The sequence below is a fragment of the Ixodes scapularis genome, unplaced genomic scaffold (assembly GCF_016920785.2).
Source record: "Ixodes scapularis isolate PalLabHiFi unplaced genomic scaffold, ASM1692078v2 PGA_scaffold4__175_contigs__length_147842914, whole genome shotgun sequence".
NCBI lineage: Eukaryota > Metazoa > Arthropoda > Arachnida > Ixodida > Ixodidae > Ixodes > Ixodes scapularis.
This window is the reverse complement of record NW_024609879.1, coordinates 8,464,611-8,608,789: the sequence shown is the minus strand read 5'-3', so window position 1 is coordinate 8,608,789 and position 144,179 is coordinate 8,464,611. Positions and strand designations below refer to the sequence as shown.

General features: G+C 47.0%; 1 protein-coding gene and 5 non-coding genes across 6 annotated transcripts; 1 reads left to right on the top strand and 5 right to left on the bottom strand.

Moving 5' to 3' along the window:
• The first annotated feature begins 61,799 nt into the window (after positions 1–61,799).
• Positions 61,800–100,120, top strand: LOC115323034. The gene is made up of 3 exons (XM_029983417.3): positions 61,800–61,965; positions 78,992–79,186; positions 99,392–100,120. Exons 1-3 carry the CDS (start codon positions 61,800–61,802, stop codon positions 99,577–99,579), a joined length of 549 nt encoding a protein of 182 aa, XP_029839277.1. The 3' UTR covers positions 99,580–100,120.
• A 777-nt stretch (positions 100,121–100,897) lies between these two features.
• Trnar-ucu lies at positions 100,898–100,970 on the bottom strand. Its single transcript has one exon. It is a non-coding gene; the product is annotated as a tRNA-Arg (tRNA).
• Positions 100,971–103,025: 2,055 nt separating this feature from the next.
• Trnat-ugu lies at positions 103,026–103,098 on the bottom strand. Its single transcript has one exon. It is a non-coding gene; the product is annotated as a tRNA-Thr (tRNA).
• A 1,136-nt stretch (positions 103,099–104,234) lies between these two features.
• Positions 104,235–104,307, bottom strand: Trnaa-ugc. Its single transcript has one exon. It is a non-coding gene; the product is annotated as a tRNA-Ala (tRNA).
• Positions 104,308–104,538: 231 nt separating this feature from the next.
• On the bottom strand, positions 104,539–104,611 carry Trnat-ugu. Its single transcript has one exon. It is a non-coding gene; the product is annotated as a tRNA-Ala (tRNA).
• A 224-nt stretch (positions 104,612–104,835) lies between these two features.
• Positions 104,836–104,908, bottom strand: Trnat-ugu. The gene has a single exon. It is a non-coding gene; the product is annotated as a tRNA-Thr (tRNA).
• Positions 104,909–144,179: the final 39,271 nt, after the last annotated feature.

Here is a 144,179-nt window from a genome sequence, read left to right as displayed (position 1 = left end):
CGGAATAAAGAGGGGCCAGTCATAACAATCTCAACTTGACGAAGAAAAAATAAAAAAAAGGAGGAAAGGTTGTTATAAAAGATCCTCTACCCAAGGCAAACCTCACATGTTTAGTCATGGACACCTAAGATGCCGACACTCGCTTACCCTGTTTCTTAACTTCAACGCTGCCGTTCCATCCAGCCCGTCGGTGGAACGTCTATTTAGTTTGGCTGGGGACTTCCTTACAAGGAAACCGGGAAAACTCTCCTATCAAGAACTTTGAAAGTCAATTGCTTCTGCGAGCGAATAAACTATTTTGGCGAAAACGCAAGCCATGAAATGACTGCATTTATTTTAGGCTCGCAGGGTTTTTCATTGATCAAAACTGCTGTTCATTTTGCTACCACAAAAATATAAAAAGTAACTTCGAAAGTAACTTCAAAGTAACTCGCTACTTTTTACAGTAGTTAGTAGTTTACTCAATTACTATTACAAATGCGTAATTTCTACTCTACTCTAATTACTTTTGGCGTCGATACTCAGTAACTTAACTTAACTACCTTTTTTGAGTAATTTGTACATGTCTGGTTACAACCCATTGTTCGTCACCTCTTCCGACCCACCACGTCCTCATCATGGCGCATCCAACGGCGTGCACGCCTTTTCACGCTGCATGATGGGGTTCTTTACCGAAAAAACTACGAACCCCATAGACGCCCTTGGCTTCTGGTCGTACCTCGACTGCTTCAAAAAGACATCATCCGCGCCCATCATGATGACCCGAACGCCGGACATCTCGGCTTTCGCAAAACGTTCTTCCGTATTCGTGATCGCTATTTTTAGAACGGCATGTCAGGCACAATTAACAAATACATTCGAAGTTGCCTTCTTTGCCAAACAGAAAATTCGCACCACCAAGACATCCGGTCCTCCACAATCCATCACACCACCCCAATCCCCGTTCCAAGAAATGGCATATATATAGAAACCTCAAATCGGGCAGGCTTAAAGGGCTATAATTTTTTAGAACGAAACATTTGTTTTGGGGGCGTTTTTCCAATTAAGGAGAGCGGATAGCGTATGTTCCCCAGATTTTTAAATCTCGAGTTACGAAGCGTAGAAGTCGCAGTAGCAGACAATAATATTTTCGCCTGCAGTCGCAGGTCGCGTGTTTGACACCCTCTGCTGGCGCTATCCTTTTTCTCTCCACCCTTTATTATAAAGAATATGTCGAGGTTCAATTTCTTGATCGACTTCACGCTCTTTAGCAACCCTAATAGTTCCAATTTGCAGCATAAGTCCTGGGCCCGAGATTTCACCTTTGACAAGGGTCACGGAGAAACTCGCTTGAAATTCTTGTCGATGGCCTGGCATGCCTTTGCACCGTACAGAGCGGACGGAGCAACGACGAATCCTCATACCTTGTCAGCAGTAACCAGCTTGAGGTTGTGTTGCGAAAAGTAGGTGACGATGTTGCTGGTCTTGCAGCTTCTCGTTGTTTGGCCAGCGGTGCGTTGGAGAACGTCCACGCCGTCGGTCACACATCGTTCTTGGTGCTCAGGCACAGCCAAGCCGCCCATCCATCTCACCAAGGACAGCTTTGTGACGGGGCACAATCTCGGTTCCTGGCTAAACTTTAGTCCGTGGTCTAGGGCAGACTTAATGTCTGGTGGTAAAGTGGCACCTCCAAGAATGGTGACATCCTCTGGCTTCTTGACGCTGGCGGCACTCTTCTTCACCAGTGAAGTCCCGACTTGCTTCCAAAGGACATCTGTGTATTGTGCCGCTGTTGGAAAGTGTTTTCTGAAGGCTTTTTCCGCAGCGTGTGTCCCGGCACCAGAAGAATAGCACGTGATCTTCAAGCAATCCCTGTACCTCTCAACTGGTTTCCAGGTCTCAGACCGGAGAATTCTGCAAATTCTCCTGGCATGACCAGTAGAAGGCTGGACTCCATTGAAGAGGGCGGTCACTTCACATGGATAGCATCCACGGCGAATGATATATGAAAGGTGTCTGGCTCGACAGCACGAGACGGCGATCAGGTTAATTAATGGATAAACGGACTGATGGCTGTTAGGAGACATAAAACAGAGCCCGTTGAAAAAGAAATAAGCTGCAGTAATGTGGAGATTTGGGCCAGTTGGTTCATTGCAAGCAAAAAGCGCCGAAAAAATACAGGGACACAGACGAAGGGAAACAGGACAAGGCGCACTCTCAACTGATGTGTATTGAAAATTCACACGTTCTATAGCCACACACACACACAAAAAAACCTCTACCCTATCTACTCAGCCCGCGTTTCAAAAATTCTAACTCATTTTTAGATAAGGATACCGACGTGTCACTTATACAATTCTTGTCTCTGGTCCTAATTTCCTACGCCTCGTGTAATTCCCGCGACACTTTATCTTTGTACCTAGCCAAAATCTTGGTGTCATTGAAGGCCGGGGTGCAAGAACATCTATTGCAATGAATTGCAAGGTGCCCCAAAGGCGTCGTTCTTGTGGAGGCAGCGTGCTCTCGGTTGCGATCATTAACGCACCTGCCCGTCTGGCCCACGTATGTCATCCCACACGTCATGGGGATTTCATAGACGACCCCAGTGGCGCATTCGACGTACTTATTTCGATGTTTGGTAGTGCAGGAATCTGAAGATGGCTGTGGTGAATTGATCTGGCGACAAAGTCGCGCCATCTTATTGGGCGCTGAAAAAGCTACCGGTACATTGTAGCGCTGGGCTACCTTTTTTAGATTGTGCGTTACATTGTGCATATATGAAATGACAACAGGCCTCGTGGTCGGCCTATAGCTGTTTTATTTCCAATTACCTTTAATCTTTTTGATTAAGCTTTCTGCCACTTCAACCAAAGCTCTCAACGGAAAACCGGCCCTCTGCAGGACCTTTGTCAAAGGGTCCTGCAGAGGGCTGGTTTTCCAAAGCTCTCAACGGAAAACCAGCCCTCTGCAGGGGACCCTTGTCAAAGGTGAAATCTCGGGCCCAGGACTTATGCAGCAAATTGGAACTATCGGGGTTGCTAAGGAGCGTGAAGTCGAGCAAGAAATAAAACCTCGACATATTCTTTACTGCTAAAAAACATAAGCCTGAAGTTCCCTTTAGGGCAATTGCTACAGAAAGAGGCGCTTGGGAGTTTCACATGAGTAATTTCCTGCGCAAACATTTGTGCGCGCTTGAGTTGCATGACCCGTTCATAGTGCGAAAGTCAGAATGCGTCATTGAATTTTTGAGGCAAGGGGGCCAGTGCATGCGCAGTGCGTTTTCCATCGACGTCGAGGATTTATTTTACTCGATTCCTCATGAACCCCTATTCTCGGCGGTGAGACAATGCATAGAGCAGAACGGAGTTCTCGCTCTCCAGAATTCTTCGGGCATCAATATTGATAGCTTTCTTGATTTGAGCTCTTGGTTTTTTACTTAAAACATACGTTTGTGTCATTCGAGGGGAGTCTTTATGTGCAAAGAAAAGGCGTTTACATCGGGACGAGTGCTGCACCTGTCTTGTGGGACATTTTTCTAGGCAGCTGTGGAAAAAACATCGCTTTGAACATTTCGAACGATGATAATGTGAAGATCTTCAGATACGTCGACGATTTCCTCATCCTTAGGCGCTCGGCGGGGCACCCTTGCAGTGAAGTCTCTCAGTTGCTAGACGTGTTTAAATTGTGTTGCTCCGGGTTGATATTCACGCATGAGTTACAAAAAGAAAGCAAACTGCGATTCTTGGACCTCGAGCTGTCGTTTTCGGGGGACCAAGTTTGTTGGAAGTACGCGCCTCGAACAAGGAAGGGCATCCTTCCTTTTGATTCCGCCCACTCGAAGGTAGTGAAAAGGGGCATAGCCAGTTTGTGCCTGAGGGCTTCCCTCAGAAAGTCATGTTTGCACAGTGCGCAAGGCAGCTTCGAGTGTCAGATAGAACGCCTGCAGAGGGCTGGTTTTCCGTTGAGAGCTTTGGTTCAAGTGGCAGAAAGCTTAATCAAAAAGATTAAAGGTAATCTGAAATCAAACAGCGATAGACCGACCACGAGGCCTGTTGTCATTCCATATATGCACAATGTAACGCACAATCTGAAAAAGGTAGTCCAGCGCGTAGCTTTTGCAGCGCCCAATAAGATGGCACGACTTTGTCGCCAAATTTATTCACCACAGTCATCTTCAGGTCCCCGCACTACCAAACATCAAAATAAGTACGTTGAATGCGCCACTGGCGTCGTCTATGAAATCCCCATGACGTGTGGGATGACATACGTGGGCCAGACGTGCAGGTGCGTTAATGATCGCACCCTAGAGCACGCTGCCACTACAAGAACGACGCCTTCGGGGCACCTTGCAATTCATTGCAATAGATGCTCTTGCATCCCGGCCTTCAATGACACCAAGATTTTGGCTAGGTACAAAGATGAACTGTCGTGGGAATTACACGTGGCGTATGAAATTAGGACCAGAGACAAGAATTGTATAAGCGACACGTCGGTATCCTTATCTACAAGTGAGTTTGAATTTTTAAAACGTGGGCTGAGTAGGTAGGGTAGAGGTTTTTTTTTTGTGTGTGTGTGGCTATATAACGTGTGAATTTTCAATAAACATCAGTTGAGAGTGCGCCTTGTCCTGTTTCCCTTCGTCTGTGTCCCTGTATTTTTTCGGCGCTTTTTGCTTGCAATGAACCAACTGGCCCAAATCTCCACATTACTGCAGCTTATTTCTTTTTCAACGGGCTCTGTTTTATGTCTCCTAACAGCCATCAGTCCGTTTATCCATTAATTAACCTGATCGCCGTCTCGTGCTGTCGAGCCAGACACCTTTCATATATCATTCGCCGTGGATGCTATCCATGTGAAGTGACCGCCCTCTTCAACGGAGTCCAGCCTTCTACTGGTCATGCCCGGAGAATTTGCAGAATTCTCCGGTCTGAGACCTGAAAACAAGTTGAGAGGTACAGGGATTGCTTGAAGATCACGTGCTATTATTCTGGTGCCAGGACACACGCTGCGGAACAAGCCTTCAGAAAACACCTCCGAACAGCGGCACAATGCACAGATGTCCTTTGGGAGCAGGTCCGGACTTCGCTCGTGAAGAAGAGTGCCGCCAGCGTCAAGAAGCAAGAGGAGGTCACCATTCTTGGAGGTGCCACTTTACCATTAGACATCAAGTCTGCCTTAGACCACGGACCAAAGTTTAGCCAGGAACCGAGATGGTGCCCGTCAGAAAGCTGTCCTTGGCGAGATGGATGGGCGGCGTGGCTGTGCCTGAGCACCAAGAACGATGCGTGGCCGACGGCGTGGACGTTCTCCAACGCACCGCTGGCCTTTTAACGAGAAGCTTCAAGACCAGCAACATCGTCACCTACTTTTCGGAACACAACCTCAAGCTGGTTACTGCTGACAAGGAAGGAGGATTCGTTGTTGCTTCGTCCCCTCTGTACGGTGCGAAGGCATGCCACGCCATCGACAAGAATTTCAAGCGAGTCTCTCCGGGACCCTTGTCAAAGGTGAAATCTCGGGCCCAGGACTTATGCAGCAAATTGGAACTATCGGGGTTGCTAAAGAGCGTGAAGTCGAGCAAGAAATTGAACCTCGGCATATTCTTTACTGCTAAAACACATAAGTCTGAAGTTCCCTTTAGGGCCATTGTTACAGAAAGAGGCGCTTGGCAGTTTCACATGGGTAATTTCCTGCGCAAACATTTGTGCGTGCTTGAGTTGCATGACCCGTTCATAGTGCGAAATTCAGAATGTGTCATTGAATTTTTTGAGGCGAGGGGGCCAGTGGATGCGCACTGGGTTTTCCATCGACGTCGAGGATTTATATTACTGGATTCCTCATGAACCCCTACCCTCGGCGGTGAGACAATGCATAGACCAGAATGGAGTTGTCGCTTTCCAGAATTCTTCGGGCATCAATGTTGATAGCTTTCTTGAGCTCTTGGTTTTTTACTTAAAACATACGTTTGTGTCATTCGAGGGGAGTCCTTATGTGCAAAGAAAAGGCGTTTGCATCGGGTCCAGTGTTGCACCTGTTTTGTGTGACACTTTTCTAGGCGGCTGTGGAAAAAACATCGCTTTGAACATTTCGAACGATGACAATGCGAAGATCTTCAGATACGTCGACGATTTCCTCATCCTTAGCCGCTCGGCGGGGCACCCTTGCCGTGAAGTCTCTCAGTTGCTAGACGTGTTTAAATTGTGTTGCTCCGGGTTGATACTCACGCATGAGTTACAAAAAGAAAGCAAACTGCAATTCTTTGACCTCGAGCTGTCGTTTTCGGGGGACCAAGTTTGTTGGAAATACGCCCCTCAAACTAGGAGGGGCATAGTTCCTTTTGATTCCGCCCACTCGAAGGTAGTGAAAAGGGGCTTAGCCAGTTCGTGCCTGGGGGCTTCCCTCAGAAAGTCATGTTTGCACTGTGCGCAAGGCAGCTTCGAGGGTCAGATAGAACGCCTGCAGAGGGCTGGTTTTCCGTTGAGAGCTTTGGTTCAAGTGGCAGAAAGCTTAATCAAAAAGATTAAAGGTCATCGGAAATCAAACAGCGATAGACCGACCACGAGGCCTGTTGTCATTCCATATATGCACAATGTAACGCACAATCTGAAAAAGGTAGCCCAGCGCTAGATTGTACCGGTAGCTTTTTCAGCGCCCAATAAGATGGCGCGACTTTGTCGCCAAATTTATTCACCACAGCCATCTTCAGATCCCTGCACTACCAAACATCGAAATAAGTACGTCGAATACGCCACTGGCGTCGTCTATGAAGTCCCCATAACGTGTGGGATGACAAACGTGGGCCAGACTGGCAGGTGCATTAATGATTGCACACGAGAGCACACTGCCTCTACAAGAAAGACGGCTTTGGGGCACCTTGGAATTCATTGCAATAGATGCTCTTGCACCCCGGCCTTCAATGACACCAAGATTTTAGCTAGGTACAAAGATAAAGTGTCGCGGGAATTACACGAGACGTATGAAATTAGGACCAGAGACAAGAATTGTATAAGTGACACGTCGATATCCTTATCTACAAATGAGTTTGAATTTTTGGAACGCGGGCTGAGGAGATAGGGTAGAGGGTTTTTTGTGTGTGTGTGTGGCTATATAAAGTGTAAATTTTCAATAAACATCAGTTGAGAGTGCGCCTTGTCCTGTTTCCCTTCGACTGTGTCCCTGCATTTTTTCGTCGCTTTTTGCTTGTAAATTTTTATTTCTTAAATTATTTTAGATATAGTAGCTGACTACAAGAAAAAAACAATCTATAAATGTAATATTTTGGTTGTATGTCCAGTATTTGAGCCGGAATCGCGTGAAATGTGTGCTCAGTTTACTAAAATAACGGAATACCGAAAAACACCCTCGTTTACTTTGAACCGTTCTATATAGAAACAATTTTTGCATGTTGCGTTGCGTTTTGATTTGTATATACTTGATACTCGTTGTTTCGTAGTGTGTTTATGTGGCTTCTCTCTTATTTCAAGGGTAGAATTACAATATATATCACAAGTTCGTCTATTTTACGTTTCTTTTTCAAAAATTAAACTGATATGAAAACATTTTTGGAATTGTAGAGGCACACAATGCCGGTAAGGTTGCTGTATTTTAGAACAATGAACACTCACTTCAAGCGATTGCGGCTCAAATAGAGGACATAAAACCAAAATATTACATTTCTAGATTGTTTTTTCTTGTGCTCAGCTCCTATATCTAAAAAATGTCTAAAATACAATTTACAAAGGTTTTGAGAAAATTATTTCAAACTTTCAACATTTGATATTTTTCACAACGTTTATGTGAACGTAGCGGAGCGGCTATTGCGAAGATCATAATGATAATCTTATATCTATAATTGGCTTGCTTTGAACTTTCTATAGAGCTAAAGAAAGAAAATTTACTTTAAGTACACACAAAGTAATGACCTGTCAAATTTGACCAAACATCGACCTGAGTGACGAGTTTGACATTTGCTTTAGAAAACAATAAGACTACTACAAATATCTGAACCCGTCAAGGCGTTTGTATTGTATCCATTAAATAAGGAGAACATGTTAGAAGAGCGGAGGAAAAAACATTAGCGCCAGCAGAGGGTGTCAAACACGCGACCTGCGACCGCGCGCAAAAACACTATTTTCTGCCACTGCCTCGAGAACAAAAAATCTGGGGAACATGCGGCTTGTGCCCCCCTTCATTTGAAAAATGCCCAATTTGGGGGTTTTCCGTGCCAAATCAACGACTGGCATCTGGCACGATTTGAGAAATGCCCCCAGAGCATATATTTTTTTCGTCAGCATTAAAAATTAGACCCTCTTATACCCCTGTTGCACGGGCACACTTAACTGCAGTTACGCTAAGCCACAGTCAGCGCACAATATTTACGGACAACATTCTGCGGCTATGCAGTCAAAGCTATGGGCGAACGTGCGCTTGAGCATATTGAGCACCCATCAAAGCAGTGCGCGCGCGCTCTTCACTTCTTCTGAAATAGCTGTTCGAGAGTATAGTGCGGTATCTGTGGTGCCGCGCAACAGCAGTTAAGCTGAGTTAACCGCGGTTAACTGTGCCCGTGTAACAGGGGTATTAGCCACTCGCGCTGCAGAACCCAGAGATCCTGGGTTCGAGCCCCACCCCTGCCCGTTTCGATCTGGATGAGCATCGTACCGGCGTGCGGTCGTGTATCACTACTGCGTGATGCACGTTAAAGACCCCAGGCTAGCGGCTGTACCGCACTGGCTAAATTTCTCATCTTCAGCTGGGAGACTCGTCGCCCCTGTGAGGCAGACCAAGTTCTAGGCTGTATAAACACACAGACAACCCAATTTTGGGTATAAGCCAGCCCGATTTCAGATGAAGCCACCCTATATATATATCGTGAGGATGTTTATGAGAGATGTATTTAATGGTGCGCTGTGGAAAGAGCAGAGGCGATCAATGGCGGAACAGCCGAATCGCTGTCAGTTCGAGTGGGAAAACAAGGCGCGCGCACCCCTATTTCCAAAAGATGTGCGTCGTCGTCTTCGTAACAGTTCCCCCGGTGGTGTAGAGCCGGTCATCCGGTATTGTAGGGTCGTTAGGGTTGGGGCGAGTAAGGCTTGATGCGGGAGACGTGTACGATGTCTTGCGGTCTGGAGCGATGGTCGCGGGGCGGAGATATTGGAACGAGTTGGTAGTTGATGTCGGAAAGACGACGTAGGATTCGATATGGCCCGGTGAATTTAGGTAGGAGTATTTCACATTTTCCATTCTGGCGAATCGGTGTCCTGAGTAAAACAAGGTCGCCAATATTATAAGACACTGGTACGTGGGCGTCCGTGCGCCGAAGTTGTTGTAGCTGTTGTGATTCCAGAGTTTGTAGCCGGGCGAGTCGACGGCCGTCTTCGGCTCGACGAATGATTTCAGAGGCGAAGAGGTCCGGAGGTGTGTCAATAAAGGGCAAAACAGTGTCCAGAGTAGTGAGAGGGTCGTGAGCGTAGAGGAGATAACAGGAGGAAATCCTGTAGTTGTTTGACGTGCGGTATTGTAGGCGTAAGTGACGTAAGGGAGCATTTTATCCAAGTTGGCCTGGTTGTCCGCAATATGCATGGACATCATGTTAGCTAGTGTGTGATTCAGCCGCCCGGTGTGGCCGTTAGCCTGCGGACGATAAGCGCCTTTCACATGATAAATCGTACTGACGAGCCTGAGGACCTCATTCAGAAGTTTTACAATGAAGGGCGTGCTACGGTTACTCGTAGTGGACTGCGGAGCACCATGGCGTAGTTGTATGGAGGTGAGAATAAAGTTCGCAACTTCTCTTGCGGTAGCCTCAGGAAGAGATTTGGTTTCTGCATAGCGGGTCATGTAGTCAATAGCTACGATGATCCACGGGCTGTTATGATAGAGACGGGAAATGGGCCCAAGAAATCAATTCCTACCCTTTGGAAGGGATGATGTGGTGGGGAGATGGAATGTAGTGTACCAGATAGTTCTGACGTTGGACTCTTCGTGGTCTGGTATTGGTGGCAAGAACGGACGTATTTATTGATGGCACGGTTCATTCCTGTCCAGAAGTAGCTGGTTCAGATTCGGAAGTACGTTTCAGAGAATCCGAGATGTCTGGCAGGCAGGTCGTCGTGATTAGAGCGAATAACATCTTTTTGCAGTTCTCGTGGAATGCCAAGAAGCCAAGGACGTCCTTCCGGTTCCTAATTTTATCTGAATAGGGTGCCGTATTGAAAGGCGAACAAACGCGCTGAGTGTGCTGTGCTCTTTGAGACATGTAGGGTTACCCCGAGAAGGTGATCGATTATAGCTTTTAGGTAAGGATCAGATATTTGAGCTCCGGAAATGACAACTGGTGTCAATGGTGCTGTCGTGAGGAAGTTTGTTGTATCTTGATGAGGAGCGGCGAGCGGTGTAGGGCATCGAGACAAGCCATCGCCATCCAGGTGTTTTTTTCCGAATTTGTAGAGCACGGTGAAGCTATAATTTTCCAATTTGAGGGACCATCGTCCAAGGAGTCCTGCGGGGTCTTTCAGACTGGTGTGCTAGCAGAGCGAGTGGTGGTCGGTGACTATATGGAAGTGAATGCCGTAGATGTAGGGGCGAAATTTTGACACAGCCCATATAACAGTCAAGCATTCGTGTTTAGTCATGGTGTAATTCCGTTCACTCTGGGTAGGAGTCCGACTCGCGTAGGCGATAACACGTTGGTTTGGAAAGTTTGGAAAGAAAAGCCAAGACGGCACCGATACGATGTTCACTAGCGTCTGTGCGTATTTCGGTTTCAGCTCCTTCAGTAAAGTGTCCAAGAGTGGGACTGTTCATCAAGGTCGATTGAAGAGATTCAAAAGATTGGCGTTGAAGTGGGCCCCATTTTAATGCTGCGTTATTGCGAAGGAATTGATTGAGAGGTTCAGCGACGTGAGCAAAGCCAGGGATGAACTTTCGAAAGGATGTGCATAGTACAAGAAAAGCACAGACGCCCTTCTGAACTTGCGGAACAAAAAATTTAGAAACGGCTCTGAGTTTGTCGGGGTCCGGGCTGTTGCCATTGGCACTGACGACATGGCCAAGTACTTTCAGTTGTCGAGCTGCGAACGTGCATTTCCTCGAGATCAATTGTAAGTGTGCGGAGCAAAAACAACCAAGAATTTGCCTCAGCCGGTGTAAATGTTGATCAAGTGTAGTTGAGAGAATGACGCAGTCGTCGAGGTAGCAAAGATGTATTCCATGTGAGGCCGCGCAGCAATCTATCCATCATGCTTTCGAAGGTCGTTGGGGCATTGCACAGACCAAACGGCATTACGTTGAACTGGTAGAGGCCGTCTGGTGTGACGAACGCTGTTTTAGGTCTGTCACCATCAGCGACTGGTATTTGCCAGTAGCCTTTCCGGAGATCCATCGATGAAAAGAAGGATGGCCCTTGAGGAGCGTCTAGGGTGTCGTCGATCCTGGGCAGCGGTTAGACATCTTTCCCGGTTACTTTATTCAGACGTCGGTAGTCTACACAGAAGCGCCAGCACCCATTCTTCTTTTTTACGAGGACGACAGGTGACGACCAAGGGCAAAAGGAAAGCTGGATGACTTTCTTTTCCAACATTTCGGTGACGTGCTGTTGGATGACTTTGCGCTCTGTAGGCGAAATTCGGTATGGTCTGCTTTTCAGGGGGCGTGCTTTCCAGTGTCGTTTAGATGATGGACAACAGATGTTTGAGCACGGACTTTGCAGCTGAAGTCATATATGTAAGAATAAGCTTTAAGCAGGTTGACACAACGATGTTGGTCCTTAGGAGGTAAATTAGCGTCCACCATCTTTGTAATATTATCACTCGCGTTGCGTGCAGAAGTGGGTGGACATGTAGGTGGGGACAAATTTTCCGAAAGAGTCGCCATGAGGTGTTATTCATACTTGGTCATATTGGCGACACGACTGTTCTGGGGAAGTATCTGCGACTCCGTCTATGCGTTGGTGAGGCAAAGACAAACACTGACTTCTACTAGGGACACGATGGAGTATGGAACGACAATACTTTTCTTCGCAAATAGTGATTCGACAGGTTCCCCTAGTCCACAGATGCCTATAAACGACGAGTCGGCTGTGAGTGCTACGGCAAGAGCAGATAGGGGCGGCAAAAGAAGGTCGTCGTCTGTGCGAAGGGTCATATTTGTCGAATGAGAGCGGTCAGCGACAGGGTCGATGCAGCTCAGCTCTATTTCGCCTTTAGCACAGTTTATAAAGGTCTGTGGACGTCAGGAAATCCCAGCCTGAAATAACATCAGCGACGCAGTTGTAAACGACGAGAAATACCACAATATAGGATATGTCTACAATGAGATTGGACATTGATGCACATTCGAGAGGTTGCACCAATTCGCCGTTACCCACGCCCAGTAGGTGTCCGTTGGCTGGAGCAATTACCCTACGTAAGCGACTGCAGACCTCGTTTGATATGCATGATCTGGAGGCTCCTGTGTTGACCAAGGCAGCGAATTTTCGCCCTGAAATATGAACGTCGAGTGTCGCCGGTCCAATAAAAGGTGAATTTTCAGCAGCGTGCAGCCTGACCTTCGGTGGCAACACAGGCTGCCCTAATTAGTTTGACTACGGCGTCGACGCTGCGGCTGCGTGGTTGAAGGGTGACACTGATCGCGACGTCTAACGTCTAGGGTACAGTAAAGGTTATTGCCCGCGGTGATCTTGAGGTGTTTGTGAAGCATTTGCTGAGCAGCGTGCGTCGGAGGAGCGGCTGTCGTCAAAATCTCTCGAATAGAGAGACGGATTGCCAGTAGCATGATGATAGGTGTTATCAATTCGTCGACGGCAGTAACGGGCGAAGTGACCACCGGTGTGACGATAGAAGGACACCTGTCGCTGGTCCTTTGTTCTCCACAAATCGGTGTGTCGTCGTTGTCCATGAATTCGTCGTGGGGGTTGGGGTGGGGTGGGAAGGACATCTGGTAGTTGGGTTGCGTGTCGAACAGCATAGGGCAGCAGAGTGTGGGTGCTGGTGGTGCTGGCACATACGTAGGGGTAGGCGGAGCGAGTGGTTTGAGAGGAGCGCGTACTTCACCCTGTACTAACCTCTGTATAGTTTTGGTGTCGCTCCGTTGGTTTGAGGTGACATCTGACAATCGTGGTGTGCCGAACTACGCCAGCAGTTCGGGGCGGATCATTTGCCGGACTAATTGTGGGAGGTCGGACGCCGTTGTGGTTTGTGGGGTTACTTCAGGCAGGCGTTCGAAGGGTTCCTTGTTATGCCGGCGCTCTGGAGCTCCGCGTAGTTCTTGCACCCTGCAATGAGGTGGTCAACAGTTGGAGGACATTTCGGAGCTACGATTGAGAATAGGTCGTGCGATAGCCCTATTGATTAATTCTCATTTGTATGAGAAGTTTGTGTCCAATAAACACACATGAATCATACAAGATATATAAGAACATATAAGAACCATATAAGAAATATATAAGAACTATATGAGATATATAAGAACATACAAGCGCCATATAAGAGACTTGTGATAAGTTTTTTATATGGTTCTTATATAGCTTATGTAACTCTTATATAGTTCTTTTATGGTTCATATATGTTCTTATATATCTTGTATGATTTATATGTGTTTATTGGACACAAGACTTTTCTCATACAAATGTCTTTTTTAACTAGGAAGCCCTTTGAACAAATGCCGTATTTTGTCATCTTCGGTCATGTTAGTGTCGACGCAGCAACACAGGGGAAGGACGTCCTCAATGTAAGACGTGGAGGACTCGGTTGTGGTCTGATATCTTCGGGCAGGCTCATCTTTCGCCTGTTGTTTCCGGCGTTCGGGTTTGCCAAATACTTCGCGAAAGCCAATTGGAATCCATCCCAGGAATTTATCATTCTTTGCGATTATCGAATCATTGAAGTGCGGTATCCTCCAAGAAGAATAATACATTCGCAAGCTTGAGAGTATTGTCCCTCCTGTTATGTAGGCTGGCCCGGTCGTACACCCTCAAGAAAAAAGGGTGTAAAACGGTATCGTTACACCCTTTCTCTCATATAATACACCCCAAAACCTCATTTCGACGTACTAAGCCCTATAGTCGAACAAACGGTCCCAAATCTTACGAGGGGTTTGATAACGGTGCGAAATAACGTTTAAATAGCTAAATTACGTATCAAATACCATATAAAGAAAACACCGAGTTTCTACAGTAGGGCCAAGAAAACCCCGATTATTTTTTTTTGCAGTCTGTAACACGTACATTAGCTATTTTAATAGGTTGTACCACACGGCTATCAAGCCCCTGGTAAAATTTGGGGTGGTCTGTTCGACTATAGGGCACTGTATGTCGAATTGAAGTTTTGGGGTGTGTTATATTGGATAAAGGGTTTAACGATACACACTTTTACACCCTTTTTTCTTGAGAGAGTTACTTAGCCAGTCGTTGACATCCGCCTCTGATGCTCCGTTGAAAACTGGTGGATCTTGGTGGCGGTTCTTGATCGGCGGAGCACAGGGTGGGCGTTGTCTTTTAGCATTACCCGCCTCGTCCGGCATTGCGTTGTCCGTTGAACGTCCACTGCGAAGCTCCAGGGCCGATCGTTTTAGCACGGGAACCGAGAGGTCGGGAATCGTCCGCAACTCCACCACTTGTGAGGGTGTTTGTGAGAGGTGTATTTGATGGCGCGCTGCGGGAAGATCAGAGGAACAGCCGAATCGCTCTCTGCTTGAGTGGGAAAACACTCCAGTGCGCTCCCCTATTTCCCAAAGATGTGCGTCGTCGTTTTCGTAACAATATATATATGCCCACATTGACGGTTGGAAGAGTGACGTAGTGGTTTAGGTCACGTCGTCACTTGTGCCATCGGCGCATTCAATAAAGGCATACTGAAGCGAATGTCAAAATATACCACTCATGGGCTGTGTTCCAAAATTTACTCGATCCGACTCCGGAGTAAAGGTTTCGTACCATGGCGTTCCAAAATTTACTCGAGCTAACTCGATGACGTCAGAACTCGCGTTCCAAAAGCGGGTTGTTTACTCCGGAGTAATTACTCACGCTACCCTCCTCGATCGGGGGGTAAAGTCGGATCAAATCGAGTAAATACGTCACGTGATCTGTTCGTCGTCTGCTTCCTGCGCCGACAGCCGTCAAAGCTCGCTTGCTCCGTTGGTTTTGGTGACGGACGTTCGAAATGACAAAGAATTAGGTGCAACATGAGTGGTTATTGCGATTTGCTGTTTTCTACGCAGGAATTGACTGCATTACATCCAGGCCGTCCACCTTCCCCGGGAAGGTATACTTGTTATTAGACAGTTTTAGTGGACCGTACCCTATAGCTAGTGTTCCGCGTTTTCGGTTTTTATTTTTTCAAAAGTCGGCGTACTGTTTTCGGTGTTTATTTTAACATTCACTTCTCGTGAAACACACACACAAACACGAAAATGTTTGTCTGTGTGATGAGAGGATAACGCTTGTAAAGAAGAGGAGGCTTCGAAAATTTCACTGTAATCACATTCAGGTCATAGCGAACGTGAGTTTCATATCATTCTAGAGAAAGCACTCTCGCGCTCTACCGCTACACCGTGTGGAATAAATTTTCTGCAAACATAATCGGTGAAAATTACAATGCGTGGAATATATGCGTTTAGGGCAGCGTGAATAGAATTGCAGCGATCGCGCCTATTAATAAAAACAATTTTTTATGTCTAACTGTAAGGAGTAAATGATTTTTATCTCAATATACAACTCAAAAGGAAGGTGTAAAAGGAGCTGGTGGGTCCACCCCGAAAAACACCACGTTGTCATTAATGTTATCGTTCTTCGAGTGTTTTTCCGTGATCAAAAGGATCGTCTGCTATTTTCTGCCATCGCTGCTGAGTTTTCTTTTGGTCGTAGCCCAAGACGAAGCCAATCCGCGTAGTATCCAGGTGATTATCCCGGCCGTTCCAAAACCGAGTCGCGGATCGTTTACTCGTGATGCCACGTGGTATTACCCGCTGACGTAGGAGGCAGGTTACTCGGGTAAGATTTGGAACATAGCTATGTTCAGACATGCGTTAAACATAGTTAACTCCATCTTGCAATCGCAATCGCACGCTTGTATCTTGAACGGATGTCTGTATTTTTCTTTCGAAAGTGCCGATTCCAGCGAGCACTCGAAGATCAACCGTCGGAGAGCGTGTTGCATCACGGGAGACGTGACACGACACGGGCAACGCTGACTGGGTACTGGCGTAGTTTCGAGCTCCACCGCGTGGTGTCGTCAACGCGTTACAACCCGGCCGCTGAAGTTGCCCCTCCGTTCTCCCCGCAGGAGTTGATTAGGCCGGAAGAGAAGGAAAGTTTTTATTTTATTTTATTTATTTGAAATACTGCAGACGTGTCGGAAAAGCACACAGAAAATACGGAACTCAATCATTCACTGACCGTGCGAAGTGAGCCCTGTAGGTTGTAGCTACCCGCGCATGCTCGAAATATACATTTACACCCATGCAAAATGTCACTAAACAATTCATTCAGCTTTGCTTAAAATAATTCAGGACTGCAATAATTAACAACTTGCTCTGGCAGGGTGTTCCACTCAATAATAGTTCGACAAAAGAAAGAGTTTATAGCAGACATGTACAAGTTACTCAAAAAAGGTAGTTAAGTTAAGTTACTGAGTATCGACGCCAAAAGTAATTGGAGTAGAGTAGAAATTACGCATTTGTAATAGTAATTGAGTAAACTACTAACTACTGTAAAAAGTAGCGAGTTACTTTGAAGTTACTTTCGAAGTTACTTTTTTATATTTTTGTGGTAACAAAATGAACAGCAGTTTTGATCAATGAAAAACCCTGCGAGCCTAAAATAAATGCAGTCTATTTATGGCTTGCGTTTTCGCCAAAATAGTTTATTCGCTCGCAGAAGCTATTGACTTGAAAGTTATTGATAGGAACGTTTTTCCCGTTTCCTTCTAAAGACGTCCCCAGCCAAGCTAAATAGACGTTCCACCGACGGGCTGGATTGAACGGCAGCGTTGAATTTGAGAAACAGTCTGTGCAGGGTCGGTTAAGCGAGTGTCGGCATCTTAGGTATCCATGACGAAACGTGTGAGGTTTGCCTCGGGAAGGAGGGTCTTTTATAACAAACTTTCCTCCTTTTTTTTTTATTTTCTTCGCCAAGTTGAGATTGTTATGACTGGCCCCTCTTTATTCCGACGTCGCTCTGAGAGTACGCTGAGCGGGTGCACCAGACCGTCAAGGGTTCAAGTCTCGCGCCACGACAATGAAATCATCCGGACGACTGCGGGTCCCGTTGTAGTGCTAGTGCTACGCTACTAAAAAAAAAATTGTTTTGGTTTAACAAAATATGAACCGAAGTATACTTCGCCGCTGATGCCGGGTCCAACAAAAGGATCTCCCAAGGGTAGCTCGCAATCCTCGCCGGCGACTACAATATTCTGACGCGCCTGACACACCTGACAAGTAAATCGTTTTTAACAAAAAGGAGGTCTCCCAGGCATGGATGGTCGGAAGGACGCGAAGGATTACGTGAACAAGCATCGTCGCTCGTATACAGTTGCAGCTGGAAGAGGGAACGTGATCCCTTGAACGGATTATCCGTGCCAGGGTTTGTGCGCGGGGGAGTCCGGCTTTGCAAAGGCGTATGCGCTGACGACAAGGCGACCAAGGGAGCAGGCGCCCGGCTGCGACGTCATTCCAGTCGGAACTCACTAAAGACAGACAGCACGAAAACAACTACAACTCTCAGAGTGTCCCCGTCTTTCACGGTTGCAGCTGGAAACGCGGCGCCTGCGGGCATTACCAGATTAGGTCAATACCCAACCAAGGCTTGTTAAGCATCTCTTCCTGCGTTCGTGCGTGCCGGTGTTATGTTTTGGCTGCTCGTCGCCACCTTGGCCCAAGGACGCATTCCCGAACAAGGGGGCCCCTTGTTTGGGAATGCCGTTTCATCTGCCGGCGTCTTATTCACTTCTGCGCTCAAACTTTCGTGATGGGCAAAATTAGCACTATATAATTTCGGAAGTAGTTAGTAATTTGAGTAGAAGTTACCTGAAAAAGTAGTTAATTTAAACTACTAATTACCCAAAACAAGTTGTAATTGAAAGTTACCAAGTTACTCGAAAAAGTAGTTAAACTACAGTAGTTTGAGTAGAGTAGTTGAACTACGTCCAAGTCTGGTTTATAGACATCATTTCTGTGCTGGTGGGGTGCAATTGCTTTAGTATTGCTCGTTCTTTTGAAGCGTGATGTTGAAGGTAAAATGTACACTTCAGGATTAATCCTTGTCAAGCCATTACTCACAGCGTATAATTCCTTTAATCTGCACACTTTCCTTCTTTTCTGTAAGCAGTCAAGGCGCACTTCATTTCTCATTGCCGTAACTGACTCGGTGCGCCAATAGCCAGAATAAACCAACCGAAGTGCCAGATTCTGTATCTGTTCAATTTCCGCAACCTGATGGTTCCTCTATGGGTTCCATACGCACCCCGCGTATTCCAAAATTGGACGTACATAACATTTACATGCACCTAAACGAACATCTCTATTTGCATGTCTAAAAGGCCTTATAAAAAAGCCTAACTTCTTATAAGCCTTCGCGCATACGTAATCCACATGACTATTCCAGGGCAGGGTATTAGCTAAAATAACTCCTAAATACCTCAATTCTTCTACTTTATTAAGTTCAATGCCGCCTATAGAATAGGGAAGCCTAAGACCTTTTTTTATTTGTAATACAGCAAGAGGCAGTTTTGTCGAAATTAAATACCATAACCCATTTCCTGCTCTACTAGAACATTCCTTTCATGTACTGGTTTAGAATTTTCTCGTCCTGAACTGTAGCCACATTTGAAAAGACCATGCAGTCGTCTGCAAACAATTTAACTTGAACCAAGGGAGGGAAATTCCTTGCTATATCATTTATATAAATAAAGAATAAAAGGGGCCCTTACACTGATTCCAGGGGCAGACTTGCTCGTAGTTCAACTACTCTACTCAAGCTACTGTAGTTTTGCGACTTCTCTGAGTAGTTTAGTAACTTGCAATTACATTTTTATTCCGCTAATTAGTAGTTTATTTTAATTACTTTTCTGAGTAACTTCTACTCAAATTACAAATTACTTTCAAATTTCAGGGGTTGTTTTGGATATCAACAAACATTCCTGCACAAAAGAGGTCAGACGATGGAAAATCAGCTGATATTTGCAAAGAGGGGGAAGCATGTGGCATAGAAAGGGGGGGGGGGGGGCAAGAAAATCGTCTGGGGAGTCCGAAACCTCCCAAAATTTTTACGAGCCCCCCACTCCAACAACACTGCTGCGGGGAGTGAACAGACACGACGCAAGAGAGGCCGAGTAGCTGTGGGATTGGCACCGAAGCCTGGCATTTCTTTGTGTCCTGAGCTCAAGCAGACTTGACTCACTTGAAGAAAGGGCTGGTCGCCGCTTCTACCCTGAGTAGAAACTCTCGCCCAGTACAGGAGGTGCACAAACTGCATCCTCATTTAAAGGAGGCAACAAAATGCAGTACCTTCTCTGAAGCTCATCTGGTGCTCCAGTAGTTTGTGCTGTTCTTGAAGAATCGCTTGCTAAAGGGCAATTAAAAGGGGACCTTTTCCGTTGCCTTTTCTCCAAAAACTCCGAATGGGAAGATATTCATAGATTCGAAGATCGTTCGAAAAACCTTAGTATTTCCCCCAACGTTTTTATATAACAAAAATAATAAACTAGCAGTGTCAGAAAGTACTCTGAGTACATGGTATTCAAAGCACCACTGTTTACAAAACTTGTAGTTGAAGTGCATTCTCTGAGCATGTACTTGCACTTTCCAAAGAAAGCAAAACTCCTGACTTCAATGTACATTCCCAGAATTTGAAAACGAAAAATTGCGTATCTTCGTGTGAAAACGCGCTTTTTCGAGACGTCATCTGGTCATTTCTTTGAGTGAAGTAAAGGCGGCTATAAGACCGACACAAATAGGCGCCTTATTAGTTGAATGTGCCAAATAGTAAAACAACTACTCTGTGGCGACTTGACTTTATACAATATTTGCCGCCATTTCCGTAAAAAAACTGATGCACCTCCGATTCCCCCGGGAGCAATGCATACCAGATAAAAAGAAAAACACTGTATAGGGAATGAAAGGGCATCATGAAATATTGTTTTAAAAGTACTTGTATTTTACCTTGATATATATTGTATTTGTAGTACGATATTAGAAGTATATTGTACCCGCTGTACTTACTAATTTACTTGAAGTACATAACCTCTCATTTACTTTGTACTTTACTTCAAGTACTTTTTAAATGTGCTTTACGCAACACTGTAAAGAAGCAAACACTTTCTAAAAAATTAAACCCAGGCAGTGCTAAACCTCAATTTATAAATGATACATTCGTAGTACATCATTGAACAAACAAACCAAAAAGTACAAAACAATTAGGCACCCAGAAGCAGAACCAGCCATTAAAGCATTTCAGTGAAAAAAAAGCCGATTCATACTTGGCTGGCAAAATTTCACAAACGGGTCAAAACCTATGTACTTTCGTTTTTAACATAAAAAACAAATAAAAGTAACTTCAAAAGTAACTTCGAAATTCGCTACTTTTGTACGGTAATAAGTACTTTTCTCAACTACCTTCTATTTGAGTAGTTTCTACTCTGCTCAAATCACTTTTGACGTCAATACTCAGTAAATTAGCTTAATTACTTTTTTTGAGTAACTTGTACATATCTGCCCGTGGGTAGTCCTGTGTAAACTGCTAACGGAGGAGAGCACACTTTATTAGAGCTTGTATACCGCATTCTTCCTTCTAAATAAGAACGCATCCAAGATATGAAAACCTGATTTATTATAATAAGTTTAATTTTTGTAATAATTTGTCATGGGATACGTACCCGGTCAAATGCTTTAGAGTAATCCATAAATATTACGTCAACTTAACTTCGTTCGTTTATTGCTGATGCAAAATCCTGTGTGCACTCTATTGTGTGCCTGTCCAAAAGACTTCCGAAACCCGTTCTGTTTTTTCATACAGTAGGTTATTTTCCTCTAAGTATTTATTTATATGTTTAGAAATTCTGTGTTCTCAAAGTTTGCAGCATGTCGTTGTTAAGGATATGGGACAATAATTTTGAAGGTCCATCTTGTTCCCGGACATGTAAATGGGCAAAATTTTCCCACAAAGCCCGTCTTCTGGTAACTTGCTCTGAAGAAGGGACACTTGAAAAATTAAATATAAATACCGCGACACGCACTCTGCATGTCTTCTTAGAAATGCGTAGGAGATACTTTCTTGTCCGGATGCTTTTCTTAGTTCTTATTCAAGAGTAAATATAAAATACCACTTTCCGACAAAACCAACTCTGGTATTTGTGAGTCGTTGGGTACAACAACAGGGTATACCGGTGGGTCACGTGACTCCGTAAAGAGAGGCTGGAAGTATTTGTTGAATTCTTTCGTAATGGCAAAAGGGCAATAGAAGACTTCATTATTGATTAACACTTGCGCAATTTCTTCCTTCGGAGTCGAAAAAAACGCCAAAAGTTCTGTGGGGATTTCCCCAAAAACCGTGAGAGCACATTACCACAGTAGCTTTCCTTTGTGTCACAAGATATTTTAACTGCCGTCCTAAATTCGCTATCTGAGTGGTGTTTTTAACTTTGTTTTTTCTTCGGCGTTTTCTCTTTCGTTATAGTCGCAGAATTTCTGTCGTTATCTATGTATGCCTCCTTTGTGCTCTCACTTTCTTCGATGGAACAAAACGACATATACAGCGGGATATAATATTTTTAATCTTTATCCACAGCTCGTTGACATCAGAACACGCATCATCGTTAAAAGGCACAAATACAGGTCATCTACCGGCACATTGCCGCAACTGTGTGTGCAGTGCAGATTTCAACAGCGTTACCATCATGGAAAAACATAAGAGCAAGTATGCACAAGAGATGCACGAGACCTTGGCCATCGAGGAAAATGAAGCCACGTGCATCAGCGCGCCCTCAATCAAGCTCAATATGAAAGAAAAACAATATTTACGGTATTTTATGACCCGGTGAAGTGCGGGTGATTCAAATTTTAATTTAGTTAGGTTTCGTATATAAGCGGTGTATTATGTGGGTATAAAAAAAAAAGCAAAAAGCAAAAAAGAAAAAAAAGAAAAAAACACAAAGTCAATGTTGAGAAAGAAGAGGAAGTATTAAACCACAGCTGGTAGTCCAGCGGTACCAGCGGTATCCCTGTGTCTTTCTCTCTCTCTATTCTATTTTCCTAAGTTCAGCTGGCCTTCTTTAGTATGAGGGCCGAGTCTTGGAAAGGAATCGGGAAAGTATATTTACATTAACGACAAACGTTAAGTAATAGAGCTAAGTGCGAGTTAGTGGTGGCTGGCTTGACTGGCTGAAGCTCGACAGGCCCGAGACAGGCACCAGACAGGAACACACGAGCAGTCCGGGCCGGGCACAAGGGCGGCTTCTTTGTCTTCCGTCACCAGGCACGCTCAATTGGGGCGCGTCAAGGGCAATAAAAAGAAGGAAAGGGGACCGAGGATACTACGCGCTCACAGCAGTGACGGCGTTTCATTTGTATCGGAGTCTTTGGAACGTGTGAAATACCTTGGACGGCTGTTCCTCATGTTCCGACGTGAACTCGACATCAAATGAGTGCTCCCCAATGTCATTGCACACGAAGCTTTTGCGGCCGTTTTTTTATGTTCTTCATATTGTCAATAAAAAATCCTGGGTGTTGTTCCTCTTTTGTTACGTGGTACTGCCAAGCCTGTGCAAGATCCACTGCTTCAAGTTTGTTCTGTGCACTCTTCATACTGTAGCGATATCTAGGAAGGACGAGACGAGGCCATGTCCGCTGGGCTCTAGACATAAAGCGCGTGTGTTGCCGGCGCTTCGTCGTTCTTTATTCAATGCCTCTTGCCACATCTCGCCTCCCCCGATAGAGGCCCTAACTAAGGATACAGCAAGCTGCAAACACATCGGTACGCCAAGAAATTAACACGAGGGGCGTGCGCACGAGGACACATATATATACATATATATACACAACCACTAAAAGGAGTCACATTGTGAACCAGGGACTCAAACCGAAAAATATAACGTTTCGGTTACGGTTACGGTTACCGCTTCCTGTTGATAACGGTTTCGTTTCGGTTTTTTACGGTTTTAATTTTTACGGTTTCGGTTACCGGTTACACGTTCATAAAAACCGGTTTATTTCGGTTTTTCCAATAATTTGTCTAATTGAAATGCTAGCCAGCCATTTTAGAAAAAACTGTTTAAAGTAGTCTCAGATATCCAATAACGTGAAATACAAGGAACCTAGAAACGTCTTAATACTTCTAATTGGTCTGAAGTTGCACACGTTCCTAGCTCCAACTCTTGTTCACTACATCTACTTACATTATTTAGTTTGATGCCCGAGCATACATGTTACTTCTAGTACTCGGGGATCATCGCGTTCTATATAATAAAAATTAAAATAAACACCGCTACTCTGTTGTTTGGCACCATTTATGAACAATTACCCTAAGAAAGTTCCCACTTGATGCTGGAAGAACCATTCGCTCTTTCTCGTCGCTACAGTTGATTTCAACCTCATACATGCAGGCGAGTCTTCGCTTCACTGAAGGAAGAAACAGAACTACAGCCATTCACTAGTAAAATACTGCTAAGTGGAATGAAGTAATAAAATTCAGAGCTGGGCTGGGCGGGCCGTGAGGCAAGAAGCCTTTCTGCAGCGAATGGAAAGTCCGCCGTAGTCGGGCGGCCCGTGAAAACTACTTGCCTCACTAAACACTGCCCAGTCGACTTCAGGTGCCTGCTGGGTCGAGTGGACTGGCGGTGTAGGTCCCGTCGCTTTTGACTTGTAGGCAGTGCTACCCAGGTCCGACTGAGAGTCTTCGACGACGCTTTGTTTGTCTGTAGTGTGTTTCTTTGTGTTGGTGTGGTTTTCCTCCTTGCCATCGTACGTGTCGAAGGAGCCGTCATCGGCGTGGGGCTCAATGACAGTGTCGGTCCTGCTGAGCCACTCCAGGATTCGCTCGGTGGCGGTGGTTGTCGAGTCGGGATCCATTGGGTCGTTTTCTTCGATCCAAGATCAAGATCGGGCACGGTCGGCCGAGACGCCAGCCTCGCAAAGAGCATGGGCGAGAATGTCCTCGACAGGAAAAACGCACAGGAGTGTCGAGGAGACGACTGTGCCGTCGATGACGGCACTGGTGGGTTTCGAAGACTCAGCGTAGCTGCCGGACTCACGATTAGGGGGCCTCTTCGACTTGGTGTCTGGGCGGTAGCTGGTGTGCGCGGGAGCACGAGGCGTGCGGCGTCCGCGTCGAGGCTGGTTGGGTAGCTGGTCGGGGAGCTCTCTGAAAACCTCAGACTCGAATCCTCGACGTCTGGGATAGGACTACCGTCCTACAGTTCCCTCTCGCGACGACGTGGAAGAGTTCCAGTCTATCGAAAATGAGGTGCTGGTGTTCGGGGAGCATGTCATCCCAGTAGAACCGATGGCGGGGGAGATGCCTGATCTCATGGACATCTCTCGTGGAGAAACCTATGGTGTCCTGGGCGAGGTCGCTCAGAATGTCGTAGGCATGACGGACCCTCGCTCCGGCATGGGTGGTGGGGGCTCTATCAGAGGTAGTTGGATTGCGCTGGTGGCTATGGTAGAAATGATTCTCGTAGACGCCATACCTCCGGCGGTGGCAGGGGGAGGCCTCTGGCGATGCTGGAAGCGATCTCTCGGCGCGTCTGTGGATGTTCGAGCTCACCGTGCCGACGTTCGAATAGCTCGCGTTCACAGTTTTGCGAGGGAGACTGTTGAGACTGCTGGCCGTGTGGGGCGAGATTGGCCAGGCCATCGACGATTGGAAGCAGGGCAGCTCCCAAGGTTCAGGCGAAGGAGGCAGAAATTGCATCCCATGTCTGTTGGACGAGGGTGGCGCGTTGGCGCGTTTGACGAGGAGGCATCCTTCTCCTTGGCTTTTTCTTTTGTCATGTTGAGAAGCTGAGAGGCGTGGCAGTGCCGGCGACGGTAAAGCCCCTCTATCCTGGGAAAAGTGGCGCCGTTCATTGTTGTTAAATGCTCGAGGCACGTGCGACGCGCTACTTCTGGGAAATTCATGCCGTCTGAAATAGCTAAGTGTTGCGCTGTGCCGCCATAATCTTCCCAAGGGCTGCACGTTGCACGTGCCTTGTGCATCGACGAACATTGCGCTACTTTTGAAACATGAAGGGGCTTTAGGCGGCGGGTGCCACTCGGTTTGAAGAAGGGTCTCGGCGCGGGAAGGAAAAGAAAAAAACTCGGACACCCTTCTGACGTTTCCTCCCCTATTGAAAAATACACCAGCTCGAGGGCTGGTGTGACTTGATGTTACACCAGACGTTTTCACAGATGTGATTTGGGACATTTTCTGGTGTGACATCAGAAATCTGGTGTTCTGATCTGACACCAGAAATCTGATGTGTGGGTATGACACCAGAAATCTGGTGTTTTGATGTTACACCAGAAATCTGGTGTTCTGGCGGGACATCAGGTTCTGTTCTAATGTGATACCAGACCACCTGTTGACTGGGTGTTGCTTTACTCACAAAAAAGGTTACAATGATAAGTTAGACAACATGCGCTGCTGCCATAATTACTTTATTCAAAAAAGCAAAAAAAGCACAACAGTAAAGCTTCGGAAACTTTACTGTTGTAGGGAGTTGGCCGTGATCAACTGGAGTTTGTCCGGAGCCACTGCCCTGCGTCGAAGAACCGAACGCCCTGTCGTTCCGCAATTCTTGGCCTTTCAGCTTGCGGTTGACTCGTGTCTTAGTTACGCTGATCCGTTCCGCGTTCCCCTCCGCACTAGAAATTTCCTCTTCTAAGGCATCATATTCGACAGATAGCTCGATTTCCTTGTCCTGCTCTTTCAGGGAAGCCTCCTTTAGTAGAAGAATATCATATGTTTCTTCGAGCTCACCGATGTCGGTTGGATCCGTGGCCAGCAGACGCCAATCTCGTTAATGATCTTTGTTGTGGCGGCTCGCAGGGTGATCCTCTTTCGCTTCAAACGGTCGACGCTCTCCTCCCTCGTAGTAGGCATTTCGGCCCCAAAAACTGTAATAATTACTAGCTTCCTTTGTTGCTTTGCCACCAAACCAAGCTCGTCGGAAGTAAGGAAAGCGCACCAACACATCTTTTCGGCTTCGATTCACAAAGAAGACTTCTTTACTTTCTCAAACTTAAACAAGAATAGCGGCGGAAAGGGAAAGAGAAACCCTCGAAGAGGCGAGCCAGCGAGCGCCCCAAGCTGCTCAAGGCCGCAAGGGAAAGTGCTCGGGACGAGGGGGACACTTCTTGAGCACAAAGAAGCCCGCCGCGGGGTCTCCGGCGACCACCAAGACGGGAGGAAACAAGGCACCCCGTCGGGGGACGGAGCGGCACACAAACTAAAGGCGCGTTCACACTCTTGCAACCGAGTACGACCGAGAAAGACTTCTTGAGACCGGATGCGCTGAGCGGAGCTGGTCCTAAGAGATCGCAAGAGGCTTAAAAACCGGTTTGGTCTCTCTCGGTCGTACTCGGTTGCAAGAGTGTGAACGGGCCTTAATAGAAAACACGTGCGCGGACGGGGGGGAAAGTTAACAAAAACAGAACTCTGGTGTCACATCAAACTGCGTGGTGTGCACACCAGGCTGCCTGTTCGTTGCATGAGTCCTTGTGCTGTGACACCAGACTCTCTTGGTGTACCCAAATGCTGGTGCGGGTACACCAGCATTTCTGGTGGGCACACGAGGCTGGTGTACTCGATAAATCAGCATCGCTGGTGGGCACACCAGATATTCTGGTGTCACACCAGGATTCTCTGATGTCACACCAGGATTGCCTGGTGCATTTTTCATTAGGGTCGCTCCTTCCACCACTCTCAGCCCGAGCATATATATATATATATATATATTGTATATATAATACAAAACGCCAATGTCAAACCCCTGACTTTTTTTTTTCTTTCTGTGTTGTTTCAAAATCGTCACTCGCGACACGTTTCACACTAAATAAACAACATAAACATTATTAATGAACAGCAGGGCCCATTAAAGCCCCTTCATGTTTCAAAAGTAGCGCAAAGTGCGTCGATGCACGAGGCACGTCCAACGTGCATCCCTTGGGAAGGTCATGGCGGCACAGCGCAGCACTGAGCTAGATTTCAGACGCCATGTTCTTTCCAGAAGTGGCGCGCTGAACGTGTCTCGCGCGTTTCCACAACAATGAAGGCGCCACTTTTCCCAGGATACAGGGGCTTTAGGGCCCGTTTGCTCGAAGCGCTAACCGCGGCTAAAGTTAGCCGCAGTACCTAGGAGAGGGATTCTGAGATCATGTGACAGGGATCGGTAGGGATGCGGGAAAACATGGCGGTGCCCCGCAAAGTGAGCGCCGCTCGCTTCGGAACTAATATGTCGTTGTAGCTGCAATATCGCGCGCGTTAGTCAGTAACTAATGGTGCAGGAGGCTTTCGCTTTGCCTTACCTCACTTAAATCGCAAAGCATGAGCAATGACCTCGCCGCATTTTTTAGATAGTATTTCGATTCTGGCCATTCTTAAGCCTAAATGAACACGATAATTGTCGGCATGCATGGAAACGTCTTTGGAAAGTGGATTGCCTTGACTCAATCGGCCTTGTATTGATAGCACCCAAATTTTCCAAGCACCGAGGTGCATGCTACGAGTGTAGTTGCAGGCATTGCGCGTGCTGGCGTATGCAGTAGTAATATACCCGTTGCTCTGGGCAGGGGGCGCGAGCGCGTCCGGAAGACTTACGCAAGACGCGACCAAGTTTTCCTGGCTGCATCATCCGTGTGGCGCTGTAACGTTCGATTTTGCACGTGCCACGTTCGAATACAAGCCGCTGTCAGCATCTGTATATGTGCGGTAACAAAACGTCTAAAAAAAGCTTAAAAAAAAAAAACAGAATTATGCTGCTTGCGGCCGCAGCGTTCCATTAACATTCCTTTTATATTTGCTTTCTTTCACAGCTTCCGCGAGCACGTATATTTCACTTTACGTGATAGTGAAGCCGAAGCTACTCGGAAAAGCGCGTCATCCTGAACGATGCTCGCACTGCACGAGCGCGCGTGCTTGGCAGGGACGCGGAAAGCTCGCAGCTCGCTCTTGTAGCCTCTGCTACGCTGGAACTTAGAATGGAACTGAGTAGAAAAACCTCTAGTGGGGAAGCGTATTGATGCACGTTCGAAACGCGAGCCAAATATTCTATTTTGCTCGCCTGCAGTGCTGCTCAAAACTTGTGAGCTACGGGCCTATATCGTTCTAAAGGAAAAAGTCTAAAACAAATTTTGCCTTGCACGCGCGTTCGTCCAAGTCTTATAATGATTATTTACTTCGAATCTTTTATAAGAGGAAGGACAGCGAGCGCGGACCATAGAATTACACTTCCAGCGTTCTTCTCGATGCTTGGGTAATTTAGAAAAAAGTCTGTCGGGGCGGGACGCTGGTCTTCTTTTGTGTACTATTAATATCCGGTCGATTGAGTCAAGGCAATCCGCTTTCCAAAGTCGTTGCCATGCCGACACTTATCGCGTTCATTTAGGCTTAGAAAGGCCAGAATCGAAAGACTATGCAACAAATGCCGCGAAGTCATTGCTCGTGCTTTGCGATTTAAGCGAGGTAAGGCAAAGCGAAGGCCTCCTGAACCATTCGTTGCTGACTAACGCGCCTGATAGTGCAGCTACAACGACATATTAGTTACAAAGCGAGCGGCGCTCACGCACCGGGGCGCCGCCATGCTTCCCGGCATCCCAGCCCCAGTCACGTGATTTCAAACTCCCTCTCCTAGGTACGGCTGCTAACTTTAGCCGCGGTTAGCGCTTCGAGCAAACGGGCCCAGGTTTTCTTTTCCGCCAGCTCTGCATGATGGCCAATTTACCTCGTTTCTTTATACTGGCTACTGCATGTCAGGAACATCGGTGGTTTTGATAGAACCGAGTTGGATGGACATCTGAGAATTCGAACTTATTAGTTAATACACTGAAAGCGACACGTACTGAATACATGTAGCGATGTAGGAGTGTGGCAGATTTAGAAATATAGATTTTTTTTAATTATAAGCTTGACCACTAATTCAATCTGAGTATTCTTAATCCTAAAGTCAGATTGAATGGAAATATGCAACCAGATGCACCACTCGCTGACAGTAACTCTGTCAAATGGCCACAACAATTTAAGATCCCTCCTCCAGGTCATACTTCAGAAAAACTAATAGTTTATTTTTCGGTTAATATTGGTTAAAACCGATTACCGGTGAATAATTTACGGTTCCGGTTACGGTTATGGTTTTTATAAATATCAAATAACGGTTTCGTTCCGGTTACGGTTACAGAAAAAATTTCGTTCCTAAACGGTTTTTGGTTTCGGTTACGGTTACGGTTTGAGTCCCTGTTGTGAACCTCTCTGGCTTTTTGATAATCCGGCCTATGGAAAAATTTTTTTGCCGGAATTTCATTTCCAGTAAGAAACTATGTTACTAGATTATGAGACTTTTTTCAATTCCCGTAAAGCCAGAATTTACTGGAATATCACTAAATTTATTACCAGAATGTTTGACGGATTTCTACCGGAATTTCATTTTCAATAAAAAATTTGTTTTCCTGGATTATGGGACGGTTTTCACTTCCAGCAAAGCCTGAATTTGCCGGAAATCACCGGATTTGCCGCAATTCACCGAAACATATCGTGTTTTCTTTTTCTTCGGACGTCAGCGGACGACATTTAGGAAGAAACCTGTGAACTGTGTGTGGTGTATGTTTACCAGATGCTGGACGATACGATAACAATTAAAACGCAGTTAGTCAATATAGTCCTGAAAGCTCCATGTCTTTATTTGACAGGTCGATAACAGAGAAACGATGTGCACAGCTGAAGAAAAAGCAATCAGACCGAATAGGAACAAGCGAGTTCTTTGTCGCAAAAAATATCTTTCAAGGTACAATGTCGCTGGGTAAATTCCTTCATGTACGGTAGTTCAACTAATAAAACCAGGCAGGTGCACCACACGGACAAGCCCACACACTGTCAGTTTCGCGTTTTGCGAAAACCGCGAACGCGCATCAACATCTGCCGCCGTTGAGAATAAATCATGGGCACAGTAACGGTCTCATCACTGATGCTGTCGCTGCGGGTGCACCACGCGGACATATATACACTGTCAGTAGCACGCTTAGCGAAAACCATGAACTCGCGGAACGAGAACGGGCACGGGCACAGTCACGGTGTCTCCTTGATCTTTTTCGCTCACTGGATGCTTCTGAAGCCGGACGGAAAAACAGGCGTAAAAAACAGGTCACTGAAATATATTTTCCTTTTCTCCGCACACCCAGCTGCTCTAGAAGGTGCAGGTCGCACACACGGAACAGGAAGCCTACACCGAGCATCCCTTCAGGTCCGCTGCTCGTTGGCAGACAACAACACCGGTTTACTTCATAAAGCAATATTACCTCCTCACATTAACCCCACGAACCCAATGCGAGGGAGAAAGGGTGCGTGGGGACTCGTTCTTGGAGGGTTCTAGGCACAAGAATTGCACACCCAGTCCCCGGCTCGTCTCGGCTTCCCCCTCCCCTCGCGTCGGCTTCGAGTGAAGCTCGGCAAACGGGGAAACGGGTGACTCGTTTCCGGTAACATTTCCAACAAAACCGAATAGTCTGGTAAACGAAAATGGCTGCCGGTGACATACCAGCAAAATCTGGAAACCTACTAGCGGTGAAGTTCAAGCGAAATCTGCTTGCCAGAAAATACTCAAGCAAAAGTTTGTAAACTACGCTGGTTTCGGATGAAAACGGGTGAAACTTGACCAGTTTTCACCGGATGTCATTAAAAGTTCACCAGATATCACTAGAAGTTTACCGGATGCCACTGGAATATTTTGCTGGATTTTTCAGTATGGTGGCCGGACCTTGTTCGTACTTCGGCGCCCTTGGAAGCCGGGTATGGCAGCGTTCATGACTCCAAGACCAGTGTGGGAGGTGACGTCTGCTCACTTATGTCTGTTAGCAACGGAGCGAGATGACATTGGTTTCTGTCCAGAAGTCTTTTCGGGATCTCTACCACGTACGAGCTTGGTTCTATCTTCTTTCTGACGACTTTACCAGTAGTCGCCGCAGTTCTCACCCAGACCGTACTATCAAAAGTTAGGTTCAAGCGTTCACACACTGCATGTCGGCTATTATAGTTTCTCACTTGTTTTAGTTTTTTCTTTCTTGTCTTTTTTTCTAAAATCCTCGGGATTGGGAAGTCTCTAAATTAACGTTGAGGGAAGAGTTGGTAGCCTTGTCGTTAATTGGAGGCCCACTAGCAGCTTCGCAGGCCTGTAACCGCAGCTTCGCGGCGTTGTCCGGTAAGATAGAAGGCCAAAGTTGGGGTCTTCAGACTTTCTGAGAATGTCTTTGACTACTTTTACCATATTCTCATGTTTTCCACAACCCTGGTGGTAATACGGGCTGCTTGTGATATGGGTCATCTGGTACTTCGCAACAACGTCTTAGAATGATTTTCCCGATAATTGAGGATTGTTGCCCGATCGCACGGCTTCAGGTATACCGTGAGGGAAAAATATTGCTTTGAGGTGACCATTTACCGCTTCTGATCTTGTCTGCCTCAACTTGCGTACTTCTACATACCGCGAGTAGTAATCGACTACTAGGAGGTACTGTTGTTTGTTCAGTTCGAAGAGATCTGTCGCAACGCGCTGCCATGCACGGTCTGGAAGTTTCGATGCCATCATGGGCTCTACCCATGGGACCCGGTGCCGAATATATTTGGAACAGTTCGTGACTAGCCGTTCCAATTGCATGCTGAGTCCTGGCTACCAGGCGGACATCTTCGAACGTTCGCTGCATCTGCTAATGCCGAAGTGTCCGTCATGAAGTTTGTGTAACATTTCCTTGCGAAGCGGCTGTGAGATGAGGACGAACCGGCTGGGCGGTTCGTTCTCAATAAAAGTCCTTCTTTGATGGTGAGGTTGTTTCTTTCGGAATCTAACTACCACTTCAGGAGCAACCTTTGCCTTTGTGGGCCATCTAGTGGTGGTATACTCCCTCAGTTTTATTCCGACCGGGTCTTCCCGTTGCAGTGCCCGAATCTTCTTTATTCGTTCTTCGTTATTCAATGCTTCTTGCCACACATACAGCGCTTTTCTCGTTTGCACTTCATTTGGTCCCCGTTTACTGTGAGCTGTTTGCCTTTTCGTCACAAGGAACCAACTAACCCGCATCGCCACCCTTTCACTCATACAACCTCGGATGACCGCGTGCTCTTTCATATAGAGCTTGAACAATTCTTACTTGCATGAGAGAGCGAGGTATTAATAAAATATATCCTGAAAGTAGAAAAGAAGTTCAAGCTCTTGCTCCCTTATTGAAATATTGGTTTCGTGTAGACACCCAATGTCCGCATTGTTTTGAAAGAGGAGCTCCCTGAGCCATCGCTTACGTCGTTGATATATTAGGGTGGCTACATTAAAGGTCCCAATTTTAAACACACCCTTTCGAATCATCATTGATGAATCATTGTTCCTAATGGAGCGAAGGGAAGGTGTTAATCTTACTTGCTTTACGCATCCTCAAGGTCGCGCGGGATTTTTTTGAAAAACTTTATTGCAGGTTGGGGCTCCTCGACACAGGAGCCCATTGGTGACCGCCGCGGCTCGGGCTCGGTCGACCAGGGCCTTCTGGTTCGCCAGCTCGGGCGAGTTGAAATCTTCTTTCACGTTTAAAGCTTTGGGAGATGAAACATCTGTTCTCGTTTTTTTCTTTCGCTTTAGAGCGCAGGTCTTAGGCGCCCGTTTCCGGCTCGAGCGGCGTCGCCGTCGCCGTCGCCGTCGGCGTAACCGCGCGGTGCATTATGGGTAAATTTCCCCGCTAAATCTAGCAAAAAAATTTCCCCGCTAAATCTAACGGAAAAAATTGCCCGCTAAATCTAGCGAGAAAATTTCCCCGCTAAATCTAGCCGAAAAAATTCTCCGCTAAATCTGGCTAAAAAAAAGTGAAAGCCGTTTACAAATCCCTGTAACGCCGAATTGGAGCGCAGCTCTTGAGGAGGAGGAGTGAAGGGTACTGAGGGGAGGGTAGACCCCTCCCCCTTCTCCTCCTCCTCCCCTCATTCTTTAATATGCTCCGGGGGGGGGGGGGGTGTCACGTGACTTCGGGGAGGGGGTCACGTGACCTCGGGGAGGCGTGACCTGGGGGTGACCTCAAGGCCACGTGACCCCAAAGGTGACCCCCACGTGACCTTGGGGTCACGTGACCTGGAGGGGTCACGTGACCTCGGGGGGTCACGTGACCTCAGAGGGGTCACGTGACCTCAGAGGGGTCACGTGACCTGGGGGTCACGTGGGGTCACGTGACCTTGGGATGACCTTGGGGAGGCGACCACGTGACCTCGGGGGTCACGTGACCTCAGAGGGGTCACGTGACTTGGGGGTCACGTGACCTTCAAAGGGTCACGTGGGGTCATCTTGGGGTCACGTGACCTTGAGATGACCTTGGAAGGGGTCACGTGACCTCGAGGGGTCACGTGACCTTCAGGGGGTCACGTGGGGTCACGTGACCTTGAGATGACCTTGGGAGGGGTCACGTGACCTTGGGGGTCACGTGACCTTGGGATGACCTTGGTTACGCCGACGCCGACGGCGACGCCAACGCCGACGGCGACGGCGACGCCAACGCCGACGGCGACGCCGCTCAAGCCGGGAACGGGCCCCTAAGAGCTGCGCTCTAAAAGTGAAAGCCGTTTACAACTCCCTGTAACGCCGAATTAGAGCGCAGCTCTTGAGGAGGAGGAGGGAAGTGTACTGGGGGGTTAAGTGACCTTGGGTGGGGGTCACGGGACCTAGTCATCAGTGATGATGACAATGACGATGCGGATGCCGGTGACGTCATCAGTGATGATGACGATGACGATGCGGATGTCGTTGACGTCATCAGTGACGTCACTGATGACGTTGTCAGTGATGATGACAATGACGATGCGGATGCGGGTGACGTCATCAGTGATGATGACGATGACGATGCGGATGCCGGTGACGTCATCAGTGACGTCACTGATGACGTCATCAGTGATGATGACGCTGACGATGCGGATGCTGGTGACGTCATCAGTGATGATGATGGTGATGATGCGGATGCATGTGACGTCATCAGTGACGTCACTGATGACGTTTTTAGTGATGATGACGCTGGCGATGCGGATGCCGGTGACGTCATCAGTGACGTCACTGATGACGTCATCGGGGGTCACGTGACCCCGGGGGTCACGTGACTTGGGGATCCACGTGACTGGGTGTCACGTGACCTTGGGGGTCACGTGACCCTGGGCGAGGGGTCACGTGACCTTGGGGTGACTTTGGGGAGTCACGTGACCTTGGGTGTCACGTGACCTTGGGGTGACCTTGGGATGACCTTGGGGGTCAGGTGACCTTGAGATGACCTTGGTTACGCCGACGGAGACGGCGACGCCGCTCAAGCCGGGAACGGGCCCCTAAGAGCTGCGCTCTAAAAGTTTCCCCGCTAAATCTAGCGGAAAAAATATCCCGCTAAATCCAGCGGGAAACTTTCTCTGCTAAATCTAGCGTAAAATCTTCCCCGCTAAATCTAGCGAAAAATGTTTTCTGGGGGTCACGTGACCCCTCCCCCCCAAAGGCAAACGTGACCCCCCTTCCCGTCCCCCCCCCCCCCCCCCCCGAGAACAGGTGACCCTGTCGTGATTGAGGGTTCCGGCGAAGGCTCCCAGCCCGGCGACACTACCTTGTGCCGGGTAGGAGACAGGATCGGGGAGCCGGGAGGCGACGAACTCAGCAAAACAGAACACACTATATTTACATTCAATACAACATCCTCTCAGTGTTCGTAACACAACAACTTCACGGGTGTCCTTTCTTTATATATCCGCCTCCCATCTCGCCGTCCACTGGCTTGTCCAATCGCAGGGGCCTACGTGGTCCTCGGCAGCCAATGTGGAAGAAGTTCGTGTGCCAACGGCCAGCCAATGCCGAAGAAGTTCGTGGCGGGTCTCTCGGCGTGGTGGCTCGCTCGCTGAAGAGTCATCCACGCGCACACACAGACACGGACACCCAGCTTGTACAAAGGCTGCCTCGAGAGCCGAGTTCTCCAAAGCTCCCGCACGAGCCGCCGGTCGGCTCTTGCACCGACTGGCTCCTGCCGAGCGGCGCGTGAGCCAGGGTCACGCGCCGCTCTCGTAAACGTGGTACGGGTGTGTCGTAGCCTTTCACAATAGCTCCTCCGGCAACCGGGAGAGCGTTTTGAGGTAAAGCAGTTAGCAACCGCTCTTCCGAGAGACGCGGTTTCGCTCTGGGATTTTCGGCAGGAGTTCGGGCACTTGTTCATCCTGGGAAGAGGTAGACACACGGAACAACTACACCAGACCAAGCGCCGGGCCGATGAACACCCAGCCCCCTCCCTCAGACCGCCAGACCATCACAAAATAAACAAGCTGCTCATCAATTCTCCTCAAAGCCCTTGCGCTATGAAGATAAACTAGAGAGCTTAGAAATACAGTAAGCTGAAAAGCTGCATACAACGGACACCCGTGAAAAAAAAAAAAGAACCAACAACGACAAAACAAATTAATTGCCCCCATTATAGCTGGCTCACCGAGATAGTCATTTCTCTGAACACGCCTTGCGAGTCACAACAGAATTTTTCCCCGGAGAATTTTGAAAATTCGCCGCAACTCATCAAGGCTCGCCTTTTTCGCTAGAAGCTGCGGCTGAGCCCATCTGCGTTTCCATTAAGCTGTCCTTTTCTGTACTTTACTTCAAAATTGTATTGCTGAAGGATCAAGCTCCACCGAAGGAGGCGGCCATTTTTGGGTGACATGTTTTGTAGCCACTGCAATGGACCGTGATCTGTCTCAATGACAAACTTGGTGCCTGAGAGATAACATGAAAGCTTTTGAACGGCCCAAACGAGACCTGCACGTTCCTTCTCCGAGGCGCTATAAGCTTCTTCGCGTGTGGAGAGCTTTCGACTAATGTAGAGTACCGGCCGCTCGTTCCCCTCAGCATCGGTCTGACTTAGGACAGCTCCGACCCCGCGATCGCTGGCGTCACACTGCACTACGAATTCCCTCGCGTAATCTGGTGCCCTCAGCACCGGCCCCTTTGTTAGCGCCTCCTTCAACGAGTTGAACGCACGTTCCTTTACTTCGTCCCATTGAACTATTTGCGGCTCGGATTATCTGAGGGCGTCGGTGAGCGGGCTTGCTATGTGCGAATAGTTCTCTATGTAGTGCTGATAGTAACCAGAAAGCCCCAGAAATGCACGTATTTCTGTTTTCGTCTTGGGACGCCGGTGCTCTGCGACTGCAGCAGTCTTAACCTCAGAGGGCCGGCGACAACCTTGTCCGATCACATAGCCCAAATAGCTGACCTCAGCTCTCCCAAGCTGGCATTTTTCGGGCTTGACGCTAAGTCCCGCCTGGCGAAGCCGTTCTAGAACCGCGCGAATGTTTTCCACGTGGGTTTCCCAGGAATCCGAGAAAATAGCCACGTCATCCAGATATGGGAGGGCGAAGTCGCGAAAGTCTCCAAGGACATGATCCATAAGGCTAGAAAAACAAAACGGTGCGTTTTTCAGGCCGAAACTCAACCTGATCGGCCGAAAGGTGCCAATGGGAGAGATGAACGCGGCGTACCGGCTAGCCCGTTCGGTAAGAGGGACCTGCCAGTAGCCCCGCACTAGGTCTAACGTCGATATAAACCTAGCCCCGCTAACTACCTCTACCCTCTCCTCAATGTTCGGGATCGGGTAGGTTTGATCCCGGGTGACAGCATTTAGCTTTCTGTAATCGATACAGGGCCTAGGGTCTCTCCCTGGTGCTTCAACAAGGATCAGGGGCAATGTGAAGTCACTGTCCCCGGGTTCAATAACCCCGAGCTCCAACATGCGCTGGATCTCTCTTTCCATTATCTCCCTTTGTCTTGGAGATACTCTGTACGGCCTAGAACGAACTGGTTGATTGACAGTTAGCTCGATGTCGTGGACCACCAAGGTCGTTTTTCCTGGCCTATCTGAAAAGGTCGGTCGAACCTCCCCGATCAACTGGGTTAGATCTGCAATCTGAGCGGGCTGGAGTTTCTCATGAATTATCATTTTTGCGCAGAGCTCTTCGACAGTGAAGCATCCGTCACCTTTGAGGAAGAGGATCTCATGCGGCATCTCCTGTGGCGCGTTCAGAGTTAAGTTTACAATAACCTCGCGTTCTTTGTAAGGTTTCATGAGGTTGCTGTGGTAAATTCGCGTGTTTCGCCGCCTCCCTTTTAGCTCAACTGCGTAGTTTGTGTCAGACAGCTTCTGCAGAACCCTGGCTGGGCCTTCCCATTGAACGTCAAGTTTGTTCTTTCTACAGTGAACAAGAAGCATGACCTTGTCGCCCACCTCAAAAGTACTCAGCCGGGCTGTTCGGTTATAATAGGCTTTTGCCCTGTTCTGTGCGGTCTTCGCGTTCCTTTCCACGATCCCCATTGCCTTATTTAGCCGATTCAACAACTCCAGAACGTACTCGACGACCGTTGGGTTTTCCTTTTGATCCTCCCAGGATTTTCGAAGCATACGCAGCGGTGTTCTCAAAGCCCTCCCTTACACTAGCTTCGCGGGACTAAACCCCGTCGTCTCGTGAGGTGCGGTTCTAACAGCGAACATCGCCGCTGGGAGGCAGGCTTCCCAATCCCTTCTGCGCTCCACACCAAGAACGCGCAGGACGCGCTTCAGCACCGAATGAAGCCAATCACGACAAATGGCTGCCACCAGTTGCCGTGATTGAGGGTTCCGGCGAAGGCTCCCAGCCCGGCGACACTACCTTGTGCCGGGTAGGAGACAGGATCGAGGAGCCGGGAGGCGACGTGCTCAGCAAAACAAAACACACTATATTTACATTCATTACAACATCCTTTCAGTGTTCGTACCACAACAACTTCACGGGTGTCCTTTCTTTATATATCCGCCTCCCATCTCGCCGTCCACTGGCTTGTCCAATCGCAGGGGCCTACGTGGTCCTCGGCAGCCAATGTGGAAGAAGTTCGTGTGCCAGCGGCCAGCCAATGCAAAAGAAGTTCGTGCGCCAACGGCCAGCCAATGCCGAAGAAGTTCGTGGCGGGTCTCTGGGCGTGGTGGCTCGCTCGCTTAAGTCATCCACACGCACACACACAGACACGACCACCCAGCTTGTACAAAGGTTGTCTCGAGAGCCGAGTTCTCCGAAGCTCCCGCACGAGCCGCCGGTCGGTGCGAGAGAGTGCTTTGGTCGACGTGAGCCAGGGGCACGCGCCGCTCTCGTAAACGTGGTACGGGTGTGTCGTAGCCTTTCACAATAACCCTCAGTATCCTTCCCTCCTCCTCCTCAAGAGCTGAGCTCAAAGTCGGCGTTACAGGGAGTGGTAAACGGCTTTCATTTTTTAGAGCGCAGCTCTTAGGGGCCCGTTCCCGGCTTGAGCGGCGTCGCCATCGCCGTCGGCGTCGGCGTAACCAAGGTCATCCCAAGGTCACTTGACCCCCAATGTCATCCCAAGGTCACGTGACCCCAAGGTCACGTGACCCCAAGGTCACCCCAAGGCCACGTGACCCCTCCCCAAGGGTCACGTGACCCCAAGGTCACGTGACTCCCCAAGGTCACGTGACCCCTCCCCCAGGGTCACGTGACCCCCAAGGTCACGTAACACCCAGTCACATGGCTCCCCAAGTCACGTGACCTCCGGCGCCACGTGACCCCCGATGATGTCATCAGTGACGTCACTGATGACGTCACCGGCATCCGCATCGTCATCATCACTGATGACGTCACCGGCATCCGCATCGTCATTGTCATCATCCCTGATGACGTCATCGGCATCGGAATCGTCACGTGACCCCCCTAGGTCACGTGACCCCCACTCAAGGTCACTTGACCCCCTCAGTACCCTTCCCTCCTCCTCCTCAAGAGCTGCGCTCTAATTCGGCGTTACAGGGAGTTGTAAACGGCTTTCACTTTTTTTTCTTCGTCTTCATTCATGCAGAAGGCTCAATTGGGGCTTGCACTTCTCCCTTTCGTTTTCCGAAGGCTTTGCTCTCGTTGGTTTCCTCCCGTTTAGATGCACCTCCTTTTTCTTCGTTTTTCTCTTTAGTTTGCTGGTCACGGAGAAGAACTACGGATAAGATGGTTTTTGGGTCCGTCTAGTGTCCTCTGTATAAAGCATTTCGTTGTGCCGTCTTTGTTCTTCTTAGTTGGAGTATCTAACTCAGAGTTCTTCTTGTCAGGAACGACGCTAGATTCTGCTAAGACCTTCGTTTGGGTAGTCTCTTCTGCATGCAGCAAGTCTTCGGTAGGAATCTTGAGAGACGCGTTTGTTCGGTTGGCGTAAGTTGGAATGCAGTCTTCGGATCGTGAGCGAATTCGACATGTGGTGTTCCAAGGAGTGCGGCACTGGCCTCTGAGATGACCTTTCTGCCTGCAGCGCGGACACTGCTGTGCTCTACCAAGCAATAAAACGACAACCTTGGCTCCCAGAATTTTGAGCTGGTGCGGAAAGCTGTCCGGCAGTTACCCCGCCATTCAGCTCGTTCGAAACAATCCGTGTCGTGGTCTCCAACGATTTATAGCCAGATGAGTGCCACTAGTCCCGGACGATGGTTTTTACTTTTTCGAGCGCAGATAAGGCGCTTGCAATGTTGGCGTCTGGGATGCTAATGAGTATCCACTGTAGATTATTTGAGAGCGCGGTCTTGCTAGCGCCTATTATCTAGCACTTTGTTTTCTTGACTCGCATTTCTCAAAGCTGCAGCAGTTTTTTTTTTTTTTTTTTGCTTTCGTTGGACGCAGTGTGAGCAGCCATAGATAGTTGTACTGGAAAACTCCGAGTGGTTTATCTTCTGGGTTGACTACTTTTTTTAGAGCAGAGCTAAACTCGTCGATGCGAAATGGTCGGGCCGATGGATCGCCATGAAGCATAAGGGAATGTTTAAACAACTTGCCGTGGGGTAGTGGTGACAGAATAACCTTGCATTTTGATGTATTGGTTTCAAATAGGGAAGACACGGATGCGTCATTGATTCGAGGATTTCCGGCTAGCAAATGATTTTACAATATTTTTGGGTGGCGGGCTAGCAGGCGCACGCACGTATGGGTTCTACCATTCTGCACAGCCTTGCACGCCACCCACGACCACAATTTAGTCTCGCTAATAAACATTTCTATTATCATTATTATTAGGCTTGGCCGTTGAGGTTAGCCAGAGAGAGCTGATTTTCAACGGCGCTGTTCGCCTCGTCGTCGTTATCGAAGTCCAGGCCACGCAGACAGGCTTGCACGCCTTGGGAACAAGCGGGGTGTGTATTTAGCTCTCGCGTTCTACTCTTTTTTTTTTTTAATGGAAGTTTCAAATGTCTAAAAGCCCTGAGAATTGCACGTTTTAGAAACAGTTCTATTAATAATTATAATATTGTGTAACACCCCGAGGTAGCTCGGGCACCGCAGAAAGGCAACACCTTTCTGCGATCGATTCGATACATAGATTCACTGATCTATCTGCACAGATCTATACCTATGTTTATTTTCCTGTGTTTATATTTGTCGTGCAAAATCTTGTTTTTGTGCGATGTATGGTTTTGCTTCTAGTAATATTTTAATTGTTTTTGCCTGGACCACTTAGCGGCCTGCAATCTTTGCCAATAAATAAATAAAAATATCACGAAGAGGACTCGGTGCAATTGGACACGGTACAATATGATAATGTTGCTTCCTTCTGAAGGAAGAGTATTGTTCTCATTTAATCATTAATACAGTGTCTTCGACAATATGTACAGTAATTCAAATTACCTGTCTGCTTGGCGTCGATGTTTTCGTGCAGCATAATGCATGTCACTTGGAGAAGCTTTCTTTTTCTCGGGCGCGCTGGAACAAAACCCTATATTTAGGTCCAATGATTAAAAAAGTGAAAGCCGTTTACAAATCCCTGTAACGCCGAATTGGAGCGCAGCTCTTGAGGAGGAGGAGTGAAGGGTTCTGAGGGGAGGGTAGACCCCTCCCCCTTCTCCTCCTCCTCCCCTCATTCTTTAATATGCTCCGGGGGGGTGTCACGTGACTTCGGGGAGGGGGTCACGTGACCTCGGGCAGGCGTGACCTGGGGGTGACCTCAAGGCCACGTGACCCCAAAGGTGACCCCCCACGTGACCTTGGGGGTCACGTGACCTGGAGGGGTCACGTGACCTCGGGGGGTCACGTGACCTCAGAGGGGTCACGTGACCTGGGGGTCACGTGGGGTCACGTGACCTTGAGATGACCTTGGAAGGGGTCACGTGACCTTGGGGAGGCGACCACGTGACCTCGGGGGTCACGTGACCTTGGGGAGGCGACCACGTGACCTCGGGGGTCACGTGACCTCAGAGGGGTCACGTGACTTGGGGGTCACGTGACCTTCAAAGGGTCACGTGGGGTCATCTTGGGGTCACGTGACCTTGAGATGACCTTGGAAGGGGTCACGTGACCTTCAGGGGGTCACGTGGGGTCACGTGACCTTGAGATGACCTTGGGAGGGGTCACGTGACCTTGGGGGTCACGTGACCTTGGGATGACCTTGGTTACGCCGACGCCGACGGCGACGCCGCTCAAGCCGGGAACGGGCCCCTAAGAGCTGCGCTCTAAAAATAACGGCTTTGAATTACGGGTTGGTTGAGGTTATTACTATACTCTGCGTTTACTATTTTGTACTACACCCTCATGCGTTGTCTTGCGTTTGGTTTGCATGCCCTTGCTCAACTAGCCATAACATAGTTAAAGCACTGTAGAAGCCACGCTAGCATCGACAACTTGGCACGCAACAGTTACGTCAAGTTTATACACTTTACAGCAGCTGTGCATGGGCGCCGCCGTAACTGACCTTTAGTTTTTCTTCCCTCTTATTCCGTTCGCTTCACTTCATCATTACCACAGCAGGACAGGTTATTGCCGATTTAGATGCTACTGTGTTCTTGTGCCCAGCAGAGGCCCTAGTGAAGACCCGTCAACGTCCGCTTCAGTGGCTCGGCATCTCGGTAAGACAAGAGAAGGGCGGCTATGGCGGCTCAATCTGGCGCGTGCGTAAAGCGTCTTATAGACGCTTTACACACGCGCCAAATGGCCTGGCAGATACAGGTCGAATATGGACACAAAATTTTCAGCAGAGAATCCACTCACCAGTGAAGTGCAGTATATACTACCACTATCATTAAACGTTCAGAGCACTTTCTGATGAGGTCCGAAACCACCTCTTTTGGGAATGCTCAGCACTGCAAGAAATCCAAAGAGAGCACATCCCAACGCTTTATATCAACCGTGCAAAAAGGGATTCATCCTCTAGGTTCTCTCGGCGAAGAGCTCAACATTTCAATGTCCATGAAGCGAACCTCTTTCCACATCTGTAAGGCATTTACCTCCTCTATCTTTTCTTCTCCCTCGTGCTACGCGCATGCCAGATAAAAACGACGGTATAGAGAAAGGAAAAAAAAAGAGCGCTGGTTATGCACGCGTTGAATTGCTATACGCATTTCGCGCGTGCCGTTTTTTTTGTGCGTGCTGGCTAATCGAACGCATACAGCCGAGCTGTCCTGAGGTCCCCTGCAGAGCGTCAAGCACGACTCCCAGGTGCCGCAATGCCGGAGGACTCTGACGGTAAGCTCCGCAGAGAGGCGACGAGGCAACTAATAACGCGCGCCATGATTACTATAATTAGTTCAAACAGCCCAATGAAGGTTACCTTGGCTTTGGGCCGATACGCCTGAACCGCCACCGAACCTCCGAGACTCGCACAGCCCTCTTTGGTGGCGTCCAGACGAGCATGTGGTTCTCCTCTTGCATCTGGCATATTATATATCGAGTTCAGTTGTTTCGGATAAGCCAAAAAAAAAAAAAAAATACACCCCCCGGTAAAGTTTTGTGAATTCGGATTTATTCCATAAGCTTCAAATGTTGATACCATACCCCCCCCCCCCCCAAGAGAAAAAATAATATATTTCAGAATTTATTTTGACCAGCCCTCAGACTGAATGGTTCTGAAAAATGCCACCACAGTTATATTTAAAATTGTCGACAGGGGTCTTACCACTGATCTCGTCAAAGTTCATTCAGGAGAATCGATCATTTTACTTTAAAATCACAACCAAGTCTCCTGCTTTGATTTTCATTCTGGGAGATTTAATTGCATGATAATGCAAATATTGCAAAGGTTCAAGCGAGAAGGGCAATAATAACGATAATAATCCCTCTACAGCGGAACAAGGGGGACAAAGGACAAACACAAATCTCCAACAGAGCTAGGTGACTGGTGCCAGGGATTCCTGTCGTCATTCGTGTCCAGCTAACTTGCAACTCCGCATGAATTGCATTATGTGGCATTGGTATGTCTAACGTGCTATGGTAAACGACAACTCGCTGTTAGACTCTGCCAAAATAAGTGGATGGTGTGAAACAAACGCGGCTCACGTTTTGCATTCAGTGCTCGCTAAAAAGCGAAAAAACGCAATACTCTCAATGAATGGAATATTCTTTGTGTCGTGTCGGAAAAGAGCTTTACCTTTTCATTGATGGAACTGGTGTTTGAAGCAGCTTATTTTCGATGAACTGTTACTGAGCCGATTTTTGTGAACCACTGGAATGACTCAGCCATTTGGTTCCATCTTGATTGCCAAACAAACCTTCGACTGCAAGATATAGGGTGATTTTTACGCTTTACTGAGTAGTTTAAAAAAATCGCCTGAAAGCTATACTAATGCAATGTGTGCAGGTGCGTTTTACGGCTAGGGCCGGGGGGGGGGGGGGGGGGAGGGGAGGGACGGCGGGTGGGTTACATAATAGAGGGCTAATCGTCATAATAGTTGTCAAATTAACTCAGACATGTCAATTACCTTTTTAGTCAGTAAAAATAAACATGGTTTCCATTATAACATTCAAAGCGTCCCCGAAAACCACTCGTCCAGAAGATTCTAGATGCAAAGATGTTTATTTTCAAAGATTAAAAAATAATATCAACAGATTTTAGCTATTTACTTATGTGACGATTACTTAATATTATGTACCTCAGCCGTATAGACAGACACGCGGGCGTGACGTCACGGATATGCGGTGGCGCTGCAATCGCCCCGGAGCCGGGTGGTGTGGGCCGAAAAGCGCACGCTTTGCATGGACGTCATAGCATTTCAGCACACCGCAAAGCTGTCTAGCCTTTAATTGCAACGAAAGGTACAGCAAAAGTAGCGGAGCGAGTTTCCAGAAATTCCCAGTGGACTCTTAAAGGCGGAGAAGGTGGATAATACTCTCGGATCGAAAAGAATGGTCGCCTCGCGAGGACGAGCTTTTGTGCAGCAAGAGCTTTCTTTAAAGCGAGTGTGGCTTTCATTTCGATCTCCGTGGCGATGGTGGCTTATTTGTAGGGAACCGTCGTCTGATCGAGACCACCCTGATTTTGTTCCCACGGTGTTCGCGCACGAAGCACCGTCCAAGCGCTCGTCAGTGGCTCGATTCGGCCGACCTACAAACCGAAAGAACATCGTCGGCAAAACAAACAAAGCGCCACCGCTTGTCGGGCCTTGTGGGCATGAGCATCAGGAAACTATAATTCCTTGACTTGAAGGACGATATGCGTCTTTAATCAAATAATAAATCCACTTTCGCATACCCACAGTCTGCTGATCACTCCGGCAGAGTGGAAACCGGCTCGAAGTAATCGTTGACTTCTAGAGACGCGTACGCCTGCACCGCGTCGGCCGTGAACTGGCTTGGCAAAAAAACTAAACAAACGGCGACGTGACTCTTCTACGTCATTGGCAGAAACATCACGACGGAACTGCGGCAGGCCTCGTTTATGACGTAGAGATCGTCGAAGGCAACGTCGTCCACCAACAGTTTGTCTCAAGATCGCTGCCGTTCAGGCTCAGGTAGCGAGCTCAAATAGTCGGGGATAAGATTCGACATACGCTAGCAGACAATACGACGCGCAAATAAATCAAGAAGCGCCCTTACAACGCCAACAACGAGCTCACTCGACACAATGCAACGGCGAAAACACGGAGAGCCTGACTGCTTCTGCCCCCATCGCTTCTGCGCATGCGCGGCCTTCCGGCCGTGTTGGTAAACAGAGCAGCGCCAGGTGTCGGTCTATAACTGCCCTAAAAAAATCGCGATAGTCTAGTTTTTACAGATTTTTTAAAACAAATATCAATGAGCAGGTTTCGTACGTTTTCTGTATAAAAGTCAACCACTTTTTAGGACTAAGATCTAAAAGCAAGAGCTGCTTATCGTTACGCACGATTCTAACCGGAGGCGGCGGACGACAAGAAGACAAGGGACAAGCATACACGCCTCGAACGGAGATAAAAATATATATATTTTTTTAAATGTGTTGTTTTTTTTTGTTTAGACAGGCTTGAAGTTGGTGCGCCTCAACGGGTGACCTGTTTCTTAGTTGCATATGACAAATTTAGCCAGCGCAGTGCAACCGTAAATTGGGGTCTTTGAAGTGCACCAAACAGCAGTAATTTCAAAAACACATGACGGTTCGAAACTCATCCAGATCGAAACGGGTTTGGGGTGGGTATCGATCTCAGTAGGTTCTGCAGTGCAAGCTTTGGCTCCACGCTCCGTGTTGAGACGCGTGAGCGCACTCGGGCACCGTTTCCCCTGAACAGTTTTTATTCGCACATCATGCTTTATCCGACACCCTTTCACACAATCTCCCACGAGTTTGCACATGTTCACACAGCCGACGGCATGGCCTCTGTAACAGCCAATGGTACGAGACTCTAGGTGCCACCTCCACCGAGTTTCCACACGTTCTCACATCCATTGTCACCTCCTCTATGCCACATTTGTATCAAGACTCAAATTTATCTAACAAGGCCTTATCATGGTATAAAGAAACACAAGCTTTTATACAATAATCATCTCAACATTGAAGGAAGCCCCACTCAGATCCGTCTGAGCCTGGTACCATTGGATGTGTTATGGAAAGTGTGACGATGGATGCGTGAACGTGCACGCAATTAGTAGAGTTCGTGTGAAAGGGTGGAGTATAAAACATGATGTGGGAACAGCTGCGTTTGAGACATGCGTGTTTTCCCCTTGTCCCCTTGTCGTCACGTCGTCTTCGGCTAGAATCATGTATAATATCTACGTGCCTTTCGATCCCCGAGGCATGCGCTACACTACCGGCTCGCTCATCCCTGTATATTTTATATGGACTCAGTGTGGACTGTTTGCGTAGTGGATTGACGGATATAGACCTGTTTGTAGTAGAGAACAGTCACTGAACCGCGCTCTCTATAAAATATGTCGGGTTCTTTTTTTCCAGCAAACGCACGGTAAGCATTTATTTTTAAAGCAGAAGTATTGCTCAGTCAGTGTTTAAGTAAAACAGCTAATAAATAACTGATACTAACAGAAAGAAGAGCAGTGCAATATATACCTCTTGAAACTAGTGTTTTAATTGCTTGTTTTGAGCACTCACCAGTGGCGTTTTTAATAACCATCTATTGTTCGAAAGTCACTGAAATGTGTCATGTCATGTCAGCAATTACGGCCCAGCGGTGGTGCATATAACGAACCATTTTAATTTGAAAATATTTCTGGTAGTATTAAGACATGCAAAAGGTAAAGAGACCATAACTTTAGCCAGGTTTTTGTGTATTGAACAGCAGGGTGTTCGGTCGCTGTATAAAAATAAATATTTTAGGATATAGTCGACCTAGTTTCCTCAGTGAATGTGAATGCTTGTTTTATTTCTCGTCCTTTACACGCGAGGTTAGTCTTAATACGAAACACACCTCCGCGTACGTCTTTGACATTATGCATTCATATGCACTTGTTTTTTCGTGGCACGCTCGCATGAGATGGATAGAGAAGTGCCAATTCTCAGCCATTATCGAATATGGCCATTAAAGCTATTATTGAATTTCAGAAGCAACCGTCTGAAGAGAAAAGAATAAGCTGACTAGCTTTCTTTCAACGTAGTTCGTGTTAGCTTTGCACTGAACGTTATTTAACTTTTGTGACACTAATCCGTTTTAATTTACCAGTTATAAAATATTCGATCTTGAGTGATGCATAAAGTATTAAAATATATTGCATATATAATCTATGTATAGTTTTATTTGTCTGGACCGAGCATGTTTTCGCTTTTTCTGACCGTCCCTCTATTCAACCTCTTTCAACTTCATTTTTAGATTGTTCATTTTTAATATAATCCCCTTCTAACGCTCCAACTATGCCACACAACTTTTTGTGTTTAATTTGTAATATTGTTTTGTGGAAATGCGAGCGTCATAAATTATTTACGTGTTTTATTGGATTGGGACAGTGCTCAAACAAAGCCCCAAATTGGCATTTGAAAAAAAAAAAAAACAATGATGTATTTATGAGCGTGTGTTTTGCACTATTTTCTTCTTTGTTTTTTCTTCAGCGATATTTAATTGAAAGTTATTTTTTAATTTGTAGACACAAATATAATATTGTGGCATCGACGCTTTCCAGACAGACTAAAGCCGTTCCGAGCGCCATCACCTACCTCTGCTTCTGCGTCGTCACTTCCGGTTTTCCTGCCGTGCTGATTGGCGTCGTGGTCATTCTGACCTACATCTTCGCGGGTCAGTCTCGCTTGGCGCCTTTAGACTGCTCCTAAGTACCGTTCACACGCTTACCGTGGCTCTGGACCGAGTTCTTAAGTGACGTCTTACGTCGAGAGAATGCACTGGTACGCTGGCACCATCTGTGAGGCGGCACTGGAACTGTATTTTACTAGAGCCAAGGTTTTACGCTCTTTGAGAGAACGAATGTGCGTACTATTTATGAGAGATGGTCGTTTATCACACTGTCAAAACATTTTACGAGCATATAGAAAAAAAATCTAATAATGCGGGGAAAATGTAGAACATTTACGGAAATCACGAGCGTTCTACAGCTACCCATAGGTAACACCAGTTTTAAATTTCTCGGTCATAAACACTCACTAGTGTCTAAATCTGCCTTCACATTTTTGTGAAAGAAATGTAGAATTCGTTTACTTCGCGTGGAAACTAAAAAACACGAGTCTCGCCGAATAGGAACCTGAGCCTGGAAACTACACTCCAAGATCGACTCGTCTGTGTACCGATAAAACAAAGCTTCATTCGGTAGTGTTGAGATACTTTGTGCGACTTGGTTTCAGACGAGTCGGAGCTCCTCTCCACCCGTCACTGTAAGAGAGACACCGCATTTTTACTCTTTCAAAGAGCAGGGGTTTTGTGCAGGGTCACAACTGTTTTGTTCTTTGCAGCAAGTACATTGAGTAAGTATTTGTAGGGCTCCCTATTCTCGTATCACGGACGTAGACAACTCCACGTTAACTCTGCCTCAAACATTGAACTGGGTAATCGCCCAGCCTTGCGGCGAAATTTCGTAGTGGTTCTTCGGCGAGTGAGAAGAGGATGGGAGCTATGGGCGACGATGTTACGTTGGCTGTAAGAGGAGGTGTGCCGAGCAGGTAATCGAATGCATGCCACCTGTTCATGACGGCACGGGAAGGCACCGGTACAGTGTTCTAAAGGATGTAGTGGCGAGTGCCGCGCTTGCTTACAATGGGCCATGCGAGGACGTTCAACGTAGATGGGCGCGAGTGGCGCTAGAGTTCCGAGCCCTAGCAGTATTTGTGGCAGATCGCAGATATGCGATGAGCGAAGACGAAGCTGAGGCTGTAGGCTTCTCCCGAACATAGCACCACATCACTTTTCTTTGTGGTGTAGTGGCGGGGAGTCTTCACCGTTTCGTTGCCTTCTTTGTCATAAATGCAAGGATAAAGACGGACACACACACACAACTTCGCGCCGGGATGCAGCTGGGGCTACCCAGTCAACAAGGGCAACCGGAGTACCAGCGATCGCAAGCCGTCGCTGTTTCGTGCGCCAAAGGAAAAGTCGCGCAGACTACAGTGGGGAAAAAAATCTTAATCGAGAAGACAAACGCCTCGCCGAGACATCAGCGGTGTGTGACAGACATTTCGAATCGTGCCTTATCCTTCGGGACTATGTGCACATCATCGATGGCGAAGAGGTTAGGATTCTTTGCCGCAATACACTATGAGTATTTTGTAGTCTTTTTGCGTGGTATAAGGGGGGGGGGGGGGGGTTACTGGATATCTGTCATGTGCTTGCTGTGTATGTCGATGAAGTGAATCACCACTTTGGAAAGGTCATAAAGTTGTCAGTTGAGAATATTTTTTTGTTTTTCATATTAGGGGTTGTTGAAGTTTTCGTTCATATTGTATTTTAATGCTTCACGCACTCTCAATCAAGGTATTTATTATTCAAAGACTGCCTTGCACGAAAAACAATTTGCTATACGTTCGCCAGTTGCAGTGGAACCTTGGCCGTTCCCCAAACGCGGTTGGCCTGGCACCTTACACAACGCTGGTCCCGGCATCAGCAACGCGATGAAAAAAAAAAAAAAAAAGATTCACCAGTTTATTGTTTTTCTCACAAATAAAAAAGTGAGAGATTTATTGAGATATATTAGTTTATTGTTCCTTGTTATATCAGTATCGTGTGGTTTCTTTCGCAGCAAACAAGCGCGTAGTCCATGTGATAGCGTTGCTGAACGACCTGTCAGTACATGGAAAGGGGGAGGGGAGTCGATATTCATCAAATAATCTCCATCAGAAACACGCGAATAATGTAACTTAGGATAGCACACACACTAGAGGCATTCGTCCAAAGGAAAACCTACGATTTTTTGCATTAGCAATTGTTCTGCGTCGCGAAAAGCTCTAGTCGAACCACAGCAGTACACACCGAGCAGCGTCGACGACGAGACTGACGGGGGCACGTTCCTCGAGCTCAGAGCGGCAGCTCCACGGTGTCGTCTACGCGCGAAATCTTCAAGGGGCGGCTGCCGCTCTTGGCACTATAACTCTCTAGAACACTGTAGCACCGGCAAGGGGAGTCCTAATCGAGTGGCCGTGGCACCGGTACGCGACCCTCCATCGCGCGGCGCGCACGCGCGCGATCTCGGTGAATTTTTGCAGGTGAGGTGGACAAGCACTGCGGTTCCGCAAGTCTGAAAAATCGCCTTAATGGTGCAGAAACGTGACATCTCAATCAAGGATTTAACTAACACCTCAAGTCATTATACAAAGTTTGAAAATTTATAGTGTAGTGAAAATAATCTTTTAAAAATACGCATTTTTAGTATGCTTTACAATGCAAGTTTTTTCATACATTTTTTTTTCTTTGTGGAGTTCAGAAACCACCAATTGAAGCCGATTTTTTTTTTTTGTCCTGCGGATAAAACGAGATCATTTCCAAAATATTAGTATTTTCGAGAAACAGGTAATATTAACCCTTTAAATGTTTGCCTCTCGGATTTATAGCCTCTCTTTCAGATAGACAGGAGCGCCTAATGTCCTTGATTTTTATATATAAGAAAGAGGGCCCCACCCATTGTCGCAGGCTAGTGCTGTCAAATATTTAAAAAAAAACGAGGTAGGGTACCTTGATGTGCGCTTTGCTTAGGGTGGACACATCTGGTCATTTTGTCCGAGACGTTTATTTTGGGAGCGAAGCTCCTTACGGTCCAGCCTTGTCCGTCCGTCCGGCCGGCGTCCGTGTTCACATAAAATTAAAAAAAAAAAATGTTTGCGCGAGCCGACAGGATTCGAATCTGTGCGGGGAGACCTTATTGGATCTCTAGTCCATCGCCTTGACCACTCCGCCACGACTGCGGGACGCATAGGGGGCTCTGAGATGTCGTAGTAACTCAAGAGCTGGTGTTTCTGTCATGGATTAAACGTTGCTTGTGGCCGCTCAAAGTCTATAAACGAGAGGGCCCTGCGGTCAAATTCGTATATAATCGCGTTAAACATTGCATGCATTGGCTCAACGTTTATAGACGAGAGGGCGCTGCGGTCAAGTGCTTAAATGCGTATATAACCACGTTCCATACCACACATTCTCTTTCTGACATGAACCGTTGACTCAAGCAGTGGAGATTTGTTCCCACGGCTTCTAGCGGATCCAAGCTGATCCGATAGAAGAACCACTGGCTCTGCATTTCACCGACCATAAAGCAGCAATAATGAAGTCGAAACTCAACCCGGAACTCAGCACTACCTATGAGCAATAAAATCAGTATCATCAGCACCACCAGAGCTTCTCCCCAATCAACATCATTCGCCACGGGGAGATCGGGTCATTTTTTTATTTGTTCCGAAGCGCGTCAAAGAGCGTGACCCTGCACGCGTTTGTGGCGCTGACTGTTCTATGACGACATTTTGTTCTCGTCGATTCCTTCCTATTTGACCCCTGAGCGCGTGCTGTCGGCAACGGGTACTAGAAAGGGTGGCATCACCCTATACAGAAGGACATTGAGGCACCTTAGAACGAAACAGACGTAAAGTGGACGCCACATTAACTTTACAGAAGAAAAACAAGGTATGATAAGAAGTTGGATTCCACCCGAGGAGGCTCGGCTTAAATGTGCGTTCTGTATGGGCACGTGGAGCACGAGACGCTTTCGTGCCCCGCGCGCACATCACTTTAGTGCACAATGAAACTTTTCACGTCACGCCCCTTCGAGCAGAAATGCATCGGTACTCTGTCCACAGCGCCTGTTGTGTTGTCATAAAGCGGCGGCACGTGGAACTACGCAAGAGCTCAGAGCACTCGGTACCCCTATCCCTTTCAGCGGCGAGATGTTTTGGTGGCGCCCTCCCATGGTTCCCTCTCGTCACGTCATTATTTTGGGAAAAACAAGTTTGATGGTGTTTGTAATTATTAGGGTGGAAGCCTGAAACCATTGGCGCTCTGAAGCCAACACTGCCGACACCGCCAAAGTTGAAGTTCTTCCATTACTCTTATTTCCTTCGATGACAGCTTCTTTGCTGACGTAGTATTCAGCATTCGGCCAAACGTGGAAGGCCGACCACAGCGATGATTTTGATCGCGCACGTCGCCAATAGAGGGTATTCACTGGACGCCACATGCGAGGGCGAAGTGGAGAGCGCATGCTCCGAACGACCTCACATTAATAGCCTGCAGGGATGGCCAGTATTTCAAATACAAGTATTTGAAATACGTATTTCAAATACTTTGTGTATTTTTCATTTGTATTTAATTACAAATTGGGTAATGTATTTTACGCGTGTATTTAAATACTAAAACGTGCGTATTTCAAATATAATTGTAATTAAATACAGTTTTGGGGGCGAAAATACATTCCTTCAATTTATTGTCACTGTACAGACCAGGAAGAAAACTACGTTCTGCACCGAATGCAGTGTCTCTCAATCAAGCACAAGCGTTTAGTGGCTTTGTGATTATGGTGCTAGTCCAGGGCAAGAATAGTGACAAAACCGACGTTCACGGGCAGACTGGATAAATAAGTGCCTGTGACAACTTGTGATGCTTTCCAGCCTGATTTCCACCCATATTTTTGCCTGGAACATTTTAAATGCACGGGTCGTCCAGATTTTCGTAACTGGTACGAGTTGCAACAATAAAAAATTATCTAGCTAGTTTTGCGCGTCTTGGCCTTCACGGTTATTTGTTGGTCTATACCAACATGTAATCGACAAAAAAAGCTGCTTGAAGCTCTGTACTTTTTTCACCTATTACGTCCAAGCTGATTACATTTTTTTGTGATTATATCTCTTTTACGTTACTAGAGCATCGCACAATAAATCCCGAGTGTGCGATGCAAAATTAAAATGAGACAACCACAAACCGTTTGCAGGTGCCCTGAAGTCGCTGACGCAAATTTTGAGGAATGTATTTGGAAAAGTATTTGGAGGAGACCAAATACATTTGGTTGTATTTGTATGTTGTAGTTAAATGCTCTTTTGGAAACGTAATTAGATTTGTAATTAAATACTTTTTTGACGAAGTATTTTGTATTTGTATTTCAATACATATTTGCATGTATTTTGCCCATCCCTGATAGCCTGCTACAAGCGGAAATCTGGAAGGTGCGGAATGCACTTGGTGAAGTAAGTGTTGAAGCTCGCCGTCACCGCACTCAGCTCAGCAGTGGTGCGCACAAGCTATGGCTGCCAGTGAATACTCTCTATCTCTAATTGGGACGATATATATTTGTGGCTCACTCCTATGGTAACCTTTCCTGACGTCATTACCCTTCAAACATCAAGTTCGATGGTGCATTTAATGAGCATTGTGGAAAGTTGCGACTCGCCTAAAGGTGACGTCGTAGTCAGCATTCGGCGAATCGTGGCAGGCTGACTACAGCGACGCTTTCGATCGTTCTCGACGACGTATTCACTGCACTCAATATTTGAGGTCGATTTTTAGAGCACATGTTCAGAACGAGTCTGTTAAGACGGGCGATCTCAATCGTGCGGAATGCACGTTGCAAAAGAACTGCGGAAGCTCGCCGTTAGCATGCGCCCTGCAGCCGCGCACTCAAAAATGGCCACCATTGAGTCTCTCTATACCACGGCGGAAGAAATACATTTAGGCGATGACTCTCTGTCTCCCGCGCCTACCACATTATGTTCGGCGCACCGAGCGCGCTTCACTCGCACGGGGATAGATGGCACCCACGTATAGAGGGGCTTGTGAAGGCTTGTATAGAGGGCTTGTGGAGGAAGGTATGCATTCTTTACTCGGTCCCTGTGTGCTATGTAGTGAAATGATGGATTTATGTTGCCGCACTAACACCGATTACCTTTTCCCCCGTGTGGTTCCTGTTTTTTTTTGTTTTTCTTTTAAGAACATTTTGATGATGACTCAACGTGACAAAAATACAAATTTAAAACTTCCCGGCATAATCTACAGAGCCTTCAATAATTTAGAGTAATATAGAGTAAACGGCTGGGTCGTGCTCGCATGTTTTGTCAAACAACATGTTTGGAAACAGTTCCGTAAATTGTGCACACACATTGCGGGGCTTTATATGAGGTCGGGTGATTTTTTCCACCCTGCTCCTGCCTTATTGAAAAAAATAAAATCTAATAATGTTACGTAGTAGGGCCTAAATTATTCTTTGCATGCGCATAAAGGTTTTAGCATTACAAATGGTTTATACATACAATGTCAAGTTGTACTGTGGAACATACAAACCTTGTGAGCAGAAAAATTTCCTATTTATGATGACATACTGACTGAAACGATGACACAGTATGATGAGATACTGACTGATATGATGACACAGTGACTGAAGGTCAAACAATAGTAGCGGTTATAAGACATAAATAACTTTTCATCTATACTATCACAATATGGTGTCACCCCGTCTTAAGCGTAAAAAAATACCTGACAAATATTTTTGCGTTAAAATGTACATGAAAGCTGAATTCACTGCATACTACCAGAGAACGCCATCTCCTACATCCTGTGTTTCTCGCTCATGCCCTTAAACTAAGACGAGCGCTGCTTTGCTCATTTCTTTATTTCTTGAGCTTGTTTGTTCCTACTCATCATAATATGTTTCCAGTGTTGTCGCATTCGCATGCTGAAGTAGTGGTGGAGCAACTGGGCAATTGTTTATTCTTTGTGTTCAGCGTATGAAAACGTTATTGTGCGTGTGTCAAGAACACTGTCGATTGTGTCCCAGTAGACAGTCTGGTGGCTTTTATTTTCCACGAAGAACTGTTCCGTTGAAGAGCTGGAAAGGTTCTCGTTGGGGTGTATAAGGCCTCCTCTGTTCTTCACGTTTGTCAGTGTTGCTTCAGCAGAGGTGCTCTTGTCGATGCTGAAGGCGGATGGGCATGCAGGGTAGCCTGTGGTTTTTTCATTTTCACGCTCAAAAACCCAGTTACATATTATAGCACGCATGCCACAGCCTTGGTTTCTTGAGCCTTTTCTGTCCAGACATCTTCGCATTCCCAGTCTTGGACAGAAATTAGACTGTCAAGCTTGGTCTTCACTTTTTCAACGAGATGAGGAGAATAGGTAGCAACTTGCGATCGGCCCTCGAGATTGCACGACGCCACTGCTCCAGGCGAGCGTCATTCGATGGAGCTTTTAACAAGGACACTCGCTCTGCGCAGTTCCGGTACCCCGGATTGCAGTTGGGAACGAAGCACGTCTTTCCCATCCTTAGAGCATATCTTCTTCTTCGTGTTAAGGCTCATCTTCGTGCACAATGGTGGCACCGGTGATTGACACAGCACCAAAGCAAAACATGAGGCCAGTCACTGACCGCACACCACCACCACACCGCGAAAAAGGCGAGCAAGCTACGCCCCCGACATCGTGGCCGCCGAGGAGAGACCTCATACCCACGGTGCTCACACCTCAGCGCCCTCCGCGGCGGCGCGGAACAACTACACTTCGTTTCACCTTATGTTGTACCGCAGCAAAGGCTAGAAGCGCGAGCTCATGGTGTTGGCAGTTGCTCTTAAGTCACGAGAGCTTGCGCCGCAGGGATGTGCCCCAGAGCAAGGAGCTCGCGCTTTTAGCCTTTCCTGCGGTACATCATAAGGTGAAACAGAGTATACGCCTTGTTTGAGGCTAGCTCCGAACACGATCAGGTCGCTCGCTCCCCGCGGGAAGAGTGGCCAGAGTCACCACCTAAATGTATTCCTTCCACCGTGCCCTGTACCCACCATAACGGGGTGTTTAGTGTTATGTATTGACTGAGAGACTGGCGCCTATCAACTGGTGGCCATCCGTGAAACGTGTGCGCGAGCAGACGGAAACTATAGCGCTCCGCTGCTTCTGGGCGCGTTATGCAGCCTTGTGCCCCCTTTACGACGCGAGTTCAAAGATAAAATAGTAAGGGTGCAGGCGAGGTGGTGAATGTTAACCATGTTGAGTATACCTGAGACTGGGGCAGAAATGAGCATAACAGTCGAAGGAACAGAAAGGGACAGGACGACGTCTCAAAAGCAAGACGACGTTCGAGACGTCGTCCTGTCCCTTTCTGTTCCTTCGACTTTTATGTTCATTTCTGCCCTAGTCTAATGTATAATCAACATGGTTGACGAGAGTTCGTTTGCAGACAAATACAGATGTGATATGCGGACTTTAGCTCACTGGAAAATGAGAAGATTCTGTTTCATGTGTGATTTAGCTCGTGGATGCATTGCACATTCTAGATTAACAGAGTAATCGTGGTTGTTGTTGGTATGAAGCAACCGCCCTGTCTAAAGCATAAAATATCCTACTATACCTAGTCACATCCTACAATAAACCAAAGGCCAAAGGAACGGACTCTCAGGTCCAGTCACAATTCAGCTAGGAACCACGTGTTTTCCTGTCGTGCATATATCAAAGACCCAAGCACTGATAACCAAGTCGGGCCAATTAAACACCTGGTTTCTTACTGTCTCGTGATTGAACCTGGCGGCATAGTAACTTTGGATTTTTGTTCATTGTATGCTGAGACGAGGTATAATGACGTCATATGCAACTTTCTGCAAATAATTAAAACAAATACCTAGCTCCGCAATGCTTTTGCTGTCGTGCTGTGACTGAGTCAAATGTCGGCCTATAAGACAAGGCTTTGCCACCCGTACGTCATCCCTAGTGACTTGAGGCAACGCCGCCAAGCTTGCGTCAGCATCGCCAGCGCGTCGTGCAGCGCCTCACAATGCTAGACCTCAAGGCCACTGACGATGACGTCATGGAAAGGCCTTGGATTCTGCGTGCTATTGACGTTAGCAGTATTCTTGAGAGGCCAAGAAGCCGTTCATGTGGAAGCCGCGAGCAGGTGCACCACGTTAAAACCCAAAGAACTTCATTCAGCCTCCGCCGGAAAACCGCGAATGCTACGACCTCCTCGAGGCAATCTTGAGGCGCAGAGCAAAGGAGCGGTTGCCTCTCCGCAGGAAACGCAGACTTAAAGAATACGCGGTCATGGGCCGGGCGTTCTACTGTTCTGTTATTAAAAATATACAAACCCAAAAACCTTTTGGGAAGTTTTGGTCTCGCAGCTGACATTTGGCCAGGAAATAGCTACTTCAGGATGTATTCATTGCACATATCTCTTATAATTCATTGTTCGAACTATGCTGGGACAAATATAAATATCACGTGAAAGAGCGAACAATTATGGTTTTTTTTCTAACATTGTATTTTGCTTTATTTTATCTGCCTAGCTTCATATTCCTACGACGTACAAAAATTCGATTGACCAGCTTAGCAAGAACAGAAAATATACATCGAGAAAACAACAAGTTGTCACCGTACTTGAACTGAGGTTTTCTTGGTAAACATTTGTGTTTTGAAGCCATACCAGTACGTCTGAGTGATGTGCTACATTGCTGATTAATCTGGCATCATATTTTTGTTTCTGTTAATTGGCAGGCCCAAACATCTTACCACGTAAGTCTTTGTAAAACGAAGTGTCTGGGTGACCTCTCGTTGAGGCAAACCGTCTGATGGCGGATGTAATACAGATATGCCGTTTTGTTCTATTCCTAATTTACTGGGAGATATCAGAAGTATACTTAGAGCTGGTTTTCCATTAATATGTATTCAAATGTACGATATAATCATGTACTTGCTTAGCCAGCGCTTTCAAAAAGCGCTTCAGGTCCAGAAAGTGCCAAATATAGTTCACAAAACCAATTTGCACTCGCGACGCTTATTAAAAAAAGAAATTGAGACATACCACTCCTTTTTGGGGTTCTTAAAACCTACCTACTTTTCCTCAAAAGCACTCGACACATATAAAAGGCAAACGAAGGAATGAAAAATTAAGAGCCTCCCTCCGCTCCCACTTGGTTTCAGCTTAGGTCCTGACGCAGGCGGAGCTAGGAATTGACGATGTCCATCAGAGAGCACCACAAGCGCGCGATCGTGGTGTTGCTTATGCTTCGTTGTGTGTTCTCTAGTCGCTGAGCCAATCATTAACGAAGAAGGTCCAGTGAATTGCGCTTTTGACACTGCTTCATTGGTCCCACTAGCTTGTAGCGTCGGCTGCGTAAGGGCAGAAGCTGAAGCGAAGTATAACATTGCAGGCTTAACCTATTGGAACATAAATTAACTGGGTAAAAAAGAATAAAACATTCTTGAAAAAACATTTATAACGAAAAAAAAAAGTGAGAAAGATTATGGCAAAGCGCGAGCAAGCAGAAGCTAGAAAATTAACCGCTCTCATTCAAACGAACTATTTCGAACTCTCCCTGTGGTTGTTTCTTGAACTTCATTGCTGTTCCTTCTTGCCCCGTGTTTAGGCCGCTGAGTATTTTATTTATATATATATATATTTTTTTTTTTGGTATGGAGCCTGCACTAGGGAAGTCTGCAAAACTGCACGGAGGGTGCAATGACGGCACGCTCTGTCGCCAATATACCGATGAAGCGCGATCCCAATACTGAAGCACTCTAGCAAGTGCTCCGCGCTGGCCTCCGCTCGCACAACGATATTCATTTAGATTTTGTTTGTTTTTTTACTTTGCACGAACTTCTGTCCCTAATGGGCCCCAAATATGCTCGTACAGAACGCTATTGACTAATGAACGTATTTGTTGCGGTGTAATCTCAAGAATAAAAACTAGCGTTTTCTTTCAATCTCTCAATCACAAAGTTTGATGACGAAGCTTGGAAGTTGCAGTGTTGGCACAGTACCCAATGCACAATATTCGATTGCGGCTCAATGTCTGGACCCGATACGGCAATGGCTCGACGAGAATTCGGGTAGTTGCCTCTTGTTCGATCTCCGTAAAGACGATATTTGCACAGCCCTATAACACTCATGATTTTAATCCGAAACTGGGGCAGAAGGAGGAAAAGCTAACGGGGAAACGTTATCAAACCATCACTTTCTCTTCCACTGTAAAAAAAAAAAAAAGTTTTTGTTGTTTTAGTCTTTTGTTAAATTAATACTTTAAATTTCGTTCAGCTGGTCTGCGCACTGATTTTAATTCCCATAGACCCTCTTTTTCAGACCGTCGCCATCTTCAGAATCGCGGCCCCGACAATGCCGTCTAGCGGCTTAAAATTTCAAATACTAGCTAGCTCTGGCAGCATAGGTATCTGGGTAGGCAACGTTGTGGGTATTGGGAGAACGTGGCTAGACATGGCTACAATACCTTGGCTAGGAGTTGATCGGTTGAATTGAGCTGGCTGATCAGAGGACATCCCCTTCCTTTCTCGACGAAACTGTGACTAAGACGGTGAGGTAGTTTGATTGAGCTTCCAAAAACGAAGGTATATATCAGCACTTTAATATAGTCTGTCTAGAAAGGTTCTCGGAATTTGATACCTGCATCATTTGTCAGACCTAGACGTTTTCATACTATTTCCTTGCCATGGTGCATTGGCATATCCTTCCCTAAAACCTAATCGGAGCACCTGATCCGGGTTGTAATCCGTCCTCTTGCCGTAGACGAAATAGTCGTGAGTATAAAAAGGGCGATGAATCGGATACAAAGGACTCTTGATACACTCTCGCAATCGACTGAGCTTATAATGAAGAATCTTTGGCGAACATCTGTAAGTCAATAACATTTCAGCCACACTCTCACTGCAGCTTTTTGGGGCACACTTTCAGCAAGTGTTCTTATGCTTAGGCAAGCTATTTGTGCATCGGACGACAACTCAGTGATAGCGAGGCAACCGTAGATTTTGTAAATTAAAACAAGGTATAAAACACTCGAAACTGACTGACCCACGACGTCCGCTTCTAAGCCTTTTCGCGCATACCCTAGGCGGTTGCATACCCTGTGTCAACGGGCCATCGAACAAAGTCGTATTATTCGCTCACAATGTGCAAAGAAGCGAAAGCTAAAGCTGTAGCGCGGTCACGCCATGCGGGAGTAATGGGGCCGTCCCGTATGCCCGAGGGCAGAGGTGCGACGTAGTTTATTATCTTAGCGGTCCTGGTTGGCGTCGTGGATGCCACTAACCACTGCCAAGAGTGATCAATAAAGTAGGAGGGTAAGCGTGTTGAAAGTTTCTAAAACCATCCAACATTATGTGTACCAACGAGACATTGCCAAAGTGGGATTCGCCTACCGCGAGAAATGTCTGAAAACAAGTCTAAGCATACGACATGATGATTCGCCCTCAGTTTGTGCAATTCTTGGCCGCACGTCAGGGCGTCTCTCTTCGCAAGTCTTCACTCGATTCGCGCGTCACGGTGGACAGGGAGTCCCAACTTCCCTCTCCTCGCGTCAAAAAAAACTTCTTTTTTTTTTCGCGCGTGCGACGACGGCAAGGGACGATGAAGAAATCTCCGCAAAGTGCCTTTCATAAAGCTACCGCTCTAAAGTGCACCGGGTCGAGGGTACGTCAGTAGCGGGGAAGTACAAGGTTATGCGGAAAATGTCTATGCGGAGTGCAAATTTGTCTGCTTCATGCACAGGGCTTACGATGATGTCAGACCACCAATCACTTTATGGATGATTGTAAAAAGAACAGTGGGTATCCCTCAAGGTATTAAGCATTAAGGTCTGCCCATTATAGTTTCAATCAGACCCAATCAAAACTAGACGCTGTTTCGAAGTCATCGCAACCCCCGCGCAAGGAGCAGATGACTGACTCTCCCCGTAGACAATGGCAACCATGGTGCCTCACTGGTGCCCAGTGCGTGCAATCATGTGCAGAGTGCGCGTGAGCGTACCAATTGCACATTGCACCTACTCGTCGGCGGTCGCCCGACGCTGTGGCATCGATCGTCGATAACAAAATCTGGAACTCAGGACGTGCCCTGTGCTTTCGCAACCACAGCGAGTGGCTAAGATAAACGGCCTGCATAGGCTCCAGATCACTTGACCGCCTGTTCTGAATACAAGTTGAAAGGGACAACGCTGCTTTTTTTTTTCTTTTTTTTTTATTTGTTCGCGACTATCATTGACAAGGAGGAAATCTAATAAGTGTTTTGTAAGTTGTAAAATTAAGGTATTTATACTAAGTGGTATTTACCCGAAGTAAAAAAAATCGTCGCTCCGCCCCTTTAAAATTCTTCGACGACACTTGGCGTTCCTTCCACAGACCGAATAGCATTGTTGTGCAGAGGCGCAAAACATGTGCCACGAGTGAGTGGTTTGCCGCCATTCGCTCTTACGGGCTGCACGGAGTACGCGCCTCGTGCATTGTCGCTACTCATGAAATGAAAGCCAACACACCGAGGTGTTTACTCCATACAAGCTTATAGACAAGCCCCCCCCCCCTCCCCGTACGTCACCTGTAGTGGATCCGCGGAGCTCCGCCTAGCTTGCGTCAGCATAGCTACAAAGCAGCGCTCCTTGCATGCAGCGTTTCAGGACGAGCACAAGGCAAGCACGCAGCAACAAGACGGAGCTGTGTGCAATCTTGTCGCTGCGTGTCTCGAGGCGGGTGTCCGCCATCACGCCATGCGTAGGCCTCTATGTGGTCTTGTTGAGACGTGAACACTTTAGTCACATGGACTGACTGTATGCCGTTCCATGTTACTCTCTCAAGAAGTGCGGTTCTCTTTAATGCGATGCAAAAGGCACGCCTTACCTGAGCTGGACACTAAGACGTATACTTACTCGTTGCTCAATATATGTCCTCTTTACGAAGCGGTAGACGCCTTCAACATTTGTCGTCGTTAATGATTCGTTGCTTTTTAACGCCTTTATTCAGGGATGACCTACACTGACACACCTTGTCCCCATCCTTTTTAAGGTCCATCTAGCGTTTCTCGTCGTAACAATGAGAAACGCGTGCTGGAGTTACAGCCCCCGCCCCAGAAGTAACGAACTATTGGCACTTGTTACCGCAAAAAGTATCTAGGTGCAGGTACCGCGTTACTCGGTCATGGCCAGCATGAACCTCCTGTTTTTGTCGGACTATTAAATCAAACAGGAATTCAGCGTCCAACCTTTGACTCACTTCTCCCGCCAGCGTCTCCGTGCGACGAGCCCGCGATGTGGCTCCCATGCATTCCGAACATACCGCGCTCGGAGTACTTCTACGACAGCGTGAGCCAGGACTGCCTGCCCAAAGACAAGCTGCCCGTCGGCTGTCTGAGCTGGAACGATGTGCCGGGCGCTAACGATTGCTGGGACAACTGCCGGAATATGCGCATTAACGGTGAGTGAGTGGGCGAACCCCTTCACAGAAGTGCCCTATTCCAGAATTCGGATGTCGAGACCAGTCGGAGTGTGTGTGTGTGTGCGCGACTCATTTCTTCAATCTGAACCACCGTGATCTGAACCTACTGTTCTAACTGTGTATCGAGTGCAGTTATCGTGTTCCGGTGTCGGTGCGAGTGGATATTGAACGGTCGTGAGCTGGAATTTGCGAGTGCATGCGTGGCTCTGGACAGCTCCGAAGATGTGCAACACCCGAGGCTCGATGTGGCCACTACGCCGAACACGATGGTGGCGGGGTGCCGGCCAAAGTTGGAAGTTGAATGACGCACTAGAGGTAGAGTTAATTAGAATTAAGACTGACCTAATCTCTATGTTATAAGTGATCATGTGCTAGTCGTACGCACATGATCGGATATAACCTCTCCGATCAAAAAACAAGCGCCGTCGAAGGCACAGGAACGGCGGACCCAGTGAAACACCTGAACTATTTAGCCGACCCGAAATTATCAGCCGGGTTGTCTCAGCTTATAAACAATAGAACGGTACGCAGCAAGAGTGCTACTGAATCTGCAGTATTGTTTGTATAGGCTGTGTAAAGGGAGTGGCAATTTCGAACGCGTACATTGCGTAATTTAGGCACTGTCCGCTCTCTTCGATGTCAGTTTCTTGAGTCAGCGTGAAACGTTCTGTAGTAATAACGCACTGGCCATCTGTCAGAAAGAGGTCGCTGTGTAACACAGAGTGCATACATTTCATTGAGATATCCAGGCGGGATCGCAGGAGCCCCTTGGCGAATCTGCCAAGCGGCTTGCATCGAATTACGAGATGATGTGATGTTTTGTTTTTTTTTCGGTCAACATATGTGTGAAATTTCGAGGCAAATAATGCTTGTTTCCACTTGTTAGCTCCCATCATTTGCTTGTTCTCTACCTGATAACCACGGCCCAGAATCCCGGTTTTCAACATAGCAACCCCACTTAGACGCACCAAACTGACCGATGATTGGTACCGACCAAGAAGCGATAATACGTTAAGGAGGAAGTTGCCACGGAGATGCTCATGCGCAAAGTGGCGCTGTTTGTCGGGGCGCGGTGGACCTCGCCGTACTACGCTGAAAAGGAACCGCGGTCGTTCGGGCACTTTTCAGAGCGGCGCAACGTGGCTCAGTCGCCGACGAACGTTGGAGTGCTCCGGCGCGTGTTGCGTTCGTTCACGTTGGTGCAAAAAACAGCCTTTACCAATCGAAAGCCGCGCGCAGAGCCAACACCGTCGGGCGAAAGTTCTCGGCAGTCCGCAGCGTGCTTTTAGTAGCGGCAAGCTGTTTGGGTGGTGCCCTCCTATAGGCTCCTTGCACTGACGTCACATCGGATACTTTTGAACACCATAAAAGAGGAGGAGAGAGAAGCTGCTTTTGTAAGAATTTTGAGTGACAGGTTAATCTTCTATAATCCTTTGGGGGAGAATAGCGACGTCTGTGCTTATTCGGGATGCACAAAGGAGGATCCTGATAAGAGGGGAGCTCCTTCTTCCCCTTTTCTCTGGAGGGCATCGGAAATGACGTCATGTGCAAGCCACGTATGGTTACCCCTCGTGACGGCATCACCCTGTGAACAACAAGTTCGATGGTGTTTGTAATTAGCATACTGGAAGCTGGAAATAATTGCGCTTTAAAACCAACGCTGCCAACACCATCAAAATCAAAGTTATTTCATTACTCTTATTTCCATCGACGGGAAATCCTTTGCAGACCTCATAGTCAGCATTCGGCCAACCGTGGAAGGCCGACCACTGCGACGCTTTCGATCGGTCACGTCGCAAATAGGGAGTGTTCACTGGCGGCCATAGCTCTGTGCGCAACTGCTGAGCACGTGTAGGGTGCCTTCATGTCCCGCTTCGCTAAGGGTGGTGCCAACTGCCGCTTCCCCTCTCCCATATTCTCGCCAGACACCATTTTGCAATCACTACATTTCCACTGAAACGTGCGAGCAACATTTACATTGAACTACTTGAGGCACAGACAACACGGGGTGGCCTCTTTCGCGAACGGGCTGTAAACTTTAGTCGCTAGATGGCGCAACATACTACCCGATACGAAGAATAGACCCCTTACTATTTGTCCACTCATCCTGGACCAGCGAATATGAAAAGGGCGACGAGGTAGAGGGGCTTAGAGCGATTAACCGGGTTCCGGTCTGCACTCGAAAATTACCCCCCCAAGGCCGCTGCCATTGAACGCAAATTCGACCACTCGTCACGTGCCCAAACCAAATACGTGACGTCACAGGAAAGATGGCAGCGCTGAGCCAGCGGCTGGCCCCAGCTGGGCCGGAGCTTGCCGGATTCTTTGTTGGTTGTCGTTCGTCTGGGCGAGTTGATTCGAGACGTGGAAGCCGTCATATGATGCCGGTCGAAAGCGGTTTCCGAGTTCAGTGTGGTGCCTGACGTAGAAATAACGTGAAAATAAGAAGGAACGGTGTGCATTTCGTTGGTGACCTACGGGGATATTGCCACGAAAGAGACAATCGGCCCCATGTTGCTCGGACCTCGGATTGATTCGAATACCGCTAGGATAAATTTAAAGGCGACGTTTCTGTGCTTTCGTTAAAGGAGCTGTGCAACAATTTCAGGGCTTTGCTTAAATAACTGTGGAAGTTGATGCCTGACACTTCTGAAGTGAACTACAGAAAACAGATGTTGCCTGGATACCCTAGTTTTTATTTCAAGAAATAAAAACAGATCCAGGTTTTTGCCACCTCTCAACTCGTACATCGTATTTCGGGTCACGTGCGCAGTGTCGTCGATGGGGTAGGCATGGGGTTCCGGTAAAGTTCTCTCTCTAGAGCCATCAGTGATCAGCAAGAACTCGATCGCTCGCGACCGCATGACCACGTGCTGGCGGGCGCAGCGCGAACAGCATGGTGAAAGGAGGAAAGTCTCATTCGGGTCCGGCCATAACCGTCCGGCTAGTGGCGGCGGTTCGCGGTAGCGGAGAAAGCTGGCGGTTTTGTGGACCTACGATAGATGGCGCCAGTAAAACTCCGTATAGTTTTGTCTATGATTACTCGGTTTATGACGCATTTATTTTCATGTTGGAAGGACATAATTTAGAGAAATGTTACCTTTTATCGAGCAGGTATTCGCACAACTTGCTATCTTTCTACAAGAACCTCTGCTGTCACGCCGCCTGTTTCTCATGGCCGCCGCTCGCGGCTGCAGGTTGGGGAACATTCTAATTTTTGCCTCGCGATTACGCCGCGGAATCGCAACATTTCGAAGGAAGGAGGTTGTTTTCTGTCCTTTGTGACAAGATGAACAATGTCAAAAGATGAAGATGGTAATTATTTCAGCGTTAAAATCGTTGCACAGCTCCTTTAACCATCGGAATTTTTGAGGTCTTCAGTGAAGCTTGAGCAATATATTTGGATACACAGTTCAGCGACGAAAATGGAGTGAGTCGTGCTTGGCAGTGCGCAATCTTGGTGCCGCTTCGTTCAAATGACTGAAGGCTCACTTTGGTTGTGCGGCGCCCCGGAGAGCTGCTTTCAAGCAGGTAGTTCCTGTGTAAGCCTTTAGGTGCTGTTGTGCTACTTTCTAAATTGTTCTGGCGTAAACGTGCACTTTCGCGGAGCACAGGTGTTGCAGTTGGTATTGATTCCGCTTGTCTGTCGCACGTTTCGTCAACAAAAGTTTAATTAATACTCGTTACGCGAAGTGCTATCTCTATGGACATTTCATCAAGCGTGTTACCTACCCAATCCACCCGTTCACGCCGCTTTGCGACTACAGTCTGTAGCGGCTTATTACCAGAAAAGTGGTCCCACATCAATTTCAGTTCAGTTTGTCTACGGCAGTTCCCAAACCCCGAAGGAGAAGATTTTTTGGGCAGAATGCCACCAAAGCAACGGAACTTCTTTAGTGGTCAGGATAGAGTCTCTTTTTTCAGTTTTGTTATATTGTCACAGATGCTTGCTCCAATCCTATCTTCTATCAATATTTACTATTCTGGAAAGTTCCAGCCCATGCTCAGCCGTCATCGTACGTTCTCGTGGAGGTGCTGGGTACTTTACTCATAGCCCTTCACCCTTTGGCACCTTCGTGGCTTCTCAGCCGAGCTGCCCGATAACGGGACACGGGCGGCGGACTATCCCGCGTCTTAAACACCCGGCAAGTTGTGAACCAAGTCCTAACTCAAGCCCGGCAGAAAAACCGCAAGACGAGCGAGTATCATAACGACGAACCTCGGAAATACACCAGGAAGAACCTGAAGTCCGAGCCAGTCACTGCTACCAGCAGGAGCCACCGGAAAGCAGGCTTTTGCCAGGAAAACCGAAGCTTACTAAGCCAACAATGACAAACCTGTAGCAGCAAACCATGTCCGCTCCCACCATTGTTTGCATGCCCGTAGCACCTCACACTCTGACGACCTTTCACGCAAGGTGTATGAATACGTCGAGGGCTGGATTGAACAATATGACCTTGTCGCCCGCCACAGTGGATAGACAGACAATTAGCTTCTGCAGAACCTATCCTCCTTAGCATCGTGGGAAGTTTGCAAGATCTAGGTGAAGTGCACGTTCATCAGCCACCATTGACGAGCGAGAGCGTCACCGCCTTTGTGGAGGGTGCTTTGCACCTGATCGAGCACCCACGCCAACCTTGATGCTACAGAAGACAAGAAGCTAAGAATCCCATGTCCTTCATGTGAGCGACAATACCTTCGGCAGCCTTGTCCGCAACCCCACGACGACAGTCGAAGGGCTCATATCACCGAAGCTTACTGAAATGATTGATAGGGCGCAGGCGAGCTGATTTATCTTTATGATTTAAGACAACCCTGAAACTGGTGAAAACAAGAAGGAAAAACTCAACGAAATCAATTCTGTTGTGTGTGTCCTTGTTTTCCACAGTCTCGGGGTTGTCTTAAAGCACCGAGGCTTCCAACATTGCATGTACACTGCAGGCCCGAGCCTGTCACTATCAACAACTCCCCAGCGTCTCAACACTCGAGTCGCGCTGCTGCAACTTCGACACCAGCCTCCCAGGCAACCGTAACATCGTCCATGACTTTGTTGGGGACGAGATCAGGAAGCTACTTCCCGCCAGCTCAGCTTTTATTTCAATCGCCGCGATTGTTTCGGAACAAGTTAGACAGCCATTTCAACTGGAGACATTTTCGAGCGAAGCGGCATGTGACGAACCGAGGTCGACTTATGCCATAAAGTCACGACGTCCGCCACCGGTTACCCGTTAGTGTTCAATGCGAATTCAGCGAGACACCCCAACGCCGAAGCATTCTCGACATCGGGCGTAGGTTTGCGCTGGACAAAATACACCGAGGAAAACAGAGGTGTGGCGAATGGCCGACCAAAAACCACTCTGCTACCACTGCATGAGGCCGACCATGTCTAGCGGAGCTGCCCGTACCAATGAATTGGCCTGGGAGGGTTCGTGCCGAACGATCTAGACCGCGTCTCAAGGATCGACCGCGGGAAATTGAGGGGTATCTTCGGCGGCCTTTGTCCCTGGTGCCGACATTACCCCGAAGCTAGTGATCCCCATTACCTCATGCGAGGTAAGCACGACGAAGCAGGGGGCGGCAATGCAATGAGCGTTGATTTGGTGTCGGTTGTCGTCCAAAGATAATACCTAATTATTTGCTGAAACCAGTTCTCTGTGTCCACTCAACGACGCACGAAATTTCCAAGTTTGAGATAGAATGCCGCTGAGCGACTTGAAGAGATAGAATATTTGGTTGTTCTCAAAAGTTGGACACCAAGCATCACCCGATTTCACTTTCCCACGCGCGATCTACACAAGTTGCAGTGTGCTTATTACTTAAGTTCGTAAAACAAATAAACTGTTTTATGAACATAAGTAATTAACTTTCTTTCCCGAATGAGTGGTTAGAATGCTTTGTAAGAGCTCGCGTGCACATTAATTAAGCAAACGCCAGCTTTTCACTTCAAAATGTATTGCGATCCAATGTAGAATCGTCGATTAGCACAAAAGTTTAAAGATTGCAGCAGCTTCTTCGCTAAAGGTTGCTATGCCTTTAGCGAGGAAGCTGCTGCGCTCTTTAAACTTCGATGACGCAGGACTGAAAAAACATTCCCTATGCCCTAACGTGACGTATACCTTTCGCTTTGATTTTGAGACATCCCAACGTTCAAACGAAGTTTGAAAATTGTGAATATTTTATGCTAAATGTTGTATCGTGAAACTGTTGATAAGTACCAAACGTAAAGGTTGCAGGAGCTTCCTCGCTAAAAGTTGCTGTGATTATCCAGTTACCTCGGGTTGGAAAAAATCCCCATAGGCCCCACGTCCGACGCCTACCTTTCGCGTCGATTCTTAGACATTCCAACGTTTAAAGAAAGCTAATAGAATGCGAAAATGTCATGCTAAAAGCACTCCTAGTTCGATTGATCTTGGAACACATCCGGGAATCCGAGCACCGGTACGGCGATACGGTTGACGCTGACTCAGAGGTGTTAACATCCAGATGATTCAGAGCGATCTTGCGTAAAAACGGTATAAAATCTCATTCCTTCATATTTTCACATCATGCCTGCGTCAGCGAGCAAGAAGAAGCCTGAAGTCGTCGGAAAGCAGCTGCACATCACGGCTACCACGCTTCGAACAAACTCGCATCCGCCAGCTCAGGGCGCTGCCATCTTACCGATGACGTCACGGCTCTTGTAAGGTCACGTGACAAGTGGTCGCATTTGCGTACACCATGGCGGCAACCGGGGGGGGCGGAGGACTTCCGAACTTCCGGTTTATCACTCTAAGCCCCTCCACCTCCTTGGAAAAGAGATGCCGTGGCCTTGGCTACCGTGGTTGATGTGCCTCGCGTTGTGTCCTACATCGTTTACTCGATCGCTTCGTGCTTCAATGCGGCAAGGAAAGGGTGGGTTGCTTCCGTTGCTTCCAACAAAATAGATGCACGTACTGGTGACTGGTCTGAAGTTCTGCCTCTTGCACAGTAGTCAGCTACGAGCTCGCTTCGGCAACACCTTTGGCTTCGCTCGCCCGGTGTCGTTCGACGTGTGTTCCCCAGTGTGGGTGCTTCGTCTTTTCTCGTCGTGCCACAACGTGTGCCTCCACGTGTATCAATTAAAAGCACAGTTAGCGACCAGCAACGTTCGTCGGCTTTAGACTCATCTGATCGGCGACTCGTAATAGTTCAAAGGGGATCGGTTCGTCCGATGTTGTTCGATGTGTGTTCCTCAATGTGGGTGCCTCGTCTTCTCTCGAGCGTGCCCCAACGTGTGCCTCAGAGTGCGTAAATATAGACCTTTCCAGTGTTTATAAATCCACAGCTCAGCCTGCGCGTGTGCGTCGCTCCGGAAAACGAGGAAAGCACGCGCCATACGCACAAACACTGGAAATGGCACCGGCCATACGCTCTTTCTTGGAAAGGTCTACACCCGTCGCAAAATTACCCATGCATCAAGGAGCATACAGCAACGTAGTTACACGCGCTGCGCGGTCCGGCGGTGGCAGCAGCAACTTTTTAACGCAAAACCTTAAGTTGCATCTCGCACCTGCGTCCGAGAATGCCTTTTTATTGTGATGTATTTCGAATCATTATACAGGTAAGTCGAGCACGCGCAGCGCGTATAGCTACGTTCCCTGCATGACTTTTGACCTCCAGTTCTTCGTGTAGTTCCGTTCGTGCACAGACCTTCGTGTCAGTGTGTATCTTTACCACTGTGGCGCCTTTGTTTCTTAATGTTTCTTAAACGCGCTCAGTGCTTAGTTTGTATTCGGTATGTCTTCCAAGATCTGCCTGGGTGCGTATTCGGTGCGTGTCTCAATATATGGTCCTGCGGAGTGCTGTGATCTATATTGAATGATTAGCACACAGTTTTGAATGGTCAGTGGCTTAAACTATCGTCCGTGCAAAGGTGCACTCACTTGCGAACGACAAACCAGCAAAATGGGAGAAGCTGCACATGGAAACATATATTGCTTTTAGGACCATGACTGGCGAGCTCATCAGATTTGCGGATGCCTCTTCACGGTGCATATCATCAATGTAAGGACACTGACTGCCTTACAGGAAAAAAAAGCACACTTTTGACATCGGGAAAAGCTCGAAACTAATGACTGCAAAAGCACTCCCGGTGCGTTTTCTTGTGTGTTTATTTCTACTTGTCAACATTTTTGCTACATTTAGTTACTTCAATTTTTTTTGTGGTTTTCGAGATTCCTGCTGCTCCTCACCCTTCATCCCTCTTTAAAAAAAGGTGCCTACAAAAGTTTTATGTCTGGTGAAAGTGATGCGTGTCATCAACATTGCCAAACGTTTTAGCAGCGTGGAAAGCTGGTCTACGCAGATCACCGCGGAGAGCCCACTTGAAATCACGTGTTCAGCTATGATTTCTTGATGCAGGCAAGAGAGAACATGCCCTCCAAACAAATTTGTGCCTTCGGTCCTCTCAGTAAATAGGCCCAGACATGTTTCTTTCGGAGCTTTTTTTTATTTTCTATGTGACAAACCTTTACATATAGTCAGAAGCAGTGACAATCTAGTTGCTTACTTACTCTTAAAGGGGGACCAGCAGAAATATTCTTCCGCCTGGCGGAAAGTCCTCCTCGCCCTCTTTCTTCTTGTATTGTAGCACGGCGAGGCGAGGGGAAAGGTCCCTTTTTGCGCCGGCTTCTTCTGAGAGGATAAGCCGAGAAAATCCCCATTCTGAGTGACGGGCGATGGGTGCGGCAGCAGCGACCTCGTGACTTACGGGTAGCTTCAGCTCCTATCGCGTAATCTGCCCCCCCCCCCCCCCTCCCTTTTTTTTTTTCGCGCTTGCCAGGCCTAGCTTCTCGGGTGTAGGTTTTACGGAGCTGCAAGGCTGCGCCCGCGCAGTCACCGAATTTCAGCTGTCGATGGTCATTGGTTTAGCCCGTGGCAAAGTAAACGCATACTTCAGAGCTGCGATGCATCCCCGCACCCATTGAAGGAACGTTTCATAGATATTCTCGGTTGATCAGGGAGCTCAAAACACATGCGCGAGAAGTGGTGACTTGAATATGTAAGGATGACTTACATCTTCACAAAACATTCCATCTTCAAAAAAAAAAACGGCTTATCACGCTCAAACCTGCCTCAAATTGGGATCGATGGAAAAGAAAACGATGTACCAGGCGCGGGCATCTTCTAGAAGGTATCTGTTTTCTAACAGCGAGCACAAATATTGTGTGCATAACTCACACTATATGTTGGCCAACGAATGTAGGTGACATTTATATTTACGCATCTCAGCAACCACATGAGTTGAGAAGGCAGCAATGGTGTGTGTCGATGCTAAAAAGTTTTAGTGGATAGTCTTTAGCTCTTGGATAACCGCACCCTATAACAATATAAAAGCTATAACCTTTCTGTGAGCCTTCTTGATCGAGTGCGGCTATCGAAGCGTCTGGTGTTATAGTGCAACGTTGCTTAAATCGGTGCTATAGCACGTGCGGCCACTTTAAAGTATTTTTGAGGCAAAAAAAATCAAATGTAGCCGATTTTTTTTAACATGATACGCGTTCGTAATTCGTCTTTGCAAACACATTTTAGGTATACTGCCACACAGTTGGCACGGACAAACTATTGCCGGTCTTTCTGATTTTGTTTTTTAGAAATAAATTATATTTAGAAAAGTGTCAATGCAACTATCCAACCTCAGTGGCAGAGCTCAGTGCAAGATAATACATGTTGCTGGGCAGAAATAGTAAAAAGCGCCGATGTCGCGTTCGGCCTAAAAGTGCCCCGTAATGCACGCGTACCGCTACAAGTGCGTCCGGACATTTCATCGAACGCCGTTTCATCGAATGCCGTTTCATCGAACACCGTTTCATCGAACGCCGTTTCCTCGAACGCCGTTTCATAGAAGCCGTTTCATAGAAGCCGTTTCAGCGAACGCCTTGTCATCGAACGCCTTTTCATCGAACAACGTTACAGTCTGTAATATTTTGGAATTTACTTTTATTTTTATACACAACTTCATCTAATTCTGCCTTTTTTTCTGTTTTTATATCACTGGGTGCAGTGGCGAGATAAGTTCCATCGTGAACATATCCTGCTTCGAGAAAAAAGCCTCCATGAAATAATGACCGCTCTCCATGTCACTTGAAACAATTAAAAATGAGGCAAAAACAGAAAGCACAGACGCTTAAATGTGTTTTAAGTGTATGTCCTTTATTTGCAGCGTCCTTGTTTCAGTCGTGTATGTACATGAGTAAAGCTTTTCAGTAAGTCGCATACCGAATTATATTTATTCCTTTTGATGCCAATTGTTTTTATTTTTAGTAATTTGACACCACCTTCAAAACAATTTCACAAGAGACTACCTTAGTCTTAAAAAATGAAAGGTGAAACATCTATAAAGCACTGGTATGCCCCAAAACTCTGTACAGAGCCATAACAGAAAAATTCGATGAAACGGCCCTTGGCGATTCGATGAAACGGCGCTCGATGAAACGGCGTTCGATGAAACGGCGTTCGATGAAATGTCCGTTCATTCTATGTAACGGCTTTCGATGAAATGGCGAAAAAGTGAGGTTCAGGCTTGGTCGGAGATTGCTACGGTTACACTCGTACGCTTTTTCAGTTCTATCTCCCATAAATAAGCTTCTTGCTCAAATAAACAGGGGCATCTGACTTTTCGCTCATCTTGGCCTTTAGCGCGACTTTTAACAAGTTCTAAAACAGACAAAGCAAAAGTGATTTAATTAGCTCAAGATTATAGGTTGTGCGAAATATTTACAAAGTTCAAGGTTCCCTGAGTCGTCTTTTGTATTAAATTCCCCCTTCCTTCACCACCACTTCCTTCCTCTAAATAAACAACGTAGGTTATTTTACGAACCACCAGTAATAGAGCGTACTCGCAAGACGTCTATTTAGCGTAAGAAAGCGTAAGAAAGGCCTTGTTTAAATGTTCTAACCATGAACTGGTTTTCTTACTGTGCGTGACACAGCTAGCACGAACACAATATTGACATTTTTACGCAAGGGCCATGCAGAATTTTGTGTATAAGAACAAATTGATGCCACGTAAGTTGGTGCCCAACGGAAGCACTCTTTAGCGAATTGCTTGTTTAAAAATAACTACTTTTCAACCATAAAAACAAAGCAAAATATCACCACTTTTTTGGGGGCCACTAAATTTACTGATTCACTCCGTTAGTGTTGATTCTGCAGCGGTATGCGTACATTACGCGACACGTTAGCGCAAACACGACATCGGCGCTTTTTGCCATTTTCCCTAGCAATGTATCGACTTGCACTAAAATCTACCGCTTAGGTTGGATACTCGCATTAACAGTTTCCTAAACATCATTCACTTCTAACAAGAAAAAAAAAGTTGTAAATACTGGCGATAGTTTGTTTATGCTAACTGCGTGACGTAGGGTACCCAAAAAGTTTTTTACACTGTTAAATACAATTCTGTGTCACGTTAAAAAATATTGTCTGCTTTTGCTTTAGTTTCTTTGAGACAACACAAATACTTAGAAGTGGCGGCCCGTGCTATGGTACCAATACAAGCAACGTTGAACCATAACTTGACATGCTAAACTCGCCAAAAAGGGTTTTAATATTGTCTTTTCCGCTCCATAGCCGCACTCGATAAAGAATGTAAACAGCGAGTCTAGCTTACAATTCGTTGTGGGCTACGGACCGTACGGTTATCGAAGTGGCTAAAAGCGACACACTAAAACTTTCTAAAATTGACATCCACCCTTGATGCCCTTTCACCTCAGGTGGTTGTCGGGAATGTGTAAATATGAATTTCATATATTTTGCTGGCCATCATGTTCTGCGAGTTAGGCACACAACAGGGCATTTTAGTAAATCGTTTTCAAAGGCCCGCCGCCACTTCAGGCGCGCGCTTCAGAGAATGCATCGAAGTGGCAGCGCGAGCTTCCGCTAAATATAGCGTGGCCTCAAAACATAGCCTGCTAAAGTTCTTTAATAATTTGTGCTCGCTGCTAGAAAACAGAGACCTTCTAGAAGATGCCCGCGCCTGGTACATCGTTTTCTTTACCATCAAGCGTGATAAGCCGTTTTCTTTTTTTTTTTTTTTTTGAAGATGGAATGTTTTGTGAAGATGTAAGTCATCCTTACATATTCAAGTCACCACTTCTCGCGCATGTGTTTCAAGCTCCTTGATAAACCGAAAATATCTATGAAACGTTCCTTCAATGGGTGCGAGGATGCATCGCAGCTCTCAAGTATGCGTTTACTTTGCCACGGGCTAAACCAAAGACCACCGACAGCTGAAATTCGGTGACTGCGCGGGCGCAGCCTTGCAGCTCCGTGAAACCTATACCCGAGGGGCTAGGCCTGGCAAGCGCCAAAAAAAAGGGAGGGGGGGGGGGGCAGATTACGCGATAGGAGCTGAAGCTACCTGTAAGTCACGAGGTCGCTGCTGCCGCACCCATCGCCCGTCGCTCAGAATGGGGATTTTCTCGGCTTATCCTCTCAGAAGAAGCCGGCGCAAAAGGGGACCTTTCCCCTCGCCTCGCCGTGCTACAATACAAGAAAAAAAAAGTGCGAGGAGGACTTTCCGCAAGGCGGAAGAATATGTCTGCTGGTCCCCCTTTAAGCAGTTTGCATCTGTTACAGAGGCTTTTTTTTACATCATAGCAATTTCCAAAGCAAAAGCAGTGTATCTTTATTTATTTACACTGTATCTGGTAGCATAAGCAGACAATGAGTTAACCCAGCTGCCTTTCAGCAAGTACTCTGCTTGGCGGTGGGCTTTACGACAGGTTGACTCCAGCGCAGGTCTTGTCAGAGTGGCCATTTGCACGTTTCTTGAGGTGAGCCTGTTTTAGGTGAATTTTCAGACGGAAGTGCAGGTACTTGTCAAGAAGCAGCCTCTCATTGTTGACTTCGTGTGCAGAGCACGCTTTGGACACAAGTGAGCTGTTTTTCCTAAGAAAAGCTGCAAAGGTCTTGAATGGTGAAGCAAGGTTCAAAATTTCTGTCGTGTACATGAGGCCCTTGAACTGCTCTTCACATGCAGTGAGAAACTGCATGACTGCATGACCGGGGTTAGGTCAAGTTCTCACTTCCTCGCACACACTCCTTCAGTCTGATGAGGGTGCTGTATTCACCAGTGGAGTCTGACATGAGTGCTCCCTTGCAAGTGTTGCAGTTGATGATTCTCACCACGGGACGGATGAGAAATCCACCTACATATGCGAAGATGTGACCTTCCTCCTTCGTCGTCATGACGAGGAAGTCGTCCATGGTGTCCTCCTCCACATCTGCAGGGTCTTGCAGTGGAGCTCTTCCACTTGTTGAAAACAGGTCTGCAAGATATTCCCCGTCATCTACGGCGTAGCCAGACGTATTGGGTGTGTGGACGAACTGACTAACAGAGATCATCCGAAGAGCGCTCTTGAATTCTAATGCACTTGGCACAGGTTTCTTCAGGCGAACGACAGAAAACACGTTCTCAAGGCAGTCCTAAGTCAGCCGACCCGTGAACAGGTACGCATAGCCGTGGTCGTTGAGCAGATCTTGGAGTTGATAGACAACTGTTGTTGAAGATATGACCCTTGATTCTGCCGGCTTCCAGTTGGCCGTGACACCCATCTTCAATTGCCTGAATGTCCCTGCAGTCAGATAAAGCGTACCAAAGGCAGTCTGATGCTGCTGGAGGTCAAGGTGACTAAGGGCCACGACAGAATGTCTTGACGACATGAAATTTGAACCATCTGTAAATTAGCTTGAAGAACCAAGCGGTGCTTTCTGCCTCGGGTGGTAGCTGGCCTTGGCCCACCTTGTACCGAATGGCAGCTGGTGCGTCTCGAACAAAACTGGACAGCGATATTCACCTGCACTTTGGTGAAGTGCCCCTGACTTAAGTGAACACCCGACAAACCAGGGGCAACCTTAAGGTCTTTCTCTTTGTCCATATCCAGTGACGTTTTTATGTACTTGTGCTTTTCTTTGATGATTTCCTCGCTAAGAAAAAAAGACTAGATAGAAAAAACTGGCATCGAATCTTCTTCAGGATGTGAGCCGCACCTGTCCCAAAATAGAGGCGGCGTCTTTGAAGGGACGTGTGGGGAATGCTGACCACTGTATCCGCGTCTTTAGTGCTCAAAAGATTTAGCTCTCCGCACATAGCCCGGTTCGCCACACCCATGTCACAAGTCACCGCAAGTACGTTTAACCTCGCTTTAGAACCCAACTGCACGAGCTTCAGAACGAAGACTTTGAGAAGCTCGCCATCAAGCGACCGCCCCGTGAAATGGTAGGCCACTACCTGCATCCACAGAGGTGTAACTCCTCGCAACATGAACACCAAAGCACGATTTGCGGCATCATTTTTTGGTGGAAATGCGATGAACCCGTGGAAACAGTCCTGAGTTTGGTCGTGTTGAATGCCTTCGTCAATCTTCATTTCATCTAGGAACAAGACACAGTCTCGTTCACTTTTCTGCATTGGGTCGGCCTTCTTCAATACACTGAAAACCTCTTGGAGAATCCCAAGCGAAAGACAAAGCTCTGCATTCTTCTCATGAGAGTTATGGTGCTGGGAAGTGGATAGCCAATGGTTCGCAGCAGCTCGTAGCCCGCCGTGCCGCAGGTAAACTTAACTTGAAGAGCTTGCTTCACGGTCAACATAGACCATGGAATTCCCCTGCGGTTTTTTTTTTTCGACGAGTATCTTTCTTTGGTCATCAGCCAGGAACTGCGGTTTCTGACCAAGCGTGAGAAGTTACTGCTCTCCGATCTTTAGTTCCTTTAAAACTTGTGTTTGGGCGAGTTGGCTCATACTGATTTAAAAGGTTAAAACGCGCAACACAACAAGGACAATAAAAACACAAAGAGACATAAAGACACATAGCGCCCATCCTGTCGTCTTTGTGTCTTTATTGTCCTTGTTGTGTTGCGCTTCTTAACTTTGAAATTTAGTTCCTTCTTCATGGCGCGGATTTCTTTCTTAGTAACTTCATGATGTAGTTGGAGGTTCTTGTACGTCTTGGTAATATCAATCATAGTTTTCTTTAGCTGAACTCAACAGAAGTTTCCTGCTCGTGCTGACATGCTCTCTGGTGTGGATTCTATGTTGGGTGGTAAGTCATGGTCAGGTGGCGACGTAGTTTCGACTGCTCCTTTTGGCTCCAGATCCATGCGGCCATCTTTAGAGACCTTGTCATCCTCAGAAATCTATTGACCTTCAAAAATGATGTAATTTTACGAAATACAGTCATCCTCAGAGATGCGGTCATCTTCAGAGGTGCGGTCATCTTGCAAAAACGTTTCCGAAGTGGTTGCGGGCGTAAGAAGTTGACGTCTTGCAGGCAAGCTTCAGAAGTTTGTCGCTGTATCTTTGAGTGCTTTGTAAATTTATGAAGTAGCCAAACCTCTTGGCACCAGATCTACTTAATAATCTTCAGGTGTGAGGCCATCTTGAACAAACGCTGCTGAAGAGGTGCTGACGTGTGATGTCCTGTGGTGCTGTATTCATTTGAAGTGTTATTCAAGATCTTTTTAAAAAATGCCCCGTCAGTCGAGGCCTGGACGGGTGATTCAAGAGAGGTTCCAAGCAGTCTATCGGAGCAACCTTTCTTGAAGGCAGTGCTCGGATTTAAGTTCCTGAGAAAAATTGTGTTGCTCGCAGTTGGGCTATCGTGATGTGGGTCCGTGGCTCCCGGCCCTCCAGGCAAATTCGATGAGTCCCCGACTGGCTCGTGGAGTTGTTGCTCTGCAGCTTTCTTGGGGCTTGCAAGCTTGTACATTTTTGGGCAAGTTGGAAGAAACTAAATCGGAACATAGTAGCTACAAGTGACTGTCGTGAAAAGTAAAATTCTTCGCAATAAAAATCATAAAAAAGTATGGTGAGGGAGAGAGGGAATATTGGTGGCCCTAAATATTGTTGACAGTTCACATAAGAATAAAATCGTATAAAGAGCTGGAACCTTTTCGTTTGTCATTGTTTTATTTTGTACATATATCAATTGACACTAAATGACACCCATTTGGTTAACAAAATTTCACGACACCAGAACAGGAGTGTTTGGGATATCTTGAAAACTTCCAAACTGCCCCACATGGCAAGAGGACAGATATATCTCTTGTCTTACCACACGCCGGTCTTGCTTGTTTCAGTGTGTTGAGATTGTCACTTTACTCACCTTGGGAGGAGAACAATGTTGGCACGGCAGTCAGTTTCAGACGCTGCCACCCATCTGCTCGCCGACGCGGCCTACCTACCCTCGACTGCGAGGACACCAGTAACGAACGGGCTGGACTGCAAGCGCCGTTCGCGCGCTTGGGGCTGCCGTGCACCTCGCGGCAATACAGGTTACCGCCGGAGGGACAGACACCTCTGAAGAATAAAGCGGTCGTGGCCCTCATAGGCTTCCTGACGGACAGGGCCAAACAACATAACAAACCTGTTTGGGCCAGACGGGCACACGGCGGAGGTGACGACTGAGCTGCTTCGGCTGTGGGGAGTTTTCGTAGACCGCGTTTCCCCCTCAGCTAATACCTTCGCAGCGATGAAGCCGCTGCTGCGCCTGCGCGCCAATGGCCTTGACTGTAGAGTTCCGGGTATCGTAGTGGGTTGCGGAGAGCGGCGCGAGATGGGGAAATCAATGTACGAAAACCACATATATATGTACCCCTTCCCCTATATCTATTTTTTACCCACTCCTAACCTTCCCAAAAGAACGGTGACACCTGATGATAAAGCTAGTAAACAGGCGAGCTGGTTAAGGTTGCACATCATTAAGAACGGAGACGACAGAAATAATGGGACGTATCTCCTGCTCCCGTTCTTTCCATCGTCTCCGGTCTTAACGAAATACGACGGCGACACGACGCCGCACAGGCGCATAATGACCGATGTTTTGCGCTTTTTTCAAGCCATTCTCTTCTTTTGTCGGTAACTCTCCCCCCACCCACTCCCGTTCTCTAGCGTTCCGCGCTTACTATAGAACTGTACTTTTAAAGTGAAAACAAACCGGATTTGCCTTCGCATCCTTCAGATTCCTGTTGCCACTGTTCGCAGGAAAGCCACTCAGCCCGTCCTGCTACCGACGCTTTGTGCTGCACAATTGCTCAGAAGACACGTCGCTTATAGCGGACACGTTCATTTACAACGAGTCATCTGGTGCCTGCATTAAGCGAGATGGGTCCCAAGGCTGCTATACGTCTCCATTTTACTTAAGGGAGAAGACCGACTGCGACTTTGTTTGTTCGAGCGGTAAGTCACAAAAATGGGGTTGTTCCGTAAGGTGCGCTCGATTTTTAGACATAAGGGCCTGTTCACACACTTAGGTTTGCCTATAACAGAGCTCTTGTGAACTCCTGTGAGGGAAAGACACGCCGGCACGCTGACGTCATCTATGCGGCGACTCTAGAATTTTCATTTTACCAGAGCAAAGGTTTTGCGGTATTTGCAACATTAAATCTACAGTGGCTAGCGATATGAGTTAGAATGCTCAAACGGCGATTAGGCAGTACCGACCACGCGGTGCAGCAGGCAGCGAGCGCAGGGTCAGAACGGCAGTGGGGATGTTCAAATGTGTCTACGCACCCACCGCATGCGATACCTCCCCACTCCCGACACACGCACGGCAGCGTGTAACGGCGTGGTTTGTACTGCCTGCTCGCCTTCTGCGCGTTCTGTCTCATATCGCTAGCCACTGTACCTACTATTTATTAGACACGGTCGTATAGAACATTGTAAAACATTTCAGAGCCAAAAAATATAAGCGCACCTCCCCCCTTTCACCCAAGAAGAAAAAGAGAATGAAACGAAGGGAAATGGTTAATGTTACTTGGCTCTTCAACAGATGGCACCAGTTTGTTTTCTCGCCGTAAGATATTCCAAAATATTTTCAGCAGACTTGGGAAGTCAACTGTTACAAGTAACGGATTACATGTAATCTGATACTTTTTTGAGTAATTTGGTAATTGCCATCTTACATTCTTGTGCAGTAATTGGTAATGTGATTTCGCTTCAAATATCGTAAGGAATTACTTCAATTACTCGTTACATTTTTAAAATTGTAAACCTAATACAGAAAAAGCAATACGATCTTGCACTTCAGCTACATGAAGATAGAAAGTCCAACAAAATATTAACCGAAGAGAAAATACGTTTTTTCGGTTGACCGGTAACTAGAAGCACCAAAAAAGAAACAAAAACGTGCAAGGCATACAAATATGGGGAAAAAGAAGACCAATAAGACAACATGGACCACGCGTTTCCTTTTTGTTCTCTTAGCGAATGTAGACGCTGCCAGGGAGATTTTGCACCGTTAGTTTTGCGTACAGAATTTCATTAATGATTTGCGGCCAAATTAAGCTAGCGGTATGGCGGGCGTGGTTGCAGATTTCGCTGCCTTGTCAGCTTACAGTGAACGGAGTGGACTTACATTCTCTCTCTTCAGTGCAATGTTTTGTTTTCCCAGGGACTACCATAATGCGGGTGTTTGAGAAATTGAAAGTAGTGCTGCAGAGTATTTCTGAAAACAAAAAACTGGTCACTATTCTTTTCTTACTAAGTGCGGTAAAATTAACGTGAAAGTAATTTGTAACGTAATGAGTGAAGTAATCCTTTACTTTTCAGCGAAAGTAATTGAAACGTTAATTCATTATATTAGAGGGTCGGTAATTTGTATTCGTAATCAATTACTTTTTTCAAGTAACGGGAAGCCAATTAAGGGCAGCCTCACGATTAATGCCACGATGCAAATAAAGCGGCCATTCCCGAGACTGTCGACGCTCCTTGAAAACAAATTGCATGACCTCCGGGTGTATTTTATTTTTTTAGCGGCCTTGCCTTGCTTTCTTCTTCTCTCATATTGTTTTTTGAGCCTATTTAATGTTCAATTGCACCTGCGTTATTATTATCGCCCTATTCTTGATGTGACATTACGAACTATAGCAGAATGAAGCTTACACTCGGCGGATCTTGTAAGATGGTTTCACAAAAAATCTTTTCACTTCCAGTAAGAAGCGTTCTGTCATGTTACCGTGCTTGGAACACCTCCCCCACTGGTGTGTTTGCTGTGCCCAAAAAGGTGGTCCCTCGATATCCGCCTTATGAGGTCACAGAAGTCTCATGCTGTCGCCGGTCGCGTTGCTGAGGTGTCTCAGCACCGGGGTATATGTGGCAGGTGCCACTCCTGCTGCAACATAACTCGACCGTCCACGGAACCTTTGGCAGCCAGGAGTTGCGACGCCGCGACAAAAGCGACATTTGACTTTTCTCGTGCCCTCTCCCAGAACTTGTGCCTTCGAGCGGCAAGATCATGGAATATGGCAAAAGAACATTCGGGCTTTCGTGACGTCATTTTTTAGCCCTTCGGCAGTACTGTGGGTGCGTGGGCGGAATAAGACGCTAAAGACACCAGTGGGAGACGCTCTCCAGGCAGCATATTCACGTTGGTGAACAGTGCCCGCAGCTCTATTCATTATTCACCGTTCACCCTTAGGCTGAGAGTAGACGCTCCGCCTTCTGTGCGAACTTTCTGCCTTTCCTAGCACCGGTATGAACGCGCAGGTACGCGCAACCTTATTTCTGCGGAAGCAGGGAGCTCGCTCTAAGGCGGAGCTTCTTGTCTCAGCTCAAGGGTGAATTAAGTATAGTTTGCACGTATACGTTTTGCTATTGTGTAGTATTTTGACGCCAATAAGACGCACGACCGTCGGAAATGACTCCGTCGGCTGCTGAACTAAGGTGGCTGAAGTGCCGTTAATCTGAGGAGAATTGAGGTCCTCTAGTCAACGCTTCGCGGAACACTGCTCCTGACAGCGCCTTCTAGCATTTCTGGGGCCCATCTTCTACTAGAAGAGAAGGCATACGTATTACGCCATCACTAGCAATTCACGCCCCAAGCGGCGCACACGCTTTATTTCGACTACAGTTTCCTCAAAGCGGCACAAACGTTCATCTTGGCGTCGCCGCGACGCTCCGATACGAGATGGCGGCGATGATAACGCGAGCTAGAGGGCGCTGCGGGGGTCTACTACAGCATGCAAACCAGTGTTGCGGAATAGGCACCCCGATTCTATTCGAATTCCATTCCGGGGAATTAGAGTTTTCGATAATTCAATTCCTTTCAATTCCTAGGAATGGAGACACTGAGCCTATTACAACTCCTGGAATGGCTGAATTGTTCCATTCCATTCCTTTAATTCCTAAACGTAAAAATTGGCACTGGACAGCTAATTTTTTTGCCGGCATAAGCACTATAAAGCTGACATTATCAAATGCAGAGTCAACTGCAAAAAAAAAAAAGCTACATTCCCCCCCCCCCCCCCAAAAAAAAACAAACAAAAAAAACACTGATTTTTACTAAGCGGACCACTGGTGGCAGAAAGTGTTTATTTACAATGTACTGCAAACATCGAGAAAGCCCCTTGATATGTCGATGCTTGTTTAAGACATCGGTCTCGCGACCACGTGGCTCGCAATAAGCAGCAAAACTTAAATCCACTCATTTTCTTTTCTTTTTTTTTACTTTTTTGCATTTGACTTTTAAGACATGCGCGGCCGGCGCGTTTGTCTGATAAGACCTTAAAAATATCCAGTTCGTGCGTGGCGCAGGAATAAGCTATATTACTGCATTCTTCAAATACAGCAACACGGCTAGTACACTGCTGGAAGCGACTCCATGCACAGCGGCAAGAACACATCCTCTGACAAAGTGCAACCTCTGTGGAGCAGCACGAGGGACCGTATAGAGTCAGACCGTCACGAAACCTGTATTAAAACACAAGTTCAAGCTTGCTTTACGAATCTCGATATTTCTTATAATCTTCAATTCAATTTTTGGCTGGTTCGCCTGCCCTTTTCCACCCTTCGCATACTCATTCTCGTGTTTCCTCTTCAGATGGCGAATAAAGTTCGATGATATACGCCAACTTCACCGTTTATAGTTTCGTTGCACAACTTTCAGCGTGCAGCTTGTTTATTTTCTTCACGACTAATGTAGAAAAATGTCGTCTACGATGCCATGACTCGATCGGTATTTATCTTGTTTTCTCGTCCAAATTGTGATGTTCCTCTTCGCGCTGATCGAGTGGCGGGTTCAGGCAGCAGACGGTACCAACCGATTCATTCATTCTTCTACCTCGGTTTCGGTTGTTCGCGTTGTGGCGACGGGTCGGGCAGTCAGTGTTCACAAAGCTCTTCACATCAAGATACAATAAACGGGGTAATACCGCACCGTTCGAATTGACATTCCCCGTGTTTCTTCAACAACACCGCCCAACTGACTTCTCACCGCCTCAAATAAGGTCCAGGACGAGGAGCACGAATGCAGACCGGACAGCGGAGACTCGCGGAAGCCAAAACCTCAGTGGCAGCTAGCACCAAGCTCTCCTTCTTGGTTGCCCTCACAGCAACGGTCGCGCCTCGTCTGGCGCGGGACGATCTTTCTGCAGGTCTAGTCAGTTCGGTCACACCAAGAGTGGTGACGATAGTCTACTTCACCTTACGATGGACCTCAACAGACAGCACGAGAGCCATCGAAACCAATCCACTGCCTTCTGAGTGTCGCGTGACCCTGCAGTCCCGCTCACGGTGCTGGATTGCCTAGGGTGACTCGTAGCGTCCGCAGCGGTCCATCGCAAGGTGAAACGAAGTTTGCAGAGACTAATTCAAAGGAAATGAGCGGAAGTCCGCTAGCTTGCTTGTAATCCCAACCCACTAAAACATTAAACACAGAAAACAAGCATCGGAACAAAGACTAAGTAATAGGCGGACTTACACTACAAATGCAGTATAAGAAAAACAAGCCTCGGAGCAGAGCGCCAGAGGAGAAGAGGGAAGTGAATCTCGCTTTGGTTTTAATGCCGAAGCAAACCCATATTTCGCACTTCAAAGGAGTGCGCACGAATGAACGTGGAAGACAGCAGGGTTGGCTGCCTGCTAAACAACACGCCTCGAACAATAAGAAAACAATACCTGATAAGTGAACACAAGGTAAGGGCGCAAACGAGCTGGTGGTGGTTAAACATTTCGACAAAAACCCCGAGACTGGGACAAAAAGGGACGGACAAACACAAAGACTTTGTGTTTGTCCGTTTCTTTTTGTCCCAGTCTCGGGGTATTTGTCGAAATGTGTAATACCTGATAATCTTTCGACGGCGCCCGAGTCAACGGGTTATCAGAGCTCTGCCAGTCTGTGCGCGCGCGTGCATTCTACAAACCGTGGCAACAAAAAAAAAAGCATTACAAGAAGGACGATGAGGAGTGCATGGCGGTTTCTTTCTTTGCCGCTCCCTTTTCTTTTGCTTGGCGTTCGGTTTCTTGTTTCGCTCTCGTGTAACGCCATCGAAGCCCGACTGCGCGTCAGTGAAAGGCGCCAGGTTACCCCCCTTTCCCCTTTTGCTCTTTGCTTTGACGCGTGTTTTCTGTATTGCATTTTTTTTTTGCGTATAAGTTTGTTCGGGCTCCACGGGGGTAGCAGTTTCCCGCTCATTTTATTTCTGAACAACTGATTCGCTGACTGGCTCGGTTTAACTAACCGTTAACACTAAAAACAAAAAAAAAATAAAAAGATCTGTGCCCATTCCATTCCTCTCAACGTTGCCGCCATTCCGTTGCCATTCCATTCCGGGGTCGTGAAAATGCGAAATGATTCCGGAATCATTCCGACTACGGAGTGGCAACTCCGCAACACTCAGGCAACAAACCAACGTTACGAGAACACTCAGTTGGTAAACCCACCGTTGAAACCTGGGCCGCTGTCGTCCACTGAGAGCGAGCTATTTGCGACAACAGCACCACTCTTTATGTTCTGCCTTGACTGTGGTCACCTTGAGCTTAAAAAAGCATGTTTTTGAGTAAAAACCGACAAAAAAACTCTTTTGGGGTAACTTTTATTGGAGTTTAGTACAAAATGAAGGGCGGGTGATGCATTCTAAAACTTTTCGTTTGCAAGGTTTTGCGACACAATATTGTTTATATACAACCATGTCTCAGTGGTGATTTCAGGTAGCGCGTCCCGACCTAGGCGCATCCTAACTTTGGTAGCAGTTCGCGGCGCGTCCGCTTGGGACACGGGGGTGGCGCCGCTGAAACCCCTTCCACCGTATTTGTTTCGGTGCCAAAATGACCGTTGGCACCTATAGCAACACCGTCCGGCAAGTGCGAGAATCAGGCGAACAGGTTGCAGATGAATGACGCATCCTTCGGATTGGCAAGGAAGGCTATGCTGCCAGAACGGCGCTTGAAGCTGCTCCTGTGAAATCAGACCAAGATTATCAGGAACAAAGTCGAAAAGGCGAACATATGTCCTCTTTTTTGACCCCGATGAATTCCTGTTCCTTGGAAGGACGAGGAGGCACAAGACCCTAACAGACCTGGACCCTCAAGATCCGGATGGCGAACCACCAGCCCAATACAACGGGAGGGAGACCCCGATATTCTGCGCCGGATCCGAACCAACACGGCAGTAACCGCAATTGCGTTCAGAGTGTCGTGTTTGTCCGTCCCTTTTTGTCCCCTACACACTAAACATCGTAACACCCTTGTAGGTGTAAATGGCTTGTCCTATAACTAACACCCATTTGGGTGTGGCAAAACGCCCTAAACAAAGGTCGTTATTCCTAACGCCCCTAAAGTAGGGTGTTTGTCTCTAACACCCTTAAAGGACGGCGTTATTCGGAACACCTTTCAATTAGGGTGTGATTCCACTGTACACCTTTTTATTAGGGCGTTATGTCTGCGCAGTACGCCCTCTAAATTGTGTGTATCACCGCCAAAAAGGGAAATAAAAAAGGCGCAATTACCAACACTCATAAAGTAGGGCGTAATAACCCAAAAGAGTGCACGAGAAAATGACTGCAAATGCCTGGTTCAATTTTTATTTTTTAATCAAGGTTCTAACAGGTTCTACAAAATTCTCTATAGACGATTGCAAGCAGGTCATCCGGCCGCAGCCATGTCTCTGCTTATGCGGGCAAGTGCGTGCAATTACAAGTGTGCCAAAGGGCAAAGCTACGTTCACGCACACGTCATCAAACTTGGCGAAGGCAAGACTGAAAGAAATAGTTCTCTTTTATCCAGTCTAGAGGTTTTTTGCGCGACACAAAGGACAATCACAAGCGAGTAGACACGGACAAGCGCAGTGTGATTGTCCCTTGTGTTGCGTTAAAAACCTCTAGATTGCATCTGCGCTTGTCCGTGTCTACTCGCTTGTGATTGTCCCTTGTGTCGCGCAAAAAACCTCTAGACTGCATCATGAACCAACTAGACCAACAACAAGTTTTAATTCTCTTTTATCCTCGCAATTCCACCACGACCGAGACGCTTCTAAACCAGTGGCGGTCCGTGCGTTTTAGGTCATGAATATTTCACCCGGATATTGTTTCATAACCCTTTCAAATTGTACAACCGAAGGCCCTAGTTGAATCTCCAACTGTACTTTTCTTGTGACGTTTATGCTTCCTTGCACTGGTGACGTGGACAAAACTGACAGGCTTGCAAAGACCGGGAGTTGCTTGGGACGTAAGCGGCAGTTTATGTTTGTAAAACGTAAAATGGTCTATTGAAACGGAAGCAGGGAGGCTATGTCCGACAAATGTTTCGTTACTCCTAAAAATAAATGGAAGTGGCAGAAGTGACGATATTGCGTTTGATTGGTTAGAGGTTCCAATTACGAAAGTTACCTATTTTCGCCATTTGACCTTCCAACCAATCAAACGCGATATCGTCGCTTCCGTCACTTCCGTTTCTTTTTTAGGAGAAATGAAACATTTGTCGAACATAGCATCCTTGGACTACTATCAGAAGCATGCTTGCGGAGTACTCACAAATAAAACGGCGATCTCATGTAATCCGTGATAGATGCAAATCCGATTCGGGCAGCACAGAACTATCCACAAACACAATGTCGAGGATGAAGGCGGTCGCTCACATTCAGCTGAAGTTTCGCGGTCGCCGATGAGCACCTCTCTGTCGTGATAGACGCGTAATCCGATTCGGGCAGCACAAAACAACGCAAACGCAATGCCCAGGATGAAGGCGGTAGATCACATTCAACGGAAGTCTCGCGGCCGCCGATGAGAAGCTCTTTGTCGAAACGCGTCCAACAAATACAGCACAATAATTCCATGGACTCCGACGAAATAAACGACCATTTCCGAAAAGTTGGCATGGATGCATTCCGGCCGTTCACGACGAAAAATCACGGCCGCGACTGAAATGCACAAAAAACAGGAATACACTGACGGGCGCCCCCCTTTTTGTAAACCGGACCTACTTCGCCCCTACAACTCACCAAAACTTGGCATACGGCAAAGACTACGGCCCCAGTAGCCCATCAGCGCGTCAGAGAGAATCACGTGACAAATTTTCGTCCAAGCGTCCTTGTCCTACGGAGAGCGGTCACGTGTTCTGCGCCACCCCTCTCATTTGCTAGAAGTGACCTTCCCACTCGCTCACAGCAATACGAAGACACAAAAGAAGGTTTGAAAGCTTATCAGAAGACGAAGTCAAAGGGGGTTGGACAAAGCCGCTAATCTCCCTCTGCTGCTTTGTGTTGCCACCTGCCCTGCCCAGGGAAGGTCGCGAAATCGAACTCGCCAGGGCTTGCTTTGCGTAGTAACCCCTTGATCGTCTCAAACTGCCACTCCTGTAGACGCGCATGATCTGGTGCGGACCGCAAAATCACAAGATAAATAAGAAAAACCATTTTTAACGCCGCCGAAGACGCGGTTTCACGTGTACCAAAGAAAAACCAAAAAAAAAAAAAAAGCGTCGGAAAGCTAGGGGGGATGCTGCCGATATTTTGGTGTCATTACGCAGAAATAAGAGTCGCGTCCCTGGGGGTGTCATTAATCCGGCACTTTCGATTGTCTTGAGACATTGTTTCTTCAGAGCTACACTCCAAAATAAAGTATCAGTGAAGGTGTTATAAGTAGTGCGAGACCCAGTCAGGTGAGTTTGCAATATCCGAAATGAGGGCGCCACAGTTTGTTCAAGCCTTCAGCTTAAAAGGTCTTTCTCAGGTTAAAAGTAAGTAGATTGTATTTCGCTTAAACTTGCTTTGTATTGTTTTTAACGTCGGATTTTAGGCAGTCAAGAAATAGAAATGCCTCGCCGGCATAGCCGATTCACGCAGGACACTCTTGACAGTCAACCAAAAACGGCGTCACGTACGGTATCTCAGGATAGCGTCGGCGCGACCCATCCCATTTTTCACAGATATTGGCTAGACCAAAATAATATCGGCACAATCTTTCCGATTTAATTCCATAACAGCGCAATAGTGTGTGCTGCTTAGGTTGTATATTTACCAGGGTGTCGAACCGAAATTTTTATCGGTTCGGTTCCGGTTCGGGTTCACGGCTTTCGGTTCGGTTCCGGTTCAGTTCCGGGGAGCAAAAAATACCGGTTCAAACCGGTTCGAACCGGTTTGAACTACTAAATTGAGAATATATTTTCTGCGTAAATAGTGTATATACTGGCAATATACACTATTTACGCCGTGAAGCGATTAACTAAATAGTTTCTTCGATCGTCCGTGCAATTTACTTTTGTTTTTAGGTACCAAAAATATTAATTTCAGTTATTTAATTTGCACGTAAGAGTAGAAGAAAATCTACATTAACATACATAACGTCGTGTTCATACGTCCCTTTGTTTACGAGTAAAATATATTTTACCTGAATCGAAATGTTTAAGTACAAGAGTAAGAAGTTGAGCTTGTTGCTACATACCTGTAAATAGATCAGCTTCGAATTTAGAACTATACGGTATTTTCTTGCCATTCCTTCGTGTTTAAGTAAAATTCTAAAGTTCAAGCTGATCTATTTACACGGTATAAAATGTAGTGGCGAAGTAAGGTAGGTCGTCTGAAATACCCGTGATTGGTACAACTTTGTGTCGCAGTATTAAAAGTGAAACCGTGTCCTTGAGCTAAGGAATTAATTACATCACATAAAATTATGAAATGAGCACCTCGTGGCCATATATATCATAAAATAAGGTTTACGAAATAACTTCACAATATATGTATATGATGACGACCCAACTGAGCTAAAAGCAATGAAATTTTCAAAATGTAACAAAAGTTTTAGAATAATTTCGGCAATCCAAATACCTGTTGTTCTAACCAAACATTGTTTAGACTCAGCACCGCATGCATGCGACTAATCATGCAGCAAGAAGTAATCGCAATTGTTCACTCTAATCTATACGCACCTTCGAACTCAGATTAAAGCTGGCCCAAAATAGCGCTTGCCCCTAGTGAACATTTCCTTATACAGAATAAGCTGGCATAGCCTGCCTGTTGAGGCTTAAGCCTCAACAGGCAGGCCGGCATCTTGTCAATAACAATTGTTCTTGACATGATGCCGGACAATTTAATTTGCAAATGAGCATCCCCCTTGATAATTGATGATTTTTACGCGATAGTGTTAAGGAGCTCATGTCGCAGGAAATCCGATGCCGGTGGCGTGACTAGAAAATCTATATTGATCGATAGGTTCATGACGTCAGAGCTACATATCCTCGCGCAAGATTTTCAAACAACCCAGAAGGCTTACGTGAAACGTGACATCACGCGTGGAATGAGTGATTAAAACATGATATGTAATGTGAATTAAAGGTCGCCGTATATTTCAAATGATTTTACTTTTGAAAATAATTCCTTTGCCTTAAAGAAAAAAAGAATAAGAATTTTAGGCGGGATTCGAACCCACGACCCTTTAGTCGCGAGTCAGACGCCACGCGAGGCACGCTTGCGGGGCAAATGAGAATGCAATGCAGACGAGACCCGTTGACGGTATCGCGTTCCACTTTTAAAGACGAAGCTTAAGCGTCCTTTAAGATTCTTTTTTTTTTTTTTATAAGTAAAACGAAGTAGTATATCCCGTTCTACTCGACATGGCAGCTACTTAATTGGACGCTTTCTGACGGTTTGCGTGCGTAATCGTCATAGTTCCGACGCGCTCCCCTGTTTACTTTGTTTTTGTCCAGCCCACAGACCCATAAAAGTAATGTTCACCACATAAAAGAGGCAATAACAGACTTCTATATGTTTGAGAAGTTAGATGTGTGAGGAACACATAGTTATTTAAATTAGCTTCAAAATCAGAAATGTATGTAAGGCCGCTCCATATCACTTACAACGTGCCTGTCAAGGATAAAAACGCCTGGAAAAGATTGGCGGAACACCTTTCAAATAATTTGGGGAACATTGCTTTAGAGTGGTTGACCGTCTGCTTATGTTGTCAAATATTCAGTAAGTAATTAAATATATTTTATATTGATCAATAAATTTTACTTTATAAAGTTTTCATAACCGCTTGAGACCAACGCTGAAGGACGATACTCGAAACTATACGCGAGCTGTGGAGTCTGCGTAAAAGTGTTTTTCTGCTTGGCTGATTGGCAGTTGTGAAACATCGGATTGCAGGGTACGCTAAAAAGGACCCTTTGCTCACATAATGGATTGGAAGTCACATACACGAAATGCTCAAAAAGAGAGAGATAATTAATGTTATTTTTTTTCCAAATAATTCCTTGCATAACGCCTCACTGCAAAAAGAGATGCGTAAAGATGCGCGCAATGAAATTCATGATTTTGCATAAATATCGCAAAGGACAGACAAAGATTCTTAAAATCTCAGTATAAATTACATTTAATGAGCTTGCATGAGCTCGAAACTACGCGAAATACTGTCTCGGGAGGCTAATGTTATATTCGGTTTTACGTGCACTTGTTTTGGGCCCTCACTTTACAACACTATGCTAGAGTAGTCATGCGCTTTAACATTTCTCTAGGCTGCCGTATATCATCGCGAACTGCTATAAATACTGCACAACTTTACAATTAGGACATTTATTGCTAGTGTTGCGAGCATCACATTTCAACAGAAAGCTGAACTATTTAGCATGGTATGCACGTGACGTCATCACAGTATAGGCTAGTTGTCATTGCGATTTCTTCTCGCTGAGAAAATCGAATTCGACGATACAAAACACGGTGCAGGAGGTTCAAGCTCAGTCAAAGCCAAGTATTTGAAAGGCACGTATTATTATTCGTAGTGCATCGTCGTGAGGAACGGCGCGAGCGTCCGGCACGACAAAAGCGTGCTTTTTGGCAAGAGCGCTTTTGCAAACAAAGTAGTTTCCGGGGTCACGCTTTTTGGTCTGCGCCAAAGATGCAGGGAAGAGGAACCTTTACAACACAGTATGCTTTTAAAACTCCCCCCCCCAGACACACACACATACACACAGACGCACTTCTTTATACAGCGGTGCTGTTAAGGGCTAGTTTCCCAGCGTAGTGTCCGTCAACGAACAAACGATGACACTAAACTCTGCCATCTATAAATGACGACGACAACCAGACAACCGGCTTGCTGGTTGTCTGGTTTCCACCGTCGTTCGTAGAGGGTGGCAACCCCTCCAGGCTTTCCACTCTGGCTTACCGACTTGCGGCCGGCCATTACTTCATTCCCACCATGCATAGTACAGCTTTATTGGTCGTCAACAGAGTGGAAAGACTGAAAGTATTCCTGAGGAATTACCTCCTTCGTTTGTGGCTGTTAATTTGACAATTTTATTCGACGCTTGTTAACCGCAACCCTTCATTGCTATTATTTTGCACCCTGTGAAGTTCCAAGGGGTCATGAAACGATATTGGGTTGGAATGTTCATGACCTTTCCGAGGCGTACTGGTCCTCTGGCCCAAGTGTACTCGCACAGGCCGCCACTGATTCAGAAGCTTCTTCGTCGTGGTGATATTGCGAAGATTAAACGAGATTATTTCTTTTAGTCTTGCCGTCCCAAAGATTGATGACGTAATTGTGGGATTGAAACCACCCGCCTGTCGACAGTCGAGCGCGGCTCATGGATTGGACACGAGAACTGCGTCAGCACTTGACATCGGCTCGTTACAATCAATGCCTTGGTGGACACTCGGGCAGTGGCTCGTGTTCCAACCACTGCGGTGATGAGAATAGCCCAACTGTAACCACGGCCGGACTGGAAGCGCGCGCTCTCTTCCTCTTCTTACGGCCTTTGCAATTGGGGCAATCGCCACCTCCCGCCGCAATTCGCGGGGGGCGCTGTCACCTCACCCCTGGCCTACCCTTTGCCATTTGCACACAGCGCGTCTGACATGCAGTGTATCTCAGCGCTGTCGCAACTTGCGGCCGAGATTTTTATAGCCTTTGACACCTGATCCTTACGTTTAGACCCTCAGCCACTATTTAATGCGCTTCTGATGGGCCCAAAGCAGTAAATATTTGATGCACATCTCCGAGAGATTCGGGAGTAAAAAGTTGTAAGTAGAGGCAGCGAATGCAATTGCGGAAACACTACTTGCCTTTACCTCCAGGACTTCTGTTGCAACTCAAGAACAGGAGGAGATGGACCCCTTCTACGGAGAGGAACTTTAAATGATAAATAATTCGTACACTCTCGTGAAATGTAAGCAGGCCCAATCTATCTAGTGCCGTGGTCTGCATTATCATTTCATAGGCCGCCTATGACGTCGGTCAGCTACTCTAGACGAGGGTATAGTAGTCTGTACATTTTTTGGCACAGTGAACACTACAGCCTAAAGTGCTTCCTCGAGGGATTGTGCACATATCCAGCTGATTTTTCGTTTCTGTCCATGACCGTCTTTGCATGGTTAATCAGAAGTAGTCTGAGCAACTTCTTGCAAATTAAACCAACCAAGCGCTGTGAGTGACTGTTGTCAGTGCCTCCTGGGCAGCGTAAGATTGGCGCGTCTTCAAGATAGGGTGCAATGAGTAGTTGCAGAACTTCGTGCACATTTCTACGCGAAGGTGCATAACAGCCTTAAAAGAGAAAGCAACAATGTTGTCCAGAAGTGCGAAGAACCTAGGATTTAGATAATGAAGTCCGTGTTTATCCTGGCCTTGCAATAAGACGAACAGAGGATCACCTCTGTTACTCGTAGTCAACAGCATAACACAGAAGTCGCACCCCAACTCACTAATGAGTTTCACCAGATAGCCAGACGTACACCAGACCAGAGTATGTCACGGATGTAGATGGAGCGCAAGGCTCTTTTAGATTTTTCAGGTCAGTGGTAACCGAGTCGGGCAAAGCCACTGCCAACTGCTCAGAATCACTGTCTGACATCTGTATTTGCTGAGAAGGGGCCTTTTCTTTGACCATGACCGCGCTTTCCGAACAACGGCGTGCGAGGGGTCAGACAAGTACAGAAGTCAATGTCATAGGGGAACGCAGTTTGCTGACGACACTGCCTGTCGGTAGAGTGACTTAAATCGGAGCGAAGTTCAATAAATCGTTGCCAAAACAACAACCTTTGAAGCTCGAATACCAGCGCAAAGCAGCTCGAAGGGACTCTCCGAGTGGGGTGAAGTGGGGTGAGGTGGTTGCGCTCCTGGCGGCGAGCAAGTGAACTACATACGGAGAAAAAATGCCATTGACTCCCGGGCGATTGCAAAGGCAGTAAGAAGAGAAAGAGAGCGGGCGCTTCCAGTACGGCCGTGCTCTAACAATGCCTGGAGCTCAGCACGCGTTTTCGTCCTTTAAAACCCCAGCGCGGCGGTATGATCAACGTTGGCGGCATAAGATAGGCACCAGGCCACGTGGCCGCTTCTGGCTCCGAGTTGAGGGGATGAACGATGCTCATATTTCTCTAACTGTTTGGCGACTGCCATTGCCTAGACAAATAAGCAAAGTCGAGTTCAATAAGTTATTAGCGTTAGGGAGTGATCCTGAGTGGTATTTAGTAATGTATAGAAATATCTTTTAGCTCATTTAAGCAAAATACAGAGGGGGTCGAAACTTTGGCAATATCTTGCGAACAACGCTCGTGTGAGATTTACCGCGACTGCCAACCTTCGGCTGTTCCTCCGAGGTCGCTAAAATATCTTATTTCTTTTGTCCCTTTCTTTTTTAGGTATTCCTTCCGTAGACACGTGTAGTTCTATGTAACGTCATATTAATAAGTCGCATTTAGTCATTTCAGAACTTCTATTCTCAAGGACATTTCTGGGATGCAGTTCAGCAACAACGAAAAAATGTTTCGGTGCCTCAATAATGTAAAATTGGTCTTGCAACATTTTTTTGTACTTTCAATAAATAGTGTTAAGAAATAACTCCTGACGTTGATAGCCTGCGGAAACATCCATCAATTTTCCCCTAATAACAGATGCAGAAAAATAAAGGACAGAGACAGCTGTTGATTTCTCCTCAACTCGCAACTTGAACAAGCGGCCACGTGATCTGACGCCAATAGACCCTTTCCGAAATTCAGTCTGGCCACTTCGATCACTATCATCATCTGTGGAACGGCATCTGTGCCATACCAATGGCGGCCTTCTAGTGACTGATAAAGGAAGACGTTAAAGATGCACCTAAGCGGATGATGCGAGGCCTGTACATTCCGGGGGTCAGTGCGACACGGCGTAGGAATAAAACACAAGAGCAACGCAAGCGTTTATTTCTAATAACTTAGATTCAGTCAATCTGTGGGCGGCACACAATCGGCTTTAAAGCACTTTGGTGTATAAAATTTTCTCGAGGCATCTGAGTGGGTTTGAGCTTTGTTCTGATTGCAGGTTCTTGGTCACCATCCAACTGAAAGTGATCGAGAAAGAACTCACACTGAACAATTCCTTGCGTGCCGTTGACTTGCGAAAGTGACGGTGCCGATACAAGTTCATTTCCGCCATTGATATGGCAAAACCTAAACTGCTTTGCCAACCACCAGATGGCACTGAATTTCGGAAAGAGTCTATTATGTACCACCAGTCTTTGTCACAGTCATGCCCTCGGCGGCTAGGGTTTGGAAAGCAAAAGCATGGGCAGAGCTTCAGATATTGTCCCTGTTGGGCTATTAATTATCATATTTAATTGACAAGAGTTGTTACCCGAATGTTTGGCGACGCTGATTGCCATGAACCCGAGCACTCGACTAGGGGTTATGAAACTCGCTTACGTCACGGTGTCACGTGACCCTCGGTGCGAAATCGTGATGTCATGTTACGTCATGCTGTCAACAAGGTTAATACATCTAATGACTTCATCAAATTAAATCGAGTTGATGCAGCGAGTCACGTGACATTAGTTGACAACATGTATTGACACCATGACGTCACGTGACAACGTGACACTTGGTTAATCATAGTACCAATACAAAGGTGCCACGAAAACCCACAATTCCATACATTGGAATTCTGTATATGATGATTTGATCAATAGATAGAAATACAGCCGCCAATTTTTTATTCCCATATGTTCATTTTGTGATACAAACAAAAAAGAAAAAAAGAAATATTACCTTGAACCGTTTTGAACCGGTTACAGTTATATTTTTTTTCGGTTCGGTTCCGGTTCAGTTCCAAGATGGCGGCGAAGATTTCGGTTCGGTTCAGTTCCGGTTCGGCTAAAAATAACGGTTCTGTTCCGGTTTTCGGTTCGGTTCGGTTCCGGTTCGACACCCTGATATTTACACGTCTTCATTCAATTTTTTTTTTTTTTTTTTTGCGAGCGGAGATGATTTTTTTTTATAATCAAGGTTGAACCGATAAAACTGATGCACGCGCGAAACGTAATTTTAGGCTCGTGTCGAACGAAGAGTTCAATAGGAGTTGCAAGAACTATTCTCTAGCACTTCCTAATCATACGCGACTCCGTGTGGCGATTAATTATACTCGATGTTTGTACCGCCGTACATTAACAACAGTTTCACCAAAGCAATAAATAGGAACGGCTATGAAATCATGGTGTATTTGACAGCATCACCATTACGCCCCTTTCACACCGTGTGGATGAAGGGCGTAAAATGCGCCCATACACCCTTTTTACACGATTTCAGACACCAGCGCTGCAAGTGGGGCGTAAAAAGGGCGTGTAAATGGTGTAAAACGTCAGCACACCCTTTTTACACCCACCGATATTCAGAAATCGTGTAAAAAGCCTGTAAAAAGGGTGTTTTTTCTAACCTACACCCTTCTTACACCCTTTTTACACGATTATGGGTGTTACAATGTTTAGTGTGTAGCTCCAAGGTTAGTATGTCCACGGCAGTAATACCTGCCCTGCAGGCTAAGTATGACAAAGTCAAGCGAGTCCGACACCCCGATGACCCCGGGCCGGTTATCGCCGGTGACTAAACTCGATGCGGGAGCAAGAGACCTGCAACTCCAATACATCTTTTCTGGGAGTGCGGATACACTGTACGCTCAAGGCGGGCCACCATTTACGACCTTCCCGCTTACCATCGGCCCAAAACTGTCGTAGAGTAGACGCGACCAGGGGGATATGTGCAGCACAGGAAGATTGTGCCGAACTCTCTGCTGAAGGTCATCCAAGAAGCCCGTATCCGACAGTAGTTTTAAACATTTCATCCTCATTGTATACCCCATCTCTCACTCTTCATTTTCCCTACAAATGACCTAAGGTCAATGTGGTGGAAGAATCATTAAAGCACGTCTGAAACAAACAAAGAAATTATATTCATTAGCGATATTCTAGGTGACGTTCCAGTCAGGATTAATATTTTGGCCGATGATTGTGTTATATAAAACGAAATCTCTAGCCATCACGACCATCTTCTCATTGACATCTCCCTGGCAAAGAAGAATTCATGATCCAAAAAATGGCAAATGACTCCTAATCGTAAAAAGAATATGTATATATATAAGTATCACGCCGAAAAAAAAAATCACAATCTCTCTACTTCATAGACCGTGTGCCATTAAAAAAATCTAATCGTCCAAAAACCTGGAAGTCATCAGCTCATTTCATCTGCGATGGAACAGCCACATTAATTACATAGCACAGCGCGCGTATCAGAAACTCGTCTTTCTAAGACGGTCCCTGTAGCGCTCCAGCACATCAACATAGTTGGTTGTTATAAGTCCCATTTAAGACCCAGTTTTGAATTTGCAGCACTAGTTTCGGATCCACACACTTAAGAAATTACAAATAAATTTGAGAAATACACTCGGTTCGGTTTCTTTACAACTCTTCAAGTTGGTCTGCATTTTCCAGCCAACTCTTGCAGAACGACAACCTTGAGAGCCTCGACACAAGATATCGGAATGATTGACTTAATTTCCTTTTTATAACTGCCAATGACCACCTTAAAATTAAAAGAAACAAAAAGATTTTTCTAACAAGTGACCAGCAGAAAGAAGATCACACAATATGTAATATAGAAAGTTTGCTGCGGCGAATAATGCATTTCAAAAGTCTTTTTTTCTGCAAGCTATTCGAGAATGAAATTCTTTGCCGGTTGACGCCGTGGCCAGTGCTTCACTGTCTTTAATCTTATCTCAGATTGAATAAAAATTGTATCTTAGATGGAATAGTAAGCATGTTCAAAGTTTCCTGTAGATTCGCTTATTTTTCAAAGATATCAGTGTTTTGATTGATTTTCGTTTTTATATCTTATTTGTTCGTCCGTAGTCGGCGTTTTCTTGGGCTTTCATTTTTCCTCCGGTGCTACTGACACAGCAGCCTGTCTTTAAAGGGCCTCTGACGCGCAAAAAAAAAAATATTATGCTAGGGGTTGAAATGGCATGTCAGCAGATTACAAAAAAAAATGTTTCATTATAGAGGTGCGTAGATTTTTTTTATAAAAAATAGAAATACGAGGCCCAATTCAAAGTTCCCGCCAGTGCACTGTGACGTAACAGTGTACCGCAAGGTGTCGGGGCGGTCAGAAGCGAGGCATCGCCGGAAGTCACGTGAGTTGTATCCGTCCTCGTGCTTACCGCGAGCCCGTGTAATATTTTTGAAAATATTTTTGTTATTCTCCGCACCTCCACGAGCGATCCAAGCAGACAAGGTTTCTTTTATTTGCTTTTCATCGCTTAATGTTGCTGTAAAGGTGAAAGAAGATGAGTCAGTGAATTGACATGATCCACTACAATGCCTAGAAGGTGCTGTGTGAAGGACTGTCCCGGTATTTCAGCAACTGAAGAAGAGATCACGCTGCATGCATTTTCGATGAGACGGCAGGCATCTTCAGCCTGAAGAGTATTCGATGAATCGACGACTTCGGTGTCCGAACCTTAAGCAATGCAATTGGGCGTGTCGTACGCTAGCAATCCTAATGTCTGCGAGCGTTCTAAATTTGTTTTTTCAAAACTTGATAGCTTCTTTTGTGCCCAGTATAGCTCTGTATCATCGGGCCTACGGCATGCACTCGCAGACTCGTTTGTACTCGCAACGCTTTCATCATTAACCTCCATCATGTCGATCCACTGACTCTTCGTCCGCAACTTTTACAGCGCGCAAACTAATCAATGGTGCACCGATAAAGAGCTAGTGGAACTGAAACTTTGTTTTCTACAATCGCTCGTACAAAGAGCAGAAAAAAAAAGTCTTAGGCACGGTCGCGGGGAGCAGGAGTGAAACTCCCGTGACTTCCTGCGAACCCACTTTTAGTGACGTAGGTCGATGCCTCCCTTTTGACCGCCCCGACACCTTGCGGTACACTGTTACGTCACAGTGCACTGGCGGGAACTTTGAAATGGGCCTAGTATTTCTATTTTCTTATAAAAAAACTACACAACTCTATAGTGAAACATTTTTTTTTGTAATGTCCTGACATGCCATTTCAACGGCTAGCATGAAAAAAAAAAAATTTTTTTTTGCGTGTCAGAGGCTCTTTAATTAAAATATTATATGCGTTGCAGGGCAGCACAGCGCCGCCTAGATATTTTCTTTTGTGGTAGCAGTGTCTTACTTGTGCTTTTCGTTAGTCTGTACTACCCCTGCTACAGCCTCGACGAGGCGAACAGTGTTACTAAATGAATAAATCAATAAATAATGAAATAAAGGATAAAATAGTGCTTTACTTTCAAGCTGACACAAGTTTTTTTTTTTTTTTTTTAATCACAGTAAGGCTGTCGTATTTGGTTACATTTTGAGTGAGTATCGAGCAGATTCGTGCACGTTACTGAAAAAAGTAACTCAATATTGGATCTCGTGCTCAAAATGTAACTAAGTTGGTTACTCGTTGCTGAGGAGGAACGTCTTACTTTAACTCAAATACAACAAGTTACCTCTCGTTTCTGTCTGGGTTTTTGGAGGCAGTAATCGTCTAGCCACATCTTCTGCCCTTAAAACTTTCTCGCTTCTGAGAGGGGTCAATGGCATCTTTTACCACCCCGTTAGCGCCTTTGTGGAAGACAAAGAAGCGAGCTGGAGTGGAAACCGGTAACTCGTGTTGTGCACGTTCTTCTCCAGAAGTGACTATTAAGTGCAGTTAGTCGTTACTTCGTCAAAACGCAACCATAATACATTTCTCTTTCTTTCTGTTCAAGAGTGGCTGGGTCGTCAGTTTCTCACCAATACAAAATAAACTACGCACAATTAACACGTAACGTTAAAGTCTGCTAATCAGTAATGACGTTTCGTTGCTTTGAGTGACGCGTACATATCTGGGCGTGCGTGCTTCAATGTTTACCGCCTCTGTCATTTCAGTATTAGATCCGGTTTGCCCGCCGATGATGGAGTCCACAACCTGCCATACTGACAACAAAGCCGTCCAATATTTCTACAATACGTTGTCGGGACAATGCGAGTATCTAGGCAACTTGTGTCTCGCCGGCCCGAACCGCTTCGAGACGCTCACCACTTGTCTCGAGACTTGCCTGCAGCGCACAAGCTGACCAGCGGCACATATTATGCCAACATTTTGAGTCGATTATTTAAGGAATAAAAAGGCAGAATTAGCGTTCCCTTGATTACACAATTAAAGTGCGGTACCTGGAAGGCGTCTCCGACGGGTGTTTTGAGCGCGTCCTCAAAGGAGGTCACACAATTTCCGCCTGATGACGTCATAGAAGCTTCACGCTTTCGCCGACCGTGATCCTGGCGGCGTCCCAGCAACGCTAGTGTCTTGCTACATCTGCCTTTGCAGCTCCACAGTGAACGGAAGCTTGGACTTCCAGGATTTGGCACACAGTGACGAAGGCGACTTTTGATTTCCCTCGTGCTTTTTGCCGGGACTTGTAGCAGCAACCGCCAGAGTCGCGACATCCGACAGCATGACACACGACTTTCTGTGATGTCATCTGTCGCCACTTCAAGACCAGTTTTTTTTATTTTGTTACGATACCAGACGGAGACGCACTCCAGGCATCAGAACCACCAAAACACTGCTTACAGGCATACCAAATGTAGCCACTGCACATCCGCAGGAACCGGGGGAGGAGTTGAATTTGTTGTGCCTCTATGATACGTGAAATAGTTCCGGGAATTTAAAATTATCTTTAAAACAAAACATTTTTTTTTCCTGCAATCTTACATTTATTGCGTCCTACGTTTTCTAACGGTGAAATAAAGCTACAATGACTTTTTGTTGAGCGTGTTTTATTTATTAATATATTTTTCGAGAAGTGCGTATATCAAGCATGAAAAATTTTTCCAGATGTTTTTTCTTTTTGTTTTTTATCTATATTTTTCTACAATTGTATGTTCTTGCGGCATACTACGTGGATAGACGCCCCTGATATGCAGAAATTGCATTTATCTCTAGCTTCCTACTCGCTCTGTTCAAATAACTTCTTGCTCGCGAACCCGGACGAATTTGTGGTCCCTAATTTTTTTTTATCTGACTCCTCAAGATGTGTAGAGAGCGCAATGAAAATAGATTTTGCAGAAAACATAATATCTAAAAACAGAACAAAGTTTGGACCGCCAAAGCATCATATTTGATGTTTCAAGTTTTAGCTTGTCATGTTTGGTGACACCTACTATGCACACTACAATTTTAAGAAATCTCAAAAATTTTGCACTTAACGTAGATCATGCGAACTATTGAGTGATATCGGTACAAAATAAGGGAAGTCACATATTTCGCGTCAAAAATCCGCGAACCTGACTTCTTTGACGAAATGAATCCCTGGAGAAGGGGAACAAGAGGGACAAAGGACAAACATAAAACTCCAAACACAGCTAGGTGACTGGTGAGCGACCGAAAAAATCCGCCTGGTCCGGGTATTGAACCCGGGACCTCTCCATTAGAAGTGGAGCGCTCTACCAACTGAGCTAACCAGGGGTTAGACGTCAGTAGAGCAAACGGGTTTTATCAGCTGCCACCAGTCTAACACCAACAAGGGTGAAGCTTGGAAATTTAAGGTTAGAATTATGATGCAATTAAAATGCAAAGGTGCAAGCGAGCTGGACAAGAATGACGAAATGAATCCCTGGAGAAGGGGAACAAGAGGGACAAAGGACAAACATAAAACTCCAAACACAGCTAGGTGACTCGTGAGCGACCGAAAAAATCCGCCTGGTCCGGGTATCGAACCCGGGACCTCTCCATTACAAGTGGAGCGCTCTACCAACTGAGCTAACCAGGGGTTAGACGTCAGTAGAGCAAACGGGTTTTATCAGCTGCCACCAGTCTAACACCAACAAGGGTGAAGCTTGGAAATTTAAGGTTAGAATTATGATGCAATTAAAATGCAAAGGTGCAAGCGAGCTGGACAAGAATGACGAAATGAATCCCTGGAGAAGGGGAACAAGAGGGACAAAGGACAAACATAAAACTCCAAACACAGCTAGGTGACTCGTGAGCGACCGAAAAAATCCGCCTGGTCCGGGTATCGAACCCGGGACCTCTCCATTACAAGTGGAGCGCTCTACCAACTGAGCTAACCAGGGGTTAGACGTCAGTAGAGCAAACGGGTTTTATCAGCTGCCACCAGTCTAACACCAACAAGGGTGAAGCTTGGAAATTTAAGGTTAGAATTATGATGCAATTAAAATGCAAAGGTGCAAGCGAGCTGGACAAGAATGACGAAATGAATCCCTGGAGAAGGGGAACAAGAGGGACAAAGGACAAACATAAAACTCCAAACACAGCTAGGTGACTCGTGAGCGACCGAAAAAATCCGCCTGGTCCGGGTATCGAACCCGGGACCTCTCCATTACAAGTGGAGCGCTCTACCAACTGAGCTAACCAGGGGTTAGACGTCAGTAGAGCAAACGGGTTTTATCAGCTGCCACCAGTCTAACACCAACAAGGGTGAAGCTTGGAAATTTAAGGTTAGAATTATGATGCAATTAAAATGCAAAGGTGCAAGCGAGCTGGACAAGAATGACGAAATGAATCCCTGGAGAAGGGGAACAAGAGGGACAAAGGACAAACATAAAACTCCAAACACAGCTAGGTGACTCGTGAGCGACCGAAAAAATCCGCCTGGTCCGGGTATCGAACCCGGGACCTCTCCATTACAAGTGGAGCGCTCTACCAACTGAGCTAACCAGGGGTTAGACGTCAGTAGAGCAAACGGGTTTTATCAGCTGCCACCAGTCTAACACCAACAAGGGTGAAGCTTGGAAATTTAAGGTTAGAATTATGATGCAATTAAAATGCAAAGGTGCAAGCGAGCTGGACAAGAATGACGAAATGAATCCCTGGAGAAGGGGAACAAGAGGGACAAAGGACAAACATAAAACTCCAAACACAGCTAGGTGACTCGTGAGCGACCGAAAAAATCCGCCTGGTCCGGGTATCGAACCCGGGACCTCTCCATTACAAGTGGAGCGCTCTACCAACTGAGCTAACCAGGGGTTAGACGTCAGTAGAGCAAACGGGTTTTATCAGCTGCCACCAGTCTAACACCAACAAGGGTGAAGCTTGGAAATTTAAGGTTAGAATTATGATGCAATTAAAATGCAAAGGTGCAAGCGAGCTGGACAAGAATGACGAAATGAATCCCTGGAGAAGGGGAACAAGAGGGACAAAGGACAAACATAAAACTCCAAACACAGCTAGGTGACTCGTGAGCGACCGAAAAAATCCGCCTGGTCCGGGTATCGAACCCGGGACCTCTCCATTACAAGTGGAGCGCTCTACCAACTGAGCTAACCAGGGGTTAGACGTCAGTAGAGCAAACGGGTTTTATCAGCTGCCACCAGTCTAACACCAACAAGGGTGAAGCTTGGAAATTTAAGGTTAGAATTATGATGCAATTAAAATGCAAAGGTGCAAGCGAGCTGGACAAGAATGACGAAATGAATCCCTGGAGAAGGGGAACAAGAGGGACAAAGGACAAACATAAAACTCCAAACACAGCTAGGTGACTCGTGAGCGACCGAAAAAATCCGCCTGGTCCGGGTATCGAACCCGGGACCTCTCCATTACAAGTGGAGCGCTCTACCAACTGAGCCAACCAGGGGTTAGACGTCAGTAGAGCAAACGGGTTTTATCAGCTGCCACCAGTCTAACACCAACAAGGGTGAAGCTTGGAAATTTAAGGTTAGAATTATGATGCAATTAAAATGCAAAGGTGCAAGCGAGCTGGACAAGAATGACGAAATGAATCCCTGGAGAAGGGGAACAAGAGGGACAAAGGACAAACATAAAACTCCAAACACAGCTAGGTGACTCGTGAGCGACCGAAAAAATCCGCCTGGTCCGGGTATCGAACCCGGGACCTCTCCATTACAAGTGGAGCGCTCTACCAACTGAGCTAACCAGGGGTTAGACGTCAGTAGAGCAAACGGGTTTTATCAGCTGCCACCAGTCTAACACCAACAAGGGTGAAGCTTGGAAATTTAAGGTTAGAATTATGATGCAATTAAAATGCAAAGGTGCAAGCGAGCTGGACAAGAATGACGAAATGAATCCCTGGAGAAGGGGAACAAGAGGGACAAAGGACAAACATAAAACTCCAAACACAGCTAGGTGACTCGTGAGCGACCGAAAAAATCCGCCTGGTCCGGGTATCGAACCCGGGACCTCTCCATTACAAGTGGAGCGCTCTACCAACTGAGCTAACCAGGGGTTAGACGTCAGTAGAGCAAACGGGTTTTATCAGCTGCCACCACTCTAACACCAACAAGGGTGAAGCTTGCAAATTTAAGATTAGAATTATAATGCAATTAAAATGCAAAGGTGCAAGCGAGCTGGACAAGAATGACGAAATGAATCCCTGGAGAAGGGGAACAAGAGGGACAAACATAAATCTCCAAACACGGCTAGGTGACTAGTGAGCGACCGAAAAAATCCGCCTGGTCCGGGTATCGAACCCGGGACCTCTCCATGACAAGTGGAGCGCTCTACCAACTGAGCCAACCAGGGGTTAGACGTCAGTAGAGCAAACGGGTTTTATCAGCTGCCACCAGTCTAACACCAACAAGGGTGAAGCTTGGAAATTTAAGGTTAGAATTATGATGCAATTAAAATGCAAAGGTGCAAGCGAGCTGGACAAGAATGACGAAATGAATCCCTGGAGAAGGGGAACAAGAGGGACAAAGGACAAACATAAATCTCCAAACACAGCTAGGTAACTGGTGAGCTACCGAAAAAATCCGCCTGGCCCGGGTATCGAACCCGGGACCTCTCCATTGCAAGTGGAGCGCTCTACCAACTGAGCCAACCAGGGGTTAGACGTCAGTAGAGCAAACGGGTTTTATCAGCTGCCACCAGTCTAACACCAACAAGGGTGAAGCTTGGAAATTTAAGGTAAGAATTATGATGCAATTAAAATGCAAAGGTGCAAGCGAGCTGGACAAGAATGACGAAATGAATCCCTGGAGAAGGGGAACAAGAGGGACAAAGGACAAACATAAATCTCCAAACACAGCTAGGTAACTGGTGAGCTACCGAAAAAATCCGCCTGGCCCGGGTATCGAACCCGGGACCTCTCCATTGCAAGTGGAGCGCTCTACCAACTGAGCTAACCAGGGGTTAGACGTCAGTAGAGCAAACGGGTTTTATCAGCTGCCACCAGTCTAACACCAACAAGGGTGAAGCTTGCAAATTTAAGATTAGAATTATAATGCAATTAAAATGCAAAGGTGCAAGCGAGCTGGACAAGAATGACGAAATGAATCCCTGGAGAAGGGGAACAAGAGGGACAAACATAAATCTCCAAACACGGCTAGGTGACTAGTGAGCGACCGAAAAAATCCGCCTGGTCCGGGTATCGAACCCGGGACCTCTCCATTACAAGTGGAGCGCTCTACCAACTGAGCCAACCAGGGGTTAGACGTCAGTAGAGCAAACGGGTTTTATCAGCTGCCACCAGTCTAACACCAACAAGGGTGAAGCTTGCAAATTTAAGGTTAGAATTATAATGCAATTAAAATGCAAAGGTGCAAGCGAGCTGGACAAGAATGACGAAATGAATCCCTGGAGAAGGGGAACAAGAGGGACAAAGGACAAATGTTTGTCCTTTGTCCCTCTTGTTCCCCTTCTCCAGGGATTCATTTTGTCATTCTTGTCCAGCTCGCTTGCACCTTTGCATTTTAATTGCATTATAATTCTGACATCTTTGGCGTTTTGTAACAATATTTCTGAGCCCTTAACGACAAAAATTGAATAGCTACAATATTAAAAGTTGTCATACATCACTATCAAACCGTTTTTTTCGATTGACATATATATCATTGTTTTTTTTCAAGGATTCGCCTTTTAAGTCAGTCCAAACTTGTTCTGCATTGCAAAATTAAGAACTTTAAAGCGGGAATAAACTAAAAAAAACGTGTTTGATTTTCCTGAAGCTTTGAGCCATAGTTCTCCACCCTACACTTGTTTTGTTTAAGGAAGACATGTTGAATCATTTTGCTTACTTCGTTTTGTATAGCTGTGCACAATGTACCTTCCACGCCGGCATTATTGAGCAACACCCCAGACGATATCATCTTTCGATTACGTGTATATTACGATCAGATATAGTTTTTGCGTAGTATTTTGGTATTGGGCTCAAGTTCAAGTATAATACTAATTAAAACAATATTTGCGTTGCTCGTCTTTTTTTATTAATTTAAACAATCCAGTTGTGTCCTTTAAAATGACAAGTCATATGAGCTTCAACTGAACTTTTTATACAAAGGCAAGACGAAAACTGGAAGTCATTTTTTCTTTACAGAAGGTTGCAGAAAAATAGGTACAGTTGTGAAAATTATAATCGAATATTTATGCCATATTCTCTATTCACTGGGAATGCTTGAGCCACCAAGCCTGTCACATTGCAATTCATGATGGTGGTACGTCCGGCTGACCAAAGTAAACCTGCAATCTCACTGGAATTTTCAGGAAGACGTCCGTTAAGACTAAAATAATTCGGATTAATCATTGCAGTAAAATAAAGAATATAAGTCTGGAAAGTAAATAAAAAAGAATATAGCAGTGAGTAAAAATATTGAGTGAACTATAGCTGCACGTGTTCGCAAGAGGGCGTCTTGAGAAGTCCGTCTTCAAAGCAGACTGACGAATTCCGCGAAGCAATCACCTGATTCCAATAGTTCCAATCCTGTGCGAGGAAACCGGGCAACTCCGAAAGTGGCTACTAATAGAGAATGCACGAACTGGAAGATTTCACTCGATCATCTTCTGAGAATTAGCACCCAGATCTACATACTGCGGAATTCTCTCTGATTCGCTAACTTCTTTTTGTGTTTACTGAGATATCTCAAAATATTCTATGGACGCTGTAAGTCGCTGCCTCGGTTGAAGACGTTTTGGCAAGACTCAGCTAGACGGCCCTATTGAAAAAAAACAGCACAAGCTGGTCCCAGCATCCCAGCTCCATGCTGGGTTATTGCTCCAGCATGCCCAGCTTGCCGTGGTCAAGCTGGTCCCAGCACAACCTGGTCCCAGCATCCCAGCTTCATGCTGGGTTATTGCTCCAGCACGCCCAGCTTGCCGTGCTGTTCAAGGTGGTTGGATGCTGGGTCGTGCTGGGTGAATGCTGAGGAAATGCTGGGTCATGCTGGGTGAACTGGTCATGCTGGGTAAGCTGGAGGACTTCCCCACCAGTTTAACCAGTTTAAATAATACACACGATAAACAAGCCAAACTTTTCACAAAAGCCAGCTCGGCATCTGATTTATTATTTTCGTATTCGCAGCTTGCTCACATGAGCTCAGATGCTACACATCCTCTTTGCTGACACAGTACTAACCGACGCAGAGACAGTTGTTCTCGGTGCAAAATAAACAATGCTATTAAAACTAGATTGCTTATTTCTAAACCCGAAAAATACTAGACACACGCCAAAAACAAGCCATAACCATAAAAAATACCACACGGATGGGAGAAGCGAACCCGGGTCCCGCAGTTATGGGACGAAGCGGCCTCTTGCGTAGTCGGCAGAGGCGAAGAAATCCGTATGGCTTGGATAGAAATGCGATACTCTTCGGCACCACCGCAATTCACGAGCACACAGATGTTCGAACACACAAAACGACGCCTCAGTCGTGGCGTCCGACTTCTTCCCGCGCTGAACGAACTGCCGCTCGCTGTCTCCTCAGATCCCGCTTCGCTTGCACCGCCGTTCAAGTACTCTCCAAACAACGCGCACACAGCCGTCCCTTCGAAAATCTGCCCAAGATAGCCAAACGTAATTCAAATTTTCCGTTCCTACCACTTTCTCACTCTCCCTTTTCTCGCACACAAAGGAGGCTCGCAGCCAGCGTGAAGCGCCCGGTAGTCTACCGAAAACGAGAGGACAAAGAACAGGATGTGGCCTCGTCCTCGCCCCAGCCGACCTTGACGTGCGCGCTCCAAGCAAGACGAGCATGACCAGCTCGAACCAGGTTGATTGCCACCTAGACCAGCTCGAACCAGCTCAAATCAGCTTAAAAACCAGCTAAACTAGCTAAACCAGCATGATTTTCTTGCTGTTTTTTTCAATAAGGGCGGAGGGGGGGGGGGGGGGGGGTTCTGGCAACCACTTGGTTCGTTTATGACCGCAGGGCGCGTGTTTTCTCTCCTCATGATCGCATTACCCCGCGACCTCAAGACAGCATAAAAGAAGAGAGGAAAGGACATATGCTGCTTTATTAGCTTTTCTATGAAGCAATGTACTGAGTAAGTCTGAGTACCTTGCAATCCAGTTCCTCCTAAGGAAAAAGTGCATCAGGAGAAATCAGGCGGTAACTGCGTGTGCTCTGCGGACCATGTCGTCCCTGGTTCTCGTGAAGCCCTCTTCCATTTCACGAGGGGGATCACCGCCGACTTGTGGAGTTTGCCTTCTGTCTCAGGCGCCAACTTTCTGATATTGCGCTGATTAGGTCCGTGCCACTAGTATTCCGCGCGTCGCTTTTCGGGCTCGCGGCATTTCGATCTTGACGTGAGCGTTGGCTCCTAGGGACGATAGTGTGTTGACAAAGGTTTTGTTTAAAACCGGTGCCGCCAGCGATTCAAAGCGATTGCCTGGCCCTCAACAAACTGCGTGCACGTAAAGACGGGTTTACAGCAGATGCCCTTCAAACCACGTGCACTAATATTGGTTTCATGGGTGGTCGTGTTGCTCTTTAGCTTTAGCGGTTTTGCTTTGCTTCCCGATCTGTAACGTCGAACAGTGCGAGGCGAGAAAACGAATTCCGCATCGGCAGAACGCCATCCTTTAGATGCACGGACAACGTGATTATCGACTCTTTTGCAGGGATAAATTTGTGTCTAGTTTTGCACATTCTTTGAAGGTGAGCTCGCTCTCCTGTAAAACAGATGTCAATCGGAAAGCCGGATCTAAATTTGCTCCACAAGGGATTTCGAACTCTACTCCCGGAACGCTGTGGCCGTGATACAGCGTCTGTCAGTTCTTCCCTATTCGCCACATTCAGAGTTGACCGATTTTCTCGCAGTCATTAGAATTAATGCAATAAATGTGAGTGCTTTCCTGAATTCGTCAGTCTGTTTTAAAGAGGGGCAAAAAATGAAAGACGTTTACAATTCTCTGTAACGCCGAATTACAGCACAGCTCTTGAGGAGAAGGGGAGGGTACGGAAGGGTTTGTATGCCCCTCCTCCTCACCCGTATCCTCTGCTCCTCCATCCTCATCTACTCCTGTGTTCCTCGCCTCTTACCCCTCTTCCTCCTCTTTTCCTCCTCCTCCCTCCTCCTCTTCCCCATCCTCGTCCCACCTATCCTTCTACGTCCTTCTACTCCCCCCTTTTCCTCCTCCTTACTTCTCTCCTCCCCATCGTACCCCTCCCCTCCTCCCTCTCCTCCTCCTCGCCCTCATCCTCCAACTCCCCCTCCTCCGTCCCGCGCGATGCATTATGAAAAACGTCCCATAATGAAACGCGCGCGTCACCTTGTTGCATTAAGGGACGTTCCCCATAATGCACTGCTCGGTTACGCCGACGGCGACGCCGCTCAAGCCAGAGACAGGCGCCTAAGAGCTGCGCTCTTAAATGGACGTCTCAACACACCATCCTGCAAACAAGGGCAACTAGAGAGCTCAAGATGTTTATTCATTATTTTACTTTTTTTTTACTTTTTCAATTTTATATTCATTTTTGTCGAATAAATAATACCAAATATGTTAAGTCTTGGCGGACGTCTCGCTAAAAGTGCCAGGGAAGTCGCAAGTTTACCTTGTTCAGCCGGACGTACAACCGTAAGGAAGAGCAGTGTAACAAGCTTGGTGGCTCAAACATTGACACCTCATAGCAAATATACGCATAAATATTCGCTTATAATTTCAATAATTGTACCTACTTTTCTACTACTTTCTAGGAAACGATATAGTAGTCGCGATTGCAAGTTTTCGTCCTGCTTTTGTGTACAATGTTTGGTTAAAAAAAAATTTTCATTTTAAAAGACAAAACAGGTAAAAGTAATCAAAAGAACGAGCAACGCTGGTACTGTGTTAATTCGTAGAATTTTTGAACTTGAGCCCAGTGCCAGAATAAGAAAACAAAATCTAGTCATAAAACACAAGGAGTTAAAAAATAATATCGTCTCTGGCAGCATCGCCAACAGTGCCGGCTGGAAAGTACATTTTGCTGCAGTGCACCTTTGAAGGAAGCAAAATAATGTGATAGGTTCATGGAATCAACATAAGAGTATGATGAAAAACTATCTCAATCAATAAAAAAAAATCAAAGATTGTTTTTTTTTATTTGCCCTAGAAATACCCGAACTTTGAAATTAAAAGTTTGGCGCGTCATAAAAAAACTTCCATATTTAAAATGAGGCCATGATTTATATATGACTCGAACTAACCTGTTAATAACAATATATCGCATAGTGTTAATATTTTAGCTATTCAATTTTGTAGATAAGAGCTCAAAAATCTAGTGACAGAACGTCAAAGGAATCATGTTTGCAAATGTTTCACGCGAAATATATTGTCACGAACGACAAATGATGAGGCCTTGACTAACTACGGAAACTGAACGTTTGATGGGGCGAACTTGTGCCCAAAACAAAATAGAGAGAGAATACTGTCGCAGGCCTCGATGTCGGCGGAACAGCAGGGTCGAGCGCTAGGGCGAGACTGACTCCGGCTCGCCACGCAGAGCCCCATTTGTACACGCCGGGGCTCTTGGAACAATCGGGCTACAAGTTTCGGCCCATGGAACATTCTGGCCTAGAACAAGCAACACAGTTCTCCAATTTACAAGAAAATGACGTTACAGAGTCAACAAAGATGTGTACCCGCGGCCAGGCATCGAACCAGGCTTTTTTGCGTGGAAGAAAAGCGCGACAACCGTTAAGCTACGGCTGCGCTGCCCACTTGGCCAGCTGCGCGCGCGGCATTACTCCCCCTTGTGGGGTTCTTTACGGAGATCCCTCTACTAATAATCGCCGCCCGATCGGTATGCGCTCCTCCCGTCAACCAGGGAGTTACACACTGCAACGAGGAGACAGTGAATGGGTTTACTGTATATCCCGGTTGCCCGTCGTCGAGAGCCGGCAGTCCAGGCGCGCCGACCCTTGTTGTCGCCCGTCGATCAGAGCTCACAGTCGGAGTCCGTGTTCAGGCCTGTGGATCGCCTTTCCCACGCCAGCGCTGCGTAGGCTGGCTGTCCCGGGCTATCAATGCCCGAGGCTCGCTGCGGAACCATCCCGGGATCGTCGTAGCTTAGGTCATATGGCCAGGGCTCGCCGTTTCCACCGGTCTTGCTCCAGACCGCGCTGGTGGACCGCTCCGGGATTCGCCATGAGCCAGGTCCGGCAGCTTGGCTTCGACGTTCCTTGTCCAGCTACCAGCCTTACTCAGCTCGCACTGTCTCGCGCCAGCTTAAGTCTTCTCCGCCGGCCGCCTGTCACGTGCCCTCTGCCTCGTCTTTCACCCCCGGCTCCCACACTCTCCCCCCCTCAAGGCCCGGACTTCGGGAGACTTCATGGACCTCAGGGAGCCGCTGGGCTTCATGGGCGGCCGCTGTTGCTGTTGCCGGAGTGGCCAAGTTGTAGCGTCGGAAAGCGGCGTAGGTGGTGGTGGCTAGTGAAGCCGTCAGACAATGCCGACCTGTCCGTCGCTCGCTGTCCCATTCACCGCGATGCAGCAGGGGGCTTGCTTTAAGCTGGTCCAGCCAACGCAGACGAACTTGCCCCGTTCAGCTTAGAGGTCACAGCGGGCTTAGAACTGCCCGCCTGAACCGTTCGTCAGGCCGAACTGTCAGCCAACCTGAGCACTTGGGAAAACGAATGGGCCCGTCTTCCCTTCCGGTGGGCTTTCTGGGTTACGCCGTCTACGGCCGTCGTTCCAAGAAGCTATTCTGCGCAGAACAAAGTGATAAAACAACACACACCAAACAAGTACTGTGCCGCAGACTGTGGCAGTGGCCATAGCCTCCAACGCCAAATAGCTTGCCGACGGGTTCGTGCACCATGCTACTAACTCAGCAAGTCTGCATTCCAGAGCTCGCTCCTGGGTCGCCAAGAACAGAGAATTTCTTGTGCCCTACCGCAACCTGATGCTATACGACTTCCCCGTCGCGACAACGGTAGTATCCTTTCAAGTCAGCGATGAGAATCGGGCAAGCCTCCTCGTTTGTATCTCGCGGAGTAAGCCTAGAAGTAAGACACGACGCTCGCGTCTTTATACCTCGGGTGCCCTTCTCACTTCGGAGCAAGCGATGCGACAAAACCACTAGCTGCGTCGCTCAACGCGTGAGTTTCCTTCAGAACAAAAAAAGATGGTGTGAACCTTGTCCATTTTTTGCGCAAGCGAATGGATCCAAAGCCTGTGGCGGGATGGCCATATACAATACCCGCGTTCCGCAACGGCTACATATATCATGTGGTAGTCGATATAAGCGTCAGCGTCCCGTTCCGTCCACGTGCGTACGAGCTCTAGGGACTGATCCGTCCTCGGAGGGGGTGGCAGTTCAGCGAGCAAGCCCGCATAAAGCGTTCACGCCTTAAGGCAAGTTGGACAGCTACAAGCCACCCAAATGTCTACCGCCTCATCCCCGGCCAGGTCGCGACGGCCGGCCAGAGTGAAGTCGGGAAAGAATCATTTAAAGCATTTCGTAGCTTTCTTGGAACGACCCGCTCAAGGGAGAGTCGTCCCTCTGCCCTTCGTGGATTGTTGGAGTGACGCGAAGCAACTAGGCGTCTTGGCCCAGCAGTCACAAATAATAGTGCTCATTAACTCGCCTGCCAGTGTTCCCGGTGTCGACTGCAATTGCCGCAATCTTTCCGACACCCACTGACAAAAACTCATCTCTACCCCGGGCCTCGACAAGCGCTTACTGGCTCACCGCATCACTCGAAGCCTAAATCCTAAATATGCAATAAGTCCTGGCTGTTTTCCCTCCTGCCAGTCGCTATCCTGCCTTCCAGCGAACATGCCGTGCCTCTCCTCTGCCTCCGAAGACGACTTTCTTACATCTCAACCGAGCTCCTCGTATTCCCCCCGGTTGCGTCACCTTCTGCCAACCACCATCCTGGGGTACCCGAGAAAGCGCGTCCGCAACCTCGTCCTTAGAGACCTTTAAGTACTCGATTCGAGGAGACATCTGCTGAGCTCTGCTGTGAGACAAGTCACCGAAATTCCAACGTACTTTATCTCAACGGGCATCGTTAGCGTTAGTGAACAACCCGCTCAACGAATCCATGGGACTCCCTGGGGACGACTAGAAGCCGAGGCATACCGAACGGGCTCCACGTTGGATGCGCCATTTTAATATGGGGGTCTTTACGTAGATCCCTCTACTAATAATCGCCGCCCGATCGGTATGCGCACCTCCCGTCACCCAGGGAGTTACACACTGCAACGAGAAGACAGTGAATGGGTTTACTGTACCCCCCGGTTGCCCGTCATCGAAAGCCGGCAGTCCAGGCACGCCGACCCTTGTTGTCGCCCGTCGATCAGAGCTCACAGTCGGAGTCCGTGTCCACGCCTATGGATCGGCTTTCCCACGCCAGCGCTGCGTAGGCTGGCTGTCCCGGGCTATCAATGCCCGAGTCTCGCTGCGGAACCAGCCCGGGATCGTCGTAGCCCAGGTCATATGGCCAAGGCTTGCGGTTTCCACCGGTCTTGCTCCAGACCTCGCTGGTGAACCGCTCCGGGGTTCGCCATGAGCCAGGTCAGGCAGCTTGGCTTCGACGTTCTTTGTCCAGCTAGCAGCCTCGCTCAGCTCGCACTGTCTCGCGCCAGCTCGTGTCTTCTCCGCCGGCCGCCTGTCCCGTGGCCTCTTCCTCGTCTTTCACCCCCGGCTCCCACACCCTTTAAAAAGTGAATCGCCCTGATGCAACACAAAAAAAAAATCAAAAAGCGAATAAAAAGTACGGCAAACTAAGGAGTCATTTGGAACACATAAGGTTCAGAGTTGAATTGAGCGTAGTACGGCTTTAGGCAGCACGACGTGGAGGACTTAAGGTCGTGGTTGGCGGCGTGAAGATGTCTCTGTTTCGTCGGGCATCACCTTTCAGTTTAAATCTCAACGTCGACGAGGTACCTTTTAGGGCCCGAAATAGCGTTTCAGGAGTTTCTCGCTGAGACCATGGCGGTGAATTGGTGTCCAAACTTCCACCCTGTCTGCCGGCTGGAAGTGGAGGTCCCAACGACGAAGGTTACACCGGCTTGGGTCGGTTCACTGTTGGCCTTCTATCTTGACTCTTGCCAGTTGACGAGTTTCCTCCGCGCGTTGAGAGATCAGTTGAGCGTCGTCGTCTCTATCGTCGGTTGGCATGTGAGGCAGCATGGCGTCGAGCATTGTGGTAACTGTTCGGCCCTGCACCAGTTGGGATGACGTCATTCTCGTGGTTTCTTGAACTGCTGTATTGTACGCAAACATTACGTACCGTTACACCTCGTCCCACGTCTTGGACTCTACGCCAACGTACACGGAGATCACATTGGCGATCTTCTTGTTGAGCCTCCCCGTTAGCCCGTTGGTCTGCGAATGATAAGCAGTGGTTCGTCGATGGCTGGTGTGACTGAGCCGAAGAAACTCTTGAGTCAGATGTGCCACGAAAGATGACCCTCGAACTGTGATCAGCACTTCAGGCGCGCCGTGTCGAAGGAGAATAGACTCGACGAAAAACGTAGCAACTTCAACCGCTCCCTGCCGAAAAATCAGGTATAACTTTTCGCTGGATTATGGAACCGGAAATCTCTCTGGATTCTATCTGGACTCTATCTAGAATTTAGGTTTTCAGAAATTATTCCTTTGTATGCAATCTTGATTTCGGGTTTCCAGAAACAAATTTCCGGTTCCATAATCGGGATAGTTAAAAGGTATACCGGATTTTTCGGTAGGGAGTTGTTCACGACGAAAGGGCTTTCGTCTCGGCGTATCGTGTAAAATAATCGGTCGCGATGATAATCCACCAGTTTCCCTGTGTAGATATTGGGGACGGCCCAATTAAGTTTATTTCGACCTGCTGGAAGGGCGTAGTCGGGGCAGATATAGGCTGCATCAGTGCCAACAACGTAAGAAGCCTGCGCCGATGTGTCTGGCTTCGTCGGAGGCTTCTTACGTCGTTGGCACTGATGGAATGACCGTGTGTACAGATGGACGGTTTTCAGAAGTCTCCGTCACTAGTGCATCTCACGACTTCAAGCGAGCGTCCTGCTGTAGCCAAGGTGTCCAGCCGTCGGGTCGTCGTGGCAAGCTTGAAAGATTTCTTCTCGCATGCTGGCAGGAACAACCAGCAGCCAGGGAGGGTTGCTGGTTCCGAAGTTATTCTTGAATTGCACGCCTCGCCCCAGAACGACGTTTGACAAGTTTCCGCCTAAGACTCGCGTAACTGAACTTCCTTGACCTTTGAGGTGGTCGATGACCGCGCGAAGTTCCGGGTCCTCCCATTGAAGTGCCCCTATGTCGGTATCTGTAACTGCGCCGAGAGATTGGGCGTAATCGTCGTTGTCAGTTTTTTCGGGAGGAGATTCGATTGGGGCCCTAGACAAACAGTCGGCCTCGTTATCCTTGCGGCCAGACTTATGCACTGTGGTTACCTCCAATTCTTGCAGTCGAAAAATCCAGCGAGCGAGGCGTCCTGACGGGCTTTAGGTTGGCGACCAAACAGAGAGCGTGGTGGACCGTGACACCGCGGAACAGAATCCTGCACAGGTACAGGCGGAACTTCGTTAACGCCCAGACGACAGCGAGACATTCCTTGTCGGTCGCTGAGTCATTTTTCTCTGCCTTGGACAGTGCCCGGCTTACGTAAGAGATCACCCTTTCTGCTCCGTCTTGTCTTTGGACGAGTACCGCGCCAAGATTGATGTGGCTGGCGTCCGTGTAAACTGCGGTTTCCGCTGATTGATCGAAGTGTTCGACGATAGGGGGCGACTGGCGTGTCTAATTCAGTTCGTTGAACGCTTCTTCTTGCCTCTCGGTCCCCCCCCCCCCCCCCCCCCCCCACTGAAAGTTCACGTCGTCCTTCGTCAGATGCGTGAGCGGTGCAGAAATCATTGGAAAAATTGCGAAGAAAACGTCTGTAGTAAGCGCACAGCCCAAGAAATCCTCGTACGGCTTTCTTGTCTAATGGCCTCGGAAATTCGGTGGCAGATGATGTCTTTGCAGGGTCAGGGCTTAGACCCTAATCTGCAACCTACATTTTGACAGCTTTAGTGTCAGTCAAGTTTTTCTGGATTGCCTGTAGCACGGCTCGCAAACGTCTCAGGCGCTCGTCGTAGTTGCTTGCGAGTACAACGACGTAATCGAGATAGACGGGACAGCTTTGCCATTTCATACTGGAAAGAACGGTGTCCATTACGCACTGGAACGTTGCCGGTGCTGTGCATAGTCTGAACGGCATCACTTTAAATTCCTACAGTCCGTGCGGCGTGATGAAGGCAGTCTCCTTACGATCCCGTTCGTCGACTTCGATCTGACAGTACCCACTCTTCAGGTCCATCGACGAAAAGTATCGGGCGTGGCACAGCCGGTCCAGAGTGTCACCGATGCGTAGTAGCGGTTAGACATCCTTTTTTGTTACGGCGTTCACTCAATGATAGTCCACGCAGAACCCAAACGTTCCGTCTTTTTTTTTTTTACCGAGACTACCGGTGAAGCCCATGGACTGTTTGAGGGCTGGACGATGTCGTCGTTGAGAATTTCTTGAACCTGCTTCTGTATGTTTTTCTCTCTTTTTCACAGAGGCACGGTACGGCGACCGATGAACAGGAAGCGCGTCGTTATCAGTAGCAATTCGACGTTTTCGAACCGTCGTTTGGCACATGTTTGACGACGTGGAGTAGCACCCATTGAACTCGGCGAGAAGGTCATTGAGCTACTGTCGTTGTAGGGTAGGCAGAGTTGTATCGATGTCGAACTGCGAAGGCGGCGTTTTCTTGAGTAGCCAAGGAGAGAGGCCTTCTGATATTATCACGTGAACTTACCGCGGTGGTAAGTTCACGTGGTTTGCGAGGACTCGAACCGCGGATAATCGTCGCTTTGAGTTCCTCCGGTGGTGGAGCAGGTTTTCGTAGCGTCAGTCGGTTTGCTCCGAGGTCGATGACGGCGCCATACTCGCAAAGAAAGTCCATTACGAGGATAAGGGCCATCGAACAGTCTTGCAGAACGACGAATGTGACAGGGCACGTTTCACCATGGATCTTGACCCGAGCAGTACACGTGCCAACAGGTGTGATGAGATGTCCGCCGGCGGCTTGTATCTGCGGTCCATCCCACGACGTCGTAACTTTCTAAAGGCGACGAGAGAGTGGCCCACTCAAAACGGAATATTCTGCCCAGGTGTCGACGCGCGCCGTCGTGCGGTGGCCGTCGATGATGACGTTGAGGTTATTCGGAAATGTTGTAGAAACACCGTTTCGGGGCGTTGTGGCGTTAGAGTTGGAACAGCTCCGACGATCTTGAAGAATCTTGGCATCGTTCGCCTTTGACAACACCGGCTCCCGGCATTGTCGTTCCTAGTTTCCCCGGCGAGGAACGAGGGGCGGCAGGCTTTCACGTCGGGGCCGGTGCATCGGCGGAGCTGGACGTCGGGGTGATGGCGAACGGTAACTTCGAGGGGGAGCGGGTGCTGGAGACGGTGCACGTTGCAGGTATTCTTCGATATCTCGCGGCCGCCCTCCGGTCCTTGGGCGTGGGGCGTCCGGCGCGAACCCGCAAAGCCCGATCCGCCGGTAGGGGCATCGCCGGTACACATGGTCAGCTTCACTGCAGTGGTAGAATAGCGGTCGGTTGTCGACCGTTCGCCACACGTCGGTCTTTCTTGCCACAGCTTGTTCTGGGCGGACGTGAGCCCGATCTTCCTGTTGTCGGGGATACAGCGGGCTGAAGCTTCACTTCCGGGGGGCGCTATGTACAGACGCGGGGCTGGTGGTGCTCGTCGGCCATTTCGCCGTATAGCTTAGGGCTGGCTCCTCCTGTGCTGCTGCGGTGAGGGTAATCTCGGGATGGAAAGCTCGGTGAACTTCCTCTTGGACGACATCGGCGAGTTACAGTAAGGCTGGGCCATCTGCAGCAGGTAGGATCTTGCGGAGCTCTTCCTGGACGATATCCCGGACGATCTCCCGAAGGCTGTCGACACCGGTGGTGCTCAACACCAGACAGGTAGCTGCGACGATTGGAGCAGTAGGCGCGCCGGTAAGTCGGTGGTAGTGGCTTGTTCGGGATGTCATTGCACGTTCGATATTGCTGCCTTCGGTAACAAAACCATCGACAGTCGTTAGGGGATTGCGTACCACTCCTCCGAAAATTTCACTCTTCACGCCACGGATGAGGGCGCGAAGTTTCTTTTTTTCGGTTGCCTTCGAATCGGTTCGGGCGCTTAGCCGCAGGACATCTTCAACAAAGCTTGTCACGCTTTCGTTAGGGTCCTGCTCTCTAGATCAGAGAAGGTCCCTTGCTCGCTGCCGACGGTGGTTGTTGATAAACGTCATCTTCAACTCGGCGACGCATGACTCCCACGAAGTAAAGGAGGCTTCGTGGTTCTCAAACCAGTCCTGCAGCCAGTCTTTTACATTTTCGAGGGCTTCGCCGTGAAATGGCGTCGGAGTGCGGGGAATGACGGGTAGGACGACGACGGGTTGGATAGTCATTGTCACAGACTTCTTTTTTGGCTTCTGCTGCTGGGAACCGAACTTCGGGAGTTTGTCTTTGGTACGGCGGCTAGCTTGGGCGTCGGTGTCTTCCGCGATGGGTAGCCTCCCGGAGCTGAGCACTTACTTGGCCGGGGACGTCTTCGGGAGAGTACGCTTCACGGGCATGCGTTACCCCGCACCTCCACCAAAATGTCAAAAATTACAAATGATGAGGCTTCGAATAACTGCAGAAACTAAATGTTTAATGAGCGAACTCGAACCCAAAAATAGAGAAAGAATAACGACGCAGGCGTCGGTGTGGGCGGAGCAGCAGAATCGAACGCTGGGGCGAGACCAACGTCACTAGAACCACTCGTTTGGGAAACTGCCATTGAGCCCGCTTTAAAAAAGTAACTCCGATCCGTACTCGAGAACCGAGCTAATGGCGATCGCAACGCCGCCATTTCTCCCCCAGCGTCCACTCCGGAAATTTTACGGCTGCACGAGGAGTCGGGCAAGGGCCGGTGGCGCCATCTCGCAGGGCCATCTAACAGTAGCTCTGGAAAGCAACTCTCATGTTTCAACTCGTCGCTAAAGGGTGGCGCTGTTATCGTATTTAGCTTAGTCTCGGTGGACGCCAGTGGCACAGGTTTCAAGGGCGAGTTTCCTAACTGAGGGTTTTACTAACGTTGGGCGAGACTGACTCCAGCTCGCCACGCGGAGCCCCTTTTGTACACGCGGGGGCTTCTGAATCAATCGGCCTAGAAAATTTGTCAGGCAGAACATTCTGACCTAGCACAAGCAACACGGTTCTCGAATTTACCAGAACATCACATTAATGAGTCAACAAAATGAGTGCCCACGGCCAGGCATTGAACCCTATTTTTTGCGTGGAATGCAAGCGCGATAACCGTGAGGCCACGGCCGCGCTACCTTCTTGGCCAGCTGCGCGCGCGGTAATATGATTTCCACAACGATGTACATAAATCTGTTTATAGTTCCCATGACACATCCTTAGTGCAAAACTTTTTCGAGATGTTTTATATTCGTAGCTTGCGTGGTAGGTGTCACAAAACTTGACATAAACGAAACCTTCAAAAATTGAATATATCGTTCTAGCGCACTCGAACATTTTTGTTCTCTTTACATAGTATGCTTTTTACATATTTTTTTGATAAGGTTTCCTAGACACGTTGATGAGATATATACAAAGAAATAACAAAAACAAGAAACTTGGTTTGGACTCGCGTGCATGGCCTTCTTTGAGCAGAGCCTACAAAATTAGCCCGTGAAAATTTAAATAATTTTCAATTTATTTTTTTAACCGCAGCTATATTTTTAGATGTGAAGACTATAAACGCCCTGAATATCAAGTTCGTCCCTATAAAAGACCCGAAAAGGCTTTCTTGTTTCAGCTCTTCTGTCTTGGGAACAACCGCCTATAATAACCAACAACAATGAGTTGTTTACGCTGGATAACCGCTGAATGAAAACCCTTTGCGAAATTGCTAATCAGAAAGCTTAAACAACCCGAACAAAAAAAGGACAACAAAAGCACAATGTCAGCAGGACAGGCGTTATTTCCGGCTGTCCTGTTATCGTCGTGTCCTAGCGCCTGTCTTGTTACCTTCCTCATTTTGACCTCGTTTTGTTTGCGCTTTATAAATATTTGAATTATTTTAAGCCAGCTAGCCCAAATTAAATTTTAATGCAAAATTATTACCAACCTTCCTAACGTACAGGCACCACCCACCTGAGCGTAGTGCCAAAAATCGTTTGGATCGAAATTTTAATGCTGGAAAAAAATTAATAAAGTATATAAATCTTAATTTAACACCTGAAAGTGTGATGCGGAGGCAAAAAAAAGCTTTTAAGAATAATATAAAGACAACAGAAGGATAACGTCTCAAATGCAGATAAATCATTTTTTTATACATCCGATTCTGACGTCAGGAGTTTAAACTTTCTTAATTTTTCCGCACTAGTTTCAAGTGTTACATTGCGATTCACTATCATCAGCTCGCTTGCACATTCACTGTTGTTTCAATAAAGTATTGAGACAGTGTAATTAGTTCCAAGTACTGTTGCTAACCACTTCGTTGCTGGCCCCAGACTACAACATAAAGTGTTGTAGTGTGAACCCAGCAAACCTTTGCATGGACAATGTACAAAAAACGTGGCTTTTATGGCGAGATGGTGACGCTGAGGCGTAAAAGAATGTTAGGAACAAGGTATATTATTTTCTTCTACAAATAAATGTTGCCTCTATTATTCTGGCATCTACCGGGTGGAACAAATCGCGAAGAATAAATTTAAAAAAAAAAGTGAAAGCCGTTTACAAATCCCTGTAACGCCGAATTGGAGCGCAGCTCTTGAAGAGGAGGAGTGAAGGGTACTGAGGGGAGGGTAGACCCCTCCCCCTTCTCCTCCTCCTCCCCTCATTCTTTAATATGCTCCGGGGGGGGGTGTCACGTGACTTCGGGGAGGGGGTCACGTGACCTCGGGGAGGCGTGACCTGGGGGTGACCTCAAGGCCACGTGACCCCAAAGGTGACCCCCACGTGACCTTGGGGGTCACGTGACCTGGAGGGGTCACGTGACCTCGGGGGGTCACGTGACCTCAGAGGGGTCACGTGACCTCAGAGGGGTTACGTGACCTGGGGGTCACGTGGGGTCACGTGACCTTGAGATGACCTTGGAAGGGGTCACGTGACCTCGGGGGTCACGTGACCTTGGGGAGGCGACCACGTGACCTCGGGGGTCACGTGACCTCAGAGGGGTCACGTGACTTGGGGGTCACGTGACCTTCAAAGGTCACGTGGGGTCATCTTGGGGTCACGTGACCTTGAGATGACCTTGGAAGGGGTCACGTGACCTCGAGGGGCCACGTGACCTTCAGGGGGTCACGTGGGGTCACGTGACCTTGAGATGACCTTGGGAGGGGTCACGTGACCTTGGGATGACCTTGGTTACGCCGACGGCGACGCCGACGCCGACGGCGACGCCGCTCAAGCCGGGAACGGGCCCCTAAGAGCTGCGCTCTAAAATGAAAGCCGTTTACAACTCCCTGTAACACCGAATTAGAGCGCAGCTCTGGAGGAGGAGGATGGAAAGGTACTGAGGGGAACGTATACCCCTCCTCCCTCCTCCTCACCTCCTTATCCTCCTCCTCCCCTCATTCTTGAATCTCCTCCACGGGGGACGGGGGGGGTTACGTAACCTCGGGGGGGGGGGGTCACGTGAGCTCGGGGAGAGGGGTTTACATGACCTCGGGGGGGGGGGGGGGGGAGGGGAGTCACCTGGGGGGTCACGTAACGCCCGGGGGAGGGGGTCACTTGACTTCGGGGGGGGGGGGGTTACGTGACCCCCCTCGTGACCCCTGGCGGGGCTCGCGCGGTGCATTATGAGACATTTCCCATAATGCACCGCGCGGTTACGCCGACGGCGGTGGCGACGCCGCTCAAGCCGGAAACGGGCGCCTAAGAGCTGCACTGTAAAACTCCGAAACCCGAGCTTCATTTGTAGTTATATTCTCGAACCGTGCAAACCGCTTAAATGCACTGAGCAGAAATTCTACGTGGGTGTTTTGTAATTCATATTCCTACAAACTCAGCAGAAGCACAACGGAGTCTTGCACAGGGCTTGGTTATTCGCCACTCCTGACCGCCGCTCGCCCTCTCACGGACGAAAGAAGAACCAGAGGATCGGGAACGGCAGTGGTGGCGCGGAGACGGTGAAAGGAAGTGTCGGCCTTGGTGTCTTGGCACTGCAATTACTGCATGGTTCTGGTCGGCATGCTCGTGCGTGAAGCAGTTTTAACGAAAAAAGTGAGCGCGGTAAAATATGAAATATTGTGTTCCGCCTCGCAGCAGCTGTGCACAAAGAACCGGGATATCTAATTTCATTAGCGACACCTCGTAAATCCCATAGGCTGCGGATTTCTGGTCTTGTGGTCTTCAAATCAGGGATGGGCAGTATTTCAAATACAAGTATTTTAAATACGTATTTCAAATACTTTGTGTATTTTGCATTTATATTTAATTACAAATTGGGTAAAGTATTTGAAGTGTGTATTTAAATACTAAAACGTGGGTATTTCGAATACAATTGTAATTAAATACAATTTTGTGGGCGAAAAGACATCCCTCAAATTTATTGTCACTGTCCAGAACAGGAAGAAAACTACGTTCTGCACCAAATGCAGTGTCTGTCAATCAAGCACAAGCGTTTAGTGACTTTGTGATTACGGCGCTAGTCCACGGCAAGAATAGTGACGAAATCGACGCCCACAGGCAGACTGGCTAAATAAGTGCCTGTGACAACTTGTGATGCTTTCCTGCCTGATGTCCATCCATATTTTTGCCTGGAACATTTTAAATGCGTGGGTCGTCCAGATTTTCGTAACTGGTGCGAGTTGCAACAATAAAAAAATCTCTAGCTAGTGCTGCGCGTCTTGGTCGTATCGGTTCTTTGTTGGTCTATACCAAATGTAATCGACAAAAAAAGCTGCTTGAAGCTCTGCACTTTTTTCACCTATTACGTCCAAGCTGATTACATGTTTTGTGATTATATTTCTATTACGTTACTAGAGCCTCGCACACTAACTCCCGAGTGTGCGATGCAAAGTTAAAATCAGATGCCCAGAAACCCGTTGCAGGTGCCCTGAAGTCGCTGACGCAAATTTGGGAGGAGACCAAATACATTTGGTTGTATTTGTACTCTGTACTTCAATGCTTTTTTGAAAATGTAATTAGATTTGTAATAAATACATTTTTGACGATGTATTTTGTATATTCGATACATATTTGCATGTATTTTGCCCATCCCTGCTTCAAATCAATCTGTGCTCAACATGGCGGCAAAAGCTTCCGCTAGTAGTGTAGAGCTCTAACGTGCAATCTGCGAAAATTCTATTCTTTGCCCTAAGTATTACAAAGCTGGTCGCGCAGCGACATATGCCGAGCAATAGACATCGGGAATATGTTCCCGATTTAAGACCATTACAAGGAACATGACTATTTGCTCCAAGCACTTCCAAAATACGGAATACGCAAACTTGCTTAATGCAATAACAAAGGTCGATAAACGAAACTGCCCAGCATTTTAAGCGCGTCCGTGTTAGCAGCTGTTTGTGACGAGAGCTAGAACGGGCAGTTTTGACGAGGTGAGTCGCAACGTTGCAAATAACACGGTGCACAGATGTATACGGTATAGTAAAACATTATTTTTAGAGAAATAGATGAAATTTTAAGCACGCCGATGACGTTAAGAAAGTTTTAGCATACAGTAAGGTCAGACTACCGGGAGCACACCAACGCTCCTAGCATGCACTTAAAATTATGCTTCAAAGGTGCTGCACGATCTTCCGGTCCGATGCTGCACTGTACGGTAGTGTGCGACCACGCTACCCTAAAACTTCATATTAGTAACCATAGCGCCGATGGAGGAGGAATTCGGCTAAGCAGAGCGGACACACTTTACATCGGCTCCGTCAGTTTTGAAGGTTTTTGACCAGAAATGCTTTTGGACCGGTTAAAAGTATGCCATCAGACATAAGAACTAATAAGGAGCACCCTATCATCCGGACACAGCTTGCAGTGCAGTGGACCGATTTTTCGCCATTTGGCCCATTCTTTTAATTAGCCACACCTGAAGGGATCCAAGCCTAAATTTGATTGGCCTGTCTTCATGCACTGACATACGACCTCCGACTTTCACGCTTCGTGAAAACTAAGCCTAAGAAGAAATCTATGAATTCCCAGTAAATACACGCCGGGGAAGGAAGCATTATTTAGGGTTATGACCCCATCGAGATGGAATTTGCTTCGATTTCACCAGCAAGTGTAGCGCTTTCCGAACGATTTCATCAAGATTCCCATAATTTTGGGCAAGGAAGGATGAATGCCGAAGGAAGTTCAGCAAAGGCCATTCCGGAGAAGCGTCATAATTCAGCAGCGACATCGGGTAACAACTGGATCGAGGTCGTCTATACCGACAAGAAGGTAAAGTCACCGTTACCTGATTCGATCTTGCGAGAATGTTGTAAACTATAAAGAAAACCCCACAACCGGCTCCATCTATTAGGCCTCAGATTCGCTTGCCGAGTTTGCAAGAATTTGATCACAAAGTCGTCACAAAGCCTAAGGAACCGATTGATCTCAAACAACTGCACGATCATCGGAGGAGCGGTTGAAAGAGCACTTAGCGGGGGGAACAGCGAATCTACAGTCAATGTGTGACGCTTGGAAGGTCAAAATTCCGCAACCAGCGACTGGAAAGAAGCAAAGAATAGCGCCAACGTCCAGCAACTCAAGATTCAAAAGAACGTGTTTATCCAAGTAGCAGCCCATCCCGTGGTTCCTCAAGAATCGACGTGCAGAGGCGTCATCTTGGGTGTGGAGATCTTTATTACGGACGAAGAAATCTCTAAATTTACGCGAGCTCCACCTGGCTACGAGAATCTCAACGACAGAGAAATTGGCAAGTTTGGCAAATTGGTGAGCATCGCCTTGAGGGCCAAGCCCTCAAGGCGATGCTCACCTTTCTGGAGGACACCGGTCCGCAGCCGTAACAACAAGCAAAGCGCCCACAAGCGGTAGAAATATATCGTATAATGCCTTTTAATTAAATCGCCCTAGTAGCCGCGACGGGGGAGTATGCATTTTCGTCAAAAAAGAATATAACTGAAATATTGTCAGAGGTTACTGTAAATATGAGTGATTTTGAACTTCTGTCAATTCAAGTACAAAACACGATAATTGCCGTTGTTACCGCCCTCCCAGTGGTACCGAAACTACATTCTTGGATTGCTTAGAATCAATTTTTGACTTTACTACAAAAAATCGTTTCAATTTCATCTGCGGCGGGGATATGAATATTACTATGGTAAAAAGTGATTCAACGGGGTCTAAACGAGACCTTCATCTAATGACGCATAATTTGCGGAATTTCATTTGCTACCCACAAGAGTGACCGAGCACTCTTCTTCTCTAATTGATCTGTTTTTAACAAATATAAGCTCGAACCAAGTAAAACCAGCGGTGTTCGCCTGTGACATTTCTGACCATCTACCAATACTTATCTGTACGAAGGGGTACGTAAAAAATAAAATTTTGCAGCCTGCATACCCAATACAAAAATAACAGAAACATACCTGATCATCTTTCGTGATAAAATTGCACAAACATCTTGGGAAATTGTACTGAACAGTGAAATTTGTGCACTGTTTACGCCTATGATGAATTTCTCAGCATTTTAAAGCCAATATGTGCAGAAAGTTTGGCTTGTGTACGTATTAGAAAAAGCAAAAAAATTCGTAAGGCAAGGGGTAACTCCAAACTTCTCGCAAGTATCGATGCAAAAAACAAGCTCTCAAGCCAATTTGCTAAAACTAAAGACCAAGAAATATTACTTAAGTGTAAAACTTTTCACAGTCGTCTAGATAAAAAACTAAAAAAAAGCCAAGACGCGATTCCTTCGCAAATCAATTCATTTCTGCGGCAGGGTGCTCTGAACTAATGTGGAAAATATTAAATGCAGTCTTGAAGCATAATGTTTCCCCCCGACAAAGTAAACAAGATAGGCACAAATAATGGTGAGTTATTTGGAAAAGAACTTGCAGGTACTGTTAATAAATATTTCGTGAATATTGTCAATACACCGTAACGAACTGTAGCCTTGTGAACATTTAGTCCAACCCGAATTCTATTTTTAACGCTGTAAATCAACAAGAAGTTATTATTACAACTATAAATTTAAACAACAGCAAGTCTAAAGACGCTGATGGATTTCAGATAAAACCAATTAAGCACGCTGTTGAAGTTCTTGCACTTTACATAACGCATATATATAACCTTTGCCTTATTCGGGCTGTTTTTCCTCGAAGAATGCGAGTTGCCCATATAAACGTGTCGTATAAGAAAGGTGATAAAACTGGCATGAGAAACTACTGTCTCGTGTCAATACTTCCAATATTTTCAAAAGCATTAGAAGAAATGATTTTAAATCGTTTTGTTGACTTCGAGCAGAAGCATAACCTCCTAAATGAATCCCAATTAGGTTTCCGAAAAGGACTCGGTACAGAGTCCGCACTGTTTCGCAGAAAGAACTAATCTTGACTGCAGTTGAGGAATAAAAATTGGTTCTTGGTATCTTTGTAGATTTAACTAAAGCATTTGATAATGTCAATCATACACTGCTTGTTCAAAAACTGAAACGTTGTGGTATCAGAGGAAAGGCTGCTTCCTTAATCATGTCTTATCTACATCATCGAGTACAAACAGTCCGTAGACGATCATTTCTCCGATCCAGTTCCTGTGTTTTACGGCGTACCCCACGGGAGTATTCTGGGTCCTCTTTTTTTCAACATGTATATAAATGACATCGTCTCTGTTGGATCAGATGTTATTATAATTATTTGCGCTTACGATACCAGCATATTTATAACCGGAAATAAATATAAGGAGAAAGTCGATAAAGCAAATCCCACGTCAAAAAACTAGACAAATGGACGTGCCAAAATAGCTTGAAATAAATATAAACAAAACTAAAGCCCTCTCATTTCGTAGTAAATATAAAAGTGTGGTGTTAAATCAACCAATAATGCTAATTTCGACTCCAATTGCAGTTGCCTCTAGTTTTAAGGTACTAGGGGTTGTTTTTCAAGAAACTTTGTCGTGGGATACCCATATTGGCTCCGTAGCCGCTAAGCTGTGCCAAATAGTCACCTTGTTTATCGTAATCGGCATATTCTTCCACGAAATATTATGATTTTAATTTATAATAGTTTGTTGTCATTTAGGCTTAACTACTGTCACTTAGTCTGGGCATCCACAACCCAAGCAAATCTACATAAACTACATTCAACATTGTAAAACCCGAGACGTAGGACAAAAGGAGAAGAAAAAAGAGGACAACACAGACACACGTCTCAAACATTGAGACCTGTTTCTGTGTTGTCCCCTTTTTTCTTCTTCTTTTGTCCTGCATCTCGGGTTTTACAATGTTGAAAGTTCACCAGCTCGCTTGCATCTTCTCTGTAATTTCTATAAAATACATGCCTTACAAAAACTGTTCCTAAGAGTTGTTGAGAATATTCCGTCTCACTTTTACACACATGAGTTGTTCGTAAAATATAATATATTGCCAATCCATAAAATGTAGGATTGTCGGCATTCTAAAGCTTTTAAACAAGAGGTAAAAACTAAAGCATCGTTTTTAAAATGACTAGCTAACTTACGAATACTACCGCCTATACAACGCGCTATGGTGAGCCTAAGAATGTTAGCACTTATAGAACAATTTAGAGGCAAGATATGTTGAAAAACAACCTGCCAAGGTAACTAAATAACTAGCTGCCGAACATGTCGAGCTTTTAGATATTACGTTTAAAATATTGCGTTATTTCGGCCCCCACCAGACTTTTGTTATGTAAATAATGCTGTGTAATATCATTAAACTTTGAAAGTTGTTGCTCATTTGGGTGATAGTGTTTAATCTTGATGATGCCATTCAAGATATCCTACAATTGCGTGGTTGTGACTTCATTTAACTGTGTCCATTGTTGCTTCTATTTATTCTCTTTATTTTGCTTTTTCTGTTCATGCTGTAATCTGTACGGTATGTTGATTATTTTCTTCTTGGGGCTGCATAGATGCTTGTGGCTTTGCCAAACTGGTATTGTGACCGCTTTTCCCACAAGCCTCTAGTGTCATGTACGCTGTACTTGATGCAGATAAAAAAAATATGGCTGTACCCACCTTCTTGGCTTCCTCCAACCACTCTCCTGCCGACCGCTAGAGAAGGGCCTGGCGGACCCGCACCTTCTCCCCATCGCCGGGCGGAGAGAAGCGCAGCACTTTTTCGACGCGCTAAGGTTGGCGCGGGGAGCGGGGCAGAGGGCGTGGGGAGCGGGGGAGAAGACGAGGCGCGGTCCCCTCGGCCCGCGCCTCGTCAATTCTCCACGTGGGGCGGCCGCCCCCAGTGGTCTTCTTGGCGACCGAACAGCCGGACAGTGACAGACGGGTCCAGGAACGCACACCCCCGATTACCTCTGCTTCCTTCTCCAACATCATCGCTCGATTCAAAAATGGCTAAGTGGCTTTCTTGACGCATATATCCTAAAGGGTCACAAGATCCTTAGCACAAAACCGTTAAAACTATTTTGATTGGTGGTGTGGTTTAACGGACAGGATTGCAACAGACCACACAGGCCTCTCAGAAAGCTATGACGAATATTTTATATCTTTTACGTATTTCCTCAAGGGGACGTTAGCTCCTTAGAAAACTTTGATGGACATCTCAAATGCATCCAACATTTTTGATGGGTACGTCAGAACATTTCAGAAATCCTGGTGGGCCCCATAGACGGATATTCAATGGGGCATCACCTTCAAGGGTAACCAAGTGCCAAGATCCATTGAATTCGACTAGAACCAAATAGTTTGTTTCTAGTATAAGAACGCCAAAGCCGCTTGCCTGAACTGGGGCGAAGTCGGACACAAAGCTGGGTCCTGTCCCAAACCCAGAGGGTACACGTGCACAGTGTGTGACACTCAAACACCGTAGAATAATGCGAGTGCACCCCAAAATGCGCTCCGTGTGGCGGACCTCACCACACCTACGAAAAGACCGGCAAGCAGAAGTTCTAGATTCCAACCACCAACCACGTTTCCTTCATCGCGACAGCGCACAGTAGGGGAAGAAGCAAAGAGAGAAAACCACAACTACCATCGGCGGCCAGAGGTCAGACTTGTTCCCACTCGAGAAACCGCTGTTTCACGAGTAAGACCAGAACCAACGCGTCGGGCAAGCTTCTGGATAGACCACGAAGCAGCTCCAGGGCTAGACAGAGCGCCCTGACCACCGACCATGAGGTGGAGGAAGCTGAGGTTGCCACCATTAACCGTCAACAGAAAAAAAAGAACCAGAAGAAGACGACAGCAAGAATCAAAAGGATCACTCACAATGAAGACGACTTTCCTCCCCTTACGGAGAGTGATAAACGAAGCATGAGAGAGGAGGCTCGTTAACTCAACAAGGTATTTCACAATTTCAATAAAGAAACTGAAAATAAGAGCATGTTGTAGAGCAACGCTTATAAGAAGGGCCTCATAAACTTTAGGACAGAAGTTGCTCAAAAATTTGAAGAAGTGGATCTCAAGATTTACGACATCCAGAAGCATTTAAATGCAACAGAAGAAAGGGTCGAAAGCTGGGACGCAATGATCAAGAACTTTTTTGCGATCTTAGACCCATAAACGGAAGGACGTCGGAGGCGAAGAATATGACCTCATTTATTCAACTCACTATAGTCCGTTAGAACCTAAGAATGAAGGGCGAGGGTAAGAAGGGCCGGGTAGGAGGAAGCAGACGGAACGCTAAAGAGAGAAGGAGGTTCCCCCTCCCTTCTCCGGCGTTCCGTCTGCTTCCTCCTCCCCGGCCCGTCTTAGCCTCGCCCTTTGTTCTTAGGTTGCAACGGACTAAGAGCTCCATGGTTACACAACACACGATTTGGCAATGGAACTGCAGGGGCCTCCGTCGCAAGCAATCCCGCCTCAGTTTACTGACAACGGAAAAGCAGCCTGCGGTCATCATGCTTCAAGAGCAAGCTATAAATTCGTTCAAATTAAAGTACTACAGCCCATTTGAAAAAGATTTCTGCGTTTACATTCTCATTCATAAGAAATTTACTGCGACGAAACACGTGCTTCCAACCAAGAAACCCCACAATTGCATGGTTACTGATTCCACAATGAAAGAAAAATAAGAATGCCTTCCACGTACTGAACGGCTAGGGAAATCCCTAATCGCCTAGAGACTGCGTGCAAAAAACTCTTCAAAGAGGCCCTGGAGGCTACCGGACATGATTCAATAATCCTTGGTGGAGATTTCAACGCGGCACACACTCTCGGGGACTATCGTTAAACGAAAACGAAGGTTAGGAGGATATTCAATACCATGTGTTGAAAAGGACTGACCCGACTGACAGACCCCACCACACCAACAAGGACGGGCACGAGCTCGTGCAGGGACACCTGCCCGCACCTCAGTTTCGTCAAGAACGTCAAATACGCCAAGTGAAAAAATACCAACGAAAATCTGGGCAGCGACCCCTTTATCCCGGAGACGACGGCCACCTGTGTTGTGGTCATTACTCCCGGAAGCCTCCAATCTTGGCGCCCTCTTTTTATTTTATCCCCTCATCGTCCTCTTCTTCCCAAGCCCATAAAAGCACATCTTCCCCTTTTAAAAAGTCTATTTACAAGTTTCACAACTGGCCCCCCTACTGAAAAAGATTATATGAATTTATTTCTGATATGTTTATTGGACACCTTTTTCATATCAGAACTTATTATTTCATATCAGTTTCATATGCCGCATATCAGTTACACTAGGCTAGGTGGCGCTAGGTACCGCCCAATTCATGTGCTACAAAAACATTTTTATTTACGAACGCCAGCATGTAGATACATTACGCGTACCACTAGCGTCAGCTGAACTATGCATTGAGCGCATTCGCATACACGGCACAACAAACATGAATACAACAGAACACCCAATAACTACTTATGAGTTCTGCGTTTCCGCCTTTTATAGACCGACACGCTGTTTACAAACAAGCCCGCGTTCGCCTACACCAGGTGTGGGCACTGCGCATGCGCAGAAACGAAATTCGGAAGGAGTGAAGCGTGTGCGCACGCGCCGTGCCGTCGACAGCGCCACCGCAGCTGCGTGACGTCAGGGCCACGTGTTGGTCTATACAGGTGGTTTTGTAAGTACGGAGCTTTTCAGTGACCACCTAAGCAATAAATAATATTCTCAGCATGTTGGATTTCTTTTTAGTAATGCCCTTCCTCTGAGAGTATTTTAAACGGCTCGGGGGTGCATCTCTTAATAAAAAGAAAACGCTCATGCCATAATTATCTGAAAGCCAGTATATCAAGCCGCTCCACTTCGGTCCCAAGTCACGTGTTTGTTTTCCCGCACGGCACGTCGTATACTGAAAAAAACTTATATGAATTTATTTCTGATATGTTTATTGGACACATTCATATCAGTTGGCATACGTTGCATATCATTTCTTATATGTCGCATATCAGCTTTTGGGCATTTCATATCAGTTCTTATTTCGCATATCAGTTTTTGGATATTTCATATCAGTTTCATATGTCGCATATCAGTTTTTGGATATTTCATATCAGTTCTTATATAAATTCATATAATCTTTCCATTAGGGATATGAACTTGTATTCTGCATATATGTTTTCTCATGTTGCATATCATTTCTGATATCACGCATATACGCTTTTCGCTCTTTCGTATCAGTTCTCATATGTCGCATATCAGCTGTTGGTCTTTCAAATCAGTTCTCATATGTCGCATATCAATTTTTGGTTTTTCATATCAGTTCTTATTTAAATTCATATGATTTTTTTCATTAGGGCCACTTCTTGTTGTGTAAGTATCTTGGCCAATGTCCGGCACAGAACGCGTTAAGTGAAATCTATTTCGGCGAAGGGTTTCTTTGTCGGTGTCCACGAAGTATTATCTCGGAGACTTCGCTGCAGATTACACTACGCCTTGTTTTTGCTGATGGGTGATCCAGACGATATCACCTCTTCTCAGTGGTTTCCGTTGTCGTGCGCCACGTCGTCTGTCGTAGTTAGACTTTTGCTGAGTTCTTCTTCTTTCCTACTTTTTGAGTCCTTGGGTGTTCACACGTTTCGGTTCCCAAGTGGAAGGAGCAGATAATAGGGATGATCTCAGCTTGCGGCCCATAAGAAACTCGTCGGGACTATATCCACTGTTCAATGATGTTGCACGGTAGGACTGTAATGCGATGTAGCTGTCGGATGTGTTTTGAGGCTTTTCTTAGCAATTCTGACAGCGCCTTCCAAAAATTCATTGCTCTGGGGATATCCAGGACTAGAGCTCCTGTGATCGAAGCCCCACTCTCGGGCGAACCGATGGAACTCACTTCCAGCCACAGGTTGAAATTGTGGTCCGTTGTCGCTGAACACCACTTCGAGCGTTCCATGTCGTGCAAAAATTGGCTTTAAGTGTGTTATTACACAGCTGAAGGTCATAAAGTTCAAAAGTGACATCTCTTGATACCTCGAGTAATAATCTGTCAGTAAAGGGTAGTTCTTTCCTGGCAGATAATATATATCCATCGCGATCTTCTGCCAGGGTCGCTCTGGAAACATCGATGGAATCAAAAGCTCGTGTCGGTTGGAGATTTCTTGATGCATGCTGAGCAACTGCGTACCATGTTCTCAATCACCATTGTGATGCCGGGCCACCATAGAGCCATGGATGAAGAAAGAATAAAACAATTAAAACAGGGACAACACAACCACATGTTTCAACTAGCAACAGACGAGTAAACTTTCAAAAGCGAGCAGCCATCACAACGAAGTTTCTAAGGCCTCTCCAGATTCTTATCATCTCAAAGTCATACATGCCCGTTCGTGTTTGCGTTGTCATCCCCTCTTTGATGGCACAAAAATGCTGGAGGGACATAACAGCAGATTCGGCAGGGAAATCATGGAATCATTCGCCATGACCACAGCAAAAAACAACGTGTCAAACCCTTCCCTCCTGCTGACGAAAACTGAGGTTGAACTTTTAAAATCCGAGATAACCCTACCCTGACTTGCACTTCGCGTTTCTTATCTTTCCTTCTCTCCCTTTCTCTCCCCTACTCTTACTGGGTACAGTCGGCTGCTCGCTTTTGAAAGTTTACTCGTCTGTTACTAGTTGAAAGATGTGGTTGGTGTTGTCCCTGTTTTAATTGTTTTATTCTTTCTTCATCCATGACTTAAACCAACACGCTCTTCTCCCAAGCACACCATAGAGTCTTTCGCTCGAGCTCTGCATTTGGTGACCCCTTCATGTCCCTGGTGGATTTTCTGGACGATGTCAGGGCGCATGGTTAACGGGATAATGAGTCGATATCCTCTCATGAGTAGTTCATCTTAAAGTGCAATTTCTGACCGTTGTTGCTAGTACACTTTACAGTTGATAGAAACTTTTTTCCGAATGGACCACCTTTTTTCACTGTACCCTGCCAGCTGTTTACATGTAGTGTCCTTGTTGTTTTTCTTTGATTTCTTGAAGTCTCTTTTCCATCGCAGGAACGTCTGCGGTCGCTCTCTTGACGTATGCAGCCACTTCTTGTTCCAGGTCGGGGTTTCCTGTTTCCTTTAGAGGCTCGCGGGACAATGTGTCACCGGCAATCAGCGCTTTTCCTGGCATGTGTGTCATCATATATGATAATCTTATCATTCTCATCTTCATTCTTTGCAGTCGAATCGTGGTGCCCGCTAGGTTCTTCAACGTGAAGATTGGCTCAAGCGGCTTGTGGTCAGTTTCAATCTCAATGTGAAGTCCAGTCAAAAAATATTGAAGCCTTTCGCACGCCCAAACTACCACCAGGCCCTCCTTCTCAACCTAGGCATACCTTCTTTCCGTCTTTGTGAGTGTTCTTGACGCGTATGCAACTGGTTGGTACGATCCATTTGTCTGAAGCTGAGGAAGCACAGCTCCCAAGCCATATGAAACACTGTGTGTTTTCCTGGGTCAAACAGCTTCAGCACGGGACTCGTGGTCAGCGTGAGCTTGAGTTCATCGAAGCTTCGAGCTCAATAAAGAATTAAGTGGGTAGGCGATCTGTGACATGTTTGGTAGGAACTTTGTGAAACAATCCACCATGCCTAAAAACTTCTCAGCTCACGAGCAGATGAAGGAGGCTTCAAGCCCACAATGGTCCTAACTTTGGCACTGTCTGGACCTATTCCTTCACAGTCGATCACGTCACCCAAGAACTTTACTTTTTTTGACGCTGAACTCACACTTGTCCGGATTGACGGTCATTCCTTGAGCCTGAAGAAGTTCTAGGGCACGCCGCGGTCTGTCATCATGCTTTTATTGAGAGTCGGCACAGATGAGCTCATCGTCCATGTTGCATAACACACCTTCGATACCACTGAGGATTTGCGACACCTTTTTTGGAAAATGTCTGGAGCAGATGATATTCCAAAAGGCCGTCTCATAAGCTTGAATCTTCCGAAGGGTGTGATGAATGTTGTTAAAGCTTGACACTCCTTGGCAAGCTCAAACTGCCAAAATCCAGAATTGGCATAAATTTTCGAAGAATAGCATGCTCCAGCAAGCAGTCCGAAAACGTGCTCTCCTACAGGATGTGGATGAGCTACGCTTTCGACGTATTTGTTCAGTTAAGTCAGGTCTTCACACAACATTCAAACGTCTCCGTTGGGTTTTCTCACTATCACCATTCCAGAGCACCATTCAGTTGGCTCTTCTTCGGGCTCGATTATTCCCATCTTGACCATTTCCTCAAGTTTCGTTTTGGTCTTATCAAGAAGTGGAATGGCCACTCTTCGAGGTGTCATAAGTGCCACTGGTTTAGCGTCAGGTCTCAATTTGATCCTGTATTGAATCTTGACGTGGCCCAACCAAGAAAATAACTTCGGGCATTATCTTTTTGGGTCTACAGTGTTGTCCCCTAAGGCGCCAACTTGGTCAAGACGCTGAGCAATGCCCAGTTGTCCACTTGCATCCCTCGATGGAAGTGGCTGTTCTAGTTCTTCTGCGACGTAAATGTCGGTCTTGAAGGCCTTCTCTTTGTAGTGAAGGGTCACATTCAATATAGGAATAACAGCCAATACATACTTATTTGGACCTTTCAGGATTTTCTTGGGCTCCATAGGAAAACATCCTTGAAAATGTTTGCGACGTCTTGTCAGGAATGACGGTGACATCAGCACCGGTGTCGACTTTGAACGTTATGGAAATGTCTCGGATATCGACCGTGACTTTCTATCGCTGTCCATCTAACGACGCTACGGAGCCTAGAACTGCCGCCTCCGACGTTGTTACTTCCCTGAGGGCACCAGAACTCCTTCAAACCCGTGAGTAGTGTCCAAGTTTTCTGCATTTGTTACCGGTTGCTTTTCGTGCGGGGCATTTGTCTTTTTGATGGTGTGTGTAGCCGCACTTCGTGCAGGTTTTGTCAGGAGTTGCTAAATCAGACCAGGATAGAGTCGCTTCTACATTTCGTGTATTCCCATTCCGTTGACCTGCCTCCTTCTTGAAGACTCTGCCAATGTTTTCACTCAGGGAATTGTGGAGAGTAACTTCCTGTTTCTTGACAGCTTCGGACTGTCGAGCCAGGTTGGTAGCCTTCTTGAGTGTCAGTCCTGCATCCAGTTGCATTTTTTCAGACAGCTGATGGTTGAGAACTCCAACGACAATTCGGTCTCGGATCATCTCCTCGTGCCGAGCAACGAAGTCGCAAGTCTTGGCCAGGCTGAGAAGATGTGTTATAAATTCTTCCACGCCTTCGTCTTCTCGCTGACTTCTTTTGTGAAATTTTGCTCCCTCAAAGATCACGTTTCTACAGACGACTAAGTGACTCTCAAAGGCGGAAAGCATTACCGTATACTCCACCACTTTGGCTTCCCATAAGTTCAGTGAGAGTAGACTGTCGTCTGCTTTGGCTTCCCATAAGTTCAGGGAGAGTACACTGTCGTCTGCTTTGTCGCCCATGAAGTATATTAGAGCGTTGACCTGCTCTGGTTCAGGTATTGTGGCAAGGCCACTGATGATTCGAAAACGTTTGAACTGGCGCTTTCAATGGGGCCAGTCACGGGGTTTGAGAAATGCGGTTGGCACGGGAATGAGCTGGTGGCTGCGATCGACGGCGAAGCCATCGCTCACCGTTCCTGGTCAGTCCTGGGTTCTTGTACTTCTGACACCATGTGTTGGTGGTCGTTAATAAAACAAAGTACTCCCGTTAGCGTCCTATCTCAACGTCATTAGTTTATTCTATATCTTCCTCGTCCTCTTCTGCCCAAGCCAATAACAGCACAAGGAAGCTCGGTCAAGTTGAGATCATAGAGTGGAATAAGTGTCGCAAGTACAGAGGTCTCCACTCTCACAATCGGGGACATCGAATCTTGGACCAAGGAGGCCGTCAGCAGCACGGCAGCCTGCACTAATGTACTCATCATGGACAAGGAGACACGTTGTTTAAATCCATATCTCGATCTGTAGGACGCCAGACGGTCACTCACCAAGAGGTAAAAGGATCAACGCCTTAACAAGATATTAAAAACAAAAATCCACACGATTAGCCACATGGCCGAGGAGTACGCCGCGGAGCTGACCAGGCAAAAACTGGTACAACCTGTGCTACAGAATCCAGGGTCGACTCAGCTCGGTGAACACATAGAAATTCCTCAGGGCACTACTTGACCCCAACGACACCAAAACGGCCACGTTTGAACGAATCTCCGAACTCGCGTTCAAGAGCCCTCTCACCGCGTACGAAATGTTTGACAAGCTGGCAAGCAAGTATTTGTGCATCAAACCGTCTCAAGCACAAAATGACTATTATGGGTGAGCCAACCCTGCAGTGGACGAGCCCATCACCGTCTGGGAGCTAGAATGCGAGTTGACCAAGATGAAGAAAGCGGCGGCACAAGGAGCCGACTCCATCGCGGCCAAACTGCTCTACAACAAAAATGCCTAATCCATCAAGAAACTATTGGACCATTTCAACTACAACTACTAATCTAGTCTAATGGCGAGTGCCCCAAGCCTTAAAAGGAGGCTGATGTCAGACTCATACCTAACCCCAAAATGCACCTCAGTTTCGACCACCTTCAACCAATATATCTGAACTCGTGCCTTAGCAAAGCATTTGAGCGCATCACCAGCTCGAGGCTAGTGACGCACGTCGAGAAGCAAGGACTGCTGTCACACACGCAGTTTAGCTTGCGTCTGCACGTGTCCTCTGAAGATATACTACTGTGGCTCTACGCCACAGTAGTATATCTTACCTTCTGCAGAGACCATCATACCTTCTGCAGAGACCATCAGGAATTCAGACCAGAGCAATCGTTGCCCTGGACCTCAAAGGCGCTTTCGACAACACTACTCACGAGAGCGTCCTGCGAGGTCTGGCGAGCATCGACTGTGGCCAGAAGACCTACGGCTACATCACCAGCTTCTTGACGGTGAGGACTGCCACCCTGAACATCGGGAGTCACACCTCGAACCCGTATCTGCCAGGGCCCATCGGGACTCCTCAGGCTGCAGTTCTGTCGCCACTGCTCTTTAATCTCGCACTCAAGGGGCTACCACAGATTCTGAACGACATTCCCGGCATCGAACACGCAATCTACGCCAACGATATCACCATCTGGTGCAAGTATGACAGTGACGCTCAAGTCAAAGAAAGCCTGCAGAGTGCAATGAGTGCCTTGGCCTCATACGCTAGAGTCTGAGGCCTTCAATGCTCTTTCCAAAAGTCAGAAATGCAGGTGTTCAAGAACCCGTACAGCAGACAACCACCTGCGGACATGAACATCTATGTCGACGGGCAAGAAGTAGCCAAGTCCAAGCAGGGGAGAATCCTTGGCCAGATCCTCACCCAGTCGAAAAGAAATCCTAAAATTATCAACAAGCTCACCAGTTCCACGACGCACATCGTCGGGATGCTGAGGAGAATCAGGAACCAGCAGCACGGCCTCTAAGAGAAGTAGGCTACACGGCTTTGTGGTTTCTCGTGTTATGTACGCCACGCCGTACCAGAGATCTTTACTAAATTAAAAAAAAAATAAAACTCAGCTACTTGAAACCAAAACCAAACACGTGCACGGAAGCTCGTGACCGGAAGCAGCGTGGCTACACCCGACCGCAATTTTTTTCCTCCGCTTCTTTGGCCTGTGAAACGGACGACGGCAAAAATGAATTTTCGTGAAGCGTTTAAAGCGCGATTGTTTCGCACTTTTGTCCCTTCCACTTGATGCTCCGCGCTTGAAGATCGACAGGCCGGTACGACGAATGACGGTTCCGAAGTAGCGGCCTCGCGTCCGTTGGAACGCTGGTCCGTCGTGCGCCGCCATCGCCTAGTCCAGCCCGTATACGTCGCTATTTTGAAAATGACGTGTATGTGTGCTTCCTATGATCCGTGAAACTTTTTTTATCAAAGTATTTGCAGTTTTTTTGAAGGCAAAAAAAAATTGTGTTTATATTACTTTTTTTTCTTCAATACTGAAGTGTTTTTAAGGTGACCCCCAACTTTGAATATATTTGGTACACAAAATTTTGAACGCCACGTGACCATGGCGACGAGATTGAGTTAGACTTAAACGGCGAATTTTCGACCGGAAGGTTTCGGGAGCAAAGAAAAACGAATTGTAAGCAGCAAATTGTGTTTTTGGTACTAGAGCTGTTGTAGGTAATGACGAAATAAAAACCTCGGCGAGCAATAATGGCCTCTCAGAATCCATTTAAGACCGCACTGCTACCTTTTCTTACGATATAAATCACATAATATGATATTATATTTATTTGACTCAGGAGAGCCGCGGTGCCGCAGGAAGGCAAGTCGCCCATACCCGGAAAGACCTGCTGCACCACTCCTAATGATAATGAATGGGTATTGTAAAAACGAACTGTGTGTAAAATTATGATTATAATGGGATGGTGAAGAGGGTGAAGAACGAAAAGCCTAGCAGCGGTCTTCGCGCCGGTGGTCTTTCCGGGCCTCGACTGGTTGCTGACTTCTAGCAGGCCGGTCTCGAGCGCCTGAGGATGGCTCCCTGTGTGCCCAGCTTGCAGACGAGCCGGCCGAATTCCCGGTCACACAGGAAGCCCAGCAGACCCATGGTGGGGCTTCGATCTTTGGCGCCGGTGTTAGCCGGGTGGCGGATTTCACAAAATTGGGCCTTGAAGTTTCCCAGCTTGCGGTCAACATTGTCACCAAGCAGCGCGACCACCCTGTCAATCGAAGACACGTTGAAAAAACATTGGGTTGATTGTATGTTTATACAGCCTAAAAAATTGTTGCCTCAACGAGCGACGAGTCTTCGAGCTGTAGATGCGAAATTTAGCCAGTGCAGTAGAAACACTAGCCTGGGGTCTCTAACGTGCATCACGCAGTAGTGATATACAACCGCACACCGGTACGATTCTCAACCAGATCGAAACTGGCAGGGGTGGGGATTGAACCTAGGAACCTGGGTTTCGCAGAGGGAGCTTTTGCTCCACGTGCACCGAGCTGGTGCGCGCTAAACCACTCGGCCACCGATCCTTTTTATTTTCTTTATTTCCTGATTTTTTCACATGACAAAAATGTATTTTTATTACACAAAAATATTTACATGACAGCTATATACAAATTAAAATACCAAGGTGGCCGCACTCGGGCTGCAGCGATCAAGCGGGGGTACGCGATCCAGCAACTGTTCTAAACATCAGTTTATAAACTAGAGAAAACACGACATGTTCTCTTAACATCAGAATTATTTGGGGGGCTAGTTACTTGGTTATGAGAGCATCTAGACCACCGTCTAGGTGTCTCTATTAAATTCAGTATGCGAGAGCGCTCATTATGATTATTCAACGAGCGCGGTCTAATGTTTCATGTTAAAATCTGATTTCTCTGGTTCTTGCCGCGCCCGAAAGCGAAAGGGTGACGGTGCCCGAAGGCAAAAAATGTACGAACAGAAAGAGTTCGGGAGAGCCCACTCAGTCCAGAGCAAATCAAACACCCATGGCGATGAGCCCTTGTCCTGCACACGTCCATCGAGTCGAGTCTGATGCGTGGATCGGTTTCCGTCGTGCAACTGAGTCGGGAAGCTAAGCAAAAAATTTAGCGCGTTTTCTAACTCAGCCCGCGCTATTGTGTTAAGTTATACGTCTTTGATTCGTTTTGCACTTCGGTTATCTCACAAGGCGCATGCGAAAATAAGCTAGCTTACTTTCTTAGTCCGGTTGAATGGTGACAGATGATCGCGGCGACAACGAAGAGAGCTGCCGCCCTCACCGCCTGTGGTGGTTCATGCGCGAGCGAGCGTCCAGACCGGGCGCAGCCAGCGCAGCGGCGCACAGCAAGTAAACATCACGTGACGGACGGTCGCTCCTCCAGCTCCTCTTGCTGGGATGTCTTCGTCCGCGAGCTGAGTGCGCCGGCTTTCAGGTGGGTCTCCCTTCGCCGTCAAAGAGATTTTCGCATTGGCACAAATGGCAGGTAACATAAGACATCTGCCAACAAGAAATCTTTTTGGTTTATACATTTTTTCCATTTCTTTATTTTTCTTCTCTTTTACTGTTCTTTTGCCTTGTCTTTAGAATTTTGCTTGCACTTCGTGCTACTTCTTCTACTTATCACGTTCTGAAAAGTCAACATAGAGGTTGAAGAGAAAAAGGAAGTAGTCGAAGACAGAAGAGTTGTAAGTTCAGTGTGGGTGCTTGTCTTCCTGAGTCTCTGGTGTGAGATTGGTTTCCCTGCACTCTAACAAAAAATGGAGGAGAAAAGTAGCAACGGCGCGTCTTCCTCACTTCTACTGACGCGCCCCCAAGCGGACACTAGAAGAGGAGTGGAACAAAACGTTTTTCTCCTTCTCCAGGCAGACGGGAGAAAGCTTTCGCCCTCCCGACTCATCTTTCGGTTTCGTTTTTCGAGCATGTCGCGTACGTTGTTTAATAAATAGCTGTTGAGTTGATTGAGCTTCAGCGGCAGCGAAGGCCGCGTGTAATTTTGCCTTTTTTCTAAATTTGCAGAACATTTCGGTTGCATTGACGTTTTTATCACTAATTTTATCAAACGAGCAAACGAAGCCGCTAGAAACAGCGAAGTTCCGGAGCAATGCCAGCAGAGCCACGCAAACTGGGTAAGATCGCCGTCTCCGGATTGCGGGACTCACGCGCTCACGCGGCACGGACCTACAGTGGCGAAACCACCCGGTTTTATGTCGACGTTTCGACGCTACGGAAACCGCAGGAGCGGTTTCCGTAGCATCAAAAGTCCAAGAGGGGCAGGTTTTGCTGCCGGCTGCCTGGGTGCCTTCCGTGCTGAGTTCGGTTCGGTTTTCCGATGCCAAGTGCAACTGGCGTTCAACGTCGTTCTGTATGTGTGCGTGTCAACAACATAGCTGCAACATCGTGATGGCAGTGTTGTGGGTTGTAAACAGAAGACGAATTATCGCTGATGTCACCGCGTGTTCGCGTATCACTGGTGTGAAAACAAGATGAGATCGTAAACTCTCGGGCATTGATGCCGCTGGTCGGGCCGTGATCGGAGGGGGCGGGGTGTCGCAGGTTGACATTCCGCTTTACATTCAAAAGTTTAATACCACTTGAGGGATTACGTGCAATCAATCAACGTGCGGATAGTCATGTTGGAACGCTGGTCTGAAGAGTAAGCTCCTATCGTACAGCGGCCAATGCGACTGTCGGTTGTCTCGTCTACGAGAGCGATTGCGCTCTGGGGCAAGGACAACAGTAGGAAATCGTGACGAAAAGTACGCTAATTTACAGTGTGCAATTTTAGCATTAAAAAACAATAGTAGGTAAAATAAAAAAAAACAAAAGCTACCCTTTATTTTGCTGTTTAAATATACTACGGTTCCTGGAGAAACTGCCCTCCAAGTGGCGCGCTGGGATGAGCGCTAGAAGTTTTCGGGCTCGCCACGGCGTAGCTCCGTACACTTAACACCTGCCAGAAGTCGCGCCCTTGACTGCATTCAAGTTGACCGAAAAGCGATTTCTCAACCCGTGAAGCATCACTTCCAGCTGAGTGAATATTCGCTCTACAGAGATTAATTCAAGACGGCAATTGCAGCTTTGCGCGAACAGCACAAATAGAAAAAGAAACACTACAATAGAAATACAGGCTACGACGTGCCGTGCGGGGAAACAAACTCATGGCTTGGAACCCCATTAAAGTGGCTTGATTTACTGGCTTTTAAATAATTACGGCATGATCGAGCGTTTGCTTTTTAATAAGAGATTCATTCCCTGAGCCATTCAAATTACTCTCAGAGGTATGACATTGCTGGAAAAAAATCAACATGCTGGAAATACTTTTTATTGCTTATTTAGTCACCGAAAAATTCCGTCCGTTCAAAACGACCAGTATAAAAAACGGAAACGCAGAGGACGGGTATAGTGTTCGGGTTAGTGTGGTGTTCCGTTGTATTGAAATTTGTGTGCTCCGTGTATGTGCTTAATGTATCTTCTCCTGATGCTTGTAATAAGCGTAATGTGTGTGTAGTAGAGGATCCCCAAGCGCAATAGTGGCCTGAAAAAATCAAATTTTCTGTAGAAAATGAATTGGGCGGTACCTAACGCCACCTAGCCTAGCTACTTGCAATTCCTTTGCATGATCCCGTTATCTGGTGGCTCGCGATTTAACCTTCTTTCACGCTACGCGATAAACAGCGGCTTCGAGTTTGTTCTTTCGAGAGCGGCTCTTGGTTTCGCGGATTGAGTTTGCCCTTCTCCGTGATGTGCGGTTGACGAAGGAATTGTTACTCAAGGAACACCAAAGGTAAGACGCAAAGTGCGCGAAGTAACTGGGTATCGGTTGTCTCCGTTGAACATCGCAGTGCTGTCGACGAGAAGACTGAGTAACTGCTTTCGAAACGCAAGTTTCTGTACGTGTGGAAAGGGGGGGGGGGGGGGAATCTGGCTTTGGAAATAAACACAGTTCGCGGAAAGCTCGTGTTACGCTTTTATTTGCTGCTCCTCTCGTCCCGTACAAGAGACCTAGCGTCCTCGTCGCGCCTTATTGGGCTCGATTTGCTCGATTCGGGGCCGCCATATTGAGATACAAGCGACGGAGGAAGTTTGCTTCCCTGCTTCAGGGACGAACGTTTGTCCCTTTCTAAAGGAACATAGGTTCCAAGACCGTTCCTCCCCCAAGGGAGGACTATCCATACCCTTTTTTCCAAGAGTGTGCGCTGTCACCGTCAAGTACTATCCCTAGAGCAAACGTGGCGTGTGTTTTGTGTTTTTACTTGAAAGAAAAGGGAACACAGACCTGAACGAAGAAATATGTGAAGCCGTACATTTACGTACTCCTGCCGCCATGTCACCTCCAGGGCGTTTTGCACGTGCGCGCCTCTCACGACGCATTCTAGTTTTGAAAAAGGCTGTTAACTGAAGGTTTTCGTTTTTACAGTGTAGGGCCGGAACCTCAGGTGGCTCTGCCGCCCGACCCGGGAGACCCTGCCCAACTCGGATGCCGTTGGGCAGGCCCGCTTGAACAGGTCCTGCATCACCCAAACCTACCCGAGGGGCGTCTCGTCTGGGTGCTCGGTCCGCCACTCTAGTTTTCACCGCATTCAAGAGAGGTACCCGGCCGGGAGAAATTCCGCTTGGAACTTCCGCTGGAAATCTTACCAGCTGAAGAACGGGGCCACGATCCGCCACCAGCGTGCGGCCCTCGCCTGGAACACCATGAGCAGCACCCGTGCAAGGACGTAATCGTCCGAGACGCCAGTGGCGAGCTTGTAGGCCGCCAGCTCAGCCAGGAAGTCGGCCACGGACTTCCGGTCGCCGTGGGCTTTCTACACCGGGACTGGGGCCTGGGGCCGTGGTCCCTGCCCTTGGAATCCGTGGTCATCCAGGGTAACGCATTTCACGCCCGTGCCACTGGGGTTGGCACTCCATGCCGTCAATTCCGTTGACATCGTGTCAGGCTGCTCTGCGGTCTCGCTCTGCGCTGTGGTGTCTCTACGGCGGCTCATAGCGAAAGCGGCCGCGAAAAGACAAAAACACAAAAAGCAACGAAACGAAACAAACAAAAAAAAAAACGCGCAAAGAAATATACACAAGACCCGTGCCGCGAGAGAGAACGGCAAAGGTGGCGTCCAGTGGCCGAAGCCTAATTGAATGGCTACGTAGGCCTAACGGGTCGGGCAAAGTTTTAAAAAAAAACGACTAAAAACGTCTAAAACTTGTTAAAATCCTGCGGTCCCACCGGCAGAACTGTCGGCCCCGCGTTTGGCGCAGATAATGTAGGGTTTGATGCCACTCATCACCGCAAGAAGGACCAACGAGGCAGATATAAAATCACAAGCACGCAAATTTACTTTGCTCAACCGCCAAGCTCCAACTAGCTCGAGCGTGTCCCTCCACCCGCCTTCTGCTCATAACTCAAACACCGTGCTTGTTTTGATTGCGGCGCAACACCGGCACAAAGCCTGGGACACCGCCACAAGGGCTTACGAATATGGCGGGAGCACTGGATTTTGCTAA

Bases quoted from the DNA above. Each gene is read 5' to 3' on its own strand.
- LOC115323034 (XM_029983417.3), top strand. From the start codon at position 61,800: ATGTGGCTCCCATGCATTCCGAACATACCGCGCTCGGAGTACTTCTAC. The intron at 61,966-78,991 runs GTGAGTGAGTGG...CACTGTTCGCAG, and splicing joins CCGGAATATGCGCATTAACG to GAAAGCCACTCAGCCCGTCC. The intron at 79,187-99,391 runs GTAAGTCACAAA...CTGTCATTTCAG, and splicing joins CGACTTTGTTTGTTCGAGCG to TATTAGATCCGGTTTGCCCG.